At 46.3% G+C, this 121,348-nt stretch overlaps 3 protein-coding genes across 5 annotated transcripts; 1 reads left to right on the top strand and 2 right to left on the bottom strand.

The window, feature by feature from the left end:
- Window positions 1–41,969: 41,969 nt before the first annotated feature.
- Window positions 41,970–78,137, top strand: HPCA (hippocalcin). The gene is made up of 4 exons (XM_026673657.2): window positions 41,970–42,150; window positions 64,047–64,443; window positions 69,820–69,925; window positions 76,747–78,137. Exons 2-4 carry the CDS (start codon window positions 64,066–64,068, stop codon window positions 76,842–76,844), a joined length of 582 nt encoding a protein of 193 aa, XP_026529442.1. The 5' UTR covers window positions 41,970–42,150; window positions 64,047–64,065; the 3' UTR covers window positions 76,845–78,137.
- Window positions 78,138–79,395: 1,258 nt separating this feature from the next.
- Window positions 79,396–88,049, bottom strand: TMEM54 (transmembrane protein 54). Of its 3 annotated transcripts, XM_087970263.1 has the most exons (7): window positions 87,853–87,929; window positions 87,780–87,820; window positions 84,721–84,914; window positions 84,069–84,128; window positions 81,878–82,066; window positions 81,465–81,605; window positions 79,396–80,391 (listed from the first exon to the last, which is right to left on the bottom strand). In XM_087970263.1, the coding sequence occupies exons 2-7, from the start codon at window positions 87,790–87,792 to the stop codon at window positions 80,299–80,301; spliced, it is 690 nt and encodes a 229-aa protein (XP_087826389.1). In that variant the 5' UTR covers window positions 87,793–87,820; window positions 87,853–87,929; the 3' UTR covers window positions 79,396–80,298. The 3 variants fall into 3 exon arrangements, with proteins under 3 accessions (XP_087826389.1, XP_026529519.1, XP_087826388.1); XM_026673734.2 differs by having other exon boundaries at window positions 87,780–88,049; XM_087970262.1 differs by lacking the exon at window positions 87,853–87,929 and having other exon boundaries at window positions 87,373–87,788.
- A 3,483-nt stretch (window positions 88,050–91,532) lies between these two features.
- RNF19B (ring finger protein 19B) lies at window positions 91,533–114,654 on the bottom strand. The gene is given in 11 exon segments (XM_026673735.2): window positions 91,533–92,236; window positions 93,188–93,319; window positions 93,935–94,142; window positions 94,647–94,787; window positions 98,534–98,648; window positions 99,070–99,232; window positions 99,553–99,697; window positions 104,006–104,211; window positions 113,818–114,482; window positions 114,485–114,522; window positions 114,525–114,654. Coding segments are annotated over 11 exon segments (2,286 nt in total). The 5' UTR covers window positions 114,562–114,654; the 3' UTR covers window positions 91,533–91,800.
- Between the last annotated feature and the right edge of the window lie 6,694 nt (window positions 114,655–121,348).

Raw genomic sequence — 121,348 nt, 5'->3', positions numbered from 1 at the left:
AATTGAAAAGTAATGTTAAAGAAGTTAAGATTTTAATGAATATTAACATTAATGATATAATTGAATTGGAATGGAATGTGTTGTTTTAATTACATATATTTATAATCTTTTTTTTAAAGAATATAGTGTGTATTTTAAGAATGTACCAAGCAGAATCCAAATTGAAGTTATGTATTATATTGAATTGTTGAAAGGTGTCAAAATGCCTTTCCTTCGAGGATCCGATTTTCCCGCTGGGAGAGCTCCAGCGCAAGGATACGGACAACTGCTTGAAAGCTGGATCTTTTTATTTTTCAGGAAGGTGAGGGACAGCAAGAAGTCTGCGTTCCTGGGCTAGCTAGCTTCGTATGGTAAGTCCCTGGTTTTTTTTATACCCTTTTCTCCTTTTGTGTGTGAATGTTTGTATTTGTGCTTAATGTGTCAAATCCTGTTTGAGTTTTGTCTTTATTCCTGCTGGAGGGCAAACTCCGTGGGGTACGGAAGGCAAACTCCGCGGGGTGGTTAGATTGTATTATCGGTTTTTTTCCTAATCTCTTTTAGCTTTATAATGGATTTCCATATTTGTCTGGTGGCAATCTCCTGTCTGTCTCTTTTGTAATTTATATATTTTTTGTGTCTTTTGTCTGTTTGTTTTGCTTATTTGGTATGTCCTGTGTTCGTAAGGGTTTCCTTTTCTTATTTGTCTAGTTTTCTTAATTACTTAGGCTTTTGTCTATAGGGATTCTTTAATACCTTTTATTTGATTCCTTTTCCTATGTAAGTTTGTTTTATGGCTGGCCTGATATTTCCCTTTGGCTTTTCCTGTTTGAGTGACATTACTGTCTTCATGAAGTCCCCTTTCCACAGAATGTTATAACTTTAAGGTATATATTGAGTTGAATAAGAGTTAAATGGATAAAATTAAAAGATATAAAGGTGTCATACTCCAATCAGCAACTACAGGAGAAACTTTGTTTAATGAGAAGAGATAATATGAAATTGAAACAGGACAGACAAAAAGTATAAATATAATGATTTGAATTGAGATGAGATAATTAAATTGAGAAAATTAAAAGAGGGGAGAAGCTATGTAGAAAATGTAAAACAGTACTAAGATATGGAATAGAACATAAAAATGAGCATGAAATTGAATTTGTGTCTGTACGAAGAAATGTAACGATTACGCTACTTTCAAAAAAGATGTTTTATTTGTATTTTTTTGTGAAAACTCAAATAAAATTTACAAAAAAAAAAAAAAAAAAGATCAGACCAAAGACGGCATAATTCTAGATTTTCTAGGTCTAGAATTTTGAGTCTGGTAGCATAAGGTATTCTGCAAGGAGTAGAGGAGTGGAGAACTCTCCTTGTGAAATATTTCTGGACTTTCTCAACTATGCTAATATCAGATACGTAATGTGGGTTCCAGACTGATGAGCTGTATTCGAGTATTGGTCTAGCAAATGTTTTGTAATATACAAATGTTTTGTATATTTCCAGAGAAAAAGGCTACGTAGGATTAGGTTAACAACTCTTAGTGCCTTTTTGGCTATGTAGTTACAGGGGGCTCTAGCACTTAGATCATTAGAGATGAGTTTTCCCAAAGAAGCTTCCTTAGCTCCTTCTGCTCCTTAGCCACACCACTCCATTCCCCCCCAGGGCTGATTTCTCTTCTGACCAGATGTTCTTGACATCGCTGGAAAGCATGGGCTGTTTTTGCATTTCCCTTCTGGCAAAATTCCACCCAGGAGGCCATCCCTCTTTCCAAGGGGCAATGACCAAGGGAATGGGAATGAACCTAGGCAAATGTGGAAGGTTGTGATGCCAGGGAAACACATTGGGGTCTCTGTAGATAAAGGGTTAGATGATTTACATTTTGAATCTTTGAGTGGGTTGCTCCAATATTATTCCTTCTCTCAAATCCAGCACTCTCAAAGGAGATAGAATGGATCTGAGGGAGGAAGGCGCTTCACTGCAGACCCAAAGAATCCTAAGACAACCAGCTTCTAGGTACAGCATAGATTTAGAATGTGGTACTATATATGCATAAACCTCAAGGTTAGTGTCCTTCTCTTGCCCAGTTTATGTAATATTCTGCTTCTTCATTCTGATTTTGCAGGTTGGACATGCCCTGTGTTTATAAAGTGGCCACGCTTAGTGTCCTGTCCCTCATATCCCCTCTTGCTGGTTTTGGCCTTCAGATTCTCCATCTTTCTGTTTCTCATAAGCTTGGAAGGAATGGTTTTCCCTTACTGCTTGATTATTCTTCTCTCAAAAATGCAACCGTTGTTTCTAACTAGGGTCTCTTTTGCTCTTTTATTGCTCTTGTTTTGCCACCCCCTTGGATCAGTTTACTGAAAGAGATCTGGAGGTGATTAAAGATTTTCTCCAAGATGATGCTTCCCAAAAATGGCCCTTCTAATCCCAAAATTCTCCTTGGAATGGGAGGGGGGGAAGTGGTCGCACTGAATGGTAGTTAGGACAACTGGACTGCCAAATCCTCTGAAGAGCTCCGGGTTGGAGGTGGTTGTCTAAGAGCTCAGTGGCTGCTCAATGCAAGAGGATTCTTCAGCTTTCCAGCCGTGCGGCTTCTCAACTTCTGCTTCAATGCCTCTGGTAAAGAACCAGGATACTAGAAAAGTGGTGGAAGAAGCATGCCTGTGACCCAGTGGTGGGATTCAATTTTTTTTACCACCAGTTCTGTGGGCGTGGCTTGGTGGGCATGACAGGGGAAGGTTACTACAAAATCCCCCTTCCCTCCCCATCCCACTAACCTGCTTTCCAGCTCCGTTCTCCTGTGCAGGGCAACCAAAGGAGAACCAGCCAAACAGCTGGGACTTGGGAGGCAGAGAATAATGGGGGCAGGGCCAGTCCAAGGTGGTATTTGCCAGTTTTCTGAACTATTCAAAATTTCCACTACCGGTTCTCCAGAACTGGTCAGAACCTGCTGAATACCACCTCTGCTGTGACTTCTGCAGGCCTGATGGACCATTGAGATGTCCCAGGCACCTTATCTGAACGGTTTCCAGACACCACTTGAGGAGTTGACCCACTTCAGCTGCTCTCCAATGCCTGATGAGGCCCTGGCAATGAAGACAAATGATAGGTGGGATCATTTCTCCGTGGGCTCCTTCTTCTCGTCAATCCTTAGTTGGCTCCTTGGTTTTCTGAGGGCCTCCAGAAAATGCAGTGAGAGAAAGATGACAAGGGATTCTGACTGGGCAGGGTACATGTCCATGTTTGGGCAGCCTCATTGTTTCTCTTCCCCAATCAGAAGACTCATCTGTGTGTCATCTGTGTGTCCAATCACACTTGGCCAATAAATCCTAATCCTATCTATCCTATCCTATCCTATCCTATCCTATCTGAAGCCTAAACATATAATGGAATGTGTGGTTGGGTTTGGGGAAAGAGGGGAGGAGATGCTGCCTTGGAAATAAGCAAGAAAGGAACGAACCACTAATGGATTAATAGTCAGAGGAAGAAACTTATGGTAGGAAGGACCTGCCCTAGTGGATCAAGTAGTTATAAGTACTGACAGAGAGTTTGTGCCTTCAGACTTGGAAGATTCTCATAATGTACCCTTAGAATATAAAGTAGCATTATCTCATCTCGTCCTGTTTCCGGTCTGGTTTACCTGGCAGGGCTGACAAAACAAGGCCTCCAATTCCTTGTTAGGGGAAGGTCCATGGCAAACTCTTATGCTTTGCCAACAAAGTTGCTCCGACAGGCCTGGTTCCCTGTGAGTCTTTGACATTGTGTTGGGCATTGTGCTGTTGATGTGTTGTTACCTGGGACTTCTTTCAGCCTGTGAACTCCACAGAAGTGGATAGGGTGGTCTATAGCAGGGGTCTCCAACCTTGGCAACTTTAAGACCTGTGGACTTCGATTCCCAGAATTCCTCAGCCAGCAAAGCTTGTGGACTTCAACTCCCAGAATTCTGGGAATTGAAGTCCACAGGTCTTAAAGTTGCCAAGGTTGGAGACCTCTGGTCTGTAGATTATCCTTTGGCACTTTGCACGCTTCATCCTGGTTCCTAGGATGTGGGGTTAAGGGCGGAGATTGTCCATGCCTTTTATGAGGGAGTTTTGCCAGCAGCCGTGTTGCCAGTCTCTCCTGAGGAGAGATCTTCTCTGGGTTCCCAGGGTTTTGAATTCACTTCCCAACCTTTTTGGGGGGAAAGGTTCTGAAATGCTGGTGCTGGATCAACGACAGGGCATGTTAGAGGAAGTAGGTCACCTGAATCCCTTTCAGTCAGGGTTCAGAGCCCAGTATGTGGTAGAGATTACTCTTACGGACGGCCTCTTCCTGGACCTGAACGGGGTAGTGCACCTCTCTTGGTGCTTTTAGATCTTTCAGCAGCTTTTGATACCATTAGCCACAACATCTTACTGGATCACCATACAAGGGCTGGTCCTCTCTCACCTACTCCTTAATGTTTATATGAAGTGAGGTGCCAGCACCCCCAGGAGACGAGAAAGACACGTGGGGTTACTTCTGAGTATTGTTTCTCACCTGTGGACAGAATCTTGCCAACTAAAACAACTGTTTGTATAACTACGCAGATATACTCTGATAATCAACAGGGAGGAGCCATTTTAAGCCTTTTCTTCCATCCCAAACTTTCCATGCTTTGCTGCCTCCTTGCCCTCTGGAAAGCAGCCCCTCCCCCCTGGAGATCCAGACTACATTCTGCCACCTCAGGTCATCTGATAGTTTGGGGAATGTAGCATCAGTACCCTGATATCACACCACTTTACACCATCACATTGGGGCTGGAGGGAAAGTTGGAGGCTGCCCTGGTCTGAATGGAGCAAACCAGATTGATCTGAACCCAAGTAAGACTTGAGTTGCTCTGTGTACATTGGGCTTCTCTGTTGACTCTAGATCGGCAAGAATGGCCCCTGAGAAAGAGGGTTTGGGATTTGGGAGCCCTCTGGAGTTATGGCTCGTGTCAGCACAGCAGCTGGAAGCTGGGCTAGAGAGGTCCTTTGGCTGGTGCATCAGTTGTGATCTTAGCTGGCAGGAAAGCTCTGCTGCAATAACTGAGGCCTTCATTACCACCCAATTAAAGTACTGCTATAGGTTTTGCCTGGACTCCCCTTAGAGGCCCTGTGCAATAGTGATGGAATTCAATTTTTTTTACTACCAGTTCTGTGCGCTTGGCTTGGTGGGCGTGGCAGGGAAAGGATACTGTAAAACAGAGGTCTTCAAACTTGACAGCTTTAAGACTTGTGGACTTCAACTCCCAGAATTCCTCCTCCAGTCATGTTAGCTCAGGAATTCTGGGAGTTGAAGTCCACAAGTCTTACACTTGCCAAGTTTGAAGACCCTTGCTGTAAAATTCCCATTCCCACCCTACTCCAGGGGGAAGGTTACTGCAAAATCCCCCCTTCCCTCCCCACCCCAATAACCTGCTTTCCAGCTCCGTTCTCCTGTGCAGGGCAACCAAAGAAGACCCAGCCAATCAGCCTGAGACTCAGTGGGAGGCGGAGAAGAGATGGGGTTCGCGGGGCCAGTCAGAGGCGGGATTGGCCGGTTCTCCAAACTACTAAACATTTTCACTACCGGTTCTCTAGAACCGGTCCGAACTGGCTGAATACCCACCTCTGCTGTGGAAGCTGCAGTTTGTTCACTTGAGAACCACTTGGAAGCTGCAATGGCTCAAGGGCCAATGCCCGTTTCTGGAAATCTCTGCTGTGGGGACGGACCGTCCATGGCTCCCAAGGGCTGATTTTGACCACCTGCTCCAACCAAAAGCAACTCTCCCATTAGAAGATCATGGAGGGAGGAAGAGCTCTTGAACCCTCTCAGGAAATCCAGGAGCTTCTTGATCAGAGGCCTCCGTTGCAGTCAGGAAGAAGGGAAAGACCAGGCTGCTTCCTTCAGCCTTCGAACTAGTCTGAGCCGACTTCAGCTTTATTATTTGAGTTGCTATTGCTATTGTCACTGAAATTTGATTTTATGTTTATTTTTATATTTAGCTCAGATGGTTTAAATGGCTTTCTTATACCAGTTTCCAGCAGTAAAATTGATTTGCAGTGGAATATAAATGCAAGAAATAAACAAAATTTTAGATGAGCCCAACAGGAAGGGAAGCCAGCCCAAAGCCTTTTGCAGAGGAAAGGCCAATTTCCCATGACATGCATCAAACTGCCTACCTCTCACCACACGTTTCAACTTCTAACTGAAAGTGTGAGTGTGTTTTTGTGTCTGTTTCTGGAGTCAACTGACCACCCATTTTCTTTGACATGGCACTGTTCTGTCAAGAAGGATTAACGCTCCTAGGGCAGAAATCTATATTGCAAGTGTAGAATTATGCGAGTGTAAGGCAGGGCCTCGGAATTAATGCACATTTAGATTAATTGAACTGGCAGTGGCCAGATTTATATTAACTACTTGATAAGAACAGAAGCTGGCCCTCTCACGGAGGGTCACTGAAGGAGAGGAATAGAATAGGAACTGGAACAGGAACAAGAACAGAATAGAGCAGAAGGGACTTTGAAGGTCTTCTAGTCCAGCACTCTGCCCAAGCAGGAGAATCTATACCGTTTCAGACAGGTGCCTCTCTCTGGGCTGCTCCCTGGAATCCCATCGGCTTAACATCATCCAAAACTTCTGCCTGAAAAGTCCAACTTCCACATTTTTAATCCAGTTTTCCTTCCTAGACACCGCAGTGTACCATTAATAATCGGAAGAAAGAGGCAGATCCTCTAGATGGAATAGAATAAAATAGAATTTTTTTATTGGGCAAGTGTGATTGGACACACAAGGAATTTGTCTTTGGTGCAGAAGCTCTCAATGTACATGTAAACAACAAAGTGATAGGTATGTAAATCATAATTACAATCATTAATAGATAGAATAGATTAGAATTCTTTATTGGCCAAGTGTGGTTGGACAAACAAGGAATTTGTCTTGGTGTAAATACTCTCAGTATACATAAAAGTATACATAAAACAATAAACAACCTAAACAAAAACTATCCTTTATTTCTGATCAAGAGGCATTTTTTTTCCATATTTGTTTCATCCCCTATAAAGCTAAACACAAGACAAGTCTTAAAGCTAAGACCTGAGTTTGACTCAGAAAATATAATCAGATAGCCTGCTAAAACAGTCCTAGCCCTGCTTAATTAAAGGTGGCCTCTGCTGATTAATCAACTAAAGTCATTGGTTGATTAATCTGCTATTAAAGCAATTAAAGCTTGCAACCCTAATGACCAAGTGGGAAAATGCACTCTTTAAGGGAGCCTAATCCTGATTGCACAACATTTGGTTAGAAAACCAAAAACAGCATGAAGTTAATTGTGAGCAAATCCCAAATTGCCAGCATATAGAGCTTTAAAGCCAATTTGGGTTGCTTAACAAAACACTTTTCCTGATACCCTTAATGAAAACATTCCTGCCTGTTGCCTCCCTTTTCAGTGAAGTATGAATCCAGTATTAATAGTAAGATGTGTCATCGCAAGTTTAACCATTTGGAATTGTTGAACTTCTGCATTGTTCAGCAGCTGCAAAAGGTGAAGCTCAGAATTTAGCAAGAATACTTTCACGTGCTCAATTATTAAATGATAGCTTCAGGCTTCAAGCCAGGCTTGTTAAAGGACCACGAGGACAAGTAAAATCAGGTCGGATAAATCCCTAGCCAGACTTTGAAAGGCTAATCTGAAAAAGCTTGGAGACTCTGGATCACTGCAAACATGCACAGGGAAGCTGCTGAAAACACATCTTTGGTTCCATGAAAATCTCCCGTACCAAGATGCTGAGCAGGGCTACATGTTTCCCAGAAGAGCAGAGGGGATGGCGGTTCCTTCTCCAAATAGGTTCACCAGAATAACGGAGGCCAGATAGCCATCCATTGCATTGCTTTAATTTGGATTCCTCCCCGAGACTAGGTGACCTAAATGTCCCTTCTTTTATTCGTTTATCAGAATATAAAATACAAAGGAAAATAAAAATAATGGGAACTAGGGAAGGGGAAAAGGGGAAAAGAAAATAAGGTGTTGACTCCTAACTCTCTTTAGCACTATAGAAGATCCTAACATTGCAACATCAACTTTTACTTTTCTACAATAATATATGCTAGTCGTTTCTATAATGACAAACCTAAATGAGGAACCAGATTGTTGGGGAAAATATGCTGACTCTGTAAACCTCTTAGAGAGGGCTGTAAAGCACTGTGAAGCGCTATATAAGTCTAAGTGCTATTGCTATTAGAAGCCAACCTGGGTTTATTAAAAACAGATCATGCCAGACAAATCTTACTGACTTCTTTGACAAAATGGCTACATTAGTAGATCAGGGAAATGTTGTGAATATAATATATACTTGGGTTTCAAATAAGGCATTTGACAAAGTGTACCACAGCCTACTTTTCTGTAACATGGAACAATGTGAGATAGATAGTACCATCATGAGATGGACGCCAAGTTGACTGCACATAGTATGGGCTGCATCAACAAAGGAATAGTGCCAAGGTTATGAGAAGTGATAGTACCTCTCTATATCGTGCTAGTGAGGCCATGTTTGGAATATTGCATCCATAATCACCATGATACAAAAAAGATGCTGAGACCCTAGAAAGAGAGAGAAGGATGAAGAGAAAGATGATAGAAGGCCTGGAGGCTGTGGTTCTGTTGTTCAGTTCTGCTCTGCAGCACCCCTGTTTTCTGGAGATGGCATCTGCTGCTTTCCTTGACTGGCTGGGGACGGGAGGGACTGTAATCCAATATTCCCACCTCTAAGGTGGAAAGTTTGCCTCTTTTGCACCCAGAGCCATTCCTATTTATTTGTGGATTCACTTTCAAGAATGGAAGTTCCAGTCTTAATGGGAGGCATTCCATAATTTTTATTGCAGTTTTAACTGGGCTTTGTGTGTGTGTGTGTGTGTGTGTATGTGTGTGTGTGTAATCATCCACATCCATAAAGATCTTAGCAACATGGAAAAGATATTTTTTGAGCCTGCCAGTGCATAAATGGAAGGGTGGGGAAAATGTAATACAAATTCCAGTGGGAATTTCAATGGTAGCAGAACATTAAATTTTCTCTGAATATTGTTATGAGAGAAAATTGGAAAGGTTTATCATTCCAGTTTTGATTATTGAAAAGGGTAATTTATTTCCTAAAAGTTGCTCAAAATGTAATAAGCAGATTGGATTCTTTATATTTGCTGGCAATGTTGTGAAGCTTAACTGTTTTGGAAAATGAGTCAACCTAGAATGAAAAAAAAATTATAAGTTGAATTTCCCTTTTCAACCTGTGATATTCTTATTCAATTTTATTAAATCCTATATTCCTGCAAAGAACATTGAATTAGCTTTGTACCTAAGTTAACTGCTGCAAGGATATTTTATGCCTCTTTTGGAAATATGATTTGACTCTGTCTTTGGTTAAGCAAGTTGTGGGGAAATGCTTTGATGTCCAGAATTCATACCTTCAAAGTAACGTGATACAGACTCAGATTCATTCCAGTTTGTGCCATCCAAATTTTGGGGTTTTTTAATGTACCAAGTCTATATTTCACTTTCATGGGATATTTAAGACAGAACAGATTTTCAATTTTGATTCAATTTATTATACAGCTTTATTTGGTGATTCATATTGTGTTGGCAATGGTTATTGATATCTATTCTTACAGGTTTGATTTTTAGCTTCTTAAGAGATATTTTCAATTATTCATAATTAATAATGTATTAGGCATGTTTAGATCCCTGGTTTGTTTACTTGTGCTTTACAGTATTTTTAAAAAAATTTATCTATTTTTTAAAGCTGTGTTGTTAATTTATCTTAATGTTTAATAAACATAAAAAAGTAATATATTTTCCACTTTGTTTTGAATCATAACTGTAATCATTCTCACTTTGCCTAATAAGCTGCACTTTTATAAAGCGTTTGGGGGTAGAAGATCAAAAACAACAAGATTGCATCATATAGACTTAACTAACTTCTACTCTTTTAATTCATTTGGGTATTTTTTAAAAGGGTGAATTTAGTTTGAGGCTTTCCTCATCACATTAAACATGTGCCAATTAATTAGTACAGCAGCCAATTTTAAGGGCCCCAGTAGAGCAGCGAGGGCACAAACATTGCCTGGGACTACCCTCAAGTAAAGCAGGGTGTTTTAGGTATCCAGGTAGATGAGTCTTCAGGCTGAATTAACTATCACACCTTGTGGTATCATTTATTAGTTCCTGAGTGATGTTTCTTGATCTTCAGCTTCTTTTATTTCATCTGTTCTAGCTGATTTTAGCACCCAGCCCTCATTCCATTTTGGTGGTGCATTGTTTTTGGATTCCAAGTCTGCTCCTGTGAATGCTTTATTTCATATTATAAATCAACATTGATCTGCTAGCCTCTCTTCTGTGTCTAAAAGTTTTTCTTTCCAGAACTGGTTCTTCTTTTCAAACACTCTCTTTTCCTCAGTCCTGATTTGTTTTCAATCTTCATATATCTGTGAAACACATTTTCTTCCAGCAGTCCTCAGCTGGCAGCCCTGGTCGCTCAGCCAGCAGAGCCCTCTAGATGTCCAGGAACTCCAACACCCAGCCTAGTCCTTGTTGACAACTGATCTGCGGTGGGTTTCTGTAAAATACTTTTTCACCAGATTGTTTTATGGTGGAGGCCTCTTCACCTGGCTCATGTGATGAGACCTGTCCAGTATGGTTGAACCTCTGGTGTACCTCCCATCCTCAGAGCACAAAAGCCCCACAACTGCACAAAGTATTATTGTTGTTGTTGTTCGTTGCACAATCAGCCAGATGTTCAGACAGGATCTATCTATCGAGTCCTTCCCAAGGACCTGGGAGAGGCAGGATCCCATCCTATGTGCATGTTTGATGGTGTTACAGTTGTTGTAGGATGTCAGCTCTTCCAAACAAAGCTACTTTTTGCAAATGACTGGTGGTGAATTTGTCAATGATGATGGTGTTCAAGTGGAGTTCCAGAAGTTCTGGAATTGCATCCAAGGCACTTATTACTATTGGTACTACTCTGTGTCAGGATTCTGGCAGTTGCCCCAATTAAATCATGAGTCTCGAGCCAAACTTCCAAAACTAAACAGGATTTATTGGGAGTTAACATGTTGGTATGACCTGGATGTAGCCGACTCTGAGACATGTAATTCACTGTCACCTTTAATCTTGGTTTCCCCCCACCCCTCTGGGTGTATCATATTCTCCAACAGAAACACATTCATAGCCAAGAGTCATCAATCAGGTTCTCCAATTAGATTTTTGCACGGCAGAAACTTCAGTCACCTAGTTACAATCTTTGAAAAACTATGAATGGAATGCACTTTCGATTCCAAGCTCCTGCACTGCTCTTTCAAAAAACCCTTTCCCCCCCTCCCTTTCTGTTGGCAACTATAAAATGGCCGTAGAAATGTTTTATGGGTTGACACTCTGCTTTCTTTTGCCACAATTGTTCTATTTTTATTTGCAGGTCTTTGTATTTTGTTATCTTTGCCAGTTCTTTATCTTCTATTGTTCTGTCTCCAGGTATTGCCACATCCACTATCCAGATTTTTTTTGTGTTGTAATCAACAATTGTAAAATCTATTGGTGTTATGTGGCCGGTGCCTGTCTGTTTGACTTCTAAAGTGCCAGAGCATTTGAGCATCTTCATTTTTTAAATTATTTTCTCTATTTTATGGTCTCACCAGTTCTTGCTTGCAGGTAAATGGTTTTTCTTGCATATCTTCCAATGCACCATTGTTGCTGCTTTCTCATGCCGCTGTTTGTAGTCGGTCTGTGCAATCTTCTAGTAGCAGCTAACTAGGCGATCCACTATTTCTTCGCCTTCTTTGCACCTTGCTGTCTGTTACTGTTTTCTCAATTCTGGCTTTCTATGCATTTGCTCTTAAGACTTGGTCTTGTGCAGCCAGATTTAGCTTCTCTACCTCTTTCTTCAGCTTTCCGACTCATAAGCATTGTCAGGTCCTGTTATTATCTGTTTTCCCTGCAATTTTTTTTAATGTACTGCCCATGCAATGCTTTACTGTATTTTTCCATGCCTCCTTTCTGTTCTTCATTTGAACATTCATGTAGGCCAGTTTAGTCTCTCCAGTACTTAGTAGGCCTTCCTGGTAGATTAGCTTCAATACATCTTCTTCACTACCCTTCAGATATTCTTCCAGTGCTGCTTCCTCTTCCTCTTCTTCTTCCTACCCCCCCCTCCTCCTCCTCCTCCGTGTCCACCAACTTTCCCTAGTGAATACAGTCTGTCAACCATGCTGCATGGATAAGAGGCATGATTCATCGTCATTATTTTTCTGGTCTTCCTATCCAGGGCTTTTAGTTCTGCTTGAGTCCAACCCACCATTCCAGCTATACATCTAATGACTGGAATTGCCCAGGTATTGATTGCCTTGATGATATTGCCTCCACTGAGTTTGGGTTTCACCTTCTTGATGAAGATGAATTAATGAAAAATACATACCTCTTGTCAGAAAACCTTTCACTCTACCGAGGGGACCCTGCAAAAAAAGAAAAATGTCTGAATACAGCAAGGAGCAAGGGGGAGCCGAATGCTGGGGAGAAACGTCGACACTAACCCAGCCAGATACTGACTTGGTGCACCCCATTGAAGACAGCGAAGCTGCCTGCGAAACCTCCACCAAGCCTCGGTGGTCTATAGGTGTAGGAAAAAGAGACAGCTGGGATGGAAGAACCAGAGGAGTAACCCTCATCCGGGGTAATCATAAACCTGGGTGGAAATTGGAGCTGGAGGCCCTAATCGGCTCAGGAAGAATGGGGCGAGGAGCCACCAGCCGATGACCGAATGAGACGGTACATAAATCACCTCATGAGGGAAGCCCTGGAGAACCTCCAGGTGAGGGATGCACCAGGACGACAACACAGGAGAGCGAGGGAACCAGAAAATGAGAGAATCCGAGCCGCCACCCCGGATCCAGTGGAAATTGATCGGGCAGAGGGACAAGCCAAAGAACCGGCAGCCATACCAGGTACCTGTCCCTTCAACGCCCTGGATCAGGGGATTAACCCTGGCCAACCCAGAGACATACAACTGCAGAGGAAGATCCTGCCCTTGGGGGTAAAATTCGATGGAGACCCCCAGAAACTGGGATTTTTCCTGGCACAAGTGCTCACCTACATGCAAGAATATGGGCGGAATTTCCCAACCCAGGAATCCCGAGTATGAGTCGTCACCCTGGCCCTTGAAGGGGCAGCAGCCAGATGGATGGTGACGCTCCACAACATCAATGGCCCAGAATTAAGGAACCTCTATTGCTTCATGACGGCCTTACGCCACTGCTTTGAGGACCCCCTCACTGATAGAAAAGCCTGTGACCGCATTAGAGTCGTAAAACAAGGCCATCGCCCGGTAGCAGAATACACCGAGGAATTTCATGACCTGGCCAGGCGGGTAGACTGGCTAGAGGATATCCTAGTCTGTTGGTTCAAAGATGGACTAAATGACGACCTATATGCTGCTTGCCTGGCCTGTGGGGCCCCAAACTTCCTGCACGAATGGTACATGATGGCAGAGGAGGTGGAGATAGACATGACTCGAAACCAGCACCGCACTGGCAAATTTTGGAAAAGGTCCCCACCCCAGGAGAAACAGGAAGTTTTCAAACCCCAATCCACCATGACTCCAAGAACGTCTGGTTGCTTTAAGTATGGAAAGGAGGGACACTGCTCAGCAGAATGCCGTTTGGAGACCCCCTGCAAGAAAGCTAGACCACCTATCAGGGGGAAACCTGGAACATCCAGCCTTCGAGGAAAGGAGACTGGCCTGAGGGGCCGAGTAGATGTGGGATTCCGATCCCCCACCAACCCAGAGGAAGAACCCCCAACACTCCGAGGGGACCTGAGCCAGTCCGAAAGCGATCCGGAAAATGACCCACTGGTAAGCAACCCAATTGAACCAGTCACCCTACCCCTGAGACTGTTTATCCCCAACTGAGGGAAGGGGGAGGAAGTTGCAGCATTGCTGGATTCGGGATGCACCCGATGCCTAATAAACCCCTCCCTTGAAGATAAATTGGTCTCACGTGGCTGCAGAAATGGAATCCAAAAATAAATTGGAGGAAAGGAACCATACAATTCCAGAGAGACGTAGTATTTGCAAAAAGCTCAGAGGAAAGGATAAAGAAAGGGACAGAGAACAGAGAATCAGCCATGACTGGACAGTCAGCTGAACCCATTAACATCCCCAATGAGTACCAGGATCTGGCCCAAACGTTTAGTGAGGAAGCTTGTGATGAACTCCCACCCCATCGAGCCACAGACTGCGCTATCGAAATCCTACCAGGGGCTAAACTCCCAAAACCACAAATGTACTGCATTTCTCCCAGAGAACTGAAAGAACTCAGAGCATTTATTGATAAAAATTTAAAAAGGGGCTTCTTCGAACCCGCCCGACCAAAAATAGCTGCCCCAGTATTATTCCATGAAAAGAAAGATGGCTCCATGTGTCTGTGTGTGAATTATCAAAAATTGAATGCAATTAGCATAAAGAATATGTATCCACTCCCCCTCATGAAGGACATGTTAGCCCACCTCTTGAAAGGATTTTTTTTTCAAAGTTAGACCTACGAGAGGCATATTACCGCATCAGAATAAAGGAAGGGGATGAGTGGAAGACAGCGTTTAACACCCCATTGGGATGTTTCAAATTTAAAGTGCTCCCCTTTGGACTGCAAGGAGTGCCGGCCGTGTTTATGCAATTGATCAACGAAACCCTTCATTAATTTTTATATCAAGGAGTTTTAGTGTATCTTGATTATATTTTAATCTACACGGAAACGATGGAAGAACACATCAAGCTACTCCATGCAGTCCTCACAAAACTCTTAAACGCTAAACTATATGCAAAACTATCTAAATGTGAATTCCACCAAGAAAAAATTGACTACTTGGGATATAGAATATCCCACGAGGGAATAGAGATGGACCCACAGAAAGTAAAAGCTGTAATGGACTGGGACCCACCGCACACCCACAAACAACTGCAAAACTTCCTGGGGTTTGCGAACTTTTATCGCCAATTCATTCCAGCTTTTGCAAACATTGCCCTCCCTATCATGAACTTGCTAAAAACGAAAGGGGGGGAGTAACCCAAACCAAGGCAACCCCTTATCTGGACAACGGAATGCCAAGCGGCATTCGAGAAACTCAAACGTTCTCAGCAGAACCAGTCCTTAAGCACCCAGATCCTGAACAACCTTTTGTCATCCAAGCAGATGCTAGTGATGTTGCAGTTGGAGCAGTCCTCCTCCAAAAGAATGGAAGTGGACAATTACAACCATGCGCTTATACATCCAAGAAACTGACGGAAACCGAGCAAAGATGGGCCATATGGGAGAAAGAGGCATATGCTGTGCGGTGGGCAATGCTCACATGGAGGCATTTCCTGGAAGGAAACCCTTTGAAGTATGGACTGATCACAAAAATCTGGAAGCCCTGAGAAATCCACGGAAACTCTCCGAAAAACAAGCAAGGTGGGCTCAATATTTTGAACGGTTTAATTTCACTCTCAAATATTTTCCTGGGAGAAAGAACTTCTTAGCAGATGCACTGTCCAGAACACCCCAATACAACAGCAAAAAGATTGAAGTTATAAAACCAATGATCCAACCCACCCAACTAGCAGCCAAAGTAATCACCCAGGCACAAGAGGAAAAAAAATCATCCCTGACTGAAGACACAACGACGTCAATATTTAAGGAGGCACTACTTAAGGACGACTGCTCCAGGCTAACAAAAACACTTGTTTACTCAAAGATGGACTGGCTTGGGTAGAAAACAAACTTTATGTCCCTGCAAACCAGAGAATGGACCTCATGAAACGCTGACACAACTCCAAAATAGCGGAACACTTTGGGTTTGTAAAAACCCTGCACCTCATCAAAAGACAATTTTGGTGGCCGTTCCTCAAAAAGGACATTGAAAACTATGTTGCGAGCTGCTCCACCTTTGCTGCTGCAAAGAGAAGACAAGGAAAATATCCTGGACTTTTACAAACAGTAGCAGATCCTTCTGCACCCTGGAAAGAGATCTCTATGGACTTTATAGTGGAGCTTCCTGAAAGTGCTGGAAATACTGTCATTTGGGTTGTAACTGATCTTTTTTCCAAACAGGTTCACTTTATTCCATGCCAAAAGATCCCAACTGCCGAGGCATTGGCAAAGATGTTTCTAATACACATCTATCGCCTTCATGGAGCTCCCCAATGGATTATCTCAGATAGGGGTGTTCAGTTCACATCCAAATTTTGGCGGGTGTTTTTAAATCTATTAGGCTCCACCCTGGGGTTGTCGTCATCAAGTCACCCCCAAACGGGTGGCTCGACAGAGAGAGTTAACAGCGTATTAGAACAATATTTAAGATGCTTTATTAATTATCAGCAGGACAATTGGACTGACCTTCTTCCTTTTGCAGAGGTAGCATACAATAACTCAGTCCATAGTAGCATGGGGTCCACCCCATTCCGGGTAGCCACGGGCTAAGAATTCAACCCCATGCTGGAACTACCCATCAAAGAACCTGAAATCCCCTCTCTTAAGGAGTGGATAAATAACTTACAAGCCATGTGGCCAGTGGTAAGATTATCTTTGCAGGAAGCTAGAGCAGTTTTCAAAGCTCAAGCAGGCAAAAAACATTGCAACCCTAAAACTTTCAAGATTGGGGACCATGTATATTTGTCCACAGAATTCTTAAAAGCATTACAACCATCTAAGAAATTAGGACCAAAATTCATTGGCCCATTCCCCATCTCCAGAATAATTAACCCTGTGACGGTAGAGCTTCGACTTCCAAAAACACTTAGGCAGATTCATCCAGTATTTCACTGAGCTTGATCAAACCAGAGATCACTTCAAACCTCAGACCCCCCACTTCCCACACCTCCAACCCCATCATGGTACATGGGGAACAACATTTTGAAATTGAGACTTCCGGTTTGCAAGCTTGCGGCGGCGGCAGGGATTCGCGACACCGCGCGATCCCTGCTGGCCGCCAAGGTTCCCCCGATCTGTTTGGATCTGGGGGATATAGCTGCCCCGTAGAGGCAGCTGAAGACAGGGGAGCCGGAAAGGGGTTTGGGGTGTCACAGACCCCTCCCCAGCCGGCTAAACCCCTTTTCCCGAGGCGGAGGAACAGCGGTCAGCAATGGCCGCCACGAAGAAATCTGCAGCCGGACAAGCAGGTGCAGGAGGGAGAAAGTCGGAAGAACAGTGAAAGTTGCTTCTAACCGGGACAAGACAAGAGAAAGTGACCTGGAATCTTGAAGGCTGCTAAGTATGTATTGTCTCTAGTGAGAGTTACAAGCTGCGAATATTATAAAAGGGAAAGTTTTTTTGTTCCACTCTCCTTCCTAAAGTGACAGCGGAGGGAAAAAATCCTGTTGGCTGTGAGTGGGAAGGGAGAGGGGAAAAAATTGGGGCAAAAATTGAAAATAAGGAGAAGATTGCCTAGAATTTTAAAGAGTTACTAAATATCAATAAGACTTCCAAAAAATATATTTGAAAGGGAACTTTGTGATTAAACTTTAACTCCAGAAAGAGAAAGTGAAGAAGAAGAAGGTATTTAAAAGAAACAGCCTGTTTGGATTGTTTGGTGACTTTGGAACTTTGGAACTTTTGAGAATTATTTCTGATTAAAACATCTGGGTGGTTGTTTGGGAAAACTTTTTGTCTACACAATGGCATCACTTGTGGATGGATTGAAACTTGTATATCAAAAATATGAAAAAGGAAAACAAGAAGGGAAAGATGGTCTTGGCACTATTTTTCAATTTTTAGAAATGGCGGTCTATACTTATGTGAAGCAGAATGAACAACAGGATGAAGGGGACAGAAGAAGCCATCTTTGATGAACAAATGACTTTGGTTGGAGAAGGGAAAAAGAAAGAGAAAAAGGAAAAGAGGACTTTAAGATCTGGAAAAATAACCCAAAAAGAGAAGAATAAGGTGAAAAAGGGACATTATGTTAGGAAACAACAGAAAGGGGGAAAACAGAATAAAAGGGAGGTGGAGAGACAAGGGGTTAAAGAGGACAAGGAGAAGAAGCAAGGGAGAAAGGAAGGGATGAGAAGCCCTAATGGTGGGGAGCAAGATGTTAAGAAGCAAAAGTTTTTTAGAGATAATGGATAAACTTTATTGATAAAGGGATTCTAGAAAGGTACATGACTGTATTTTTATATTTGTATTTAGAAATAACCATAGAAAATTGGAAATAATATGTAATTTAAAATGTGATAAAATATTTAACATAAACTAGTGAAATTTTTGTTAAGAAAAAAGGAGTACTGCAATGAAATATGATTTAAGATTGTGATTTGGGGGAGGGGTAATAATTTTTGGAAAGCATAACTGTTCCCTCAAAGGCATGATATTTAATTGAAATGGATAAAATGTTTAAGATATAAATGATTGTTAATATTAATGATCAGACTATGGTATATTAGCGAATTTTTTTGTGAAATGAGAGATTTGAAGTAGAAGAAGGAGGAACATCATAATGAAATAATGAGCTATAATATGTGATGTGGGGGGAATAACTATGGAAAATAGGGCTCCCATAAAAGTATGTGATTTAATTGAAAAGTAATGTGTTAAACGTTCAAGATATAAATGAATATCAATACTAATGAATAGATTTGTATCATTTTCGATAACATAGTATAATTTTAGAATGTACCAGACAGAATCCCAATGTAAGTTATGTGTTTTATATTAAGTATTATAAATATAGGGGAGAGAGATAAAGGCATCATACTCCATATAGTGTACAGGAGAAGTTTTTCTTCTTTTTTAAAGAAGAAAAATAAATGGATGGCTGAAAATAGAACAGACAAAGAATAATAAATATTATGATCTGAATTGAGAGGAGATAAATAAAATAAAATTGAGAAAATTTAAAAGAGAGGAGAAGTTATATAGAAAATTGAAAATGTTAATAAGATATGAAATGGTATATAAAAGGAATATGAATTTGAATTTTTGTCTGTACCAAGAGTTATAACTCGGGACTAAGCAACTTTCAGAAAATAGATTTTTTTATGCTTTTATGTTTTGTGTTTTTGTGTATTTATGTATTGTATGTCTTGAAGAATTAATAAAACTTGTTTAAAAAAAAACATTTTGAAATTAAAGATATCCTTGATTCACTCACTCAGCGTGGATCCACGCAATATTTAGTAGCTTGGAAACACCTTCCTTCCTCAGAAAATGAGTGGGTAGCCAAATGACACTTAAAAGCACCCACATTACTACGAAAGTTCCACCTAAAATACCCTGATAAACCATCCTGAATTGCAAATGTAATGCATGATTTTTGTTTTCTCCAGGTAGACCTATCTGCTTTTTAAGGAGGGCAAGATGTCAGATCCGTGTATCTGTCATTTCTTCAGTGGAAGAAGAAAAGAGGGGGGGGGGAGAGGCTGATAAATCCTTTCTTGATGTAACCTGAATATATTTAATCTTATATCGAATTTGTATAACCTACACATGATACAATGGAGGGAGGAAACCCAGATGTCTGGAACCTATCACCTCTGAGAGGCACAGCCAGGAGATGAGAAGACCATAAAAATTCCACAGTGAGATGTGTCCTGGGAACCTCTGGAAAAGTTCATTCTGAAAGGGGTGGGGGAAATTAGGTATGTCCTGGGAAACTGTGAGAAAGATCGTTCCTACAAAAGGGGTGGGGGGGAATTAACATACTGGCTTTTGTTTCACTAAATAAACACTGAGATAAGGGGGGGGGTTTTCTAAACTCCCTTATCTCTCCCTGTATGCCTGAGAGACCTTAGACGCTGCTTTGAACTCCTACATGAATTGTCTCATCTCAATAAAGGGTTCCTTTTGATACATTTGGTTTTCAGAAGTTTTTAAACCCCTGGCTGTATATATGGACAGTGTTGAGCAGCAATTCTATTTCGGATGGTGCTATTCCATACAGCTTCAAATTGTCCATGTAAAGGAGGTGGGATAACCTGGCAGATGTTTTTGATGTTTCATAGTGATGTATCATGGTTCATTGCAAGCCGCCAAACGTTCAGACTGGACCTGGCATTTATGTCCTCTTATCCAGTTCTTCCCTGGAGAGGCAGATGTGGATGTTTGATGATGCTACAGGTATTGTCGCAGGATGGAAGTTGCTCCCAGCAAAGCTGCCTCATGGTGAATTTGTCACTGCTGATGGTGCTCCTGTGGTGCTCCAGCTGTTCTGGGATTGCACCCAAGGTGCCTATTCACGTTCCAATACTGTAGGATCTGCCTTTCTGTTGTTGGAAGAATTATCCTTCTGGGTTCAGTTCCAAGTGGAGAAAAAAAACTGGAAATATGGTGACTGCTTGGAAAGATGGTTTAATGGTGGACAGGATCACATACCTTGGAGCTCCTGAGTGAAAAAGGGGCAGAGATGCTGAGAGTCCCTGGGTTTTATGCCCTCTGTTGCTATTTGAATCTGAGCTCGTACTCTGATTGGTTGTCGGGCTCCCATGGGGCCATGCAGGGGCAACGCTGTAGGCTGTCCTGAGTCCCAAGCTTGGCTGAGCCTTGCTGGGTGATGATGTAATGAAAGAGCATTAGGCAATTCCTATTATAGCTCTACCTGGAGTAGATCTCTGTAATGTAAAATAGACTGGCCTAGGCCAGAGTAATGGCCCTTTAGCAAAGGTTTCTGCCTCCAAGTTTCTATTTTTCTTTTTAGGGGAAATATTTTGCCTTTTTAGTATATCATAAAATATTTCATTTCCCTAGGAGCGGGTGGGTTTTAACTTCCAACACTGTATTTCAAGCCATTGTTCTGAGTCCTGCAAACCTTGGAGTCCCCTTCTGATAAATCAAGGGGTCACTTTAGAGACCGGATTGGTATAAACATATTTGGGCTGTAATTGAAAAGTTCTTCAGAATGACTCACTCTGAATCATTTACTTAATGGGCAGGTCTAATTCTTCTCTCTCTCTCTCTCTCTCTCTCTCTCTCTCTCTCTCTCTCCTTTTTTTCTTTCACAGCAACAAAAAAAATCTATCCTAACTTTCTTTTAGGAAAAATGCAAAGCAGCTGATCATGAAAGATAATTCTGAGGTGGGGAAATTGGCTGCTGCGCCTTGCTAGCAATACAGGCACGAACAAGATAGCAATCTAAATATCAATCTGTGGAAGTTCTGGCTAGAAGATGTACTGCTATGGCTGCAGCCGGGAGTCCAGGGAAGCAGCACCCATGTGGCTTTGCTGCCACTTAGCGGCTTGCTATGCCACTGCAGCACTCTGGAAAAGGAGCTGCACAATCTGCATGATTCATTGGGCCTTGATGATGCAAACCTAAGGAGATCTCACCTTGTTCAGCATCCTACAGACATGTTCGTAAGGCATGGTCAAAATGAAGGCCTGTTTTTATGTACACTGCACATGTGACACTCAGAAAAGGTGGAGCATCAATTGCACTGTTGTGGGCACTATCTTGACCTTTTTCACCATAGCCTGCAGACATCTCGGGCATCTTGTTTCCTACCAGACGCCTCAATGGGAAATTGAGGAATACAAAATAACAGAGTTGGAAGGGACCTTGGAAGACTTGTATTCTAGTGCTGCTCAAGCAGGACACCCTAGAGTCTAGACCATGGGTCTCCACCTAACCTGGCTCTGGAACTCCTTGGCTTGCTGGGCGCGGGGTTTTTGTGTTGGTGGGGTGTTTTTGGGGTGTTTGGTTGGGGGTTTTTGGTCCTTGGTTTTATAAAGGGTGGGGGCCCCCGGTGGGGGGGGGGGGGGCTGGGGGGGCTGTTGTGGGGGTGGGGGGGGGGGGTCAAAGGGTGGGGGTTCCTTGGTTTGGCCTATGGGTTTTTTTTTGTGGACTGCAACTCCCAGAATTCCTCAGCCACCTTTGCTCTAACTCCTCTGGCTTTGCTGGCTGAGGAATTCTGGGAGTTGAAGTCCACAAGTCTTAAAGTTGCCTAGGTTGGAGACCCCTGGCCTAGACCTTTCCAGGCTGTCCAATCTCTTCTTGAAAACCTCCAGTGATGGAGCACCCACAACTTCTGAAGGCAAGTCATCCCACCGATTGATTGTTCTCATCGTCAGGAAATTTCTCCTCAGTTCTATGGTTGGTTCTCTCCTTGATTAGTTTCCATCTGTTATGGCTTGTTCTGTCATCAGGCGCTTTGGAAAATAGGTTCATTCCCTCTTCTTTGTGGCAGCCCCTCAAATATTGGGAGACTGCTATTGTGTCAGGAGGAGGAGGAGGAGGAGGAGGAGGAGGAGGAGGAGGAGGAGGAGGAGGAGGAGGAGGAGGAGGAGGAGGAGGAAGGGAAGGCAGACTGGGATCGTTGGTTTCCAGGAAGTACCAAGAATTTATAAACGATCTAGGGCTGCCCACCCTAGACATTTCAGAATGCAAACACAGCCTCTAATTGCTTTGGAGTCCAGTCTGGCAAAAATTTGTATGAATTTTTTTTTTATTATTATTAAGCCAACAACCTGCCCCCAATTTTTGCAATAATTCTCTCTGGAACTTGGTGCACTCAAGGCCAGGAGTTCTAGGATTCAGCCTGAATGAAGATGAGGTACCAACTAAAGAGTCCAACGGTATGCAGAAATCCAAAGTAGGGTAAATTTTTCTCCCTTACACTGTACATTTTCCCCCTCAGGCTTCACTTCCCACTGGCTACTCCCGGCTTCTCTAGTCTCAATTTTCTCTCTCCCTGTTATTAACTGTAACCTGAAAGCTGCTTCCAAAGCAAGTAATTAGAGAGATTGGGCCAAGGAATGGGAAACTGGAAAGCATCCAGCATCTTAGGGCATGGAAGGGATGCCAGCAGTTGCCCTACTTTAGCCACACTTACCATATAGGAAAGCTGATCACTTCAGTGACAAGGACAAAAGCTTCATTTCAAAAACCAATGTCATAATCATTTCCCACAATCATTTGTGGGAGGGAAAACAATGGGGAACAACTTCTGTATTCTACCAAGGAAACTGCATGGATAGACAATATAAAGTGATGGGTGATGATGTAGGAGGGGTCGCTCATGCTATACTGAGGAAGAGTGGAGGGTCTTTTGAAGTCCTAATGGTGTTTATGATGCGGCAAATTAAAAGCCTTTATTACCTCTAGTTCCTGCTTGACGTTGTTACACAGAAAAAGACAAGCGAAGCTGTGAAGACAGACGCAAAGACACAATGTGGAATAGAAGAAGCATGGACGTGGGAAAGCTCAGACCAATTAAAATTAAGTCTATTTACTTCATTCTGACATCTCGCACATCAGCAAATCAAAATGGGCTGGAATTGAAAACTCTCCTTATGAAGACAATGCTGTATATTACTCAGGACACAAAACAAATATGGAACAGGGTTGCTTTCATAATGCAAGTCAATGACTATTTCAGCTTCAACCGCAACAATACAAGAACACACAACAGATACAAACTCAATGTAAACTGCTCCAAACTTGATTGCAGAAAGTACGACTTCAGCAACAGAGTGGTCAATGCCTGGAATGCACTACCTGACTCTGTTACATCCTCTAACCCCCACTCCTTTAACCTCAAACTATCCACTATTGACCTCACCCCATTCCTAAGAGGTCTGTAAGGGGCGTGCATAAGCGCACCATCGTGCCTACCGTCCCTGTCCTATTGGCCCCATTTATTCGTATCTATTTCCTGTATTTTTACTTAAGTTTATACTTATACCTATTATCTTGTAAGCGATTGACAAATCAAATAAATAAAAAATAATCAAAAGTAGTACAACACAAACAATACTTGAGCACATTGTAGTCAAAAACTGCTAAATGTTATGTTGGTTTTCTGGACAACCCTTTAATTTGATGGTTATTCAAATTGATGTCCCAGCCAATGATGTAGAAGAAGAGGAATCTGAGAGTTCAATCTGAAATGAACAGAATATGCAAGCCAGACTGGAACACTCGTTGAAAAGAGCAAACATGGTTGGACAATGAAATGAAATTCAGTGGTAAGAAAAGTAAGGTTAGGCAAGAAAAAACAAATGCAAGGTACAGAATTGGGAGAACCTGGCTCAATAGTGGACAAGCACTTAAATATGAGCCAGCAGTGCGAGGCAGCCATCAAAAATGCCAGAGTAATCCTAGGCTGCATCAACAGATGGAACAACAGAAGGATGGAATCGAGATCAGGTTACGTGTGTGAGTGCCGCTTTATAAGGCCTTGGAAAGGCCACACTTGGAATGTTCCATCCAGTTTTGGTCGCCACAGTATAAAGAAGATGTGGAGAGTCTGGAAAGAGTGCAGAGAAGAGCGACAAAGAGGATTAGGGGCTGGAGGCTAAAACCTATGAAGGACGGTTGCACAAATTGGGTATGGTTCTACAGCTCCCCCCTCCCGCCCCAGAACTTGAAAGCCAACGCTAGGGCAGGGCTCTCCAACCTTGGCCACTTTAAGCCTAGAGGAGTTCAACTCCCAGAATTCCCCAGCCAGCTGGCTGGGGAATTCTGGGAGTTGAAGTCCACAAGTCTAAAATTGGCCAGGTTGGAGACCCCTGCGCGGCGAGAGTGTCGGGCTGTTCTTCCGGAGGCCGCAAGAGGGCGCCGCACGATCGCCGCAAAGAGGGGCGAGGCCGCTGAGGAGCTGCGCTTTTTTGCCGCCGCTAAACGCGGGCGCCGCGTTGCCGTTGCAAAGGGCCGCGAGGGAGGGGGGAGGCTTTTGCGGCCCGGGAAGAGCCCCCGTTTTCCGGCTGCGCCTGGAGGAGGGTCCGAAGAAGACCCGGTCCGGCGCAGCCCCCGCCGCCCCCGCCCCGAGAAGAGCAGGCGCATCCCTCGAAGCGAGGGCAGTTACCATGGAGACCGTGCTTTCCCGAACAACCCCCCCCCTCCCCGACGGGCTTCTCGGTGGGGTGGAGCGAGCCTTACCCGGTGCCCCAAATTCCCCGGGAGACAAGACATTAAAAAGCGCAAATAAAAGACAATTAATAAACCGGGTCCCAAAGGCAGAAGCAGCGGTGGAATGCTGGGTCCCTTGGAGCAGGGTCGCCAACCTGGGCCACTTGAAGCCTGGAGGACTTCAACGCCCGGGAGTTGAAGTCCACCAGGCTTCAAGTGGCCAAGGTGGGAGACCCCTGCATTAGAGGAGAAGCCCCCCCCGCCCCACAGAGCAGTCTTTGCTACGCAGGGCCCCTCTTCGTTCCACGCGTGCACCTGTTGGGCTGCCTGCCTGCCAGGAGCTCATCCTCCACCACCGGAAGATGGGTGGTCTTCAATGCCCAGGGCTGGCTGGGGAACTCTGGGGTGTAAGTCCGCGCATCTTCCAGTCAGTGGCCAAGGCTGAAGCACACTGGTTGATTGGTTTGTTTATTTGTCCAGCATGTACAAGATAACAAGTGTAGGTATGAACATAAACAGGAACAAAGGGAGTAAATACAGATTAAATGGGGACACGGGCAGTAGGCACACTGGTGCGCTTATGCACGTCCCCTTTAAGGACCTCTTAGGAATGGGGTGAGGTCCACGGTAGACAGTTTGGGGTTGAAGCTTTGAGGGGTTGAGGGTGTAATAACGGAGTCAGGTAGGCATTTACCTCTCTGTTGTATTTTCTGCCATCGAGTTTGGAGTAGTTTACCTTGAGTTTGCATCAGTTGTTTGCCTGTCTGTTATTGTGGTTGTAGCTGAAGAAGTCATTGATGGGCAAGATGTTGTAGCAGACAATTTTGTGTACTGTGCTTAGAATGGACCGCAGGCGGCATAATTCCAGATTGTCCAGGCCCAAAATTTGGAGCCTGGAGGCATTAGGGAATTCTATGGGTGAGTGGAGGAGTGGAGAACTTTTCTTGAGAAGCACCCGCTCAATCATGTTAATGTCCGATATACAGTGCGGGTTCCAGGCGGACGAGCTGTATTCGAGAATTGGTCTGGCAAAGGTTTTTTATGCCCTAGTTAACAATTCAATGTTGCCGGAGAAGAAGCTTCGCAAAATAAGGTTAACCACTCTTAATGCCTTTTTGGCAATGCTGTTACAGTGAGTCCTGGGGCTCGGATCATTGGAGATAAGTACTCCTAGGTCCTTGACAGAGTGAGGGTCAGCTACCAGATCGTTTCCGCCTAACTTGATTGATGGGAGCAAATGCTAAAAGTGCCTTGAATGTGCTGCACCGGGGCTATTTTCCTAGCAACGTTTGGTCTGCTGTTGCCTACGTGCCGGATGCTTTCCAGTCTCCCATTCTGGTGGTGCCCATCCAAGTATTGAGCCACACCAGTTCTGCTTAGCTTTGAAGATCAGCCAAGATGTGCTCTTGGGTACACATTAAAATGATAAAACAATGAATAAGAATAATTACAATTTAAGGCTGGGGAGGAGAGAAGCACGAAGTACATGGGGAAAGGTGGGGTCTTCTCTTACTCCAATAGCCACCTCCATAATGGTGCACCCCACTGAGACCGCAGGACATGGCCAGGTTCCTATGGAAGGTCAGTAGGGTGGGTGAGGCACCTATTGATATGAGTCCTTCCCACTGATTTCACATTTCTTGTGACAGAATATCATTCCAATGTTCTGTGTGGAGCATTCCAGCTATTGGGATCCCTGTCCAGATAGTCCTGGGGACTCTACCTCTACCATGTGCCTGGTTGGCTTTAATTAATTTTGGACGATGGGTGCTGGGCAGCCAGATCTGGAAGGTGCAGATGCAGAAAGCAAGGTAATTTCAATTCAGCTTATGACTATAACTGAGGCCAGAATTAACAGTTGTAATTCATTGTGGTTGTGAGTTGAGGCATTTCATTATCAAACCCAATTTTATGAAATTTCTTTGTGATGATTGTTAGCTGCATCCATTTGCTCCAACAGGTGGTTTTTGCTGAAAACTGGAAGTTAATATCAGAAATTGTTGCACATCACATATTGCAAATGATTGTGGGACACTGCAAAAGTGAGCTGGCCCAAAATGCAAGCACATGACTATGGGGGGGACTAATGTACCTCCCAAAGCAGGTCATAAGTAGATCAGAGGAAGCCTGTTGTAACTTCACGTGGTTGTTAAGCAACCAGTCTAGGACTTACCTGTATACAGATGTCCTTTCGGCAGGCCACCTGAAGGCCAGGAGGAGAACTTCCAAGAGCCTCTGCTCAATTCAGAGAGGAGCAATTTCCAGGGACTGCCCACCAGTCTCTCTCACTTACCTCTTTATTTGATTCGTGGAGCATCACTGCATCAGGGTCTTGCTGCCAAAAGTTCAGCATCAGTTGCTAGAATTCAGTGGTGCAGCTGTGCATTTTTCTAAGGCAATTAGCCACAAACTCTCCCTGATTGTTTCTGCCTGTCCCCGCAAAATCAGCCGAGTAAGCCTCAGGGAAGCAGCCTCCCCAGGGGCCCTCGGAAGTGGCCCTTCCCCGAAGATACGGAGACCAACCCTGCTGGTTTTGGGAAGGGCTGTGAAGGCCCATGTGCCCCGGGCATCAGGCCAAGATGTGGTGGAGCTCTGGCTTGGCCATCGTTTGATATGTTGGTAATGTGATTTTTAGTGGCCCCAATCTTCAGAACTTGGTTTTGGTCACATTTTATTTCTGTTTACTGCCAAGAGTTCCTTGAGGAGATGGGTGGCTGTAGTCACTTGTTTACAAAATAAATATGTTAATTTCTTTCTTAAAAGTAACAATTCAAAAAATATATCCACAAGGTGGATATATTATAGGTAGTCTTTGACTTAGGACTCGTTGCTTAGCAACCATTTGAAGTTACGATGGATCTCCCCAGGGCTACTTCCAGATGCAAACTTCCAACAGCTGCCCCCCCCCCCAACCCATGATCACGTGATCACATTTTATGAGGTTTATTACTGCTTTCCGGCAAGGAGCTTTAATGGGCAACGGATTCCCTTAACCAACTTCCTCTTTTGTTTTCCTGTTTGATGCTTACCTGGGTGTCAAACTGGCATCAGTCATCACGTTATCATGTGACATATCATGACTTTCCCCCCCTTTGCTAAACCAGGGTTGGGCATGGCCAGTGTGTGATGCACCCAGCCTGCGGGCTGCGAGTTTGACAGCCTTGCCTCAACATATGAACAGAGGTGGAAGGGACCTTGTAGGCCATCTAGTCCAAGCCCCCGCCCAAGCAGGGGACCCCACACCATTTCTGGCAAATGGCAGTCCAACCTCTTCTTGACCTGCCCCAAACCTCCTTCTGGCAGATAAGGAAGCTGCTGTGTGTGTGGGGGGGGGAGAGCATCTATTGCCAAGATCACGGGGTGGGGGGGGGTGGAGTCGTATCTGCAACCTGGCAGAAGCCACTAAGGAGGGATACTAGAGGTGCTGAGATGCCCATAATGGTGGACAGCCTCCCTAGGAGCCCAGGGGCGGTGTTGCTTGGCAGTGGCTCTGGCCATCATGTCTGGGGGGGGCACCAAACTCCGAAAGTTTGAAGGCTGTTGGGGAAAACGAAGTGGAACAAGGGGCGATCCGCCTTCCTCAAAGCCCTGGGAGCGATGGGGATATCTGCACCCATTTGAACTCTTCCTTGCTCCATGCTGTTTCTGGATTGGCACCAAACACCAAGCGGTCAAGGGGACCCACAGAGGTTGTTGCAGCTAGTTAGGCTGCAAACAAACATTGGTTAGTCTTTTGCTCAGGTCACCCAGGGGTATTTCTTGCAAGGCGAGATGGTGTTCAGAGGTTGGGGTGTCATCCTGCACTGAGGCAATTTGCACCGGGATGTCATCCTATGCACGGCCTCACACACCCCTTGCAGAGGCCCGTGATTCATCTGCTGTGCATCACCAGATCAGTGAAGGAACTGGTCATGGTTATAGTGGTCTGGTTGGTTGGTCTGATTAGCCATGGTTAGTTTTTCAAGTCTGGTCAGTTAATTTATAGAACAGAATGATCTGGAAGGGACCTCGGGGGTGCTCTAGTCCAGCCCCCCTGCTCTCAAGCAGGAGATCCTATCCCATTTCAGACCAGTGACTGCCCAGTCTCTTCTTAAAAACCTCCGGTGATGGAGCAGCCACGATTTCTGGTGGCCAGCTGTTCCACTGGTTAATTGTCCTCCCTGTGAGGAAATTCCTCCTTCATTCCAGGTTGCTTCTCTCCTGGATGAGTTTCCACCCGTTGCTTCTTGTCCTGCCCTCAGGGGCTTTGGAGAATAGCTTGACCCCCTCTTCTTCTTTGGGGCAGCCTCTCAAATATTGGAAAGCTGCTATCACGTCTTGACGTGTCTTTACTATTCTTTACTGTTTTGTGCAAATGGGTTCAATGAGTTGTATGAATAAAAGGCATAGAGTTTATGGCAGCCATAAAGTTAGAACTGTGGAAATTAAACTGATAAAATTAAGAAGAAGATCTTCCCCTGGATTGCAGCCATGGAAGAACCAAGTCAAAAGCATTGCTCGCGCCTTTATCCTATTTATATCCCACCTTCCGTACTGGAGCCAAAGGAGGAACGCGCTCCCTCCTACTTCTCTCCCCAACAACTTTGCTGCAATGTGGGTTGACTGAGAGGAAGTGGCTGGGCCAGAATCCCGTAGAGCAGGGGTGTCAAGCTCAAGGCCCAGGGGCTGGATCTGGCCTGTAGGGCTGCCCTGGAAACAGTGGAGGACTGGCCCGTGGTGCCTCTGCCAGCGAAAAGGGAGGTCGGGAGGGCTGGGTGTGGCTTCCGCTGGCAGAGAATTGCAGGAGGCCGTGGCAGCTGAAAATGGGGCTCGGGGGGCCGTTTCCACTGTTAGATCGCTTGGGCCACCACAGACACCCCCAACATGAGTGATGTCAAGCTGGCCACGCCCACCTTGGCCACACCCACTCCCCTCCTGATGCAGCCCTCAATGAAATGGAGTTTGACACCCTTGCCGTAGAGAAACTCTGGGCCTGGGGAGGACTCGAACTGGGTTTCTGTGCTGCCAATTTGGCACCTTAACCCACAGACACTCCCTCCAGGCCTTATGCCGGGGAAATGCTCTGAATTGGAACCTTCCCTGGTGGCTTTTGGGCTCTCTCCAAGGGAGCCCCCCCCCACCATTTATGCCCCTCAGGTTCACCTGCAGGGAAGGCGAAATGCAGGGGAGTACATGGACACCACACCCCTCCCCTCCCCACTCCTTTGACATGACCCCCTTTTGCTCTGTCAGGTGAGACCCAGTCAGCCCTCCAACGTGCCCCGGAGAGGCTGCGAAGGCCAGCCTTCCCCCTCCTTATAGGGCCCAGCCTCCACCTCCTGCCCAGGGGCTTCCTCGGATGCCCTCTGGAAAGGCCCCCTTGGCCTGGCAGTTGGTGCAGGCAGCAGGCCTTGACTTGGGGCCGCAACTGAGCCCACAATTGCAGTTGTAAGTCGTGATGCTCGTTAAGCAGGCCATCATGTCACTTTTGCAGCAGTCACTAAGTGAATGCTGCGGTCATTAAGAAAACCCATTGTTTGCTGTGGAGCACTTAATCAGAAGGTTTTGGTAAAAATGGGGAGGGGGGGAATCACAGCCACGTGTGAATTTGGGATGCTGAAACCAGGGCAGCGGTAGAGGGTTCGAAGGGCAGTCACAGGGCTGGGTGGGAAAAAGAACCAGCCGTCGTAACTTTGAATCCAGGTGGTGTTTGTGGGGGTCTGTCATAACTCTGAATGGTTGTTAAGCATCTGGTTGTAAATTGAGGGAATTGAGCAGTTCAATAGTTTTGGGCATTAGGCAACTTCGCTCTGCCAACCTGCCAAGCTCCCCCAAATCGACCAGCCAATCAGGACCTCAGGATCCCTGACCTGGTCGCCCTCACCCGCTACTCAATATAAACCTTTGCTTTCCCATTATTTGGGGTGCCTCTATCTGCAAAAAGAGTGCCCCCCCTTTCCCCTTGTCGCAAAAGGAGGCTCTTCCCCTCAATGTTTTAGCAAAATTCCAGGAGAGAAAAAGTCACGGGGTCAAAGCCTTCCCTGCGTGGCCTTTGTGCGCTGCAGGTGAAAACCTGGCTGGGGCTGAGCCTTTCCCGCCTGCCAGAGAGGCCTGTTTGGGTGCCTTTAGGGAAAGCAGAATCGAGGTTTAAATTTGGGAGGGGTTCTGAGCTCCCCCTTCTCCCTGCCCCAACACTCCCCCCCCCCCTCCCCGAAGTGTCCGCTCCCTATCTGACATCACAAAGGGGTTTGTCTTCCAGGAAACCTTGTTAGGGGTTTAATGGGGCTTTTGAGCGCAGATCTGCTTTATCTGAGCATTTGCAATTAATCCCTCCGTTTTCAAATCCCCGGTTCCTCCCCTCCCTCCTGCCCTGCCTGGATCAGCCTGCCACAGCCTGCCCTTCCAGCTGCTCCCTGATTCAATTTCCCCTCCTTCCCCCATTTCCCCCCCCCATGGTGTCATAAAACCCCTTTGCCTTCCTGACTGCTGGAATTAGGTGCAGCACATCTAATGGAACCCGGGAGGAGGGAGGTTGATATGCCACAGGAGGAGCCTGCAAATGAAGGAGGTCTTTGTGTGTGTGTGTGTGTGTGTGTGTGTGTGGGGAGGGAGGAGGGAGGGAGGAGGGGGGAGGAGGAGGAGAGAGAGAGAGAGAGAGAGAGAGAGAGAGAGAGAGAGAGAGCGCTAAGTAGAAGAGAGAGAAATGCAGCAGACATTTCCACCACCACTCTCCATCCCTTGCCTGAATTTTCCTTTCCTTTTGCCCCCGCCTCCCCATCCCCGGGTCTGGGCTCAAGGGAAGCCGTGGTCCTGTGGCTTTATGGCAAACCCTTCCGCTCCCACTACACGTTCACCTCTTTGGGCTAAAACGAACATCCTAGGGTTGCTTGTGGGCTCACTTAGCTGAGATCAGACAATACCTTAAGCCAAACACATTATTTCTCTTTGGGGGCTTCATGTGCTGTTCTTGTAAAATGTTTTATATTTACCCGAAGATAAAATGCAAAATACAGAATAAAAACAACAACAACACAAGAACTCCAAAGCAGACGTGCAGGAAAAAAAGAAAGGAAAAAAGTGTATATCACAAATATAAAATTAGCAGTAAACATATAACCTCCACCCTGGTTGAATGCTGATACCTACTCCTCAAACAAATGTAATAGGTTCTGTAGAAAGTCAGCACCCACTCACCTCCTAGAGAATGAAATATTTGGGGGAATATTAAAAAAAAAAGGCAGGATAGAACATTTCCCCTAAAGGAGAAATGCAAAAAAAAATGTTCTGCCCCAAGCAGAAACAGGGGAGGCCAGCTTTTAGACATGCAGATTCGGTAATCCATTCAGAAAGACTGAGTCAGACAGAAACTTCAGATAAGCAACAATCCAAAGGTTGACAAGATTAGCTCAGAAAAACACCTAGGATTCCTATAGGCAAAATCCCTTTTGCCTATAGAGCCAACCATGACCCCTACATGACCCCATAGGAATCCAGAAGGTATAAAACCCACCCAAAACCTGTTTATTGTAAGAAAGCTGTTAATTGGTAGTCTCCAAAATAGAAAACTTAAAATCCTCTATTAATAGTCTATTTCTATATTTAACTCACAGAAACTCCACAAATAGCTTCCAATCTTTGACAAACTTCTCCAAACCATTGTCTCTAATCAATGCAGCTAATTTTGCCATCTCTGCCAACTCAGTCAATTTCAAAGTCCATTCTTCCACTGTCAGAATTCTTTTTTCTTTACAATATTTGGCATATATAATCCTTGCAGCTGTCGCCATGTAGTCTATATATTTGGAAATAAGGTTCCAAATAGTTTTTCTGTCGATTTATCCATAATATCTAGAAGAAAGACTTCAGGTTTCATTAAATAATTGCATTTAAGTATTTTCTGCATAACTATTATTATATTTATTCAATATGATTTAGCAGTGTTTTCAAGACCATCATACGTAATACAATTTACCTGGAGTTTGATTACACTTCCAGCATTTATTAGAAGTTCCATTCTACGTTCTTGCCAATCCATCCGGAGTCAAATACCATTGAAACATCATCTTATAAAAGTTTTCTTTCAAGCAGTAACTCAAAGTAAACTTTAAACCCTTAGTCTACATATTCCTCCATTGGTCTAACATTATATCATAACCAAGTTTTTCACCCATTTTGCCATACAATCCTTAACATATTCATCTTGCAAGTGCATCCTAAGTACTATTTAATAAACTTTAGGAATTAAATGATCATCTCTAGAGCATAAATTCAATTCCAATCCAGATGTGTTGGCTGTCAACTCATAAAATATTTCTGTGGTCTTTTAGAGTTGCCAGCAGAAAGGGAGAGGGAAGCAGTGGGCAGCTTGCAGTCCATAAATATTTTTAAAGATAGTTTCTAAACGACTGAGGTTTCTGCCGTGCAAAATTCTAACTGGAGAGCATGATTGATGTCTCTTGGCTATGGATATGTCCCATTGGAGAATATGAATTACGATATACCCAGGGGGTGGGGGGAAACAAGGGTCAAGGGTGACAATGGATGATGTGTCTCAGAGTCGGCTACACCCAGGCAGTGCCGGACATGTTAACTCCTAATAAATTTTCTTTAAGTTTGAAAATTAAGTTTGAAAATCTTTAAGTTTGAAAATTAAGTTTGAAAAGACTCATGCCAGAGCCCTGACATCAGCTACAAGAACAAAACTTTTTTTAAAATCAAGTTTAAACCTTTCAAATATTCTATAGCAGGGCAGGAGTGTCAAACTCAATTTCATCAGGGTTGTGTTTGACCTTGGGAGGGGGGGGGCGTGGCCAGCTCGACCTCACTCATGTTGGGGCACCTGTGACAGCCTGAGCGTTCTGCCAGCGAAAACAGGTTCCTGAGCTCCGTTTTCGGCTGTGACGGCTTCCTGCAACCCTCTGCCAGTGAAGGCAGAGCTCAGGACCGCCGCCCATGGCCTGCGTGCCAAATCTAAAGCACCCCATAGGCCTTGAGTTTGACACTCCTGTTCTATGGTAATTAAAATGAATCACAATTAAATCCATCACTTATTTGTTGTTCCTTTGTTTTTATCTTCCTCCAGTATCAATAGATGATGAGATGCCCCAAGGCAGTGTTCTAGGACCAACTCTCTTCATACTCTACATAAATGACCTCTGTGATCATATTAAGAGCAATTGCGTTCTTTTCGCTGATGATGTAAAGCTGTTCAATACCACAGACAATACTGCTACCCTACAAAAAGATCTTGACTATGTATCAGAATGGTCAAACAAATGGCAACTTCAAATCTCAACAAATAAATGCTCTGTCTTACATATTGGCAAAAAAATCAGAAAATAAAATACAAGCTGAATAGCCAAGATCTTGTTGATGACCCAAGCTCTGTAAAGGACCTTGGAATACTCACCTCTAATGATCTAAGTGCTAGAGCCCACTGCAACTACATAGCCAAAAAGGCATTAAGAGTTGTTAACCTAATCCTCGTAGCTTTTTCTCTGGTAATATCACACTACTAACCAGAGCATACAAAACATTTGCTAGACCAATACTGAATACAGTTCATCAGTCTGGAACCCACACTACATATCTGATATTAGCACAATTGAGAAAGTCCAGAAATATTTCACAAGAAGAGTTCTCCACTCCTCTACTCGTTGTAGAATACCTTATGCCACCAGACTTGAAATTCTAGAACTAGAAAACCTTGAATTACGCCGTCTTCGGTCTGATTTAAGCATGGTATATAAAATCATAAATTGCAATGTCCTACCTGTCAATGAATACTTCAGCTCCAACCATAACAACACAAGAGCACACAATAGATACAAACTCAAAGTAAACCGCACCAAACTTGATTGCAGGAAATACGACTTCAGCAACAGAGTGGTCAATGTCTGGAATACTCTACCTGACTCTGTAGTTTCTTCCCCAAACCCCAAAAACTTTAACCTTAGACTGTCTACTATTGACCTCACCCCTTTCCTAAGAGGTCTGTAGGGGGCGTGCATAAGCGCACCAACGTGCCTACCGTCCCTGTCCTATTGTTTCTCTTATTCTTCTTTTATTTTTCTTATATGTACCCATTTCATGTATTCACAACTATGTATACACTTATACTTATTATCTTGTAAACAATTGGCAAACCAAATAAATAAATAAATAAATAAATAAATAAATAAATAAATAAATAAATAAATAAATAAATAAATAAATAAATAAATAAATGCCGTCCATGAGGACTCAGCTATACCATCTTCTTTTCCATCGTAGTGCTTCAGGGGATGATATCCACAATGGTACCTTAGTAGCCACTGCACTTTTATACTTCAGCCATATACGCCTGATCGACTGCCTAATGAGGTGGTTCTTAATACCCTGAGTTAATCTCTGCCTTGTCATACCATAAATGGGGGGAGGGGCACCCAAATCGAAGCCTTCAAGGTCTAACAGCCTTTGTTTCTTCAGAGTTACCCAATCTTTCAACCATACCAAACAGTAGCATCACGGTACAATCTAAGGTCAGGCAAGGCGAGACATCCCCTTTCTTTTGGCATCTTGTAAAAGCTTATATTTAACTCTTGGTTTTGTTTTGTTTTGCCAGATAAATTTGGAAATATCATTCTGCCATTGTTCAAAAGGGAAGTCTTTGATCTAAATCAGTATAGTCTGAAAGAGAAATGGCATTCTGAGCAAGATTCATTCGAACAACAGAAATTCTTTCCATAAGGGACAAATGTAGGTTTTCCCTACATCAGTGTAAATCAGATTTTATCTCACTCCACATTTTAAGATAGTTATTTTTATTCACATAGAATTTTTATTGGAAAGGATCACACCCGAGGGGTGTGCAGTTCCAGAACTTCACGGGAGGCTGGCGATTTGCATACCTGTTGCTGAGGTGGAAGGTAGGTACTTCTGTTTTCGTTCAGAGTTGGTTGGGGGCACCATTTTTTGAAGGGGCCAGCCAGCTTCTGGAGGTCTGGAGAGAGGAAGGCCTCTGCATCACTGAAGTGGGTTCTTTGGACCATGAGATTGATATCATCGGGATAAATACATTTCTGAGAAAATGGCTGTAGGTGAGGACCAGTTATAAGACTTTCTTCAGTACTCTTGTAACTTTGAATAGTTGCTAAATGAATGGCTGTCAAATTAAATCAGTTTCTACAAATGCACAAATCCATCTGTGACATTAACTGCGACTGACTGATTACTCAATTAAAACTTGAGCTGGACTGGCTGTGGATGAAGGCAAGGAGGGTTTGCAGAGGTTTCCATGGAGGCCTGGCCTCTTTTAGAATTGGCAATCCTGCCAGATCCAGTTGATGTGGGGATGAGGAGGGGTGGAGAAGGCCCGGCCCTTCAAGGAGGATTGAATGCCATCCTCGTCAGCCAGCAGGGCCCAGGGAGAAAGGAATAGGAGCCGCAGCCTCAGACTGGCCGTTCCTGCTTTCTGGGGACTCTCTTTCTGGGAAGAGCCGCGCATCTGTTGCTGCTGGATCCTGTGGTTCTCTGTTGGGGATTGCAGAAGCTGTGGCCTTGCTCTGCCCTCCAGAGAGCAGGAAAGGGATCTCGGCTGCACCCGCCCTGGTATCTTCTGGCAAAAGGTGGTGCTTGAGCCCCATTGCCCCTGTGGGGAGAGAGCCTCTCCAGCAGGAGTGCTACCTGAAACCAGCACATGTGGAAAACCTGCAGGTGCCCTGCAAAATCCAGGAGAAGATCAGGACGCTGAGGAGTTTGAGGAATTCTTCCGCAGCTGCCATGGCAACCTCAGGGCATACCTGCAGATTTTGGGGGAGGGAGGGAGAGATGCTGCAGCATCTGCCAGTGGGGTCCCATGAGAATCTTTATCCTCCTTTGACAGTCTTTGAGCACAAAAAAACCCAAAGAAAGTTACTCCCTCCAGAGTTGGAGAAAAAGGGTTGCCAGAATGATAGAAGCCTGGGAGCTGCGGGGGGCTGTGAGGGAGGGGGCAATTATTGCTATGTCTTCTCCCATCCTTTGCCTTGACAGAAGGTTGCTGAATTGACATCCATCTTCCTTTCCAATAATTAGATCTCGCTTGGGCCAAAATCACGCGTGGTCTCCCAAATGCCATCTGAGCATCTGAGATTGGTGACCGTCCTCATCCTGTAGCTACAGAGGCAAGCTGAGAAGTGGAAACTTGCAGGGAACCTTGGCTAGTCTCCAGCCAGGGAGGGGTAGGAGAAGGCTGCCTTTTAAGCGGCTGATGGATGTCGCTCTTTTTGAGGTTTACCCCAACTCAGTTGATTGGATGACCCCATGTGGCAGAAGAATGATGAATTCCTGCTGCTTTTAATGGACCAAACTAGATACGGTATCATGTAGACCTGTGTTTCGCAACTTCTACAACTTTAAGATGTGTGGACTTCCACTCCCAGAATTCCCCAGTCCCCATCCAATGACCGGAGGGGGAGAGGAAGCTGAGAGAGGACATGAAGTCAGCAGCATTGCCCACTGTATATCAGTCAGATTCTATATCTAGATCAGAGGCCCCCAAACTTGGCCACTTTAAGACTTGTAGACTTCAACTCTCAGAATAACTGGCTGGAGAATTCTGCGAGTTGAAGTCCACAAGTCTTAAAGTGGCCAAGTTTGGGGGCCTCTGATCTAGAACAGAGGACAAAGAGTTGGAAGGGGCCTAGATCTTTAGTCTGCTGCTCTGAACTTCCTCCAGGGTGGCCCAGATTTTACCATGTGGATCCCCAACCCGTTTGGTTCCTTGCACAAACCTGGCATTTTGGCAGCATTTTATGGGCACTCTCCTGTCCTTTTTCAGGACACTGAGCAGGTGAGCATTTTTGGGTACTTTGGGGGCTCAGTGGTGATTTTCAGGGCTTGGGCTCAACCTCAGGGATGTTCCTTTGTTTTGCACAAGCCTTCCAAGAACTTTATAAGTGCATTTTAATAAAGCCGGGGAAATCCTCTGGCCTTGCTGGCAGTCCCAGCCGCCACTGCCAGGATCTGCCCGATTGCTCCACATGAGGCCTACCTCTGGCCCTGCTGGTGATCCCTTTTCTTGACCAGTTTTTAAATTGGTTTCATCCTCAGAGCAGCATGGAGTCGGCTGGGCTAGGAGATGAGCAGGGGGTAACGGGGAGGAGTGCTATTTAATAAAAGAGACCAGAAAGAAAGAAACAAAACAAAAGGCAATTACTACAACAAAGTCCATGGCATATAGAAGAATTTCTCATGTACACATAATCCTCAATTTATGACCACCACTGGAACCAGAATTTACATTGTTGAGCAAGGTGGTTTTGAACCTGGCTGGGAAGTTTGCAAAAGACAATCTGATGTCATAATGCGATGCTATAACGCTTGTACCTATGTGTTGGTTGCCAAAGGACCAAATTTTGATCATGTGACCATGGGGAATGCTTCAAAGGTTGTAAGCGCGAGGACCAGTCATGTCACTATTTACATAAGTGCTGTTGTAACTGAACAGAGGCTAAATGAATGGTTGTAAGTGAAGACTCCCTGTGTCACTTTTTATGGAACGTTTCATTCAAGGATTCCCATCTTTCTTCTTGTAGTGTCTCCGCCCCAGCCCCCGTTGTCTTTTCCATCTCAAGTTTTCCCATTTTGGGGGAACTGCCCATAAACCAAAGCGGCCAGCAGTTGCTCCCTGCTTTGCTGCAAGAGGTCCCCCCTCTCTCCCGTGCAGACTTTTTCTGCTCTGAATTATCCCGATGATGGTTTCAGTTTGGCACCTGGATTTGAACTGCCTTCTGCAATTTCCTCTCCTGCCCCTCCCTGGCACAATGGGCTCACTTGCTTCTCTGGCTTTGTCAAGGGGCTGGAGGCCCTTCCCCTCTCAAACCTGCTCCCTTGGTCTCTGTAGGGCAGAAGACGCTCCAGAAGTCCCGGAATTGTGGGAGTTGAAGTCCACACATCTTAACGTTGCCAAGACTGAAAAAGATTGCTGTGGGGCTGAACGTTTTGCCTCTTTCTTACCCTGCTGGCTGTTCATCCCCACACACATCACCTCCGAAGCTCCAACAGTTCTGAAAGATTAGCTGGCTTTTATAGAAGACTTGAAACTGAAAGGGGAAGCTTTCAGATCTCTCTGCACCAAGCCCAGATCTGTCAGTCAAGTAGCAAAGGATTAAAATAGCTCTGAAAATGGGAAAGGAGTCACCTAGGGAGCCAGCTCTTCCTTCTTGCCTCGCAAGAACCAAGTGAGGGCCTGCCGGTCCAGGGGAGACCAAAGAGCACCAACCGGATCCTGTTTTCATGCATCCAAGGAGGAGCTGTGATTTCACTGGGCAAATGACCTGATTTATATAATCTACCGCATTCACCATTCAGGGGTTGAATGACAAGCACTGGTGTTCCATTGATTCTGGAAGGCCGCATGTCAGAGTGGCCACAGCTAGTTCCCTAGGAAAGAGCGACTCCATGGGTGTTAGAGAAAAGGTCCTTTGACTGGAAACGCTGAGCGCATGTGAGCGAGGCAAGGTCTGAAGGAAAACCACAGATGGAAATCATATATTGAAAGCAATGCCCAACACCGCCCCCACCCGAGAGTAGTACCCCCCCCCCCCGAGAGTCAGCGCCACGGTAAATTTCTTCCCCAGGGCCGGCGTCCTTGAAGGCAGGAAGATGGCTGAGTTTGGCACCCGGTTCCTATTAGTGTCCATACGCCCCAATTTCCCACAGCGCTCTTCCCCTCCCAAATCCCCCCAGTTACGGCAGGTGCTAGTGAACTTCAAAGAAAGTGAAGATAGGCAGCTGACTCTGCTTGCACCTGATTTTAATGCAAGTTTTTATGTTATTAGAAAATATCTTGGCGTGCAATGCTCTAGCATCATCTTGAGGGAAGAAGTTGAAAAAGTTTATGTCCAGGATGTGAGGAATCTGTAGATATTTTCACAGCCCACTTTCTGGCTCTTGCAGTATTCCGGTCCTTGATTGAAGGCAGGTTGGTAGTAATTGTTTTTTCTGCAGTCCTAACTATCCATTGAAGTCTGTGTCTGTCTTGCTGGGTTGCAGAACCAAACCAGACAGTTATACAGGTGAAACTCAAAAAATTAGAATATCGTGCAAAAGTTCATTTATTTCAGTAATGCAACTTAAAAGGTGAAACTAACATATGAGATACTCATTACATGCAAAGCAAGATAGTTCAAGCCGTGATTTGTCATAATTGAGATGATTATGGCTTACAGCTCATGAAAACCCCAAATCCACAATCTCAGAAAATTAGAATATTACACGCAATCAATAAAACAAGGATTGTACATAGAACAATATTGGACCTCTGAAAAGTATAAGCATGCATATGTACTCAGTACTTGGTTTGGGCCCTTTTGCAGCAATTACTGCCTCAATGCGGTGTGGCATGGAAGCTATCAGCCTGTGGCACTGCTGAGGTGTTAGGGGAGACCAGGATGCTTCAATAGAGGCCTTCAGCTCTTCTGCATTGTTCGGTCTCATGTCTCTCATCTTTCTCTTGACAATGTCCCATAGATTCTCTATGGGGTTCAGGTCAGGCGAGTTTGCTGGCCAATCAAGCACAGTAATCCCATGGTCATTGAACCAAGTTTTGGTGCTTTTGGCAGTGTGGGCAGGTGCCAAGTCCTGCTGGAAAATGAAGTCAGCATCCCCATAAAGCTCGTCTGCTGAAGGAAGCATGAAGTGCTCCAAAATCTCCTGGTAGATGGCTGCGTTGACCCTGGACTTAATGAAGCACAGTGGACCAACACCAGCAGATGACATGGCTCTCCAAATCAACACAGACTGTGGAAACTTCACACTGGACTTCAAGCATCTTGCAGTGTGTGCCTCTCCGTTCTTCCTCCAGACTCTGGGTCCTTGGTTTCCAAATGAGATGCAAAAGTTGCTCTCATCAGAAAAGAGGACTTTGGACCACTGAGCGACAGACCAGTTCTGTTTTTCTTTAGCCCAGGTAAGACGCTTCTGATGTTGTTTGTTGTTCAGGAGCGGCTTGACAAGAGGAATACGACATTTGAAGCCCATGTCCAGGATCCGTCTGTGTGTGGTGGCTCTTGATGCACTGACTCCAGCCTCAGTCCACTCCTTGTGAAAGTCCCCAAAACTTTTGAATGGCCTTTTCCTGACCATCCTCTCCAGGCTGCGGTCATCCCTGCTGCTTGTGCACCTTTTTCTTCCACACTTTCCCCTTCCACATAACTTTCTATTAATGTGCTTCAGTACAGCACTTTGGGAACATCCAACTTCTTTTGCAATTACCTTTTGAGGCTTTCCTTCTCAACTATGACACATCACAGCTTGAACTATCTTGCTTTGTATGTAATGAGTCTATCTCATATATTAGTTTCACCTTTTAAGTTGCATTACTGAAATAAATGAACTTTTGCATGATATTCTAATTTTTCAAGTTTCACCTGTACACGAGAGCAAATGACTTTGATTCCTTTGTAGAACTGTATCATCAACTCCTTGGGCAGTCTGAGTTTTTGGAGTTGGCACAAGAATATTGTTAGTTGTGCTTTTCTAATGACATTTTTGATGTTAGGTGTCCATTTTAAGTCCTGATATATTATAGAACCTAGAAACTTGACTGCGTCTACTGTTGATACTGTGTTGTCTAGTATTGTAAAGGATAGTAGAATAGCAGGGCTTCTCCTAAAATCTCCTATCATCTCTACAGTTTTGAAGGCTGAAGGGCCCTTGCATAGATTCAAGATGTTGTAAGGGGAGAGCAGAGCCATATTAGCAGCAGCATCTCCCTCACTATTTGTCGGTAGGCAACTTGCAAGGGGGTTAGGGTTAGGCTGAGGGGATTGTTCTCCCTTTCAGCTTATTTTTAGTGGCGCGTTTGCCTGTTTCCAGCGTTTTCGTCGGCAGCGCCCCCGGCCCTCCCGGCAAGCCATCCTCGCTTCCTTGGGGGCGGGCGGGGAGACGTCGGGCGATCGGAAAGCAGCCATCCCGGGCGGACGAAGCGGCGCGCGAGGCGGAGGCGGGCCGGGACCCGGGAGCACCGGACCCGCCCGGAGAGCCCTCCGAAGCGACGACCCTCTCCGTCCCCGCCGGACTGTACCACCCCGCAGGGAGGGGGCGCTCGGGGGGCTCTGCTGCGCCCAGCGGCGCCTTCCCTGGGCTGGGCAGGAGGGCGCAGGCCAGGCGGGCTCGGGACTCCCTCGGCGGGAGGGGAGATTCCGGGCAGCCCCGCCGGGGAGCTGCAGGGCCCTCCTCCCCGCCTTTGCCGGAGCCCCTCCTTCTCGCCCGGGCGGGAAGCGCGTGCCGCTCCGGCTCCAGCGGTTGTAAGGAGGAGGCGGCGGCGGAAGATGCGGCAGGGAGAGTCGCTGGCGCTCGCTTAGCAGCCCTCGCGATCGTCGGGATCCCCAGCCGTCGGCCAGGTAGATCGCGCGGGAGGCGGCGCGCTCCGCTCTCGGCACAGCGGAGGAGGCGGTGCAGCTGGCGGGTGGGCGCCCTTGCACGGGGACGGCACCGTCGGAGCGCGCCAAAGAGGCCGCGTGCGACCGATTCCAGCCCCCCCCGCGACAGCGTCCCCACCCTGCCCCGCTTGGGGAGGGCGACGTTCTAGGATCGCTGCAGGAATCAGCGCAGAGAACTCGGGCCGCCCTTTGAGGAGGGACGGAGACCCCGGACCCCCCCCCCCTCCGCTGTCCCACTGGCCGAAGTGGCGGGGGCGGCGCCTCGCAAGGTGCCCGGCTCGCCTTGGTCGCCGCTGCCCTTGCACGAGAGGAGCGGGACGGCTCGCTGATCCCTCTGCAGAGATCCCTGGGGGAGGAGGCGGCGGCGGGGGGAGATGTGCCGCCCTCCGCGGGGACTGGGCTGAGGCTGCCTGTCCTGGAGGTGGGTGGAAAGTTGAACTGGGGTCCGGGAGGAGCAGCGCTTCCCGGCTGCATACAAAGAGATGCGTGCTAATCCCATCCACCCCCACCCGCCCCACACACACCAGTGGCGACTCCAGCTGCAACTGGACTGTCCCCTCCCTGCCCCTGTGCAGCGATCCCCCGGGGCAGCAGGTGAGGGGAGACCCGCCATCGCTGCCTGGTGGCAGACGGGGAGAACCCTCTGGAGGGGGGCATCCAACATCTTCCCCTGCCCAAGGAAGGGGGAGCAAGATCCGCCTCCCCCCCCCCCCCACCGCCTGCTGCGCTTGCCTGGCCAGGATCAGCAGCCACAGCTGGAGCTAGACAGAGATTCCCCCCCCACACACAGCATAGATCAGAGATCATGGCAGGGAGAGCCAGGGGCTGCTGGTGGTACCAGTTCCTGAATGCTCCTGAAGCCCTTTCCTCCCTCCCCCCCCCCCAAACCCAGCATTTCACCCCAGTCCTCTGGAGTCTCGATTGCTATTTTTATGACCATTTGCTCTGCCCTTTGTGCATGGGGGATTTTGCAGGGGATGAAAAAGGTGATGCTCGGTCCTTTGCACTTCATGGACTGCTCAGGCAGTTTTCTGGGTAGCTTCAGGGAAACCTGCCTGCGTTTCCACGTTCTTCATGGATGCCCTTTCAGATTTCCTAGCCTGGTCTTCAGCTACCGCCCCCCGCCCCATTTCCTTATGAGACCAGCTAGGTCTCGCCCCTGTCACAATAAGCTGTGCCAGCCCCAGTTGATTAAAATGAGGGCAGGGTCCCACGCTACCAAGGGCTGGCAATCTCTCCTAACGGCTCCGTTAGTGCTGTATCTGATATTTATTTATCAGCTCGGTGTGTTCACTGTGCAAGAGGTAGGAAGACTTCAGCTTGGATTAGGAGTCTGTACGCTGCAATTTCTTCTTTGTTACATCTGTCTTGTTTTTGCCATGGGATTCCCAGTCAATTCTCCCCTGCCAACAGTCCCAGAGGCAGAGATTGTCCTGGCAGTGACCACGCCCAATGAGACACAATGGCCAGGTCCCTCACCCTGAAGGACCCGTTGCTGATGACCGCAGGCCTGGATCTCTTCAAAAGACCCAGCCGGCTTCTGCAGCTGCTGGGAATGAGGCTCCTTCGAGAAAAGAGAGGAAGGAAATTGCCAGCATGGTTGTATCTTGTGTACGTCCGTTGTGAGACCACACTTGGGTATATGTTATTCTTGCCTCACACTGGAAAAGGTGTGCAGTAAAAGCCCTCTGGAGCCATTTGCACCTGAGAGAAAAAATGGCCCATTTTGGACTTCATGGCTTAGGAAAAAGGCAATTGGGGGTCAGGGGAGGGATTCCAAGAGCTTCATCATGAAAGTGACTGGCAGAGAAAACCCAGATGTGGTTCTATTCATGTGCTGCCTCATGGATCGGTCTTTTGTTGGATGGCAACCGTTGGCCCCGTAGCTGCAGGTCCACCCACCCTCCCTCCACGATTATCATCAGCCTACACCAGATGATTCTGGGATCATATAATATTGAAAAAGTAGATGGCCGCTTCCTCCTTCTTCGGCTTTCAACCAGGTTGCAACATCTGCTGACTTTGGCTGGTCTTGAAGTAGATCCACGGGTGAGAAGGAGCTGGAGATTTCATGCATGATCTTTTCCTGCAGATAAAGCTTCTGGCACGGCATGACCGGATCATGTTCTTCCTTCTGCTTTAGACTTCCTGAAAGGGACATTAGGGAGCAGCCATTACTTGCATGTTTCATTGGGAGTGAACATTCTGCCTGAAATCAACTTCCCATTGAATAGGAATGGCTACGTGTTGGTGGGTACAGATTGTGGGGTGCAATTTCAGGTGGGCTTCAAGGAAGGACCAGCCTCTTGAAGCAACTGTCCTCTCGGGTCTTGTCTCCACTCCCAGAGGGAACGGTGTTGCGGAAGGAGCAAAGGCTGCCTCCCATTTCCACCAAAAAGGAAAGAATTGCAGTCCAACTTTACTCTAGCACAGGGGTGTCCAACCTTGGCAACTTTAAGACTTGTGGACTTCAACTCCCAGAATTCCTCAGCCAGCTTTGCTTTGCTGGCTGAGGAATTCTGGGAGTTGAAGTCCACAAGTCTTAAAGTTGCCAAGGTTGGACACCCCTGCTCTAGCATATGCCTTTTTTGCATTAAGTACCCTTACTCAGGTAAGAAAGTGAGACAATTAAAATTCCTTATTTGAAGGATAGTCTTCATCCACTTCTTTCTGGCTTTAGTTGGAGAGATGCAGAATTTGGGCAGAAAATAGTTACACACAGCTGGACCTTTAGGCATCCTTGTGCTGAAGGATGCTTTGGATGGCCAGAGTTTCTGTTAAATCAAGGAACTGCCTCTGGTTTTCCATAAATTATTACTTTCCATGTCTTGGAAAGAGGAGAAACATTGTCAGGGATTCAAGAATCTTTGGCTTGTTTATGCTTTCAAGGGCCATAAATATCCATGCCCATTTTCTTAGATGAAGGAGAAATTAAGGCATCACCAATATTTTAAAAGTCTCTCAATGTAGAATCTAGTTATTCTTTCCCCTAGAAATTAAAGTCAGCTTTTCAACCCAATCTAACATCAGACAGTTGGAGCAAAGCAGAATACAGATCGTTATTGAAAAATTGAGAGAAAGAGCAGAAACAATTTTCCTGAGAAAAACTGAACAAGTTATGAAAGGAAATATTCTGCAGATTTGAGGCACATATAAACTAACTTCAGTTTTCTCCTTGCAGTAAAGGAAAGGAGCTGTCTAGAATTTAATGGCTCCAGTTTTGTTGGACTACAACTCCAATCAGCCCCTGCCTGCTTGAAAAAAATATTTATGTACACCAGGATGAGTTTCTGATTAGGCATTTCATAAATGTTTCAGATCCAGAAACACTTTTAATGGGTTTATTTAAACTGCATGACTAAAACATCAGAGATTCGTTTAAAAGAATACAAGAAAGCAAACAAAAACTAAACAGAAGCTAAAAGAAACCCCCCCCCCACACACACACACACAATAATTTGGGAATAAATAAATTACACTTGTAATCCTAAAGCGAGATGACATTTTATACATCCATGATCAATATTTGGTCGAGAGGAACTTTTGTATAGTGGAAATAATCTTTTAGAAATTACTTTGGTGATGTAACTAAACAGCCAAGGAGACAAAATGAAGTAAGGAGAACATTTTACTGACATGTAAATTTCTGAGCGACTGCTATTTCTGACACCCTGGTAAAGAAAGGTGCACTTTACCTGTCCTGCGTTGTGCCAATGGCTGGGGGGCCATTTTGGGTGGGTGGCCTGCCACTGCTCATCCTGGGGAAGGAGAGGAGGCTGAGAGGATGGCCCAGGGCTGATCTAAGGATTTCCCATTTGTGGCTTCCGTCAACAGCCTGCCTACTCTCAGGGCATCTTCCCTCTTTCACCCTGGGAAAACTCTTGGCATCTGGTAGCACCTTTTTCTTGGCCTGACTTTTGGCTTATTCCCATCCCAAGTGGAGGATGTGCACGTGATGAGGAGAGGAGATACGAGGGGAGCAGAGCTGGCATATTGCCGCAGTTTGCTGCCAGTTGGCATCAATTCCTCACTTTTCAGTGCCCAGATTGCTTCCCTCTAGTTCCTCTTCTGTGGGCGAAGGCTGGAAGAGAGCCAAGTAGGCTGCGTCCTAAGGAGAGAGCAACGTGTGTCTTGAATACCGAGGAGGATCTAGGTGTAGAATCAGCTGCGCAGACCCCCTAGGATTAGAGAGGACGCCCTGCATCCTCTTTGGAGCAACCACGGTTGAAAATCCAACCATGCAAAGGGCCAGAGATACACACCGTGAAGGAATCACTGGCGGTGGTTCTGTGAAGACGTGGACCAGCAGGAGAAGCATCCCCGGAAGGGAAAGGCCTTTGCACCGGTCTGCTCTCCCTGGGCTGCAAAGGAGATGGGGGCCTTTGACCATTGGGGGCCGAAGTACCTGCATGCCTGAAGGGGACCAGTTTGGATGCGAGGGGCTGCTGAGGCAAGCAGGCCAGCGCCCCTCGGACATTCCTGGCGTGGCTTGGGAGCCGAACTCAGGCTATCTGCCAATCTTGGATGCTCGAGCAAAAAGAGCAAACCTTTTGCTGAAAGAGAGAGTCAGGCACCAGGCAGAGTGGAGGGTTTGGGGAGAGCCGGCATGCTCAGAATCACAGCATCCTTCATGGCTCTTTGGATTCATTCCTTGGTCATTTGGACTGCAATTACAGACAGGCTGCAGAGGGGGAAAGTGAAATATTAATGAAGACACAATACTTTCCCGCCCTCCCTCCCTCCCTCTCCAGTCTTGCCTTTTTTCCGCTGCAAAAATTCCACTTCTCAAAAGGGAGACGATGACCCACTTAACACAAGAACTCCAAACACAAACTCACCCACCTCAGCTTTCTTCTAGGGTGGGGCCAACCTGGGCTTCCCCCAAGGACCACTCACCTCTCCTCATGACAGAACCCAAACTTCCCCCTCCAAAATGGGCTTAGAAAGCCCAAGATCCGGTCAGCCCAGACTTCTACAGGGTCAGTGGCTTTGGGGAGCCTCCTTTCTTCCAGGGCAACTTTTTGGGTGAGGGCTGCTAACAGAGATTTTCAAAGAGAAGGACTTCCTTTACTTGCAGCTCGAAAGCTTCTGTTGTCAAACTCTGCCACTGAAGTCCCAAGGGTGCTTTTTTCAAGAGGCCGCTGGACTTTCTGTTTTTTTTTCTTTGAAGACATTTCGCTTCTTATCCAAGTCGCTTCCTCAGTTCTCAGAAGCAAAATGTCTCCAGAGAAAAACCAGAAAGTCCAGCGGCCTCTTGAAAAAGCACCTTTGGGACCACCATGACTGGATGACTGGGACTCTTCATAGACACCTGTTGTTGAAGGTCCAGTGTCCCATTCTTTTTCTTTTCTGATGGTTGGGTCCCTTGCAGTTTCTGGACTCCAAGGCCAGAAGTCTGACTTTGGACACATCTCACGGTCTGTTAAACTCCAGCCTCACCTGTCTCAGCCTCTGGTCTCCCATGGTGGCCAGTCCTGGAGCTCCTTCAGGTTTGAGCTTTCAGAAAAAAAGCCAGCTTGGAGAAGGGAAAGGCCCCTTTGCAACCGGCTGCTGTTCCCCCTCATTTTCCAGGAGAGAAAGAGATGCAGCTTTGGAGAAAGCGGTTCCTGCAGCACGAAGCAGACTCACAAATTCTGGAGTGGACCTTCCGCAGCACCTCTGACTGAAAAAGCAGGGAGCAGGACCGTTGGCTCTTGCCAAGGATGGGGGTTCCCTGGGCCGGGAAAGGGGCCTCCCTGCAACTCCCTCAGAGGGTCTCCAATGGAGGGTTTGGTGCTGGGCGGTTTCCCCTGTTGAGGGCAGGGAGCTTCTGCTCCGAGGATCCATTGGGCTGCTTGTAAACGGGATAGTGGCTGCCATTGAAATGGGCTCCCAGGGATCAGGAGAAACATTCTTGTGTCGACCACCCCTGAACCCTGCTGGTCCCATAGTCATCCCTTCCCTTTTGCAGTTCTTATGCCCAGAGTTCCTACGGAGGGATCTTGGGAAGGGTCAAAAATCACGGTGGTGGTTACAGCTTTGTTTTAATGTCCGCCTATCCCATGTGCTTTCTGGCTGGAGCCCACTGCAAAAGCAGGTCGATCCAGGGCCCATTACGGGAGGGGGCTTTATAGGTGAAATGGATGAGTCCTATGTAGCATTACTTTGGTCATCGTGCTGCTTCTTCACAGCTCCAAAATGCACCCATTCCCGAGTGCCAAAGGGAGGGGGGTCATGCACTTGAGCCCCCTGCCTTCGGCTGACATTTCAGGCGAAAGTTCTGCCTGCCTCCTCCTCCTCGCTGCTATTTTCAGTCCTTGGCCATCAGGGCGCCCATCTGCTGCTGCCTGGGCGAGTGGGGAGCCCGCCTGCCACCCTTTCCCAGAGCACGATTTTGCAACTGGGGACGGTCTGGAGGGAGATTCTTCCCCAGGAACAGGCCAGAGGAGCCAGTTTCTATTCTAAATCGATTGACTGGAGCCATTTTTGCTTTGCCTCCGGTAAGAAACTTGGCCTGAGGTCCCAACCTCGGAACTTCAAAACAGCTTCCAGAAAGACCGGAAAGACTTTTGCCATCTCCACTGAATTGGCTGCGTTCCGCCATTCTCCATTTTCGTCCCGTCCTTGGCTTGCATCCAGGGTATCTGCCAGGCGTGGTGTTCAAAAAAGCACGTGGTGGGTACAATACCATGATGCAAACTAAGCTCTGGCTATTTTTTTAAGGTGTGTTGCATATTTGTTTTGACCCTACCTGAGGATATCCCTGCTGAAGTCCCTCCTCACTCTCCCACGGAGGGGCTCTTGCTGCAACAGAACAATAAGCAAAGTCCCAAGAAAAGGTCCTTTACGTGGGACACGCTTGATAGCTGGGCTGGGAGAGGAGCAACACTCTCCCTCCGTTGTGACATTGGAGGAGAATACCAATTGTTTGGGGTGAAAACAGCACCAAATGTTGTAACGGTTATAAAGCAGGTCAATCACTGACCTGATCTTATGTCCGTTTTTGCAGTGAATGCCATCACTGTAACGCCACAGTCATTAAGCAAACCAATGCGTCACTGTGGTCATGGTTTCTTCTTGAAAACCAGAAGTAAGTGCTGCTCTTCAGCAACACTGTTATAAAATGTGGTCACGCAACTGTGGGATGCTGCAAATGGCCCTAAACGCAGTTGTGTTGCTAAGTGCTCGAAGCCAGACGTGTGAAGGTAGAGAGGGCCCTCCCATCAGATCTTTGAGTCTGAGTCCTAAATGCCCTTTTTCAGGTGAGTCATAGCTTCAGTTGCTAAGCAACTGGTCATAAGTTGAAGATTAACTGTAAACTAGACAAATAGTTTACAAACTATCAAATGCAGATGATTGTGAGGAAGGGTCAGACAAAAGAAAATGCTGGAGGCTGTATCCGTTTTTCAAAACTGATAACTGGACGCAGTGCTCCTCCACAGGGTGTGGTCAGAAACATCCAGGTGGTCACTCCCAAGAAAGAGGGAGAGCATTGCCTGCACATCATGGCCACCCTCTCGGCTTTGTTGTGGACCCCCCAGCAGAAGCGGGGCCTCGGGGAGCCCAGGAGAATTACACAGGTTGAGATGCTCACATTGGTCAGCATGGAACATAAAACCTGGAACCATCCAGTTGGAAGGGACCTTGGAAATCTTCTAGTCCAGTGGTCGCCAACCAGTGGGCCAGGGAGTATGGGTTGTCCATGAGAAAATTTTGGTGGTCTGCAGAGAAATGTCACTCCCAAAGCACCCCCAAAGCAATTAATCCAGGCTGTGCAGGAACACAAGGTTTGCACCGCTTGCATTGTGAATAATACGAGGTAGTGAGGTGAGGGAGGAAAGGCCGGAGGGAGGGAATTTGCCCCACTCACCCCACGTGCCTGCCCTGGCCACTGGGCTGCTTCTTTCCACTTCTTTCTCCTTCTGCTTTTGGCTGCACGCAAGGAAAGCAGCAAAAGTCTTTCTTTCTCTCCCCCAAACTCTGCCAGAAATGAGTCTTTGGGTCCCTGCAAGGCCTCCTGCTCCAAGAGGCTGCGCTGGCACGACAAGTCTCACAAAGACTCGTTTAAGACTCATTTCTGGCGGAATTTGGGGGGAAAGAAAGACTTCTGCTGCTTCCCTTGCATGAAGCCAAAAGTCTCTCTCTCTCTCCCCCTGAGAATGGAGCTGGAGACGGTATCCTGCGATCCCAAATAAAAAAAACTATCGATCGGTAGGAAAACAAGGTGGGGAATTTTCCTGCAGAATTGTTTGGGGATTTTCCCAGGGCCTCTGGACCGCAGGATTTAAAATTATGAGTTTGGTGGTCCCTGAGGTACAACAGGTTGGTGACCCCTGTTCTAGTCTAACCGTCCCCCCCCCCCCGCCCAAGCAGGAGGCTTCATACCATCCCAGGCCAGTCTATTTTTGAAAGCCTCCAGAGATGGAGCACCCGCAACCCCATTGATTAATTGTTCTCTTTCAGAAAATTTGGTCTTCTAGGTTGGATCTCTCTTTAACAAGCTTCCACCCATTACTTCTTGCCCTGCCCCCCACCCCCACAGGTGCTTTGGAGAATAAGTCAACCCTTTCTTCTCTGTGACAGTCCCACAAGTACTGGAAGACAGTTATTATGGTCTCCCCCCCAGTCCTTCTCTTTGATAGGCTAGACGTAACTACTCCTCAAACGTTCATCACACGACTTAGCCTTCAGCCTCTGCCTTCTTCGTTGCTCTTCTTCTTAGGGTTGTAGTCAGTGGTCCCAGAACGGTACAGAATATTCAGGTATTATGGCCTCTCTAGTGCAGTGTAAAGTAGTACTATCTCTCGATTTGAGTCCTGTGTTGATGCAGATCAGGACGGCATTGGCTTTTTTGGCAGCTGCAGCAGCAGCACACTGCTGGCTCATACTTAAGTGGTTGTCTACATAGGTATCTATAATTGACGTCAGCCATTTTGTGAACATGTTCACCAGCCACGTGAACAGGCCCTGCTTCCTCCCACCACTGGGCAAAACTGCCCTTCACTGTTCCAGTATTCAGCCATGGTTTTCACCCTTACGCAGACATGATCCAAGGACGGAGGGAGGGGCAACTCCATCTGGCCTTGTTCCCATTTTCTTGGAGGTCAGGTTAGGATCATCAGTGGGGCTTTAGGCCAGCCTTTCCTGCCCCGATGAGGTTAACCCTCTGGAAGTGAGCCAGGGAAAGAAACCATTGCCCAGACCTGCCTTTGGCCCAGGGTTTCCATTGCAGAATGCTGTGCTGTGCTTTAGTGGCTAAATTATGGTCTGCCCAACGTGCAGCAGATTTGGATGGTGCCATTTTGATTTCGTCTTGCGCACACCAACCTCTGGTGTTTGGTTTTGCTAGAAATATGAAGCTGCAAACTTTTTTTTAAAAAGGAAACAAAAGCTAGAAAATGGATTTGACTTAGGATTTCACATAAATTCCCAGTATTCTTTCAGCAACTTTGTTTCCAGACTTATTTCCCTTTGTTCTTCCCTTCTGGTTTAAAGGTAATAAACCTACACGTGGAGGGCATATCGGTTCAGAGGACAGCAGCTGAGTTGGTAGATATAATGGCACTGGGCTGGGAGTGGAGGCTGTGGGCTCATGAGGAGGAGCCAGCTTGGTCTCTAGCGGTTAATATTTGCTCGTTTATTCATGTCAGAAGCATCACAGTTAAAATAAGGAATGCCATGCGACATAAGAATTTAAAATATAAAATACAAGATTAAAATATGTACAAATTAAACAGATCTTGCCCTGGTTAGTTCGGTGGTTAAAGTGATGGCCTTGAAACCAGGAGACGGTGAGTTCCAGTCCTGCCTTAGGCATGAGAGTCAGTCACTCTCTCAACCCAACCCACCTCACAGGGTTGTTGTGAGGAGAATAGAAGGAAGGAGGAATAGATAACTGCCTTGAGTTATTTATAAAGTAATAAAGCTGGAGTCAAAATCTAATAAATAAATAACCAGGAATAAATGTAAATAATGTTAGGCATTTTGCTGCCTCGAGTGATCTATAGAAATAATAAAAATTGGATAAAAATAAATAAATAATCTAGTACACGTCTAACATTAATGGTTGATCGGAATCATGTTTCTAAGTGCTTTGCACTCTGGTCAGAAAGCCAGAAACCGGCAGAGGAGCCAAGTGGCACAAAATGTCCTCCGTCTTCTTATCTCCACAGACAGGAGGCTAATTTCTGAAATACCACAAATCCAGAGCAGATTTCCAATCAGTCCGTGACCTCCTTTCAGAAAGCTGAGCCTCCGGCAGCAAAATATTCTCTCCAATCAGTTCTGCTTTGAGCCTCACTGGAGGCAAGCAGGAGCTGAGCACTGTGGACACATCCTGCGCACATGTTCCCCAGAATCCCCCACTCTAGCGAGTGCTGTAAAGCAGGGGTCTCCAACCGTGGCCTCTTTAAGCCTGGAGGACTTCAAAGCTGGCTGGGGAATTCTGGGAGTTGAAATCCTCCGGGCTTAAAGTGGCCAAGGTTGGAGACCCCTGCTCTAAAGGGAAGTTGTGGCACATGAAAGTGGGCCCTGGGCAGTTGTCTGGGATTGGCACTGTTATGTTTGGAGAATAATGGAGACCAGACATCTGACTAGTGACTTCAACTCTTTAATAACAGTAAATAGAACAAAACAGAGCAAGGCTATGGGCAGCAGTAGCCCCTTTTATAGGGTTGGCTGTTACCCTATCAACCAATACTAAGTGCATCAAGTTCAAACTAATAACCAATAAGAAGTGTCCTAAGCTTGGCCAATCAGAGGCTTGTTATGAACCAGTCCTTGTTCATTGTTTAAGGACCAATCAAATGTGCAGGCTTCCGAAACCTGCTTTGCATTTAGGTTTATTACTTTTTATTCATTCACAACACCCCTCCCCCTTGGGTTCCGTTTGAGGGGAGCTGTAACAAAATCTTCAAGGTAGACAGGCCGTTTGGTCTGTCTGGATGATTTCCGTGGCTCCACCGGGTTTGTTCTTAAGTCCGGTTCCGGTGGAGCGTTTGGATGATCTTTATTACGTTCCGTTTCGCTGCACGGTGATTCCGTGCTGCTTCCATTGTTGTTGTTGTTTCCGCCAATCAATGTTTCTTCGGGGTTTTGCAGTTCGGTTTCCCCGTGTTCAAGTCCCATGGAAAAGTCAACTCCCTCCCGTTTCAATCCCGGTACTTCGCTGGGCCGTAGGGTTTCCGCTGGCCTGCTATCCGTTATATCGAAGTCAATTTCCTCCCCCCTCAGTTGGTGAACCCGGGGAGCCATTGGCGCTGGGTAGTAATCTCGAACGGAGTTGGTCTATGTGGCGTTTCCACAGCCTGCCATCGTCTGTTAGCAGGCAGTAAGATTTAGGCCCAGTGAGGTGGGTAACGGTAGTGGGTATCCATAAAGGGTTGCCGGAGAAGTTTTTGGCAAAGATTAAATCGCCTACCTTAAATTCCCGGCATTTGCTGCTGGAGCCGAAAGGCTTTTCGGGTGCGTATGTGGGGTGGAGCCGGTCGAGGTGCGATCGTAGTTTGCGCCCCATAAGAAGTTCGGCGGGCGTTTTGTTAGTAACGCTGTGGGGCGTGATGTGCTGCAATAATAAAATTCGATTGATTTTCTCGTCGATGTTTCTGAATTCCATTTTGTGGAGGGACTTTTTTACGAACTGTACCATGCGTTCTGCACGCCCGTTCGCCGCAGGGTGCGCGGGCGAGGTTAACGCATGGCGGATGCCCCGGTCAGCAAGATATTGTTCGAATGGTAATGCTGTGAACTGTGGGCCGTTATCCGAGACGAGGACGTCCGGAAAACCATGTGTGGCAAATAACCTGTTTAATTTGTTGATAACTGAGTCCGTTGTAGTGGTGCTCATTCGATGGATCTCGAGCCAATTTGAATAGGCATCGACTGTAATAAGGAAAGTGTGCCCTTTCGTAGGCCCCGCAAAGTCAATATGGATACGGGACCAAGGTCCTCTAGGGGTTTCCCATTCGGTTGGGCTTGCTTTAGGTGGGGCGTTGCTGACGTCTTGGCAACGTTGACAAGTGGCGACCCAGGCCTCGATTCTTTTGTCGATTCCTGGCCACCAAGCGTAGCTTCGTGCGAGTGCTTTCATCCGCACGATGCCCGGATGTCCGTCGTGCAATACCGCTAAAACAGTTTGTTGCAGTTTGCCCGGGATTACGACTCTATCGCCCCACAAGATGCAACCCTTTTGAGAAAACAGCTCGGTTTGGCATGCTTTAAAGGGCGCCCATTCAGGTGATAGCTGTTCTGTTGGCCACCCACGCTCAACCCAGCGTAAGATGTGTTGCAGGACCGGATCTCGTTTTGTCTCGAGGGCAATGTCTCTCGCCGTCAATGGCGGTGCGTGTAGAGTCTCAATTTGCAACGTTGTGATGGTTGGGGCTGGATCTTCAACCGATTCTGGAAGCGGTGTTCTGCTCAATGCATCAGCGTGGAGAATTGATTTCCCCGGGCGGTGCTGCAAGGTGTAGTTGTACGCCGCCAAGAATTCAGACCAGCGGGTCATTCTGGGGGACAATATATACGGGGTTGGTTTATTACCCGCAATAATCCCCAGTAGTGGTTTATGATCAGTAATTATTGTAAACGCACGCCCATACACATATTCATGAAACCTTTTAACTGCCGCCACAATAGCTAAAGCTTCTTTATCCAGCTGACTATAATTTCTTTCAGCTTTAGCTAAAGTTCGTGAAAAAAATGCGACGGGAGCTTCTGCTCCGTTCGGTAAGACGTGGGCCAAGATTGCTCCAACGCCAAAAGGTGAGGCGTCACAAGTAATAGTTAACGGCAGAGTCTCGTTGTACTGCATAAGTACCGAATCAGAAGTTAGCAATTTCTTTACTTGCTGGAAAGCGTTTTGTTCACGTTGTCCCCAAACCCACGTTGCTTTTTTGTCTAAGAGTCTATGTAATGGTTCAGCTACGGTTGCTTTATTGGGTAAAAAGACGTTATAAAATTGATAAGTCCAAGGAACGCCTGTAGATCTGCCTTGTTCCTTGGAGTGGGGGCCTTCTTAATTGCCTTTAGTTTGTCCTCAGTGGGATGGATTCCTTGACTGTCCAGGAGGTATCCCAAAAACTCCACCCTTTTGGTACATAGCTGGCATTTATTTTTTTTGACTTTGAGGCCTGCGTTTTGGAACCTTTGTAAAACTAGGCGGAGTCGTTTTTCTAGAATGTCCCTGTTCGGGGCGGCGATGAGCACATCGTCGAAATACGGTACGACCCTTCTTATCCCTTGTAACAGCCTTTCCATTAAGCTCTGAAAGATTCCTGGGGCAACGCTCACCCCGAACTGGAGCCGGTTGCATTTAAATGCGCCCCTATGCGTGACGATAGTTTGCGCCTCCACGGTGGCTGAATCTACAGGCAATTGTTGATAAGCCTGCGCTAGGTCTAGTTTAGCGAAAACTTTCCCGCCACCCAGGGAATGGAGCAGGTGTTGCACTACCAGCACTGGATATGCACTTTGCTGGAGTGCGTGGTTTAGGGTGGCCCGGTAGTCTCCGCAAATTCTCAGTGACCCATCAGGCTTGATAGGCGTCACTATTGGGGTTTCCCATCGGGCGTGGTCGGTGGGTTCCAACACGCCCTGTTCTATCAGTTTATCGAGTTGTTCATCGATTTTAGGTTTCAGGGCGAACGGCACCCGCCGCGGCTTAAGGCGGATGGGTGCTACCTCGGGGTTCAAGCTAAATGAGATTGGGGTCCCCTTGTACTTGCCTAGTCCGTTCGCGAAAACGTCTTGGAATTCTTGCACGAGGGCTTCCTCCCAATCGTTGCTCTCGGCACGGTGGACTCCCACTACAGTGATTCCAAGTGGTCTGAACCATTGAAGGCCTAAAAGACTAGGCCGGTCACGGTCCACGACAGTCAGTGGCAGTGCGACGGTGCGGTCCTTGAAAGAGACCTGGAATCGGCGGGACCCGACAACGGGAATTCGGTTACCCTGGTAATCTTTGAGGATAACCCTTTGAGGGTTTAGGTCTTGGCAGCGAATCGTCGGGATGAGCTGTTGAAGCATCTTCCAGGACACCATCGAGAGGGACGATCCTGAGTCCACCTCCATGATGCAAGGTTTGTTTTCGATCGCGACCTCTACTCGGATTTTCCCGGCATCAAGGGATGTAGCGTGGCCTATGGTAATTGTTTGGTGGGTCTCTTCCCGCCTGGTTTCTTCACGCCTGGTGGAAGTGGTGGATGGTTTGTTTCTGTAGGAGTGGCTTCCCCATTGGTGATTCAGTTTGTTTCGGGGTGTGCCGAAGAATTCTGAAGACTGGTATTCGGCCTGTCGGGGTTTGGAGTTTTGTTTGCTCCTGCAAACCTTTGCGATGTGACCTCTTTTCCAGCAACTGCGGCAGAGTGCGTTGAGGAATTTGCAGCTGGATCGTGGGTGATTCGCCCCACATCCTGCACACGGTCGGGATGAGGGTTGTGTGAACTGGACTCGTTCCATTCGGAGTCGGTTGACCTCTTCCTCATCGCTTTCTGATGGGGATTCTAGGTCTTCGTGGTGAGTCGATACCGGGTGTCTCTCTGAGCGAGGCGAGGTATCTTTGGCGAGTTGACGTAGCGGTGCATTGGTGCGGCGCATTCGGGCTGCCGACTTCTTGGTCGCCTCCGCTGCAGTGGCTTCTTTAAGGGCATCGGTGAGGCTGATGTCCCCCTTAGCCATAATTTTGCTCTGGATCATGCCGTCTTCTAGGCCCAGAACCAGGCGGTCCCGGAGGGCTTCTTCTAAGTCGGAGAATCCGCAGAGGCCTCCAAGGTTGCGGAGGTCCGCGATGTAATTGGCAAGGCTTTCGCCCTTCCGTTGGTCCCTCTGGTAATATTCGTGTCTTCTGACTAAGGTTGGCACGGTGGGCGCGTAGTGAGCCCGTAGTAAAGGCTCGAGGACGTCCCAGTCCATTTCCTTTACTTCGGCTGGCTTGGCAAGTGATTTTGCCATTTTAAACACGGTAGGCCCGCAGTGAGTTAGAAAGATAGCTCTTTTTTTGCCGGTTGTTGCATCTTTCAAATTGTTGGTCTCCAGAAACATCTGGAACCTATCCATGTACGATTCCCAGTCTTCCCAGTCAGGTTGAATGGAGCGGGTGGTACGGCACCGCTGGTCATGTTGCCGTTGATGGTGCGTGTTCGACCACGTGCTCTGTTGGTTGCTCTGTAACTTAGCTCTTCGGTCTCCGGATCCCACCCTCGTCGCCAGTGTTATGTTTGGAGAATAATGGAGACCAGACATCTGACTAGTGACTTCAACTCTTTAATAACAGTAAATAGAACAGAACAGAGCAAGGCTATGGGCAGCAGTAGCCCCTTTTATAGGGTTGGCTGTTACCCTATCAACCAATACTAAGTGCATCAAGTTCAAACTAATAACCAATAAGAAGTGTCCTAAGCTTGGCCAATCAGAGGCTTGTTATGATCAATCAAATGTGCAGGCTTCCGAAACCTGCTTTGCATTTAGGTTTATTACTTTTTATTCATTCACAACAGGCACTGCGGCCCATTTTCCCATTTCTGTTCTGGGTAGATACCACCACCACCCCGCTCCCCATACACACACACCCCTTGGCATTATCAAAGGCAAATGTTGCTTTTAAAGAGCCCTTTTGTTGAGATCAACATTTGGGGACCGGCATGTGGAGCTGGTCCTGCCGGGCTTACACAGCTGAGTTCTTATGAAATACAGTGCAACAGCTGCTGGGAGGAATGGATGGAGAGGAAGTGAATGTGCCTGGAAAGGCCACTTTTTCTCCCTTCCCAAAAGGCAGCTTTGAATCAGAAATCTGGTCAGCACAGGAGAAGCAAAGCTTTCCTTCTTTCTCCCCCACCCCCCCAATCCTTGGTCTTACGCAACCGTTTTGCTGATGACTCCAAATGAGACAACAACCTGCGAGGACACAAGATGGCTGCTTCTCCATTCAGGAATGTGGTAAGGATTAGTGCAACGAAGGAGCCATGGCTAACGGGGGGGGGGTGACCAGCAGCCTTTTAGGTGTTGCACCTTCTCCCCCAAATCTCTGCAAAGAGGAAGTATGGGAGGCTCCTGCAGGGACATCCCTCAAGAGCTGGCAACCAAATTTGTCAACTCTTGGCCCCATCACCGGAAGGGCAAAATCAGAATAGGATCTTGTGTAATCAAGGAAGTCTACAGCTTAAAAACTGAGTGTAGCTACTGTAGGTGTAGGAATACATCATAGTTACTTTTGTACTGTGGGGAGGTAGAAACATTTTTTTCCTTTATTCTTTTTACAGTACACATAATCTCTGGTTAATTTCACTGGTAGTTTATTTCACATATTTATTTGTTTATAAAAAATTACAGTCCACTCATTTTACCTCAAGATAACTTTATGGTTGTTTACTAGTTTGTTATTCATTGATCGTATGTAATGTTTGTTCAAGGGATATTCACAAGTTTTATACTTTTTTTAACAGTATCTATATAAAAATAATATTTTTTTCTTCAAAACAAATGTTTTGCTGGTCTTTTTGCAATCCAGCTCCCAATAAGGTAGAAGAGCAACAAAGATGATTAGGAGCATGGACGCTAAAACATATGAAGAATGGCTGCAGGAACTGGGTATGTCTAATTTAAGGAAAAGACAGACAGATAGAATAGACTAGAATAGCATAGAATATAATTCTTTATTGGCCAAGTGTGACTGGACACACAAGGAATTTGTCTTGGTGCAAATGCTCTCAGTGTACATAAAAGAAAAGATACATTCGTCAAGAGTCAAGAATCATAAGGTACATCGCTTAATAATAGTCACAGGGGACAGAATAGAATAGAATAGAATAGAATTCTTTTATTGGCCAAGTGTAATTGGACGCACAAGGAATTTGTCTTCAGTGCAAATGCTCTCAGTGTACATAAAAGAAAAGATACATTCGTCAAGAATCAAGAATCATGGTCATTGGGTTCAATAGGCAATCAAATCATACTAGAAAACAGTCAATATAGGATAGCAGTATTCCAATATTTGGGCGGCTGCCACAAAGAAGATTGGAGGTGGGGTGTCAACCTATTCTCCAAAGCACCTGAAAGGACAAGAAGCAACAGGTGGAAACTCATCAAGGAGAGAAGCAACCTAGAACTAAGGAGAAACTTCCTAACAGTGAGAACAATGAACCACTGGAAGAGCCTTCAGAAGTGGTGGGTGCTCCATCACTGGAGGCTTTCAAGAAAAGACTGGACAGCCATTTGTTTGGAATGGTCTAGGGTCTCCTGCTTGAGATGGGGTTTGCACTAGACTAGATGATCTCCTAGGTCCCAACCTATTGTATGTCCATTCCACCAACCCTTTTCATTTGCTATTGCAAATGGAGCAGTCTCTGGTATAAATCGGTCCCTTTCCTTGGGAAGGAAGAGCTCCTGCCCCTGGAGGAGAGAAAGCTACAGATTCCAGCTTCACTCCGTCAGAACTCTGCCTGCCTGGCTTAGGGGGAAGAAATTAGGGCATCCCCTGCAGGGCCCAAAAAAGTCAAGATAGCAATCAGGAGTACCCAGTAAATCCCATTTTTAATATGTGCTGCCTAGAAAAAGGGGGAGAAAAGTAATCTAAGCATACCACATAGAATTTAAGTAAGTACTGGTAGTTGCTTTGAGAGCATTTGCACCAAGACAGATTCCTTGTGTGTCCAATCACACTTGGCCAATAAAGAATCCTATTCTCTCCTATTCTATTCTAGTAGTGAGATGAATGGCATATACATTAAATGCACATAGTCCTTCAGTTATAACCCAATTGAGCCCAACATTTCCGTTGCTAAGCAAGACATTTGTTAACCAGTTATGTTCTATTTTAGGACCTTTTTTGCCACAGTTGTTTAAATGGATCACTACACTTCTAAATCTGGCTCCCCCCCCTCCATTCCCTGGCTGGGAAGGTTACAAGGTGATCACGTGACCTCAGGACAGGGCAACGTGCACATAAATAGATGCTAGTTGCCAAGAGTCTGGGCGTTGATCTCATGATCATGGAGATGCTGCAGTGGTTGTAAGTGTGAAAAGCAACCGTAAGTCACTTTTTTCAATGCCATTGTAACTTTGCCGATTAAATGACTGTGTCATGGCTTCCATTCTTCAAAGCTATGCCTCTGGCTGACAGCCTGGCAGTAAGGGGACGGAGGGGGGGAACAGTAGCGTGAGGATCAGAGGTGGTATTCAGCAGGCTTGGACCAGTTCTGGAGAACCGGTAGTGGAAATGTTGAGTAGTTGGGAGAACCAGCCAATCCCGCCTCTGACTAGCCCCGCCAACCCCATCTATTCTCTGCCTCCCATGGAGTTCCAGTTGATCAGCTGGGTCTCCTTTGGTTGCCCTGCACAGGAGAATGGAGCTGGAAAGTAGGTTAGTGGGGTGGGGAGGGAAGGGGGATTTTGCCTGTAACCTTCCCATGCCACGCCCGCCGAGCCACGCCCACAGAACCGGTAGTAAAAAAAATGGAATCCCACCACTGGTGAGGATGCAGGGAGGGAGACAGGAGGAAGTTGTGCTGTCCCATGAGAAGCACCAGCATTTCACGGCCACACCAAGGGAAAGCCCGAAAAGTCAGAAATGAAACAACACAGCGGTTCCAAAATAACAGGAAACCTGATTGTCTGTGGAGATTATCAGTCATCCACGTCATAGTTGTCCCAAAGGTGCTTTTTCAAGAGGCAACTGGACGTCCTTGTTTTTCTTTGAAGATCTGAAGAAGCTTCTTGGATGAGAAGCAAAACATCTTCAAAGAAAAGAAAGCCCAGTTGCCTCTTGGAATAGCACCTTTAAGAAATCTGGTTCTTTTCCAAAACTGGGAATAATACTACTTTTTCAGTTTCTTAAAGCAATCTTCTTAGCGGTAACCTCTGCCTGATACAGCTGTAATTCCATGCAGTCAAATTTCAATGTTTGGGGATATAATTTAGCATGACATTTACATTTCTAATGTTCAGACCTTTATAATACAATTATAGACCAGTTTAAAGAAGGTGAGGTACAGTAAAAATGTAAATATAATGTAAATATAAAAAAACTGTACATGCTAGAAGATATAAAGGATACATGACTTAAAAACTGAAAGTATATAAAAAGTGAGAAGGAGTTGGATGATCATGTAAAAAAGATGGCAGCTTCCCTCTTGTATCTTACACGAGGGTGTGTGTATGTGTGCTTATATCCATTTCCTAGCCAAGGGAGACAGCATTCTCTGAAGACATTTCTGTGGCCATGTGCGGAGGTGGTCTTCAGCAGGTTCTGACCTGTTCTGGAGAACCGGTAGCGGAAATTTTGAGTAGTTCAGAGAACCAGCAAATACCACCTCTGGAAATTTTACAGTATCCTTCCCATGCAACGCCCACCAAGCCAGGCCCACAGAACCAGTAGTAAAAAAAATTGAATCCCACCATGGCTATATGCCAGAGGTGCACAGAACGCTATTACATTTCCATCGAAATGGTACCTATTTATCTACTCACACTTGCATGCTTTTGAACTGCTAGGCTGGCAGGAGCTGGAGCAAGGAACGGGAGCTCATCCCATTGCATAGCGTTCAGGTCTCAAACCCAGGCTGCCAGCTTTTCAACTGGCAAACTCACCTTCTTTAACCGCTGAGCCATCATGGCCCCCTTGGATTTAGAGGAGTATGAAAGGCCACTATGTGGAAGGCTATCAAGTTACAACAAATTCCAATGTGGTGAGTTACGGGCCATTAAATCCGGTTTATTACACAGGTCGCCAGCCAGTGAATTTTGAGCACCGCTGCACAGAACCTGGCAAGGCCATAGGTTGTACAGCTAGTCAGGATAGTCATAAAGTGGGTCACCCAGATGACCAACCCAATTTTAACGGCCTTTTTTGCAGTCATTGTTCACTATGGAGCCCAAAGTAAACATCAGTTTTTGTCAAAAATGACATAAATTGTGGTCATGTTACCACTGGATGCTGCAAGTGACTGTAGATGAGAGCCAGTTGTTGAGCTCCCAAAATGCAGCCCCACAACCAATTGCGGGGGAGGGATTGTTGGAACCAGGTGGTAAGTAGCCCTGCAGAATACCTCATAACTTTGAACAGTCGCTAACCAATTGGTCATAAGTCAAGGATCACCTATAACAGGGTTAATGACTGAAAAAAATTAATGTTAAAATATTTGTCCATAAATGTACACATAATATTACTTCAAAAAAGTGTCAGACTCTCATAAGACCAGATGAGTTAGTGAGTCCCCAAATGTTTTGCATCACCAACAAAAAAAATCTGGCATTTGTCTTGTATAAATTTTAAGTTTTAAAAAGAATATAAAACCTCTGGAGAAAGAAAGAGAGAGAGAGAGAGAGAGAGAGAGAAAAGAGAGAAGGAAGGAAAGAAGGAAGGGTAGGAAGGAAATGTTCAGAAAAGAAAGAATCAAAAAGGAATAGAAGCTTCAAATTTCCTTTGCAGCAAATATACGTACAATAGCTAAATTTTCTCTTATTCTATGATTACAAAAAAAGGTCACTTTTTTTCCTATTATCTAATGTTTTCTTCTAATCAAAACCACAGATCATTTATACATTTTTTCTGTTTCATCAAAAAGACTATAAGAGGTTTCCAGTCAGCCATCAGTGTAGATATTGGGTTTTCTCTGTGATCAAGGTCAATTTAACTATCTCTAAAAGTTCCTCCACTGTGGGTAGGATTGAACCTTTTCTTTAATAGTGCCACTGTAGTTATCACACATCAAAAGAAAGTTCTGTGACTATTTTCTAGTTACTTATCCACTAGTCCAAAAAGTTTCTGGTTTCAATTGAACTTTAAAATCTTCTGAATTAATTTATGTATTTGTATACTTTTTTTTTGGACTTATGACATCTTTCCTTCCAAATAGGTATTTTGCAACCTCAGCAATTTTAAGATGTGTGGATTCTGGGAGTTGAAGTTGACATATCTTAAAACTGCTGTGGCTAAGAAACATTGTTGTAGAGGAATTATTTGGATCATCCAGCAAACTTGAAATTAACGAATCCATTTTAGTCATCAAGACTAAATTCTATACAGGATAGATTCACATAGGGGCCCAGCCCCCCCCCCAAAAAAAACACCCTGTGGTTGGGTCCCCAGGAACCAACCACTTCAGAGGGTTTGGGGCTGGCAGAGTCTGGTGCTTCTGGTCTGTTGCCTCCTGGGACAGGAGGTGGCCAGGATTGTCCGTTTTGTGGGGGCCCAGCAATCCTGGCTGCTGCCAAATATGGACGGGTTCTCTTGGGCATGAAGCCAAGGCGGCTTTATTTTTGCAAGCCTGAGATGTGCCTTGCATAAAACGTTTCCACTAATTTTGCTGCTTCTGCTTCTGGTGCCAGGGGGAGAGCTTTTGCTTCTGGCCATTTTATTAATCCACACTGATTTCTTTTGCATTCCCAAGTTACAAATTGCCTTGAATGCAACGGTGAAAATTCTGAGTAAAACAAGCACAATTCCTTGCCAGGGTGTATTTCGTGGAGCTGCTTCTCCAGAATGGGGAAAAATGAGGTATTTTTGGCTGGAGGAAGATGCTTGTGCGTTTTTCCTCCAAAGGACCAAAATCGATTGAAGAGACACTGCGGTTTTAGCCTTTCAAAGAGTCGTGATGTCCTTCCTGCTTTCTTTAAACCACAGAAACATTTGATAATGTAGCAGAAACAGGAACATCCATATTTTCTGGCCTGTCTGTGTTCTGTGTCCTATGACTCCATAGAGCACAGAGCTTTTAACAATTTCAAAACCCAGAAGTAGGTTTCTAGCACTCAGTGTTGCATGCTGAAGCCTGTATAAACAAGCATACGACCGCTGTGAGGTTCCTCTGGGGAGGCAGCCAGAGAAATGGCCAGGTTTGTGGGCTGAGTCAATGCCAAGGTTCTTTTTGCACTTTGTGTTTCAGCTCGCAATTCGCTTCAGTCATGGGAAAGCAGAACAGCAAGCTGCGTCCAGAAATGCTCCAAGACCTGCGGGAGAACACAGAATTCTCTGATCTGGAGCTCCAGGAGTGGTACAAGGGCTTCCTGAAAGACTGCCCCACGGGCATCCTCAACGTGGAGGAATTCAAGAAAATCTATGCCAACTTCTTCCCTTACGGGGATGCCTCCAAGTTTGCTGAGCACGTCTTCCGCACTTTTGACACCAATGGTGACGGCACCATCGACTTCCGAGAGTTCATCATCGCGCTGAGTGTCACCTCCCGGGGGAAACTGGAGCAGAAGCTGATGTGGGCTTTCAGCATGTATGACCTGGATGGCAATGGCTACATCAGCAGGGAAGAGATGCTGGAGATTGTCCAGGTGAGTGCCCCCCGCCTTCCCCCCAGCAAAGTCCTGACACCTCCCAAGAAAAACCTTTGCTGATCTCTCTTGGCAACCCACAATAGTGGAGTCTTCACGGGTTGCTAGAGCTGAACTCAAAGGCCTGGATCCGCAAACCGACCAGGGAGGCGCCTTTCGACAGCTTACCAGCTTTAGTGCAAGTGTCACGGCAAGATGCAAACATCCATTGCACGCCAGGGGTGTGGGGGTGGGTTGTTTTTTGCTAGTTTTTAAAAGAGGCTTACTAAAATTTAACATTTTTGGTGAACTCAACACAGGGCATGAAGGTTCAGTGAACTGGCAGTCACGAAATCATCAATTACCTTGTAGGACTCACCCATTCCCTCCCTTCCTTCCTTCCTCCCTTCCTCCCTCCCTGCTCTGGGCAGCTGCCCCAACAACAGGCTCTTTTGCGGGTGAGAAGAAATGGGAGAGGAGGAATGGTGGGAAGAACTGAGGAATTCACAGCCCTTTGGGGCCTAATTTCTGGGTCTTGTCCTTTTCAAATGGTATCCTCCTGACTTCTGCGGACCCCAATATTCTAAATATCTAAATGCAACCATACTAACTTCAACTAAGAAGTCAAAGCAGCTAAAACAGACACCATAAGTGGATGGGCCCTGAAGTTGGCTCTCCTGGCTCTTAAAATCGCCCCCCCACCCCCCCAAAAAAAGATCTTCTTCTCCACAATTAATCAACTAAAGCCCTGGGTTCATATGCTGAGTGAAGTGATTAAAGCAGGGGACCCTAATTACTGAGTGGGAAAATCCAGTCTGCAAAGGGTAACTAATCTTAAGTGTGCTGTTAATCTAGCAATTAAACTGATTAAAGCTTTGAGCTTTCAGACTGAGCCAGAGCCGGTCAGAACAGGGCTTGGAGCTGCAGAGGGAGAGGAGAGTTTTCCACCCATTTTCCTCCCCTTTTGTTACCCCTGTCAGCTGTTTTGCATCTGGCTGCTTTCACTGCAGAGGTTTCAGCACTATGGGCAGAGGGGGAGGCGGCTCTCCTGCCTTTCCTTCCTTCATGACTTCTGGGGAATGAAAGGAAAAGCAGAAGCTGCGTGGGAGAACAGGATGCTCAGTGTGGGAGGCAGCAGAGCCATCTAGAAATTCCCTAGAAAAAAAATGTCTTTGGATACCCCTGAGACTTTCTTCCTTGGCTCAGAATGAAAGCCCCGCCTCCTTCGCCTTGGGCGCCTCTGTGGGTGCAGGCTGCGTTGGGTGGGGTAGGTGGAGGCAGAACGGTGTGCAGCGGGGAGCAGATTAGAGTAAGGAAATTGGGGGAGAGCGAAGGTTACTTGTGTTCTCACTCTCCTACAGTTCTCTTCTGCTCCCTCCAAATGTGTTTTTGCAGACATCAGAGATTCATTTTATGCACATGCAGAATGGATCACACTTGCAAAGGGCCCAAGGTTATATTTCTGGGTATTGGCCAGGTAGGAACAGGGATGACAAACATCGCGGTAAGCCAGCTCTTGTTTAGGTCTGCTTTATTGACTAAAGCACCATTAGGATTACAGTGTACATGGTGTCACAAATGCAGCTTAATGTGTTCTGTGAACAATGCTGCATCAAATGGACCTTCACTGGTGATGTTTTCCAGAAGAAAAACATGTTTTGTTGTATTCTAAAAACAGTATCTTCTTCTGTGAATATTCCCCCACCTGCCCAGAAGGTGAACTGGAATGCTTTAAAAGTCAAATTCAATTTGTGGATTCCTTTTTGTTCCACACTGAGATACAATTTGTTGATTTTGATTACATCTAAGCTATGGCAGCTACTGGGAGGTTTCTGGGGAATGCCAGAATGAATTCAGATTGCTACAAGATGGCTGTGAATCTTTTGGACTGTGGGCTGTAACTGAATTTTAATAGTGAAACGGTCTCTGGGGAAGGAAAAAAAAAACGCTGCTGAGAAGGTGCCTTCTTGGTGCAGGTAGATGGCAACCTTCACTATCAGATTCTGGTTTTAGAGGTCTAAAGCATTGGAATGGACACTGCAAAAAATGCCAAGATGAGGTGCGGAGACCTCTGGGTCCTCCAGAAACCAGAGACTGGCACCTCTTTACATCCATGTGAAGTTGAAAAGGGGGAGTTTTTTTGTGGGGGGAGGTTTGCAGCATTGGTGTGGGAACCTTGCAAACCTGTAGTTGGGAGGTGGCTTGTGTCCTTCCCATAATGGCTGCCCAAACTGTTTGCGAAGCATGATTTTGATAGGTCTCCCCACTTGCCCCTCCTGATTGGCACCATCCCTGCATTGCCCTTTATCTGGGCACATGGGCACAGTTCCAGAGAAAGCTAAAGGCATCCTTTCCGTTTTCTAAGAAAGCTCATGAGTCTCAATGGGGCCTTCCTGGACAGGGAGGCCTCCTGGAAAAGACCGGGCACACATCGTTTGGCAGGTGGCTTTCCAATTCGGACAAGTCCCAAGTTTGGATTATAATTTGGGGCCAGCCAAGGAAGAAGGACACTGGATGACCCAGAGAATCATTCAGTGGCCGCATTAATCTGGGAGTTGAATTAATTGGTCTGAGTTTCCATAATCCATCAAACAATAAACAAATCAAACACGCTGGATTCATACCACGCTGAAAGTATCTCTAGCATGCTGTGTGGACGCATCTGCTGGATCGCTGCCTGGCTAAATACATTTGTGAGTGTCATTAACAAATTTGCCCAGTTCACAATCGGGGCATTGGATTTATTGCCACGGGGTAACACAGATGCCCCTGGCCATTAAAAAGCAGCTGGCAGACAAACGCGCTGCTCTCCGCTCAGCATCCAGCATGGAGTTTCTAGAAGACGAGCCAGAAGGGCAGGTGGAGGTCTTGGTCTCCTCTTACCTTCTTCCTCCTGCCCATGTCTGTGGTGCCCTCTGCTGGACGCTGCTCAACATTGCAATGCAGGCTATCCTCACAGTTTTGGTTCGAAAAGTGCATTGCACATAAAATACATTGCATATAAAAATAGGTGCAGCTGCCATTACAGTCACCATCTTAATTTGGCCATTACCCTCTGGAAACTTGTGTCTCTGAAGTGCTCCATTTGGGTTCATTTGAACAAAAAGGTTTATTTTTCGCTGCCCGGTCTTGTCCTCAGGCTACTCTCTGGACCGTTGCTTTTCCCAAAGGACCAGCCTGCTTGAGCTGTCTGCTCCCATTCTGGTTGATTCCCCTTCTATTGTTAAAAGCCCAGCAATCAAGTTGTGCATGTGAATTGCCAACGTCTTCAGTCCTGGTCTGCTGGGAAATAACAGGCTGGCTGAGTATGATAGAAGAAAATGCTTCTGCTCCACCAGATCTGTCCTGAGCTGCCTGGGGGCCCCGGGAGCCCCAACTGGCCTGTGCTAAAGGCATCTTTCTCGGCCCCAGGAGCAGAAAAGGAGCGGAAGAAGCCCCCTCGGGGATAGAGATGAGAGCCAACAGGCTGAGAGCACCTTTCCTCCTTTGGTCTCCAGAGCTGGGATGACCTCACCTTCTCCCCATAGAATAACAATAAACGTGCTGGCTGGGGATGATGGACAATCTAGTCATACAGGTCTTCAAAGGAGTCAGTCTGGGGCAAGGCTTGTTTAGAAAAGGCCATACAGTTAAAGCCTTGAGTTATGGCCAACAGCTTTAGCAGCCATTCACAGTTTCGATGGCCAGAGGGGGGCTTACGATCTGGATTCGAAGCTCAGACAATCGCCCTCTGGTCACACGCCTGGACATTGGGTGCTCAGCAACAGGGCTGCATTTACAGATGTTTGCAGTGTCTCCCAATCACATGACCTTGTTTTACGAAGGTTTTGATGAAAACTGGCAGTTACTTCTTGGTTTGGGCAAAATCGCACCTGTGGTTCACAATGACCATCCAGCTTGCTTAACAACTACTGCAAAAATTGTCCTAAAATCAGGTCACTCCCATGACCAGCCTGCTTTGCGACCATCATGAGTTACAACTGTGGTGGGAAGGCTCCCATTACAGTCCTAATTCAAGGATCATCATCTATTTGTGCAGGATACTAAGCTGGCAGGAATAGCCAACACCCTAGATCCCGGATGTAAAACTTGCGGCCCGCAGGCCAGATGTGTCACGTGATGGCCCCACCCCCACCCAGTTTAGCGAAGGGGGGGGGAAGTCCCGATGCGTCATGTGATGCTGCCATGACGCTGCAAGTTTGACACCCCTGCCTTAGATGATAGTATGCTCAAGATCCAGATGAACACTGGGCCCTATCTAACACCTAGAGTCCTCATCCAGTTTTGGTCGTCACATCATAAAAAGATGTTGAGACTCTAGAAAAAATGCAGAGAAGAGCAACCAGGATGATGAGGGGACTGGAGATTAAAACATATGATGAACGGTTGTGGGAATTGGGCCTGGCTAGTCTAGGGAAGAGAAGGACCAGGGGAGACAGGAGAGCAGTGCTCCAATATTTGAGGGGCTGCCCCAGAGAGGAGGAGGAGGGGGTCAGGCTGTTTTCTAAAGCATTAGATGACCTACAAGGTCCCTTCCAACTCTGTTAATCTGTTCATTACCCAGACATGATAGAACTGTAACATTCATACTGAACATTTTATTTTCCAAATTGCACATAGACAATTTAACAGCAAAAGCTGCAAGAAAAATGTATTTCTAATCCAGGTAGTCTTCAACTTATCACTTAGTGACTGTCAGAGTTACAATGGCACTGAGAGAAGTGACCTATGACCGTTTTTCACATGACTGTTGCAGCCTCTCCACATGATTTGAATTCGGATGCTTGACCACAGACTCCCATTTATGACCGTTTTAGGGTCCAGGGGTCACGTGATCCCCTTCCGCAACCTTCTGACGAGCGAAGGCCCTGGGGAAGCTAAATTCGCTCAACAACTGCGCTATTCACTTAATAACTGGAGTGATTCACTTAAGCAAGAAAGGGTGTAAAATGGGGCAAAACTCAACTGCCTCGCTTAGTAACATAAATTTGGGGGCCAATTATGGTCGTAAGTCGAGAACTACCTGCAATACTGAAGAACATTGAACGTTGCTCGTTTTCAGTTTCCACACTGGGATAAGCGGTGGCCGTTGCAAACCAGTTCGTTGGCAAGGAGGAGCATATTGGGTTGGGTTGATGGGTCAGGGGGGGTCCAGCTTACCCATGTCAAGACCAGAGGCAGACGTCGTAGAGGCAAAGTGGGGCTGCCAGCTGCCAAGCAGGCCGCCCCAATTGGCCAGGCTTACCTGCGGGGATGCATCAGGGGTGCCCCCCTCCAACCCACCTGTGCCGGCCTTGTTCAGGGCAAGCCCCGTTTCCCACTGTAAGAGGTTTTTTTTTTGGGGGGGGGTCCAGAGCCGCGACAGCGTTTGACCCTGCTCCTCTTCCTTTTCCCCAGGCTATCTACAAAATGGTCTCATCGGTGATGAAGATGCCAGATGACGAATCCACCCCTGAGAAACGGACGGAAAAAATCTTCCGACAGATGGATACCAATAATGATGGTAAATGAGGAGACAGAGAGATTAAGACACAAGCTCATCAGTAAATCCAGAGCTTTTAAGCAAGAAGGCAGGAAAGCTGATTAAATACAGTGACGGGGCTGTGGGGGGAGGGAGGGAGGTTTCCCCTCAGCTCTGCCAGGCTGGACAAGAGGGAGGCACTGCTGGGTAGTAATTTCTAGCATTTTGCCTTAATGTAGCCTTCCCTCCCTCCCTCCCTTCTTCCTTCCCACAAGCATATTACATCTGATGAAGAATAACGAAAATGAGGTGGTCAGATGCTACCCTTTAAAAAAAGACCTTGCAGGTCATTTTTGCATCACTGCCTAGCATATGTTGGGTTTCTTGCAGGAAAACGCAGGTGTGCTCAGAGCCATGAACTGCTCTGCCCGTTAGAGGAAGTCGCAGGGAGACCAGGCTCTGGGGCTGCTGAGCGGGCATTCAAAGTGTAAATTTCCCCTCTCTGCCAAGACAGAAGCAGGGAAGGCTAGCAGAGGGCAGCTTTGTGCTCCGAGGCCTCTTTTTCCATCCCATCTTCCAAGGCCAGGGATGGCTGTCCTTCCTGGCTGTAGGCTCTGCCATCAGGCCTAAGAGTAAACATGTCTGCATCTAGGACAGGTAATCCTCAACTTACATCCATTCATTTAGTGACAATTCAAAGTTACAACGGTGGAGAAAAAAGTGACATATAAATCGATCCTCGCACGACTGTCACAGGGTCTCCATGGCCACATGGTCACAATTCGGATGTCTGGCAACCCGCATGTGTTTATGGCTGCTGCAGCAACCTGGGCTTGTGTTGTGTTGCCATGTGCAAGCTTCCCACAAAGTGGATGGGAAAGCTACCAGGAAGGTTGCAGGTTGCAGTCACGCGATGCTTCGCTTGAAAATCCCCGCAAAAAAGGCCACGAAATAAGGTGCGGCAGTGCGATGCCTTGCTTAACAACTGCACTGCGTAATGAGGGACTATATGTTCTTTTTTATGGTTGCAAGTCAAGGATACCCGCGTAAGAGTTTGGTTTGCCTCACTCTCTCGAGCTGTGGAGATCAAAAGGCAGCCCTGGGCCCAACCAGTTGTGCCCGCTTAAAGGCCGCCCTGGCATTCCAGCATTAGGAACTCGCCACCCATTCCAGCCAGGGGGCTTCTCCACCCGGGGGCTGCAGTCGTCCTTTGCACCCACCTCCTTGGGAGCTGCGGGACAAAGCAGCAAGGAATTGGCCGGCCTGAGAGGTTTTCCTGTTCCAGATGTCCCCGTTTTGGAAGAGGCCAAGAACAGCAGCTGGGCTCTTAAGGCTGCCCTGATGAGGCACCCATTCTGCCTGGGAGGCAGCGGAACTGCAGGCATGGAGTCACAACAGTCAGCATGGGGGGTGGGGGGCAAACCGTGGGATCCAGGAGGGTGAAAATAGCGGAGATTGGGTCTTTTAGGGAGGGCCAAAGATGCTTTGGGGCAGAGGTCCTGAACCTCCAGGCCGCGGCCCATTACTGGCTGCAGGAGAGATGGGCAAGCGTGCGTGCGAAGCTCTGCTTGTGCAAGTGGAGGGCATTGGTGTGAGCGGAGGTCTCTTGTGCACGCCCCATCTGCGCAAGTGGAGAGTGTGCGCGCCTGCCAGTCTCACAAATGGAGCCGTGTGCACACCGTTGTCGAGCTTGAGAAAGGCTGCGTTACTTGTTCCATTGACAAGTGAGCCCACGTCCTCCTTGGTAAGAAATACGGACGTGGGCTTTCTCCACCTGTTTGTCAGCCTACAGGTGGGGCAGGGGGAGGTTCTTCCCCAGATACAAAGCCAGCCCACCCCTTCTGAAACCCCCCCCGCCAACCCTGCAAGGAAGTCCTTGGGGGAGAAGGATCAAAAAGCTCAGGTTGCTCCCACCAAGGGGACCAGGGTGACAATGGTTGCCCACCTGGACTTTTTGACACGCCCCCCCCGGTGGATGGCCTTCGATGGCCCCCGTTTGCCCCTACAGCTGCTCAAGAGAAACATTTCAGACATTTCAGTGGAGCCTTTTTTTATGTGGGGAGAGGACCATCCCCCTCGCTCCCCCCCCCATTAAAGATCTGTATGGGGGGGGCCTGGTGCACACACCGAAAGCAGCCCCCCCCCTTCTGCGTGCCAAAAGAGCGGCTTCAAAGCAGGAACAGGCCTCAAGGAACTGACGCAGAGAAGGACGCCTTGGGCAGGGCGGGTAATCCTCCCCTTACAGCCATTCGTTCAGCGGCTGTTCAGGGTTACAGCAGTATCGGAGGGCAGGGACTGACGAGTGGGCCTCGCCCTGATGACCTTCAGCATCCCCATGGCGCCAGGATTCAAACTCTGACCCGGGGCAATGGGCATGCACTTGCGGCGGCTGCAGGGTCCTTCTCAGCTGGCTTCCGACAGGCAAGGTCAGCAGGAGAAGCCAGCTTCACTTAATGACCACTTAACAGGGGCAGAGGTTCGTTTATCAAATGTACCAGGAAAGGTAAAAGCTGGCACCACCCACTTCTTGCTTAGCCGTGGAACTTCCGGTCCCCCCAATTGGGATCGTAAGGTGGGGACTTCCGGGACTTTCTTGACCTCGGCAGCTTGGAGGTGGGGGGGCTCCAACCCCCAGAACCCCCCAGCCAGGGAAGGCCGTTCTCCAGCGACACAAAATCCCAACGTGACTCATGGCTGCTGAATATATTGGAGCAGCCTGGCCGCCCAGCCCGGCACGGGGATGTGTGAGTGGCAGGCACATGTGGCACACACGGCTGTTTCTTTGACCAGTGGGCATGCACGCCCCCCACTTGTGCAAATGGAGCTTTGTGCGCAAGCGGAGAGTGGTTTGTGTTCACACGCAGAGCCCCACTCAGCGAGCGGCAGGGGCTTGCACTCGTGTGCGAAGCTCAAGTTGTGCGAGCAGAGGGTGCTTGAGCACAAAGTTCCGCCTGGGGGAAGCTGTGCCCGTGAGCGCAAGCACCCCCCCACACACACACGAGTGGAGCTTCACACACACACACACACACACTTACCCGTCTCTCCCACTGCCAGTTTCAAACAGACCATGGGCCGGTAGTGGGCTGCAGCCTAGGGATTGGGACCCCCCTGTCGGAGTCATTCCCACCAAATATCCCATTGGTTGAAATGAAGGGACAATTTTTCTGGGGTGCAAATCGGCTCCACTCTCAGCCACCAAAGTTGGTGCAACTTGATCAGCACTTTTCACCTTTTGGATACTTACTCAAAGCTTTGACCCTCCTTCAAAGGGGCTGATCTTCACTTCTGGCCTTGGCTAATAACAGGTTTCATCCCACGAAACTCACTCCTTTTCCCAGACAGGCCACCCCAGGTGAATGTTGGCAGGCTCCCAGTGCCGGACCAGCTGCCCCCTGCCCAGGATGCCCCCCACCCTTGGCCCCCTCACTTCAGAAAGCCATGCAGTTGGGGGCCACCGGTGGGGCAAAGGAGTCACAGGGGTGGAATTGTGGAACTGAATCATCGCAGCCCCTCCTCGTGTTCCAGTTGCCGTGGTTGAGGAACACTGGTACAGCAGGTAGTCCTTGACTAACGGCGGTTGCCTAGCAACCATTCAAAGTTGCACTCCCCAACGGTACTTCTGACCTGGTTCCAAAGTTCTGCCAGCCAGGCCCCTTCCCGCGGTCGTGTGGCCGCCTGCCAGGCGCTTGGCAGCTGGAACCTGCAGCTGCAGCCCTGCCTTGACTTCCCCTTGAACAACCTTCCCTGCACCTGGGGGGCTCCCTAAGCATCCACCTTCCCCAGAGGCTGAGGGTGGGATCTCTCCCATACACAAAATCTTAGTTTGTGTCGGGAAGAGCCAAGGCCAGTCTTAGAGGGCGAGGTGGGTAACTGTGGAAAACGAAACATCGATCTATTTCGTTTGACATGAAAACCTCACTTGACACATGAGAAGGCGGGGAAAGCCCATGTTAGATCTGCTGGTGTTTTTCTTTTCTTTCTTTTTTTTTTGAAAAATTTATTTGGGTTTTCACACAAAAAAAACCATAATACAAATAAAACATCTTTTTTTGAAAATAGCATGGTCCCAGGTTATCACTTCTTCATACAGACACAAACTCAATTTCATGCTCACTTTTATGTTCTATTCCATATCTTATTACTGTTTTACATTTTCTACATAGTTTTTCTCCTCTCTTAATTTTCTCAATTTTATTTTAATTATCTCATATCAATTCCAATCATTATATTTATACTTTTGTCTGTCCTGTTTCAATTTCATATTTTCTTTTCTCATTAAACAAATTTTCTCCTGTAGTTACTAATTGGAGTATGACACCTTTATATCTTTTAATTTTATCCTTTCAACTCTTATTTAAGCTTCAATATATACCTTGAGGTTATAACATTCAATATAATACATAACTTCCAATCGAATTCTGCTTGGTACATTCTTAAAATACACACTATATTCTTAAAAAGTGATTATAAATATATGTAATTAAAACACTCATTCCATTCCAATTCAATTCTATGATTAATATTCATTAAAATCTTAACATCTTTAAGATTACTTTTCAATTAAATATCATACTTCCTTGGGAACACTTATAAGCTTTCCATAATTAATTTTTTCCCCCTATTTCTTTTCCCTTATATTTTATAAAACATTAAATAATTAAAATGTTCCCATCCTTTCCTAATTCAATTCTCTCATTCATTTTATTTCATTTATTTATTAACAAACATTTCACTAGATTACAATAACTATTTTATCCCTCATTTTAATCATACATTGTTTCATATTTTCTAAAATTATTTCTATTTCTAATATAACAATACTATCTTATGTACCTTTGCAGAATCCCTTTTCAGTTAAATTTTCACCCATTATCTCTAAATTGGCCCTGTTTCTCCATATCTTGTTTCTGTCCTTTATAACTTCTTTTCCTTCTTTCCTCTCTTCTTCTCCCTCCCCTTTGTCTCTCTAGTTCTAATTCTCTCTTCTGTATTCCTCTCTTCTGTTGCTTTCTAATATTATACTTATTTTTCAAGTCATTATTCCTTTTCTTGGTTGTTTTTTCAAATCTTAAACTTTTCATTCTCTTTCCCCACTTTCCTTTTTTTATCTCACATAAAATTACTTGTTCATTAAAGATAGCTTCTTCTTTGTCCCAGTCTTGTTGTTCTGCAGGCATTTCTTGTTGTTTCTCATAGTTCGAGATCTCCATTTCTAAGAATTGAAATACGAAGCCAAAAGAACCTCTCCCTTCTTGTGCATCTTCTTTGTACTTTTTAAGTTCCATTTTCAGTTCATCTCAAAGTAGTGCCATTTTAAAACACTTTTAAACAACCACCCAATTGATTTTAGTCATTCAAATGCAATAACTAAAAATCCAGAGATCACCAAATAATCCAAATACTCCCAAGCTGTTTCTTCATGCTTCTTTTTTCCACTTTCTCTTCCTGGGGTTCTACTATTTTGTAGCCAAGTTTCAGTTAAAATGTATCTTTTAGAAGTCTTGTTGAGGTTTTACTGTAAATTCCTTTTTAATTCCAGGCAGTCTCCTCCCTTTTTTCCAGATCCTGCCCTTTTATTCTTTTTCTCTCCTTTCCTGCTTTTAAAAGGTTTTAAGTATCCAGAAATCTTTATTATCCCTTTGACATATTTTCAGCTTAATTGCCTATTGATGTCAAAGTGGATTTTTTTTCCAATTTCTTATTTAGATCTCTTATCTATCAGTATAGGGAAAAGGAGAGAAGAAGAAAAACCAAATCCTTTCCCTTTTCTCTCTCCTTTGCTGCTTCAAAATCTTCTTTGGGAACAATGTTACTTTTTTTTAGTTTAAATTCCAGGGTACCTTAGTTGTTGCTTTTGCAGTTTAACCCGGTCATCCAAAACTTTCTCTTCTTATCTTCCTTCTGCACATTCTTTTCCGGTCGAGTTCTTCTTTGAGGTGGCCATTTCTGACCACCGCTGCAACTTCCTTCGGGAAAGGGAGTAATGGCCAGCTGAGGAGGAGAGATACGGCTCTCCTCAACCCTGCTGGCAGTCTCCCCCCTCTTCACCACCTCTACGGGGTGGCTTAGCCCTGAAACCAGCCAGCTCGGGGCGCTCCAGCAGCGAGCACGGATCGAAACTGCGCACGATCGCGGTTTTGGTCTGTCCGCGAAGAGGCTCAAACCGGAAGTCCTGCTGGTGTTTTTCTAAAACCACGACATATACCTTCATTTTATCCAACCCTTTATCCAAAAACAAGGGGGGGCACAGGTAGATGAACGTGACACAAGGATGCCTGGGAACTTCAGATGAGAATGGACGTCCTACAAGCCCACAAGCTGCCAGGACAGGGTGTTGGGCAGTACAAAACTCTCAGGGAAGAGGCCAGGGTGTCAGGGCTCTGGCAGTTACCCCCAATTAAATCATGAGTCTCGAGCCAAACTTCCAAAACTTAAAAAGGATTTATTGGGAGTTAACATGTCTGGCATTGCCTGGGGAGTAGCCGACTCTGAGACACATAAATCAATTGTCACCCTTGACCATGGTTTTTCCCCACCCCGTGTGTATATTCTCCAATGGGACACATCCATAGCCAAGAGTCATCAATCATGCTCTGCAGTTAGAATTTTGCACAGCAGAAACTTCAGTCACCTAGTTACTACTTTGAAAACATTTATGGAATGCACTTTCGGTTTGCAAGCAGCTGCACTGCTCCCCCCTCCCTTTCTGCTGGCAACTCTAAAAAGACCATAGAGATATTTTATGAGTTGACACAGGGCCCCTCAGGGTCCCTCCTGGGGATTCTGCCACTCTGCCCCACCTGGGGCTGGGCATCCCAACTTCTGCTGTGCCTGACCCCCCCCCCCATCCTTCTCCTTTCCAGGCAAACTGTCCCTGGAGGAGTTCATCAAAGGCGCCAAGAGCGACCCCTCCATCGTGAGGCTGCTGCAGTGCGATCCCAGCAGTGCCTCCCAGTTCTGAGCACCTCCCCACTGCCCAGGAGGCTCTGGACGAGTCCACCACCTCCCCAAACAGCACCCAACTTCACCGGGCGTCTCCGAGGAAGACACCAGCCTCCTCCCGTTCCTGCTTGGGACATCGAAGCAAGGAGCACCTGTCGGTCTACCGAATTTTCTTCTGACTCACAGATATTTTGTCCCTCCCCCCTCCCCGAACACTGTAGCTTGGTGTGAATGTGACACGATGTGGGGTGCAGCTGAGGGTGGGGGGTGGGGGCAAAGCCGGAGTCTGAGGACCAGCCAGTCTTCTGCCAGCACTCCGGGTTGGGGGTGGCCAAAGGGGCCGCTCTTCCGCCATGCCTGCTGCTGGCTCATGTTCCCACGGCGGGGCTCTGAGTGCGAGAGCAGCTTTTGCTGGTGAAAGCGAGGCCTGTAGCTCCAAGGCTCAGGCTGCGAATGCCAACGAAGCCGAAAGGCCCCCCCGAGAGGGACTCCCGAGAGGGACCCCCAGACACTCCCAGTTGGGCAGCATATAAATTTAATAGATTAACTTAATAAATTATTAAAGAGACACTAGGCCACCCGCGGAGGCTGGCAGACAGTTAGGTCAACGAAGTATACGCCTGCTTTGCGTTGTTTAGGGGGTCCTCAGTGGAGCAGCCCTGGCATTTCCCACCACGGGGAAATGGGCAATGCTGAGGAACTGCACCCTCTGGGCTGCGCACCTGCCAGAAGCGCTTTGGGGGGCAAGCTTCCTCTGCGCCTCCCTGCTCTCCCTTAGAGCAGCCTCCCTCCCTCCCTTCCCTCCCTTCCTTCCGAGGAGCAGAGAAGCATCGGAGGTCCAAAGCGCTTCCTTCTTGCCCAGCTTTGATCTACATTCAGCGCCACTGGATGCCAACTACCTTAGATGCTCAAGATGCTGCAGCCCAAAGCAGACCCCCTCCTTCAAAAGGAGCCCTGGCCACACACCCCCACCTTCTGCCCCCCGTCACACCCCCTTGCCAGCCCTTTGATTCTGGTTTGCAGCACAAGGAGAGGAGGGGGTCATATCTCACCCCGGGGGGGCATTCGATAGCCCAGTCCAGCCCCTCCCCCTCCAGGCGACACAGCACCCCAAAAGGCAGCCGCCAACAGTTTGGGGAGCAGAGGGCTGTGCCTGAGTGAGCACAGGAGAGAGAGAGACCAGCATGCAGGAGCTGCTTGGGGGGAGCTGCCAACCAGAGAGCTTGGTGTGAAAAACGTGTGTGTAGAATTATTTGTCGACTGTCTTACCTGCTTTTCATTATAAAACGATCCCAACGCAGCCGCGAAAGATTCACTGCCTGCACGTTTCTTTTGTGCTCAGGTGCCCACGGAGAAGCCACTTTCTCGACAAGGGCTTCCGGTTCCCAAATGGCAGAGCCGTGGGCCGAGACTTGAATCAAGGCTGGGGGGATAATGGCTCTGGAGGGTACATCCAGCAGTGGGCCCCCATTCACACCCCAGCCTTCCTGCGGAGGCTGTCCAGGAGGCAGAGAGGTCAAAGAGTCAAGATAGCGGCCGCAGCCATCCAGTCAAAGCCTCGCCTCTTTTTACATGCCCCGCCCAGGCTCAGGTACATGTGGCGCAGAGGAGGCATTCAGCCAGTTCTGGCCGGTTCTGGAGAACCAGTAGCAGAAATTTGGAGTTGTTCAGAGAACTGGCCAGTCCCATCTCTTCTCTGCCTCCCATCGAGTCCCAGCTGATCAGCTGGGTCTTCTTGGTTGCCCTGCATAGGAGAATGGAGCTGGAAAGCAGGTTACTGGGGAGGAGGGGGGGATTTTGCAGTATCCTTCCCCTGCCACGACCACAGAACTGGCAGTAAAAAAATTTGAATCCCACCCCTGGCGTGACGGCTACCCAGGAAATCTTGCTGCTGCTGCTGAGGAATGTTCTGCCTTGGGGTGGGGGTTGGAGTTGGGGCGGGGGTGGGGGTAGGGATGGTCCAGAGACGGCATGCGTGCCAGTGGCCCTGCCCAGTTGCCCACCAGCAGCCAAGGCCCCCTGCCCCCCCTCCCCTTTCAGCCACTGAAGTCCTCCCCATTTCCTGAAGCCAAGGCAGGGGGCCCAGGGCCAGAATCCAGGCCTCCCATCGGGCAGAAGGGAGTGGGAGGTCCTGTTCTCTGGGTGCTGGCCAACCTCTTGCTCAGCAGGGCCCTCCGCAGCCACGCCTTGGACTACCAGGGTCAGGCTGTGGGCGAGATGACGGGATGTGTTAATAGGGAGGGCCACAGTTTGGAGAGAAAAGGATTTCAGTATGTATGAAGCCGTCCAGAGACGATGCTCCTCAGGGATCAACGGTGGCCATGGATGAGAAGAGGTGCCTCCGGGGGAGTAAAGCAGCTTCTCCAGGATGCTGGAGTTCTAGGCGCTGCAGTCCCCGAGGCGGCTCTGCATTTGGGCTCCCGGCTCTTCAAGCAGCAACGTATAAGGGCAGCCTTGTTCTTCCCCCAAGAGGCTAAAATGAGGGGGGAATGGCCTGCCAGTGGCAGAACGTGGGAAGCTGAGACGGAACTCACAAGCCAGCAGGGAAGGAAAGGCCAGGACGCTTCTCATTCATTTGTTAAGATTTTTATTCCATCTTTGGTCCAGGAGTTTAAGGCAGGAAAAAGTTCCCCATCCTCCTGGCATTCCCCACAACCGGAGTGTGAGGGAGGTTGGCTGAGGGTACACAGCTGAGGCAACATTCCCTCCTCCCCCCGGGAGCTGAAACTGGGCTGGCATCTCCCTTCACCCGGATGCCACACGAGGCCTCTCCAATCTGCCTCCTTTGCAGCCGATTGATCCGTTATCCCCCCAATCCATTATTTTATTAGATTTGCATATTTACAGATATAAGCAGAGTGAGGGTGGATTTGCACTTTTGTCAACAAGCCAATCGTCTAAAGGCCATTTTCCATAGTTTTCAGTCCCTGCTTAAGCTGTGATAATGTGTCAGAGAAAACCGGGGGGGCTCACGCTCCGCTCTCTCCTCTGAGGGGTCCCGCCAGGGCCTCTTCCCTGGTCATCAGGCTCCCGTCCATCTGGGCGGCTTTGCGCCTGAAAATGACGCAGAGCATCATTGGCCCTCCCTGAGGAGAGCGGCCAGGTGTCCCCGTCCAGATGTCCTGGTCAATGCTGCAACCTCCGGCCTGGCCATCCCAGGAGAATCTCAGGTGAGGGTAGGCGCACCTGTGTGTGCCTCGGAAGGAAGGAGGAGGAAGAGCTCACGGCCTCTTTCGAGAAGTCAGAGCGGGAAACAACATCCAGGGGGTGAGCAGGAGAAATGCACAAACACAAGGCTGTCCATTGCCTGGAACCAGCAGCAGGAGCAGCAGCAGGCCTTGGTCATCTCTCCCGGCAGGCTCCAGGCCTCCCAGCGGTCAGCGAGGCCAGATGGGGACACTGACCAGGGACAGTCGGGAGGAGTCCGTGAGGGTTTTGCCTGCCAGGCTCACCTGAGCGACCCCGTTGGGCCTCTACAGCGTCACAACCCGCAAGCGCTCCATCCTCAGCAGGTCGCGTCCCTCGCAGGCGTCTCTGCTCTCAGCGGGGATGAACGTCAGCGAGATCTTGGAGGCAAAGCAGCGGCATCAGCCAACAGACAGGCCGAGACCGCCCCTCAGTCCGCTCAGTCCCGATTGCAGGGCACAACCCTCCAGGGTGGGCCTGGGCTGGGCTCTGGGCTGGGAGGGGACCTGCAGCTGTGCCTCTCCTGCCCACTGAACCCTTTCGCAGCACCCAGAACCAAAGCCTGCCGGACACAGGCCCCCTGCTGCCCCTGGCGCCCGGCACTGCGCTGACAGGAGGGCCCAGCCCTTCCCCCCCCGGCAGATGGTGATACACAAGCACTTCTCCATTTACAACCATCAGCTTAGTGACCGACATTACACCACAACCAGCCCTTCCACTCGCCTGGCCAGAATTTGGGCGCTTGGCAACCGGGCTGCATCTCCGATGGCAGAAGCTTCCGGGGGTCACATGTGAGGTTGGGTTCTAACAAGCAAAGCTCCCCCTAGAGGCCAATGGTATCAAGGCAGCCTCTCCCTTCTTTGTCCGGGTGTTTCAGCTAATGCCCATTTTCAGAAGCTTTAAGGACCGAAGGGACCCCTCCCGTCCTGCCTGCGCCCGTTCCCTGCCCTTCCTCTGCTGACCGGGGCATGGCTGGGCATCTCTGAAGCCAAGAGGGCAGCAGTGGAGCTGCCTGTTTTCAACAGGTATTTTTTGGTAAGGCCACATTTAATGAAATGCAAATTGGAGCAAGTGGCAAACAACTAACTATTTCAATCTGGCCTGATTACTAAGACAGGATTCAAAAGCCTCCAAGGCTCACATCTCCACTAAAGGCCTGATAAAAGCACCATCGGCTCCTGCAGAATCCCAGCCCAGAAGCTGGGCGTTGGGCCTTCCTTTCTTCTGGGGAGCTGCTCTGGGTCACCGTTTGGCCATCAACAGAATGCAGCCGTTTGGAAGCAGAGCAACGGCCGCATGTTGTGGAGGGGAAGGAGGGGCGGAAGCATATAAGAGGCCTTTGCCCAAAGCAGGGGGAAGGACTTTGGGCAGGCCTCTCTTCTCTCCCCCCCCCAAAACTGTCCTCCTCCAACTCTGCAGGGGGGGGGACAGAGGCCTCCGGAGGAAGGCTCACCTTTTTCTTGCGCTTCCTCCTCCTCCGGGGACAGAGCTTCAGGTTCAGGACCGTAAGAGTGAGAAGAAAGCAACGGATGCTGAAGAGGATCTCCACGGAGTCCAAGAGAAAGGAGAGCCCCCAGAGGACCAGGGCAGAACTCTGAGGAGAGGGAAGGGAAGACCAGAGGTGGAAACCACGGCTCCGCTGACGGAGCCACCCACCCGTAGCATGAGCCATCCTGTCCAGGGTGCTGAGCAACCCAGTTGCAGGGCAAAAACGACGCCTCCAAAGTATCGCTGAGCCTCCCCACCCCCACCCCCCACCCCGGGATCCACTTCAGGAAGATGAAGCCCCGGGATCTAGAGAAGCCCTTCCCCCACCAGAGCCCCCTTCAGGTAGCAGGAGCTCCGGGTCCTTCTGGGCAGACTTACATAGATGCGTGTGGGATCAAAGGGGCACTCGTGGGTGATCTGAATGACCTCCATGTCGGCAAAAGTGCACACAGACAGAAGGGCGTGGCCCCGGTTGGCAAAGGTCAGGCCGATGGCCACGGCCAGCCCCGCCAGGCAGAAGAGCGAGAGGAGGCTGCTGATGATGCTGAGGGAGAAAACAGCCCATCCCTGCAAAGAAAGAGAAGTGGGAAGCGACCACACACTCACCGTTACCTTTATTGACTTATTTTATTATTTACGTTGGTTTTACATGCTCCCCCGTCTCCCAGGTGTAACTCTGGGAAGTCATCATCACATCAAAACAATAGGAAAAACATATCAACAGAATAACCAATGGCTGCTGAGGACAAACGCACAAACACTCCACAATAACAATCTCACATCTAATCTCCCAACCTTCGTACTCTGGAGCACACCCAGAGTGGCACGGGGTGGGGGGGCAATCCGGAGGGGAGGGGCTGCCACAAGAGACAGAGGGAGGAGGAGGGTTCAGGGAAGAGGATAAGCCACAGGTCATAGTTTACAAAGCACAATGTGCCAATTAGCTTAGCCTCTTCACAAAATTAACACAACTTTCCAAATTCATATAACACACAACGTATTATGTTAAAATATGGCTTGTTATTTGGGGTTCAGTTTGTGAAGTGAACATAGTGATAGGTGAAACTGGCAAAATGGCTTTCTATAGCCAGAGGTCAAACTCAGAACAGTTCAGAAGTCACTTGACGTTTGGGGAAGAGCGGTCAAGTCCACATCATGGGTGAACCAAGCTGACCTAGACTCAAACGACATTATATGAAGGCGCCTGAGAATTTCAAAAGACGCCACATGGGATACCACTCAAACGTCTTGGGTTTCGATTCCAACAGTCCTAGGATTGTGAACTCTGGGAACGGGAGTCCAACACAAATGGCGGGAAGATCTGGGAACTAGTATCCAAACAATCTAAAGCAGCGATACATCAAACTCACATCATCACGTTGGCGTCACATGATGTTTCTGGACTTTTTCCCCCTTTGCTAAACCGGGTGTGGGTATGGCCAGTGCATGACACATCCGGCCAGTGGGCCATGAGTTTGACAGCCCTGGTCTAAAGCAAGGTTTTTTTTCAACCTTAGCAAAATTGAGATCCCCCATGTTGGCTGAGAAACACTGATCTAAAGGGCTTCATGTTCACAGAGTGGAGAAATTCTTCCCCAGAAAGTTTTGGAGCAGGCAGTTACAATTAATCAATCAAGCAATCATCCTGCCAGAAATGACACTTAGGTTCTTCCAGCATGATAATGGCAAACTGAATGTTTCCTAAGGAAACTATCACAGAATGGAAGCCATGGAAGATTATTTTTATGCTTCCTGGATATTGATCTGCATTTTAGATAGTCTCTAATTAGTGCATTTTTATATAAGTGACATGAATCTTCCACTACAGCAGCCTTTAGAATTTGCACGTTAGGGAAATAATTTGCATTGAATCTCACCAGGCTCAAGGTTGACTCAGCCTTCCCTCCTTCTGAGGTTGGTAAAATGAGGACCCAAATTGTTGGGGGCCAGAGGCTGATTCTGTAAACTGCTTAGAGAGGGCTGTAAAAGCACTATAAAGCGGTATATAAGTCTAAGGGCTATTGCTATTGATGGATGTTAGATAATTGCACATCTTTCATATGACTTCTCTACATTTTAGTTCATTATTTTTTCTTATTCTATTTGTAGAGGCATTTATATAAGCAGTTTTGTAGTCTGACTAAAACTTTCCCCTTACTGGGAAATTCAAAATATAGTAAATAAGCCAAGCAGGGCTGCATGCAAAGGCCTACTTATAGTTCCTTCCCAATAAAATTTTATAAGGGAACTACAAAAATGCCCTCTGTAGCTGGGAAAGCTGTTGACTTACAGCATCACTTTATGGCGTTATTGCCTGCTCTGGGGTGTTATCTTCCAGGTGGGGCAGGGAGTGAAGATCCAGATGGCCCTCAGGGCAAGCAGGTTATGGGTGTGGTGAGGAGAAGAAATGAGGCTCAAGGTTAAGCCATTCTTTCCTAAAGGATTTAGCAAGAGTTTCTGCAAACAGTTGCGGGTGTAGCCTATTCAGGAACTCTTATCCAGAAACCTAGCTCATTTTCTGACTGGAGACATTTCTGCTCCAAACTGCCACAGGGACAAAATTGCTTACCAGTGACTTTTGGGAGAGGTATCTGGAAAGCACAATGGCTGCTATTCCACAGGATATTGTCTGTAAAGAGAAAACCAGGAAATCACCCCATGCAAAGAGCAGCAGCAGCAGATTACAGTATGGTGATACAATTCCCCTCTCCAGATGTTGTCTTCAGGAGAAAAATTCAGCAAATTGAGAACAGCTGATGGCTTTGCAGGAATTAGCTTTGAAGATCCCAAGATCTAAAGTGATTGTTCTATTATTCGAAGGAATTTGAAATCTCTGGCAAGGTAATAGCTTTGGAATTATGCTTGCCTTTTGCTGCTGCAGAATCATTCCAACTCCAGTCACAACACAATACCACATTTGGCACAATTCCCAACTTTATCATTAAGACAGAAAGAAGATCAGAGGGCACTTATTTTGTGGGTGCCCATCAAAACCAGTAACTGATTTTTGCTCCGTTTCTGTCTCTGAAATAGTGTTGGCAGTTGAATGGGTAATAATTTGACTTTTTTGATTGGGGGCTAACTTATCAGGGGACCCCACACCATCTGGGAGGAAGAATGAGCTTGGCTTTGGTCTGCCCTGCAAGGCAGCAGAGCAGGGAGATGGGACTGGTTGGTCCTTCCGCCAATCCCTCCGGTATCACATAAACCAGGCTACCTACCAAGACGGCTGAGATAGCCAAAATGATGTTAGAAATGGCATACTGCAATGAGATGGTATCTTGAGGGTTGGCAATGTGGCGCAAGACCGTTCCATTGACCAGGGCTCCTGAAATGAAGTTCAGGTGACCAATGACAATCAGGATGAGTCCTGTTTTCATCAAGAGCTTCTGGGAGCTGCTGGTGTCAAGCTTATCTAAGAAAGAAACACATTTGTTCCAGTGTACAGTTTTGCATCGCAGGAAGGGAGGAGACTGTTAGGAACAGAAGGCGGAGGGAACTAGACATGCCGCCCCTTGTGAAGTCAAGTTCAAGAGGCATCTCTGATCCTAATGCGGGGGCCAACCTCATCCCTCCTTAACTCTTTTCTGAAGCATCCTCAGTGACAAGGAGGGTTTCACTTCCAGATAGTCAGTTAAGGGTTGGAAACATGGTGAACATATTTTGGAGGCAAGTCACATCTCACAGGCATTTTACAGGTCTTGGAGAGCAAGGGGGGGTGGGATGGGGGAAGCTACCAACAGAGATCACCTGATGAACATAGTTTACTTGGACTTTGGGACTTACTTGTCAACATCCCTCCCCAAAGGCTCCTGTATGAATTAAGCCAGTCTGGGATAAGTGAGGGGCTTCAATAAAGGTCAATAAAGGGGCAAAGAACAGTAATAACAAGGACTTCTTATAATGGAGTCTGTCCAGATGGTTTTTTTCCTAACAATTTATAGGACTGCTCTTCTGAGCTTATTTACAGCTGATTATGCCCAATTTCAGGGAACATCAAATGTTTTAGATTGATTAAAGCAAAAATAAAAGGTCTGTAAATGCAATTTAAGGTAAGCTTTAAAAAGCATGCTATGGCAAACGCTCTGATGCAGCTAGATGTGCAGAATAAAGGAGCTGTTCCCTGACAAAAATATGCAAGAAGCATTACCTAGGCAAAGAAACAATACAGAAAGAAGTCCTGGGAAGCAAGATAATACAGTAGCCAAAAGGCAAATGCCTTCCCAATTTACTGGGTATAAGCAGGAGAAGCACAGTCAGACTTGCAAATGCTGCTATTATGACTTATATCATCTTGATCTAGCTTTCCTGTGGAAATGAGTCTCTGGGTCTGACTCTAGAAACTCAGAATCTTCCTCTAAGCTGCTTCAAGCATCCAGATGGAAAAACAGCAGCAAGCCCAACCAGGGCCAGCACCTCAAGAGGGTGGCCAAGAGCTTTTGGACAGCTGTTGCTCCGGTAGGTAAAGTCTGACCCTGCAGAAGCAGCTGAACTGCAGTTCCCACCCACCCCCACCATCAGTTGGCCAACAGGCAGATGTGGAGGGAGATGAAATTTAGAACATCCAAAGGCAACCAGTTCTCCACTCCTGCACCAGATCAACTCTTCTGTTGACTCCCTTCCCATGAACCTATCTAGGTCTTTATCTTGGATTACAATTTTTAATTAACTTTTGTGAGTTTTCACCTGGCTGTTCTTGTCTGGAGAAGGAAGAAGCACCATCTTCTTCCTCCTCCTTCAGAAGGAACATCGAACTCTTCCATAGGCAGCCCTGGCTGTGCCTCCAGCATATTCAGCTACCATGCATGGTCTCTTCCACCACAATACTGGGGTGGTGGTGCCATGAGCTCAGCAGGGATGGGCATTTGCTCCCCCAGCCAACTTATCTCCCACAGGTTGAGCCAGGGGCCATAAGGAAGTTTGCAGCGCAGTCAGTGTTTCCTTTGGGAAAGAACTAGGGACTTCCTTTAAAGATTAACCATTGCTTAAACAGACGAGGGAATGAGGCCAGGACATCCCATAAATCTATACAAGGTGCAAAGGGGGGGGAGAGAGGAGAGGAGAGGAGAGCAAGAGAGGCTGCTTGGTATGCAACTGGCCAGCCAGTCAGGCCCTCCTGGTTCATGGTGTGGTGACTCTGCTTCTCCAAAATCTGGTTGGGCAGCTGAATGCCCATCTCTTTTGTTCACCTGACTTTAAATTCATCCTGGGCAAATAACTGTGTGTGTGTGTGTGAGAGAGAGAGAGAGAGAGAGAGGAGAGAGAGAGAGGAGAGAGAGAGAGAACCAATTCAGGACTTTTAGACCACCAAGACTATCTCCATGCAGCATTCAGTTTTAGTTTGTGCATGACAGGCAACTGGAAAGCCTCATTAAGGCGTATTTTGTGCAACATTTCGTACAAGATTTGACATTTCATCAGCCTTTAAAATTTTCTAATTATGGAAAGTTTGTTTAGATCAATTTTAAATAATGCACATGACTTTTCCATGTTTAGTTCAATTTATGTTCTTCCTAATTATTCAAAAATTGCATTTACATTAACTGTTTTGGAGTCTGGCCCCAAAACTCTCATTATTGGATTGAAAAGAATTATACTAAATAAATCAAGCATAGAGTTGTCTGCAAATTCCTTTAAGGGAGAGGTTGCCTGTAGAATTGCCCCCAGTAAGTGTAAGATAACTACAACAAAACTAACCATATTTGGAAAAGACTGTTTGCATTTTTCAGTGATAGCCAAAATAGTAAATAAAGATAATTTTGTCTTGAAAGAGCAAAGATTTCCATTTAATGTTAGCTAATCACTTTCTCCCAACACTCTCCTGGGATTTAATGCATAAGAAAACTACTTTTCATATTAATTGCAATGCTTACATTTGTTTCCCCTGCTCTGCATGGTCTCCTAATTAAAAGACCCGTTCAATGTATCCTGGAAATACTCATTCAAACTCCTGACCTGCTAAAAGGCAGGCACGCCATGCACCTTTATGAACCCAACCCGGACTTCCCACCGTCCTGCAGCGGAACCCTGGAAGAAGCGCCTAGCCTTGGAGCGTGAGGGGCACCCAGAGGCCTGTGGCTGTGCCGCCGAGGGTGGGGAGGGGGCGAGGGAAGAGAGGGGCCCGCCCCGCTTTCAGCCCCTTTTCTCCCCCGCCGCAATCCCGAGCGGCCCCTTTCCCCAGGAGCGCGGGGGCCGGCGGAGGACGCCTGAAAGGCCGACCGAGGCCCCCAAGGACGGACGGCCACCCCCGCCTCCCCTCAAGCCGGGCGCCTCCACTCACCCAGGCGACACATGGGGCCCGTGAGGAACGCAGCCCCGCCCCGCTGGGCCGGCCGCCGACTCCACTCCCGCCCGGCCGCGCCGTCGCCGCTGCAGTAGCTCCGAGGAGCGGCGCGCTTTTCCCGGCCACCTGTCCGGGCTCCTCTGCGCTCCGGCGTCTGGTGGGCCCCGTGGCTGCTCCTCCCGCTCGGTCCCTCCGTCTCTGGGAGGCGGGCCCCAAAGAAAAGGCCCGGCTCCACCTTCGGCCTCCGCCTGCGGGAGACGTGACTCACCTGCTGGCCCCACCCGGCCGAGCCGCTCCCTCCTTCCTGGAGCAACCGCCGCGCTGGGCGCGCCCCGGGCCAGGCGGGCAGGTGGCCGCGGGCAAGCAGAGGAGGCCGGCCCTGGTGGGAACGGGGTTTGCGGGTCCAGCTGGGCGTCGAAGCCCGAGCAGCTGCGTCCCGAGCAGCCCCTTGTGTCAGCGTGGCTTCCCGAGTGGCTTCCCCTGACTGGCTGCGCTTCTGTTTTTGGGCTTCCATGGGCCGGTGGAACCCAGTCAGCCTAAGCCCGCATTTCTCTACCGGGGCAACTTTAAGCTCTCTTGCTGGCTGGGGAATTCTGGGATGAAAAGCAATGGCTCCCAACCTGCCTTCCATGGAGGACCTGCGTCCTGCACCCTGAGTCAAAAAGAGAAAATACCTACAGGCCCCTCACATCCCGGACATAAACTCTTTCAACTCCTTCCCTCAAATCAATGCTACTGCACACCAGAACACAAGGAGTTTTTTCCCCTAACGCCATCACTCTGCTAAACAAATAATTCCCTCAACACTGTCCAACTATTTACAAAGTCTGCACTACTATTACTGTTAATCTTCTCATCACTCCTTATCACCCATCTCCTCCCACTTGTGACTGTATGGCTGTAACTTTGTCGCTTGTATCCTTACAATTTATATTGACCGTTTCCTAGTATGATTTGATTGCTTATTGTGCCCTATGAACTAAGTGTTGTACCTGATGATTCTTGACTCTTGACAAATGTATCTTTTATTTTATGTACACTAAGAGCTTATGCACCAAAGACAAATTTGTTGTGTGTCCAATCACACTTGGCCAATAAAAGAATTCTATTCTATTCTGTTCTATTCTATGTGAAGGCCTCCCATCTGAAATGGCCGAGGCTGAGAAAGACGGGTGTAAGAAGAGGGTGCAAGTGGCTTGTCTTCCTCCAATTTTTTTTTAATTCCCAGCCTATTTTAGAGTGCTGGGATTTCCATGCAGTGTCTTGTCCAGAGGCAACTGGTTTATTTTTGAGGCAAAAGGCAGGGGCAGATCTTTCCCCCGAAGAGAGGATGGGGGAAGAAGTGTAATTATGCCAGCATCTCTTGGGAGACAAACTTCCTCCGGGTCCTTCCGGGAAACCCACAGCTTCTCTCGGTGAACGCTTTCTCCTCCAGAGCCAAGAGGAAGGCACAGGATATTAAGCAATGGAGGGCTTGATTTGAAGGGACCGTAAAGCTGAGGACAATCGGACGTTCCTCTTGGGGTTCAAGAACGTGGAGCAGTAATGATTTGGTGGCAGGAGAAGCTAGCGATCTGGTCTCTTCACTCCAGAATGGAACCACGGAGGAATGGGTTTAAGTCAGAAGGAAGAACTTCTGAAGGAAAAGCCTCCCTTGCAGGAAGAGCAGCCTGGCAGGGAGAATGACGGCTCAGCTCCCCTTCCCTGGAGGAGTCCAAATGTTGGGTTCCTATTCTGCGCAGGCGTCCACAGCCTTGGGGCCTTTGGGCTCAGAGCCAGTGACTTGGTGCCACTTTGGGATGTGATGGGAGGGAGGGGTCCTTGGTGCTCTCTGAGCTTCATCAGCTTTGATGATATTACCTAATTTGGGTAATGAAACATCTGCAAGAAAACCACCAAGCTCAGAGAGTATCAAGGACCTCACAGTTCAAACCAGAGCTACTAACAGTCTCCTGTATTGAGATGGGAATATTAGGCAACTCTGCAGACAGATGCTAACATCTGTCAACGTTTTCAACGTTCAAACATGTAATATATGCAAACTTCTCCTTCTGAAAGGATGATCTGCACCACTTGGTTACCTTCAACATCTGCACTTGCCCTTCACAACATCCAAGATCTATCCTCTTGGTCTGAGAAGGCCTCCTCCACATTTAATGAGAGATTTACATGAAGAAGTGTAGACGAGCAACAATGTCCTGTTATTCCAGGACAAAGAAAAGGGAGATGAGGCCTTAAACAAAGCTTGATAAAGTGTTGCACCATCTCTTCATTCTTTGCTCTTTCTAACGAAGGTTTATTTTATGCTATTTAACAGTACCCGGGGGTTAAAAAGCAAAGGACCTATTCCTTGGATGGAGCAAAAAGTATTTAAAAAGAAGTGGAAACTCAGACCACACATTCATTATATGACAGTTCCACAATATACTTCTTTTCCCTTCTTGCATTTCATGTAACGTTCCGAAATATTCTTCCTTTCTGCAGCTGAAAACCAGAAACCCACTTTATTTTAAATATTTGTACTACCTATGGCTGAATTCATACAACGTTTTAGACTAGGGTGAAAGGAGATTAAAACATTTGCTGTTTAGCTTACTGAAACACAGCTTTTGTCTCAGAATGTTGTGTGCCTCCCTTCGAAGGCCATCTGAGGTGTTACTGGTTTGGGCGAATACAGCAACTGCTCTTTTCTTCTGGTTTCTGGGTTAACCTGTTAGGCAATTCCAGTCCCCAGATCTGAAAACGGGATCTCAGGCAACAAGAATAGGCAATCTGATGCCCTCCGATTCCTCCAAACCCACTAGAGCAGAGGTCGCCAACCTTTTGGACCTCGGGGACCAGCAAACTCATAATTTTAAATCCTGTGGACCAGAGACCCTGGGAAAATTCCAAAGTCTGCAGGAACCCCCCCCCCCCGCAATTTTCCTACTGATCGATCATTCTTTATTTGGGATCACAGGATACCGTCTCCAGCTCTGTTCTCGGGGGGGGGGGGGGAGAGAGACTTTTGGCTTTATGCAAGGAAAGCAGCAGAAGCAGAAGTCTTTCTTTCTCTCCCCCAAACTCTGCCAGAAATGAGTCTTTGTGAAACTTATTGCGCTGGCACAGACTCTTGGAGCAGGATGCCTTGCGGGGTCCCAGAGATTCATTTCTGGTGGAGTTTGGGGCAAAGAAAGAAAGACTTTTGCTGCTTTCCTTGCATTCAGCCAAAAGCAAAAGAAGTAGAAAGAAGCAGCCCAGTGGCCAGGCCAGGCGCGTGGGGTGAGTGGGGCAAATTCCCTCCCTCTGGCCTTTCCCCCCTCCCCTCACTACTTCGTGTTGTTCACAATGCAAGTGATGCAAGCCTTGTGTTCCCACAGGCCATGTGGGCGGCACAGCCTTGTGTTCCCGCATAGCCTGGATTAATTGCTTTGGGGGGGTGCTTTGGGATGACATTTCTCTGCGGACCACCAAAATTTTCTCGTGGACCACCAGTGGTCCCTGACCCACTGGTAGGAGACCACTGCACTAGAGGCCCCAGCTCACCTGCTCCAACCCAGCCAGCCTCAGGATCCTGTTGGATCCCTGTCCAAATCCAACCACACGGAGCAAAGTCCTCTAGGGGGCAGCAAATAGGCATGTTTTGACTCCCAAGCCTTGCCCGGGCCAGAGGGACCCCTGCCTGGGAAGGGAGGGGGCTTCAAGGAATGAGCTTCAGAAGCAGAGAAGGACCTGAGGGGAAATCCAGAGAGATTCCACGGGCAAACGGGATCCAATGAGAATGAAACAGGAATATTTATTAAAGGCATTCTTTAGGTGTGTGTTTGGCAAACATACGATATACACGCACACATGTATGTACACTCTTACAGAACTCACTGAGCATCACCAAGCGCTTAAATCAATAAATTAAAAAAAAGAAAACTGAGGTTTTATCCCCAGGTAAGAAAAGCCACGTCCCCAGAGCCCGGATCAGGGCAGCTACCCGGGAAACCAGGAGCAGAAGCCGGGTGGGGGAGGGGGTGGTCGGGAAGGGGCTTCACCCTCGGGCCTCAAGGCACTCCAGCGTTCTCTCCTCCGGCCGGTGTCCGTCTGCTTGGGCACAGTGGCCAATGCGGGCACTGGGCGGGTGGAGGCAGGCAGCAGTCTGGGGGAAGGGGGAGTCACATTCATCCAGGGTGATGTCGGGCACATCGTCAGATTGGCTGTCCGAGCTCTCCAGGTCACTGCGGATGCTCTCGGGCTGTGCCAGAGTGATGTCCCAGGTCTTGCTGGCCACGCAGTCCTTCTGCTCACAGCTTTGGTGGTTGCATATTTGCTCCTCCTCCTCCTCCTCCTCCTCTTCCTCCTCCTCCTCGTTTTCTGCCATTTGGGTGGGGACATGGAGGGAATCCTCGGTGCTGCTTCCACTAACAAGCTGGTAATGGCTGGGCTTGGTCTCTATGTCCACCTGGATTTCCATGTTGTTGCACTCTCTGTGGGGAGAGGGCACCGTGTGAAGCTCCATGTTACCAACAAGGTTGATAAGTTTTAAGATGAACTTGTCTTATCCTGGGACACAGATGCTACTATGAGGAGAGGCAGGAAGTGAGCAGGAGTGAGCGCAGCGCCCACCCACCTCTCATGTGTTGCGGGAGCAGTGCAGAGTGACCCCCTCCCTCTATCAAAGCCTCCCAGGGCACGGACAGCTAACTGAGCAAGAACACACATGGTGGGTTCCCCTTCACCCTGGCACTGTCGCTTTCCAACAGAGGGCAACTCTTTCCATCCTCTATTTGGGGAGCAAACACGTCATGGCCAACCCGCAGTTTCCATTTTTAAACTTCCAATTTATTTATTTATTTTCATTAAATATAAATTTGCACATTTTTCAAGTAAAAGAATTAAAAATACAGAGGGTCCTTAGTGATGCCCTGCCAATAACTGCCAAAGCACCCTTTTATCTGCTATCCACAAGCCCCAGCTGAGGCCTCAAACCAAACCCCTCCCTTTCTTACCATGCTTGAGTTCTTGGAGGCTCTGCATCTTCTGCACTTTCAGGCATGGCCACCACACGAAGGGGAGGGAGAACCACCCCATGCAACGTTCCCTTCCCCTCTATGCACAGCCCTTCCTACTACGGGAAGTCTTGCCACTGAATGGCTCATTCAGATTAATCTATTACTCATAAGATTTTGCTCAAAGGACAGAATAATGAAATAAACACCAGCATGTGAACCACTACATAGTTTAGGAAGCTTTCTCCTATTTTAGTTGACTTGCAGAATTTAATAATCTTCAAAACACGCACGTTGGGATCCGCCTGTGTTTTCTAGCCAAACATAGTAAAAACAATAATGCCCTTTTGACAAAACCAAGCTGTATAAAAGATCCCTCTAAAGACGACAGATTTTTACCTCCCTGCACTACTAGCTGGATTGGCTCACCTGTCCTGGGGATTGTAGGAACTGATGATGGAGCCTGCCATGGCTCGTGTGCTCGCATTATCACTGATGGCTCCGAGGCTGACCGAATCCTTTGGAAAGATCTCTTTCTGCACATCAGCCTGCACTTCAAGCCTGACCGAGAGAAAGGAAGAGGCCTAAGGATGTGTCCCAAACCCACTTAGGTAGAAGGTGGTTCTGATCACGAGAACCATGAGTGGAAGCATGCACAAGACCTGAATATCCCATGGCTCAGTTTTAAGGTTCTTTTGTTCACATTATCTATTGGGATGAACGTTGGCTTTGCTTCCTTCATCCTAAGAAGCACCATCCTGTCTGTGACAGCCACCACCACCACCCCATTTTCCAAGCATGCAGCAGCAGCACTTTTCTCAACACCCCAAAGGCAATTTCTCCACAGTTCTCGCAGTTTTCAGGAGGAGAGTCCGCATTTCACTTGGGGAACAAAGAAAAAATGGTCATAAACATTTGGCTCAAGCCCTGCTCTCTCGCCCCTGGACCAATTCAATGGCAAGCTGCAAATGCCTTTCTCTAGTTCTCAGAAAAATAGCCAATTCATTGCTATTTATGGCCATTCTATCATGGTCTAGTTAAGCTGGACGCCGTACAACAATCAAAGTCATATTTTCACCTATATGTGGCCCCAGATTCCATGGTCCTGAACACATGCATACATGCACACATGCCCTCCCTACATATACACACACAGCAGCAGGCATGAATGTTTACCTGCTGTACTTTCCTTTTCCTCCTAAAAGGACTCCACCACTTAGAGTGCCTCCGGAGAGTGCAGCGAAGCTGGCTGTTTCACTGTAGTTGCCCTGCATGACGCTGAGCCCGTCGGTGGGGCTTCCACTGGTGCTCAAAACACTCGTCAGCCCTTCAATGCTGCTCTCGCCAATGCTGGGGTTCTTGAGTGCCCTCCAAGCATCTGCCACTAAGCGAGAAGAAGGGGGTGAAGCACAAAATGGAAAGCACCCTTCTAGTAAAAGAGGAGCCCGCTGGAATTACGCCCCAAGAAGTAAAATGCTGGCTTTATGTTTGAGGCTGGGGCCCCGGGGGTTAGAGCCGTTTCCTGGCTCGGGAGTTGATGGATTAGATTGGCCCCAGCTGCTGTTTTTTATTTATTTTGGTGTTGTTTTCTTTGTTTATTGTAAAGCCTAGTGCCACATAAAAGTGAGATACATAAATCAAGTAAATGAATAAGTACTGGAGAGCTGTAACTGGGCAATTTAGAAAGATTTTTGTGGGGGAGCGGTAAACAAAAAATGTGGAATGTGCTTTACCTGCACAGTAGGAACTCTACTTGTTTTTACAAATGCTTTGTGCAAGAACGACCTCACCCATCCAAAACTGCCCATAGAGACCTCCGGTTGTGCCCTCCTTGTTCCCAAGTGCCCCCCCAAAAAAAAATTATGACCAGAGTAAGCTGCTTCTTTACCTGTAATTGGCCCATCATCTTCATCAAACTCAATTTTAACCCCTTTTCCATTGGCTGTGCTGACACCACAACCTCCTCCTCGACACAAAGAAATGGGGACCACTCCATACACATAGGCCAGCATGATAGGGACACCAATACCTAGGAACAAAGGATGCATATCAATAAACAGCAAGAATCCTACAGGAAAGGGAAAGCTTTTCAATCCAAAGTAGTGCATCTCAGCAACTGTTACCAATTGTTCACAGAAGGTATTCAGGTAGACTGCAATCCAATCTGTCCTATTACAAATGCGTTGCAAATGCGGTGCAAGTAGTCTCTTATAGGGTATCTTGCTATCTTATAGGGGAGAGAGGTTTTCTCCTTGTAAATGTGTGTCCATCTCTGCTTTCCCACACAGAGTCTCGCCAGACTGTCCTAAAGGCCCCTCAGCTTTCTTGCCAGTAGAGATGTGACCATACTGAACTCTGGATACCAATGGTGGGAAAGGGTGGCGTGGAATACCTGCACTGATGGCTACCTGAAAAACAGCAATAATGTGTCCGTCCCCTGTTCCTTTCCTTTGACTCCTCCCTGTCTAAATATGGTACTCCAACTTGAACACGAGGCTCCTTGCATCCCCAAAGCAACCGGTGGGCCGAGAGCCCTATTCTCAACCGGGCTGTGTGAGTGGCAGGCTGGCACAGGTGCACGTGCAGCCCCACTCATGCAAGTGGTGGGTGCACGCGCCTCCTACCCATCACACGAAACCATCCGTCCCCTCTTCCCCCATCCCCGCACAGGCTGCCAGCCCGGAAAGATTGGAGAACTCTGCCTTAGAAACCAACAGAAACAAGAAAGCTTCAGATAGGACATTCCTCACCATTTATAGATGGAGACAGGATTGCCTTGGTAATAAGAAACATGATAGATGTTACTCTCCTTGGGGGGGGAAGAAAAACCACCGGCTGTTTCCAGACAGAAGGTAAAGTCTCAATGTATAAAAAAATGAATTTCAGAAAAGACAGTTATGTGATAATGACAGAAAAGTATTTAAAATAACAACAATCCTGGTTAAGGAGAAGGCAGGAAACAACCTTAAAGTAGTTTCTGAGAGGCTAGTCTTGAACAAGAGCAAGAAAAAAGTATGTTAAGTGGTATAATGGATCTTGGCTGTCCAAAGCACATGAAAAGAATGGTTTGGATCAGATTTCAGAGCCTAAAGACCAAAGCTTCGTATGTCTAAGAACACCACGGCCTCAATGCACTGTAGCCTCACTCACTAAGAAGTATGATTCCAATGAGAAAAAAAATCAGAGTCTACAAATAAATGCAGGACATATCATGTTTCAAGCACTGGATCAAAACTGGGTCCCTTTTGCAGCATAAGACCATCATATTTTCTCTCTACTCAAAAAATAACCCCCCATCACTTATTAACAGGTTTATTTATGGAATCTCCTGCATTTGGACAGCACTCAACCCACAAATGACAACTATGTGCTAGGCATGTAGTCGGGACAGAGCCAGCCGGCTCCACACCACCATTAGCTCAGTTACACAGGAATTGGCGCATTGGGCCCATCTGCCTCCCTTAATCCAGAGAGCTCATTTGATTGTTAAATAATTTTCCATTTTTCTATTTCTTGACATTCTATTAATAGATGTTATTTGTTTAATCATTAAAATCTCGGGGGGGGGGGGGATGATTCCAGTAACATTGAAACTTAAATCCAAGAATAATGGTAGAATAAAGGGGAAAAGGTGGTGAGAATGAGAAAAAAATATACGTCAGATAACAGCTGCTGCATAAACTGAGGATGAGAAAAAAATATTGAAAAAAGAAGAACGAGTTCAAAAGGCAACATATGGTGTACGAAAACAAGGGTGATTGGCAAGGAAATAAAGGCATAGCATATTTTGTTGGGGTAAATCAATTTTAAGAATTTTGGCTGGCGCAGTCTAGGTGAAGAGCCCTTTTTGCTGTTGCCCCAGCCCTCTGGCATCATTATTGGGGACAGGAGGCGAGGTCCACCTCCCCACATACGCACTCTGGCCTTCCAGAAGGGCCTAAAAACTTTGCACTGCTATAGGGCCTGTGGCATTGCAGGTGGCTGATGGTTAGAGAAGATCTCTGGGGGATGCATATTAAGCATCCAGAAGAGCATTAAAAACCAGGCTGCCCCTTGGTTTTTAGCTTCTCTATTCTATTTTCTAATTTTAATTATTTTCCAATATTTTTACCTTTTATTAGATTGTAAGCTGGCCAGAGCCACTCTATGTGAGATGGGTAGCATAGAAATTTAGTAAATAAACGATATTTCATTTTCTTTGCTTATCTCACTTTCAATTTCTTTTGGCTTACTTCTTTTTTGCATGCTGCCAAAATGCTAACAGTGCAGTAATTTTTGTATATTATACTTATTTAAATAATTATATAAGTTAATATAGTCAATATAATCTCCCATGGAACAACAAGCAGCTAAAGAAAATCTGCAACGAGTTTTGAGGGGCAAAGGTTTGATTGAGGAAAAGGGCAAATGAACATGGCAAAATTCCTCCTTGGCGCTTTCATTGTCATATTTCTCAAGGCTGCTCTTCAGGTTTGTCTAGATAAGGAGTGGCCGGTCCTAGGCCACGAAGCGCACGCAGTCCCGGAACCTGCTTTTGTTGTTCGAGCAATTACACCATCAGGAAAAACTACTGAGCAACAAACACACACTTGTCCATTTCTTGGCAGTTCTTTCAAATAATCTAGGCCTCTTTTTATTTAGGCTTAATATGCATCCCCCAGCCCTTAATTTACAACACCAAGTTCTGCCCATTTAGAGGTCACTAGGGCTCTCAAACACTCTCCCTAATATGGCTGTGGAGACATTGCCTGCTCTGTTCTAGACACTGAACACGCTCAGGAACAGCACAGCAGAGCAGTGACACGTGTCTGACACCTCACCCCAAAGGGCAGACAAAAAAGCAGCACTGGAAACAAGGAAAACTCTCAGCAGGCCCAAAGAAAGATATCAAGAAAGGCTGAAGCAGAAACAGGAGACGCTGCAGTTGGGGGAAGAGGCCAAAAGGGTCATGGTTGAGTTCCTACTGAAATCTTACCAAAGAGAAGGTGAGCGTTCTCCAAGGCAAGGTGTATGATTTACCAAAAGAAGTGACAACAGGGGGGACTCTAGAGCCCATACTGGTTTCTTTCCTCAAGCAAATACAGTAGCAATTGCACTCATCCTGTGCAAAATAACGGATGGAAACAAATGAAAGAGAAAAGCAACGTGGAATTAACGAGAAACTTCTTAACAGGGAGGACAATTAACCAGTGGAACTGCTTCCCTCCAGAAATCGTGGCTGCTCCATCACTGGAGGTTGTTAGGAAGAGACTGTCTGAAATGGTATATAGGTTCTCCTGCCTGAGCAGGGGTCTGGTCTAGAAGACCTCCAAGGTCCCTTCCAGCTCTATTCTATTCTATTCTAAAACTATTTTGTAGCACTTTAAACATATTCCCTACCAACCAGTGTAATCCCACTATAATTTCTGCCGATTAAACTGAACACACAAGTTATCTGAATTATCCAAAAAATGGGGAAAGCTCAATAGGAAGGCTCCTCTGACTTGGCTAATGGAATTGTCAGTGATGGCCCCTTAAAGAGCCAGACACCCTGACTAGGAATGTAGGCAGAAACATGGTAATTCTTCCAAAAGAAAAATATGAAAAACCTCTTTAAGCTGCATGAAGTCCTGCAATTGCTCTGCAGAACTGCTTCTGAATTTTAAATAGGTTTGTCTGTAACTCAGATCCAGAACTTCTGTGCTGGCTCAGGGATCCCAGCCCCTGTGAAAACAACTGCCAGAGCAAAGCCCAAGCGCCCTAGCCCACACGGGAGGAAGAGAAAATCTATCTTACCAACACTGACTGCAGCAATGACAGGGGAGGCAATCACGGACAAGGTTACCCCACCCGTGATTGCTAAATTCCTCTTGTGTTTGGAGGTCTTCTTTCCCTCGTATCTACTGTGAATCTGGTGCATAAACAATTAAGAATAAAGAAGAATTAAACCTGGAAAAGATTATCAATACAGAGAAGCTGTTTATACACTCCTGAAGAACTGAAGACATGTGCATTCTATCTCTAGGAAAAATAAAAAGGTTGAAGTACCCAGAGAAATCAAAATGTCACTATATCGATAGCAGCTCAGTGTGGCAAACAATAGTATCATAAAAGCTTACAGCGATGTTCCTTTTTAATCATTAATTGAATGTATATGGAACTAACAAAGAGCTCATTCCTGCCACAGACATTAAGTTTACTCAGGGCACATTTTTCTTGGACATCAAGCTTCCCTATACCTTTAAGGCAAAAGCTGACCGCAATGTTCTTTTTCATCAGATACCCTCTGCAGGGCTTATAAAATGCCCCCTTGCCACTCTGCTGATGCTTACCTTCCTCCCAACATAAACAGGGATTCCAATGACCATGGCTGGAATAGCAATGCCAGCAATCAGAGAGATCCCCACGGGGGCACCAATCAACGTTCCCAGTTGCCATAGAATCTTCTTCTTGCGGCTCCATGGCTTTTTGCCCCAGAAGGTACAACCAGAAGGACTGCAAGAGATTTCACAGAGAATTCAGGTCTTCAGAATCACACGTAGGGCTACAAGTGTTCTATCAAGTCTATTTTCCCAAGGGCTGGAAGAGTCTTCAGAGGAACCAAGTAGCTCCTCAGTCGGAATTGCTCCCCATCCCACCCTTGTTGTCTCCCAAAGTTTTAATTTCTGGATGAAAGGATACAACCATTGGGATCACTTTGCTGTACAAAGAACAATGCAATGGTGTGATTTCACAGCTGCAGGTTTTGGGAGACAAAAAGGCATAAGCAAATACCAGCTAGAGAAACAAAACAACAAGGTCTCCAACCAAATTACCTGAGGTAATGTAAATCAGAAATTTCCTTCATACACAGCCAACAGAACTCGCAGCCACATACAGCGCAAGTCATGTGGTTACAGCTGCCATCGTTCATTTTGATAATGTAGGCACTGCAGCGGGGACATGGCTTGATGTCATCGGCTGCGAAAGTGAAAAGGAAACTAGTCAGCTTCTTAACTGTGCACATTAAGGAGATTCCAGTAAGGAACCAAAACTTAACCAGCTGTCTTGTTTTAAGAAAGAAGAAGATGACTCCTTGTATCTTTACTTTTTCTGGCCTACCCTTTCTGAAGAGGAAAGTCCAGCTTACATCATCTGAAAGCACAAAACCCTGAGCTTGATCGTACTTCAAAGACTGTCCTGTATCTAACACATTATTCCTCCAGGATGGTTCTGATAAGGCTGCAAAAGAGAATGGCTCAGCAGCGATTCACCTGTGCTCATTAAAGAAAGATCAGAGACATCGACCTCTGTGCAACAACTGTCCTAAAAGTGGCCACATGGAAAACAGAGCATTTGGCTGCAGGGATAAATTTAGCCTGCTATAAAGTGGTTTCTGCATTTTATACACCACGAGGACACAAAGCTGTACTTGACATACATGTTCAATATGCTAAGTCTTACTGGAAACTCCCATCTTTTTAAAGATTCAGACCAAGAATACTTGGAAATACGGGTAATCCTCAACTTACAACAGTTCATTTAACGGCCATTCAAAGTTACAACGGCACTAATGACTGTTTTTCACACACACAGGTGTTGCAGCAGCATCCCCAAGGTCACATAATCAAAATTTGGACACTTAGCAACTGACTCAGATTTGACTGATTTGAACTGACCGTCAGGCTGCGGTGTCCCAGGGCCACGTAATCCCCTTTTGCGACTTTCTGATGAGCAACGTCAATGGAGAAGCCAGAGTCACTTAACTATGTTTCTAACTTAATAATTGCAGTGATTCACTTAACAAGAGTGGCAAAGAAGGTCATAAAATGGAGGGAAATTCACTTAACAAATATTTCACTTAGCAACAGAAATTATTGGTTCAATTATGGTCATAAGTCGAAGACTACATGCTGTTGAAGACTGTTGTGGATTTCCCTCCTTTGTAGCTCCATCCAGTGAACCAAATATATTATGGAGAAGTACATACAATATATTTTGGAGGAAATCTCCATCTAGCCATACATTTATATTGCTGCTATTTATTTATATTGAGCTCAGGACCGCAGAGGCTGGGAACACGTGGGAGGCCTTCATTGTGTGGTGGATAGGCAAGGGCTAAAATGATGGTGAATGATGAAATGGTCACCCATCTCACCAATATGATCCCGAGAGATTAATAGAAATTAAAATACAGTATGAACAGAGGGCATATTAAAAATATATCTTCTCCCACCTAACTAACACAAAGTGGCTCCCAAACATCACTTTCTAATAGTGTGCTGCACTTGGCTATTCTCCTGGAACCCGTGCCTGTGAAAAGAGCCAGATCTTCAAAGCTTTCCAAAAGGTGAGCAGAGTTGGGGCCAATCAAACCTTGGGCAGTACAGTTTTCCGCAGGGCAGATGCAGCAAGAAAAGGCCCAGTTCCTGAATCCAACACCTAATAGATGGATCGAGAGCAGGCTCCTCCTGCCCAATTTAATGGAACAGGTGGAAACTAGTAATAACTAGAAGATCTGGATTTTTAAAACATCCTTACTGCCCAGATTCATCCTAATGTGCTCCTCAAAAGCACTGGTAAGAGGCATTCTAGGTAGGTACAATAACGAACTGAGAAGTAAAAAGAAAGGGAGCTTCAAACCAATATTTATTTAAATGTAACAAATAACTTTCTTCCATGGATTTCAAGATAGCATGTTTGACGCCATTCGTCAAGAAAAATTATATGCATTAAAGACTTTCGGTTTGCAAGGCTTCGGCAGCGGCAGGGATTCGCGATCCTGCGCGATCCCTGCTGCGCTCGCTGCCGAGGTTCCTCCGATCCGTTTTGGATTTGGAGGATATAGCTGCCCCGTAGAGGCAGCTGAAGATAGGGGGGATCCGGACAGGGGTTTGGGGGTGTCGCAGACCCCCTCCCCAGCTGGCAAAACCCCCTTTTCCCAAGGCGGTGGAGCAGCGGTCAGTAATGGCCGCCACAAAGAAGCCTGCAGCTAGACAAGATCGCGCAGGACTGCTTGAAGTTTTTAAGACTAGAAATTAATGACAATAAGGCTTCTAAAAAATCATTTTGAAACTGTCTAATTGAATCTCACCCCAGGAGGAGGGGAGGAGGAGGAGGAGGAGGAGGAGGAGGAGGAGGAGGAGGAGGAGGAGGAGGAGGAGGAGGAGGAGGAGGAGGAGGAGGAGGAGGAAGAAGAAGAAGAAGAAGAAGAAGAAGAAGAAGAAGAAGAAGAAGAAGAAGAAGAAGAAGAAGAAGAAGAAGAAGAAGAAGAAGAAGAAGAAGAAGAAGAAGAAGAAGAAGAAGAAGAAGAAGAAGAAGAAGAAGAAGAAGAAGAAGAAGAAGAAGAAGAAGAAGAAGAAGAAGAAGAAGAAGAAGAAGAAGAAGAAGAAAGTGTTAATGGAACAGTTTGTTCTGATTTGGATTGCTTTGTGACTTTCTGACTTTGGGATTTTTGGGGGACTATTCCTTGAAGGACTAAAAACATTTGGGTTGCTCCTTTAAAAACAAATAATAATAATAATAATAAATGGCATTATCTGTGCAAGAATTACAAATGGAATTTCAAAAGCTACAACAAGAGAAACAAGAAGGTAAGGGCTTCTCTTGGATCTATCTTTCATTTTTTGGAAATGGCGATTTTTACATACCAAGAAATACAAGAACAAGAGGACCGGGATGAAGAAGGAAAAGCCATCTTTAATGGACAAAAAACCATAGCCCAAAAGAACAAGGGGGGAAAGAAAAGGGCGAATTTAGAACTTAAAAAAGCAACCAAGAAAGGGAAAAATAAGATGAAAAATCGATATAATGCCAGAAAGCAACAGAAAAGAGAAACACAACAGAGAGGGAAGATTCAAAAAGTGGAATTTGAGAGATGGGGGGGCAAAAAGATCAAAAAGATCAGAATTGATAAGAAAGGAAGGGAAAAAGGAAAGAGACGCCATAAAGGTTTAAAACAAGATGAAAAAAAGGCTTTTTTTAGAGACCAAGGGTAAAATTTAAATTAAAAAATATATGATTCTGCAAAAATATATAAGATTGTATTGTAGATATTAGTATTTGAAATTGAGTTAGAAAATTGAAATATTATATGAGTTAATAATGTATTAAAGGGAATATATAAAATGTTTAAGAGTAAATAATAGAGTCTAATTTTCTGTGGAATGTTGTTCTGATCATATTATAAACTCAAGCCCTTTTTTATTTTTGTTTTATTATTATACTTTGTGCTAAGCAGAATCAGTATGGAAAGTATGTATTATTTCAAGTATCAAATCTAGGGGAAAGATATAAAAGTTGTCATGCTTCAACCAGTGATTACAGGAGAAATATTGTATTGGAAAGAAGATAAATAGATAATTGAAGAAAACAGACAAAAGATATAAGTATAATTATTTAAAATGAGATGAAATAAATATAATAGAATTATGAGAGTGAATAGAGGAGAGAAAATATATAGAAAATACAGAATGTTAATTAAGATATGAGGTAGTATATTGAGTGAGTATGAACTTGATTTATGTCTGTATAAAAAGAGGTAACCCGGGGTAAGCCGCTTTCCAAAAAGAAGTTTTAGGTATCTATGTTTTGTGTTTTGTATGTCCATGTTTGAATTAATAAAATCTTAGAAGAATGTAAGAAGAATGTTGGAAGAGAATAATGAAATTGTAAATAAGACAGATGGATATAAAGAATGTATACAATCTAAAGTAAAAGAAATATAATTTCAATAATAGAAGGAAAGGGAGAAACAAAGAGAAGCTGGGATAAGATATGAAGCTGAACAGATAAGGTAAATATATATATTAAATTGTGCTTGTATGGAAATGTGATAATTTGGAATTATTCTGTCTTTAAATAAGATTTTTTATTGATCTCTTCAGAAAAGATCTCTTATGTTATTACATTCTATGCTTTGTTTCTTTGTGTATTGTTTTGTAAAAATTAATAAAATTTGTTTAAAAAAAAAAAAGAAAGAAAGAAAAATTATATGCATTAATGAACAACTTTTTTCACAAAAGGTTTTGTTTCCACTCTCATTATATATCATGGGAATCCCCTTCAGAAATCTGACTCTGCCCCTGCTAGTAACTGCCAACCAGGAGAACAAGAAGTGTGGAAATAAAAGCTCAGGAACAGCTAACCTAATGTGCCTGGAAGATTATACAGCATCTACAGATGCTGCCCACTGGTGTTGCTGGAGATGCCTGACTCCCTCAGGGTCTCAGAATCATCTCTCTGATGAGCTTCACAGTAGCAATGACCAAGGAGCTCTCAAATACATACCTGGACCAGACTCTTGTCCGTAACTGAGGCCTGAGGTGTGCTTTGTCCTCACCCGCAGAGTCTGCGCTCTCTGCTGGCGGGCCATGTCGCAGGTTTGGTTGGGGTGCCATATCTGCTTGCAATGATAGCAAAATTCGGTCAGGCAGCCTTCTCTCTCACACGTCAGTTTAGGGCAGCTGGCACATCCATAGGCAATAACAGCGTAACTAAGAAGCAAGGAGAGTGCAGGTCAGTTAAGAAAGAGCAGAATCTTGTGGAGAAGTCACACTATAATATGGGACAAACGTATACCATGCAGTCCATTTCTCAATTCAGTGGTAAGATAGTCTAGCCTAGTCCATCCCGTGTTCTACTGAAGGAAAAGTTCCGTACAGCTCATTTCCTTAATGCCTTAATTATTTAATTATTAAAATGTTATGCAGTCCCTCGCCCCTGTAAGGTGACTCTGGACAGCTTATAAGTTATCAAATAAGTAGAAAAATAATTAAAATATTAAAACTAGACAGATTAAGTTTTTAAAAACTATGCTGAAACCAGATTTAAGGGATGGATGGGGTGGGGGTGAGGTCTTCTTATCCAATCAACCGCCTTCATTGGAGACGCTCCCCTCGGGGCTGCATGGCAACCAGCAAAGCCCAGTTTAATACCCTCCCGGAAGGCCGGAAGGTTGGCGGCAGTTCTCATCCCCAGAGTGACACACAGGGATGGGGCCAGAGCAGAAAAGGCTTCTCTCCTGGAACTGTCTGCTAGGATTCCTTAGCCGACAGACAGGCTCCCTAGCAGGCGTCTTCCGCTGGTGCGGGTGGGATGGGTGAGTCCCACTGGGGAAAGACGGCTCCTCTGACGCCCAGAATTTCACGCCTCAGTTATAACATTGGCCCTGGTGGAATCCTATCTCAAAGACCCCAATGGCCTTGCACATGAACTTGTCTGCTACTACGGTATCATTAGCTTCCCACACCTTTGCTGGTTTTTGACTTGGAGGTATCATTTAACTCAAAGGAAGGTGACCCAGAATTTAAGACACTCTCCCACAACAAAGAAAGGTAATTTCTCAATTCAGCATAGAAATTGGTGCATCTGTGGGGAATTAAGCATGAGAAAAATAAACAACCTAGTCTCTAGCAGGACAGCAATCCCCATAAAAAACACCTAAGAATGTGTAATGAGCACAATGAATACAATTCAGCTGATTTTGCCAGCTAATTCCTAAATTTTCTAAATTTCCCTGAGCATCTTTTCAGCAAATTAAAAAGTAAGCCAATACAGAACTGATGAAAAGTCCCATTTTTTTCCTATCAGCTGGTTAAAACTCAAGAACTATAAAACAAATAACATTTTTAAAAAGTTATCCTTTGCAGTTTCCTAAATTGGGAAAAATCTCTCTAATAAAATCTTGTTACCTATCTAAGCTACCTGTCTGTATTCTGTTCACCTACAGCAATGAACAAAATAAAGATCAGTTTGATAATATTTATGTAAATACAAAATATACAATTATTTTAAACACCGGGGAGAGAACACAACCATATATACGCAGAGGAAGTAAGGAAGAGAAGAAAGGCCACTGTAGAGATATATATATACCATTTCCCCGAAAACACAATCTACCCTGAAAGTAAGTCCTACCTTGATTTTTACATGTGTGCCCAAAATAAGCCCTAATTAAGATTGCCGGCTGCAGAAGTAGTTCCTGAAGGTCTCTGATAGCAAAAAGGAGACTGGGGGCAACGTGAACAAGTGAAGTTATAGTCAGTGGATGATATCCTCTGAAAATAAGATCTGGTGCCTTTTTTGGTGGCAAAAAAATTATAAGACACGATCTTATTTTTGGGGAAACACTACACACACACACACACACACACACACACACACACTTATATAAATAGCAAACTTCCTTTCTAAAATATTATGTGGGGCTGATTGGACACACCTGGTCTAGAAGTTAAGGCATTAGACTAGAAAGTGGGAGAACATGAGTTCTAGTCCCACCATAGCCATGAAAGTCAGCTAGGTGACTTTGGGCCAGTCACTCTCTCTCAACCCAACTCACTCCAGAAAGTTGTTATTCCATGGAAAATAGGAGGAGGAAAGTTCACCTTGAGTTATTTTGTAAAATTAATAAAGGCGGGATACAAGTAAACGTTAATTGGAATTAGGCACTATAAGCATACTGCATTATAGGCCACTGTCCTATAGGCCCCACGCTGGTTACTAATACATTTTATTCCATTTAAAGAAGTACTGGTTTTAACCTATAAAGTTTTATATGATTTGACATCAAGGTACCTTCAGGAGTACCTATAATAATTGAACTAGAATCAACAAGAGTACCTTGAACAAAATTATTTGTAGTTCCCTATTACCAAGCAGTTAGAAAAATTGAGGCTAGATTTTTTTCAGTAATTGCTTCTGTAATATGGAATAATAATGTCCTTCTCTAAGAAACTAGATTAGCTCTGATGTTATTGCCTATTTAGACGTAAATTAGGCAGAGCCCTTCTACAGAGCTTTTAAAATTTAATCTATTGAGGGAATGCCATATAATTTTGCCTTTAATTCAACCAATCATATCACCACATTCATCAAACACACATACTGGTTTCTGAAATATGAATTTAGCACATTTTTATGCTAAAAATTTAATGTATTTTATGGCTTCACTTCATTATTTATATTTCTATTAAAATATTTATAAGTTGGATGCATTTGTGCCCATATTGAGTTTCCAACTGAGGGATCTGTGTAAGCTGATACATTGATAAACTGGTTAGTTTTAGAAGCTGCTATGAGACTACAGTACTGTGGACTTTATTCCCAATAAGGTGTACTATGAAATTGTAAAAACTAGTAAAACCTAATTTGATTTTAACATAATGAGGCAGAAAAAGTATCTCAGCCATTTCAAGAAGCAAGGAATGTATCCTAATTAAAAATGGTTACTTCTTCAATGTATCTTTCAATATCTTTCAATGTGTTGCATTCTGATAGCAGTAGGCATCATGAATTTTACTTATTCGGTTGAAAGAAAAAGTACTGAATCCATCCAGACTCTGAAAAAACATGAAATGCCAGGAAAACCTATTGACCCTTCTGAACTTTGGTGCGGGAGAAGACTCCTGAGATCTTCAAACAAATAACCCAGAGTTCTCACTCAAGGCACAAATGACCCAGGTTATCTTACTTTGGACACACTTGCAAGGCCCAGCTCACTGGTGAAGGCTCTAGTGCTGGGAAAGTGGAAGAAGAGAGGAGAACAACCAGCCCCAAAGTGAATTATCATTGGAAGACCAGAAGGACCAATCTAGTTATGTGTGATTGTTGAGAACCAAAGCTGACTTGATCAACCAGTCTTCTAGAGCAGGGGCTCTCCAACCTTGGCCACTTTAAGACTTGTGGACTTCAACTCCCAGAGTTCTGTGGGCAGCAAAACTGGCCGAGGAATTCTGGAGTTAAGCAGGGTTCCCCAGCCCCCGGGGAGCAGCAGACTACTACCAGCCCGTGGCCTGTTTGGAACATGCCAGTGCAGAGTGAGTGAGTGTGCATGCGCTGGATCCAGTTGCATACAAAACCATTCCCACTTCTGGTCTGTGGAAAAACTGTCTTCTATGAAAAACTGGTCCCCGGTGCCAGAAAGGCTGGGGACCTCTATTCTGGAGGCATTAGTCTTCAACTGACACCCTTTAAATGGGACTGCTTGTCTCAGGGGGAAAAAAGCAGCTAAGACCATCCTTAAACCATCAGTTTAAGGTGCTCAGCTATCCAGCAAAAACATTATTGTTCTCAGCCTCCCTACAACCCCAGCGTAACAATTTCTCCATATCACACGAAATCTGTTACATGCGACCTCCTCTGTAAAGTAATTGGAAATCTAAACCCATGCAGAATACAGCCACTTGCTTAGTTCTGGAAACATACTGCGCAGACTTAGTAAACCTTCACTGGTTATTAATACATTTCTGAATCTAAATCAGGGTGCTGATTAAAGGTTAAAATGCTTTGTGCCTTATTCGAAGAACTGCTAATACATGTGTACCCATGCAAGAAGATCAAGACCTCACAGGTTGCACTTTCTTCATTCTTCTGATTGTTAACACTCGTGTAATTCAGACCGTACTATGGTTTCTCAGACAAAAGAATACAAACATTTCAAGGGTTTATATGACTCATATCCTGTAGGAGTTCAAGCAACTGAAACCTGCCCATAGAATCATTAAAGCTAAGCACCACACAGTGACCTGTCAAGATGTATGGCAGATTGTCAGAAATGAAGTATGACTTAGAATTTCTAATGTGAAAGAAAGCTTAGCACTAGTAAAGCGTGAGGGCAAAAAGCAAGTTATTCAACGGAATCCCTTCTGATCTCAAGGAACACTCCCAGCTCATGTCTGGATATTGCATCCAGGGAGTTCACAGGCTAGGTAAGCAATTAGGAGAGGTCTAAAAAATTATAGAAGTATTTCAGAAAAACATTATTCTGTCCTGGAAAAGGTTCTCCAAATTGCGTAAGCAGTAGTGACTGCTAATGATATCATAAAATGCCTTTCTCCTACCTGAGTCAAAAGGGAAATCCTTGAAACTGCACTAGGAATACAGGGAATTTTTTGGCAGTGTGTCTTTTACATACCTTGTTTAAATTCAGGATTCTGGTTTATTAACATATGTATCCCATTCCTCAATAAAATAACATTTTTTAAAAACTATATTGTGTAAGCAATTGTTTGGAATCCAGACTGGCTTCTGTACTGCCTTTTCACAAGTCTCATTAATCTCCCAACAGATACAAACCGATTTTGATTATTCAGCAGCATGAATACTCCAAACCTTATCACCAGAATCCCTGTAACAGAATTAATCCCCTTCTAGTCATCTCAGACCATTAAGGTATGAAGGACAACAGCTACCTCACAAGTCTTGCCTTTGAGAATCAGAGTTCAATGTACAGCATGATACATACAGCATACAGTATTGGCAGAGTATTATACGAATGACTTACTTTCTAGTTTTTCAGGAATAAAAAAGGAATTCTTTAAATTGCTCATTCCTTGTCTATATTACCTATATTACCTATATTACCATAAGATTTCAACAGCTAAACACATACATAGCCCAAATTATACATTTCAGTTGTGTCCCTATCACATCAGTTTCGGACCCATACTGCAGACCTTCAATATGAATGTGTCTTTTTCTTTTTTTGAACAGGTTTTAGCAGGTTTTAGAACAGAATGCATAATTGGGAAACAAAATATAGTAGTACAGAACAAGCTAAATAACGAATAAGAAGATAGTATGAATAAGGTGAGGAGGCACGGATCACTCAGCTCTCAATAGCACTGAAAGACAACCGGCTTACCAGCTTAAAGCAATATAAGAGCAATTCTGAATATTAACAGGGAACTCTGACTGATGTGCAACCAAAATCACATTTGCTCGTATTAGAGAGAAATCCGAAGGCATAAAGGAATTTCAAACTTTGCACAGAAAAGCATGTTCAGAAGACCCCGCCCACATGTACGTTCCATTCTCCCATCTAATTTTCTATTCTCTCAGCCCCAGCAGCTAGCATTCCAGATCGATAAAGCAAAGTCAATTCTACATATTGCCTTCCTGGATCCCTGCACATATTGGTAAGAGTGGAGGTTGTTTTCTGAATTTGTGTTCCTTCACAAAGTCTTAAGTTTTTTCAAGCTTTCTGAATAATCTATACTTCACCACGTTCTGCTCTTCTCATTTAACTGCAATAATGCAGATGTTATTTTGGTGCCCTGAATGCTGTCCATATTTCTGGCAGGAAAAGCCCAATAAATAGTAGGCTGTAACACAAGCTGACCACAAAGAAAAATCTACTTCGAGATTTGTATGCAGATCTCACTGTGCAGCAGAAGACGGCATTGCCATGGAAACACACTCTTGCCACTAGGTCTGCAAGATACCTTCCCAGGCAGAATAGCTAAGTCTGCCAATTTATGAAGATACTTATAGCAAGGATGGAATGCAGAAGCTGTCATTTCACCCCATACTATACTTCTTGGGATATGTTTACACTGTAATTCAAAGAGAATCTGGTTTCTGAAACTTTGTATAAAATATATAAGCAGAGAAGAAAACCAGATGCATTTTCTGGAACCCAGCAAGAACACAGACAGACCTTAAGACTTCAGACAGCAGATATCTTGACAATGTAATGTTACCTTCACACACAGTTACTCTTCAAATTGTACAAATATAAGCACACACACCACCAGCCTAACTGGCAAACATTGTTCATGGAACTGGCATGCTATTATGTTAGGATTGCTGCTGCCACACATTATTCCAAAACTATGACTTAAATATAAGAAGTAATATCTCCATGTATTTTGTACTGCATTATGTATAGGTATACTTTGGGCCTGTCATTCTCTGTCAGCCCCAACCATTTCCCAAGGTATTGGCTGAGGTAGGTGATTTATATAGGTATGTTACCTTGAGCTGACCAGGCGAAATAAACATCTGAATGAAGGAACAGGTGCCATTTCTTTAGAGTACATCTCTGCAACTAGGATAAATATATTTTTTTTACAGTAGTATAGCATAAAATCTATTACCACTGTTAAGTATGAATTTAGTAAAATCCCTCAAATTTGCTAAAAAGGAAACAGTGTTTGGGGATATTTCAACATCAATTTCAGGAACATTCTGAATACAGTTGGTTATGAAATTCCACAGAAAAACTTCAATATTTCAGAAGTATTTAGATAACAAAACTTTTCCAAAAGCGATATAAATTTTGGCTATTGAACCACAATGCTCACAAAATGTGAATATATTTGACAGAAACCTACAGAATCTGAGTTAATAATTTATATTTAGCAATGTATTACAATAATAACTCCTCATGCTTTATATTAAGTTGCATAATTTAAAAGAAACCCCTGAAGAAACCGCAGTTCAAAGAACTTCCTGAATTCTGCATCAGAGAAACTCTAAGGAGGCTGATTTAAAAGAAAACAGAAGTGAAAGCAAAAGTCTCCTTGTTGATTTCATTCGGACAATTTGCCAAGAGTAGGCCATTTCTCATTCTCCAACTGTGTGATTAACCAAATCATAATGACTCACATTCTGGTCTGCTAGCAGTTTCACAGCATTTGTTCTTGGTGGGAATAAGAGAATTGGTAGAGACCTTGGAGGTCATCTAGTCCAACCCCTTGCCCAAACAGGAGAGCCTATACCACTCTGGACAAATCGCTAACTCTTTCATATCTCTTGAGGATATAAGAAAATGTAGGGTAATTTTGGGAAAGACACAGAATTATTCGATACTTTAGAAACATAACTTGCGGAAGAAACCCAATCATAGCTGATTAGCAGGAGTTTTACTTTTGTAAAGAACTCTTGACATAATTTTATGCACTCTACATTTATTTTATATTATTTTTTCTTTCTTTCTTTTTGGTGCTCTAGAGTCAAGTCTTGACCACTACCAATGTCCTAGACAAGTCCCTGCAGTTTACTCAGAAACATTTTTAGAAGTGGTTTGCCCTTGCCTTCTTCCTTGGACCAAGAGAATGGGACCAGCAGAACTGACAAAATAATTTGAGCAAGAGCTGGCTGAAAAGTAATTCTACACAAGGAAGCACTAAGTTTTACATGAGGGGTTGGTGATACTTGGAATCAGAGCCCCCCTTTTCAGATCCCTTCCTTCTAGGGTTATTGCTGCAAATCAGTGGCTTCATGTCCAGCCATTTTGAAGATGGGCAACCAAATCTGTAGATAAATTAAAATTAACTAAGCTTAATGTTAAAAGCAAAGCAGGGGAAAAACATCAAACTCGCCCCAAATATGTACTGACAACTACTTGGCATCTTTACTGTATCCATTGAAATTCTCACTTATTTCCCACTCCCCAAAAAATTCTTATCCACACCACATAGCCCCTGGGAAATCCTCCTAGTCCCGTGATGGCGAACCTATGGCACGCGCGCCGGAAGTGCCACGCAGAGCCATTTTTCTGGGCACGCCTCCTGCTCTTTTGGGTTCCAGCGTATGCATGCGCCCTGGCCAGCTGGTCTTCGTGTGCGTGGCAGCACCAGAAACTGGAAGTGCAGCTCCCCGATGCGCGTGCCAGGAAGCTGAGCTTCCAGTTTCCGGTGTGCGCATGCGTGCCAAGGATCTGGTCTTCGGGGTTCTGGCATTCCCCCTCCCCCCGCATGCGCATGTGCTCCCGTTTTGGCACTTGGTGCTGAAAAGGTTCACCAACACTGTCCTACTCCATCAATTCCTCTAAGATAGGCTTTGCCGTCCAAAATTATATCATAAAAATATTTGGGATAATGATTAGCACCAGCTACCACCAGTTCTCCAACCTTTCTCTTAAAACATTATTCCACACTCAACTATCTGTTAATGGGATTTATATGTACAGTCCCAGTACTGCCATGTAGTTCCCCTAACAACTTAAATCAGAGGCACCAGGATGAAGTAATGAGATCTCTGAAGGATTTATCTTACTTCGTCATCTAGCTCAGGGGTGTCAAACTCAAAGCCTGGGGGCTGGATCTGGCCCATGGGGTGCTTAGACCTGGGCCGTGGGGCCACCGTGGAAGCAGTGAAGGATCAGACCATGGTGTGTCTGCCAGCGAAAACGGAGCTTGTGGGGGCTGTGCAAGGCCAACCCTGGGCTCCGTTTTTGGTCACGACAGCCTTCTGCAGCCCTCTGCCAGCGAAAACGGACGCCTGGGGAGGCCGCACACTCTGTTTTTGCTGGCAGAAGGCTGCAGGAAGCCGTCACAGTCAAAAGTGGAGCCTCAATGAGTGACATCAAGCTGGCCATGTCCACCCTTGCCATGCCCCGACCACCCCCAGCCCAACCCAGCCCTCTGAGATCAAACATAACCCTGACACGGCCCTCAATGAAACTGAGTTTGACACCCCTGATCTATGTTGATCTCAGCAACTCTGAAGTCACTTGATATACCTATCTTTCTTCCAAATAAACACCACCCAAGGGGAAAAACCACCTTCTCTCTCTCTCTCTCACACACACACACACACACAAAGCACTACATTTCATATATCTAATGATAAAACTTTCAAGTAAATGAAACCCTTTCAAAAATTGTCCTATTTTAAATAGGACTTATTAAAGAGCCTAGAGAATCTCTTCTTAGTGACTGATGCTGGGGAAAGCCACTGAGATCATATACACTGACACATCAGCGCTGGATGACACACCTCAGCAACAATTCTGTCAGGCAAAAGTAGCAGCAGCATTAACCACACAGCCCAGCCCAGCCCAGCCCGCTTTAAAGAGCTTAGAACGAAAAACATCAGGAACGAAACAATAACTGCGTTTAACTGTGTGTCCCTTAACGCAAGGGTCTCCAACCTTGGCAACTTTTAAGGCTTGTGGACTTCAACTTCCAGGAAAGTGGCCGAGGAACTCTAGGAGTTGAAGTCCACAAGTCTTAAAATGGACAAGGTTGGAGACCCCTGCCTTAACCAGTAGCGACCATTTTTTGGCAGGGAGAGAAAACAAACAGAGTCACAGTAATGAAACTCCTTAGAAACCCCTAATTTTCAGTTCAACTTCTAGGCTGGAAAAGCTGGTGATACTTCCCCCCCCCAAGAACAGGCTGGCTGGGGAATTGTGGGAGTTGAAGTCCGCCAGGCTTAAAGTGGCCCAGGTTGGAGGCCCCAGAGAATACAAGAGCAGGAGAGGAAGCGGACCGAGATTGTTAGAAGGGCTGCTGCAGGGACTCACCTGTTGCCCCCTCCCCACCCACATACCCAGGACCCCAACCCCGCACCCGCCCCGCCGGCAGCCTCACCCGCAGTCCGGGGCCGGGCACCATCGGCAGTCCGGGTCGGCGGCCAGGCAGCGGCGAAGCATGAACTCCTCGTACTTGGCCACCAACTGGGGCGAGTCGCGCAGCAGCAGGCGGATGTCGGCCGGGTTGAGCCGCTCGCTGCACTCGGGGCAGCTGATGTTGACGCGCGACTCGGTGATTTCGATGCGCAGGTACTGCCGGAGGCACGAGCGGCACGAGCGGTGCGGGCAGGAGAGCAGGCGGGGCGCGTTGCCCGCCGGCTGCCGCACCAGGCACAGCGGGCACTCCAGCTCCGACGGCGGGGTGCCCGCTTCCTCCTCGGGACCCGCCGCCGCCGCCGCCCCGGGCTCGCCCTCGCTCGCCGCCGGGGACGAGAGGGCGGCGGCGGCGGCGGCTCCGGTCGGCGAGGCGGGCGCGGCGGGCGACGGCGGGGCTGGCAGCGCGAGGCCTTCCTCGGACGCCGCCGCCGCCGCCGCCGCCGCCTCGGGCTCCTCCAGCCCCGCCTCAGGCGGCGGCTCCGGCTTGGCTTTGGCGCGGCGGCGGCGGCGGACCCCTGCGCCGGAGGACGAGGCGGCCGAGGCGGCGGCCGAGAAGACGCTCTGGAAGCTCAGGAGGCGGCGGCGACGGCGGCCCCGGCCGCCTCCTGGCCCCGAGCCCCCGCCGCCCCCTTCGGGCACTTATCCGGCGGCGCGGCGGCGTGGAGGAGGCCGGGCGCGGAGACTCCGAGTCCTTCTCCGAGCCCATCGCGGCGGCGTCTCTCCTGCCCGGAGCAGCAGCGGCACCGCCTCTGAGGGAAAAGGGGAGCCGGGGCAGAGCGAGTGCGGCGCCTGCGCGGAGCGGCCCTCGCTGGAGATGGCCAACGGGCTCTGCGCCTGCGCAATCAGCGCGGCACCGCCCTCCTCCACGAGCAGGCTACCCGTCTCGCAAGGCGCTCGCCCGGGGAGCGGAAGGGGTGCGGGAGATTGATCCGTTGGGGGGTTTGCGCATGCGTGTGACGTTGGCCGAACCGTTTGGTATCTGCCCGTGTCTCTGATCGGCTTGTGCAGCCGGGAAGGGAGGCGGGAGCGTCGCTGAGTGGGAAGAGGGCGTGGCCAGCGCTTAATCGTTTATCTTTGAATGTGACCTGTTATGCGTGAAAACGCTCCCTCCCTCCCTGGAGGCTGTTAAGAAGGGGCCGAAGAGCCGTTTTTCTGAAACGGTGGAGGGGCGGGGGGAGTTGGACTATATCATTATCATTAGAGATGAGTACTCCAAGGTCCTGGACAGAGTTGATGATCCAAACTCTTGTCAATGACCTTGGAATACTCATCTCTAATGACCTAAGTGCTAGAGCCCACTGTAACTACATAGCCAAAAAGGCGTTAAGAGTTGTTAACCTAATCTTACATAGCTTTTTCTCTGGTAATACCATACTACTAACTAGAGCATACAAAATATTTGCTAGACCAATACTTGAATACAGCTCATCAGTCTGGAACCCACATTATGTATTTGATATTAACACAGTTGAGAGAGTCCAGAAATATTTCACAAGAAGAGTTCTCCACTCCTCTACTCGTTGCAGAATACCTTATGCCACCAGACTTGAAATTCTAGACCTAGAAAATCTTGAACTACGCCGCCTTCGGTCCAATCTAATATATAAAATTATATATTGCAATGTCCTACCATCAATGAATACTTCAGCTTCAACCATAACAATACAAGAGCAAACAATAGATACAAACTCAAGGTTAATCACACCAAACTTGACTGCAGGAAATACGACTTCAGCAACAGAGTGGTCAATGCCTGGAATACTCTACCTAACTCTCTGGTTTCTTCCCCAAACCCCAAAAACTTTAACCTTAGACTATCTACTATTGACCTCACCCCTTTCCTGAGGCCTGTAGGGGGCATGCATAAGTGTACCAACATGTCTACCGTCCCTGTCCTATTGTTTCTTTTATATATTTTTATTTTTCTTATATGTATCCATGTATTCATAACTATGTTTTACTTATACCTATTATCTTGCAAGCAATTGACAAATCTAAATAAATAAATAAAAAATAAAGACCTCCAAGGGTCCCTTCCAGCTCTGTGATTCTGCTATTCTTTTACTCTTTTACTGCTCTTGGAACTGAGCCGGTTTGCTTATTGCGCTCGGCAGCATTCCGCTTGTGCACGGGGGTTGCACGGGGCTCTGGCTTTAAAGCCTGCCTTGTGACTGCTGGGAAGGAGGCAGGATGACGCATGGGGAGCTTCTGCATTCCGCCTGAAAGTCGCTAGGTTGCGGTTAGAAATTTTTTTAAAAAAGATGTTCCATCCTGATACCTCCTCAGGAATATTTGCCTATTTTTCCCTACAAGGTTTCCCCTTCTTTAATTTTGGCTTGGGACCTGATCAACATTCCCTTTTGCCCTTTAGGTTCTTCTCCAGATAACGCAAACCCTCCCCCAATATGTACAACTCTGCCTCAGGGGTGGGATTCACATTTTTAGCAACTGGTTCTGTGGGCGTGGCTTAGGTGGTGGACATGGCTTGGTGGTCATGGTATTGGCTGGGCGTGGCCAACTCAACATTACTCACATCGAGGTACGCATCTCCTCGCCTGGCCTCTCATGACTGTGGGGATGCTGCAACAGTCGTAAGTGTGAAAAAGGGTCATAAGTCACTTTTTTCAGTGCCATTGTAACTTTGAATGGTCACTCCACACAAGCAAAGTACGAGCAAAGGAGGGGGAAAAAACTCCAGAGATGTTCCTGAGACAGGAAGTCTAGTCCTGCCAAAAATGTAATAAGGGTTAACGGAGAGGCAGTTTCTTTAAGCAACACCAGAATGTTTCCTTCCTGCCTTCCTTACAGGATTAGGCCAGTAATTTCCTCTAACAACTGGTTCTCCGAACTGTTTAGAATGTTAACAACCAGTTCTAGCGAATAGGTGCAAACTGGTGGAATCCCATCCCTGCTCTGCCTCCCTTTGCACTGTACTAGCCCGACACTGTGAACAACAGTGTATCTGTTAGTGTAGGATGTTGTGCAACGTTAACTTGTGATTTCTGTACATTTCTGTGCCTTCTACTCATCAGCAACCAATAGTTAAATTAGCTTGCTCTTCAAACCCTGCCTTTATCTGAATATGGCAGCCCAGTCAAAACATCTGAAAGAGCAAGATAGTGACGTTTGCGTGCACCCGTCACACCCGTACCTTTGGGAGAGAGAGGGTGTGTGTGTGTGTGTGTGTGTGTGTGTTTTCCACCCTTCAGACAGAAGTCTCAAAGAGATAGCTAGCTCTGTTCCCCTGGCAGCCTTTGTTGACTCTTCTTTTTTACAGTTTTATTGATACGATTTTGTCTGGAAAGTCACATCTGCTTTTTAAATATTGTAAGCTACACAGTCTTTTTTAAGAGCTGGGTGGCTTTACATTCCAATACTGTGTATTATCCACCCATCAATCTTTCCCTAAGGTAGTAACTGTGATAGGCAGATGTTGTTTAACAGTGTTAAAAGTCTTATCACAGGATGTTGGAAGCTGTTCCAAGCAAAGCTGCCTTTTGCAATTAACCGATGGGAATTTTGTCTGTGCTGAAGGTGTCCACGTACTGCTCCAGGGGTTTCACAATTCCACCCATTACTGTTGCTATCTTTGCTTTCTTATAGTTCGTCACACAATCAGCCAGATGTTTAGTCTGGAATGGATTATTAGTAATAATTTCCTCACTACATAGTTGCAGAAATAACATCCAGGGCTGTGGTGGAATCATGTGCAATTGTTCTGCTGCTTGAGCCATCTCCTAACTGGCTGCAACCAGACAGTGTGAGAGAGACTGGTTCAGGCAGAATGTCAGTGCGCCCCTAGAAACCACCTCCTGCGTTTTCCACTCAGCTCTCTGGGGGGGACTGCCCTCTGAAAGTTTATCATTCATGTTCCAATGTCTCCCACTTAATCATTTGTTTGTTTATATTTCATATTTCTTAACTGCCGGTCCCACCCCCTTGGATCTTGGTATATTGGGGCCATGCCTAGGTCCCCTGTTCACCTGCACTTTGGAAGGGAAGGAGTCCTGCTTGCAGCATTGCCCTAGGCCTGGGGAAGCAGGGGGTTTTCTTTGAGTACTGCTGGGAAACCTCTCTTGCTAGGGGAAGGGGGGCTTCCAGGTCAAAGGTGAGGAGAGGGAGCGGGGCCCTGCCTGGTGAGTCTCTTCAGCTGCCTGACCCCTTAGCTGTGAAAGGCGCCCACCTCTTCCCTTTGCGATGTACAGAATCTGTCAGGGCTCCAGTTCACCCAGCAGAAATCCTAAATGTTTTTTTGTTTGTTTTGTATCCCACCTTTATTTTTATAAATATGGATAGGCCTCAACTTATGACCACAATTGAGTCCAAGATTTCCATGGCTAGGCAAGGCAGTTGTTAAGTGAGTTTTGCCTCATTTTATAACATTTTTGCCACATTGTGTAAAAGGAACCATTCATTAAGTGGAATCTGGCCTCACCTATTGACTTCGTTTGTCAGAAGCTATCTAGGAAGCTTACACATGGTGGTCACGTGACCCTTGGGATGTTGCAACCTCCATAAATACCAAATTTTGATCACATGATTATGGGGATGCTGCAACAGTCGAGTTTGAAAAACAGTCATAAGCCACTTTTTCCAGTGCTGTTGTAACTACCTGAGTTCAGTACCTGTAACTCAAAGCAGTGAACATACCAGTGCTCCTCCTTTCTCCTATTTCCCCCACAACCACCACCCTATGAGTGTGTTGGGTTCAAAGAGCAGCTTCGGGGCCAAGATGTTTGCCCACAGTGATTCTAACAAGATCTTTCAACAATTGACTTCTCAACCTTGACAGTTAAGTCTCTTCTCACCACTTGTGACCAGGGTCCCTCTCTCTGTATGTCAGGATCTCAGTGAAAGCTCACACACACACACCCCTTTACCATATCAGGTATGAAACGTCCAGCTGGGGAAATATCCATCCTGGATTCAAGAATCCAGGCATCCCCCAAAGCTTGCATGATCCTATCGGGACCGTTGGATATGCTGGGTGATAGCACAGGGCAGAACGGAAGGAAGTTGCTCTTCATTCATGAGATTGGAAACGCTGTTTGCCTGCCTGAACCTGGGCTGATTCCGGCTTGCTTCACCTAATTGGATGGCAGGGGTTTTGAGGGTGCTATTGATATGAGGAAAAGATACAGCTGAATTACTATCAGTCCACCTCTGTTGGTGCAGTGATGCTTCATTCTTGGGCCACGTACAGAAGAATTTTTAAAACAAAACATTGTAAAACAATTTAAACAATTTGTTTGGCTTAGGGCTCTCTGGCACTGCATGAGAGGGAGTATACGTGTCTGTCATTGGTAGACAATTGCATAGGTGTTGCATTCATACGTTTACAAACTTCAAATGTTCAGGCTGTGAGGCAAAACACAGAGCAGGAAGTCAGATCAGCCAATCAGCATGTAGGATGCGCATCTCCACACAACTCACAGTTGGGATTGGGATTTGTGTTGGCCCGTCTATAGCCATCTGCAATCTACACTTGCCCATCAACCCATTCGCAACATAGGTATACAGCAGCGCCTATGTGCAGTTGTGGGCAACCCTAAATCAGCCTTTAACACAAAGAGCATCCCTAAGGAGCACCACCTCTTCTTCAGGCGACTACTGTATACCGGTGTTTCTCAAGCTTGGGAGCTTTAAGCTATGTGGACTTCAAGTGTGCCAAAATGAGTCCAGCAAATGTATATTCATTCATACAATAAACGCCATTGCAAAAACCAGTCCCAACCATAAAAAATTTCACTCAAGACCAGACTTTTCCATACTGCAAAGAATCCGCTCCCGTGAACTCTGCATAGAACTCAAAAGACGTCTAGAAAATGGAGAGAAGGACCTGTACATTGACTACCGCACTGACTGTATCAAAAGTAAGTAACACAATCCACAACTCCGCATCCAACCCTACCTCATCCAACCCACCATCACTCAAAACTAGGCATGCACGCTCCTAACTACCTTAATTCCAACTACAACTGACCTTAAATGCAAGCTACTCAATGCAAGAAGCCTTGTGAATAAAATACCTGAATTTCTCCTCTTACTAAATATGGCTAAATTCGACATCATATTTGTCTGTGAAACATGGCTCAATGCATCTCTCCCTGACTCCATTACCACAGAAAGAGACTATCATGTTTAACGATCAGATCGTGAAATCCGTAGAGGAGGTGGTGTTGCTATCTTCTACAAAAAGTCCTTACATCTAAAAAACATCCAAGTTACCCAGGAGCTTGCTCTTCCTGAGACCATCGTCTGTGAACTGTCCTTAAATATCACATTTCGATTCTTATTATGTTACAGAGCCCCTGATTATGACAGCGAACATTTACATGTTAAATTCATATAATAAAAAGTTAAATTCACTACTAACATGGGTAATATCATGCCCACATGCTTTTATCTTTCTTGGTGACTTCAATCTACCTCATATTAACTGCACCCTAAACGACTGTAAAACAGAACCCATACATGCAACCTTCTACAATGCTGTAACAAATCTGGGGCTGGAACAATTAGTAACCAACAATGCTAGACTTAACTGCCTCGATCACATCTTCTGCAATAGTTTGAATTCAATTTACAGAATACAAATTAAAGAAACCTTTTCCAACAGTGACCACAACATGATTGACTTTTGTCTCAACATACGTCCACACAAAAATCATCAAAACGACAGGATCCCCAATTATAACTTCAAAAAAGGCAACTATGATGTTATAGACAATGATCTCTTATCTCTTAATTGGAAATTTCTATTCACTGGATGCAATACAGGTGAAGACCATTACAACATATTTTTACTTGAAGTCAAAAGAGTCACCAGACTATATGTACCAATAACAACTCCCACAACCAGAAAAAAACAAATTACCAATAACAATAAGGAAGCTTCAATCCAAAAAGAAATCACTTTGGAGAAAAAACAAATCTAGTCACGTTGCCAACTTCAAAAGCTGATACAAAAATTTATGCCACCAGATAAAGACTGAATGCACCAATTATCACATTAAACAAGAAGAAAACCTTCTACACACCAATTCCACCTGCGCTTTTTACAATTTTGTAAACAACAAACTAAAAGACTCAAGGTCCATCCCACCCCTAAAAGAACCAAATGGTAAAGACTGCAACAACGACACCATTAAAGCCAACCTCTTTAACACATTCTTTGGCTCAGTATTTGTAAACAGCAATGGATCATGCCCAGTATTTCCTAGCTGAACCACAGACAACTACAATGATCTAATACATATCGATTTTACAGAAGACAATGTTGAAAAAGCACTACACAATCTAAAACCATCTCTATCTATTGGACCAGACGGAATATGTGCCTACTTCCTAAAAAAGCTATCCACTGCCATAGCAGAACCTCAAAGCATAATCTTTGAAAAATCTTTCAGGACCAGCTCCTTGCCAAACCTATGGTCACTAGCCACGGTCATCCCCATCTTCAAAAAGGGAGATCCCAGCCTAGTTGAAAATTA

This window comes from Notechis scutatus, chromosome 8, assembly GCF_049901735.1.
Source record: "Notechis scutatus isolate UNSWTSFEM ecotype Mainland chromosome 8, rNotScu1.2, whole genome shotgun sequence".
Lineage (NCBI taxonomy): Eukaryota > Metazoa > Chordata > Lepidosauria > Squamata > Elapidae > Notechis > Notechis scutatus.
Note: the sequence above shows the minus strand (reverse complement) of the source record. Positions and strands in the feature narration are given on the sequence as shown.

Coding starts and splice junctions, on each gene's coding strand:
- HPCA (XM_026673657.2), top strand. CDS start 64,066: ATGGGAAAGCAGAACAGCAAGCTGCGTCCAGAAATGCTCCAAGACCTG. Junction 64,444..69,819: donor AGATGCTGGAGATTGTCCAG/GTGAGTGCCCCC, acceptor CCTTTTCCCCAG/GCTATCTACAAAATGGTCTC. Junction 69,926..76,746: donor GATGGATACCAATAATGATG/GTAAATGAGGAG, acceptor TCTCCTTTCCAG/GCAAACTGTCCCTGGAGGAG.
- TMEM54 (XM_087970262.1), bottom strand. CDS start 87,394: ATGCAGAGCAGGGGAAACAAAT. Junction 84,129..84,720: donor TGGCTATCTCAGCCGTCTTG/GTAGGTAGCCTG, acceptor TTCTCTTTACAG/ACAATATCCTGTGGAATAGC. Junction 82,067..84,068: donor ACCTCTCCCAAAAGTCACTG/GTAAGCAATTTT, acceptor CTTTCTTTGCAG/GGATGGGCTGTTTTCTCCCT.